We start from the raw sequence: 144,179 nt of genomic DNA, 5'->3' as shown, positions 1-144,179 counted from the left end.
AATGTTGCCGAGGGATCCCTTTTCTTAACTTCATTCAAGTTTATCTTCTCTAAATGGTTGCTTTTTAGCTCTAGTTCCAGCTATCTTTTTTTTTTACATTTTCACTTCCTTTTTAAAAATGTCATTTTTTTAAAAAAAAAAAGGGGGGGGGCTTTTAAAAATTTGAAAATACCTTGTTTTCCCGAAAATAAGACCTCCCCGGACAATAAGCCCGAGAAAATATGCCCTCCCCAAAAAATAAGCTCTCCCCGAAAATATTGCAACATAGCAGCAGCCATGAGGTTATCATGCTTGTCGTCTCCTGCACCTCAAAAATAATAAGACTTCCCCAAAAATAAGGCCAAGTGCTTATTTTGGTGGTCAAAAGAAAACCGAGACCCTGTCTTATTTTTGGGGAAACATGGTAGTTTTCTATCTATCATCTATCTATCTATCTATCTATCTATCTATCTATCTATCTATCTATCTATCTATCTATCTATCTATCTATCTATCTATCTATGTATCTATCTATGTATCTATCTATCTATCTATCTATTTCTTTATCTCTCTATCCTCTCTATCTCTCTATCGTCTATATCTCTATCACTCTATCTATCATCTATCTATTTATCTATCTGTATCCATCATCTATCGATCTCTTTATCTCTCTATCTATCATCTCAATCTATCTATCTAACATCTATCAATCTCTTTCTTCCAACCTCTCTCTCTCTCTCTCTCTCTCTCTCTCTCTCTCTCTCTCTCTCTCTCTCTCTCTCTCTCTCTCTCTCTCTCTCTCTCCTGCTCAATTCCAATATACCATATGAAGAACATTAGTAGGTTTGTCATTTTCTAAAGGGTCAACCAATTAGCATTCTGCACAGCTGAACCTTGAACAAGGCACAAAAGGCATTGGGAATCTTGTTTTAAGGATGGGTGCAGTATGAATCTAGCTTCTGGTGAGAACATTACACAATGCAATTGCATGGAAAGCGCCATTGGAAATTACATCTGTCTCTACGTATGTCCGAGCTATCTGGATAGTCTTAAATACATGGAACGATTCTTGATTTTTGCCCATCTGTCTAGAATGCCTCTCTTGCCCTTTCCACATGGTTTCAAAAAAAAAAAAAAACCTGGTAGCATGAAGTGATGTAAAAAGAAAATAAGCTGCACATGTCCATCCAAATAAAAGCAAAATCTATTTCAGAAATGGCATTGCATATGTTTCCTTCTGGAGTTGGTCTCAGCTTTAGGGAGCATGATTGTTTCAGTTTCAATAAACTAGAGTCACTGAAAATCAAGTAAGGCTTACTGTAAATAACTCAAATTGAAAATTAATTAAAATAAAGGATGCTTTTCTATTATCAGATACCCCTGCAGTACAAATTGTTTTCATCTTGCTTCTCTCCTTTCAAGCTTCCATCAGATACCTTCAAGTATGCTACCTGGCATGAATTAGAAGAACATGATGTTCAAGGGAGTCAAATCTGCTGCCCCCGAGTAAGAAAAGGTAGACCTATAACTGTTTGTAACCTCCATGACAATAGAGGAATGGAATGGCCAAATTCTGGATTCTAGATTGATGTCCTCCTTCACAGACATTCAAGAAAAGAGGGGATATTTCTTCCAAGAAGCTGTCCTAACAAAGTGGGGTCCTCCCAGAGTGCTTAGGCCTCTGCTCAAGCACACAGTGACTTCAGAATTCAGAATCATATGTATGCAGAGCCAAAGAGGACATCTTCCATAGAAATACATGACAGTTATATAATATTCCAGGAAAGTGTCTTAGGTCACCTGGAAGCTAAATATGGCATTACTACTGCTCTATCATTTACAGGGATAATTTTTACTTCTCACAATAGTGTTGGTCGAAGGCACCACAATGGGACATAAGTGTTTTCGAAAGAGGCAGTTTTTTCCCATGAAAATGTTTTGCTTCTTATCCAAGAAGCTTCTTCAGTTTTGTTTTCAAGACGCAACTGGACTTTCTTAGTTTTTTTCCTTGAAAACATTTCACTTCTCATCCCAGAAGTTTCTTAAGTTCATTTCAGAACTGAAGAAGCTTCTTGGATGAGAAGTGAAATGTTTTCAAGGAAAAAAACTAAGATGGTCCAGTTGTCTCTGAAGAGAACCTTTGGGACCACTTGGGATGACTTGGATGATTGAGAATCTCTCTAGACACCACTGAGGGAAAAGGATGTGAGGTAATGGTATTGCTACTACTGTCTGTTTAACTAATGCTCTGATATTCCCTTACCCAAGGGTTTCTCAACCTTGGCAATTTCAAGTCATGTGGACCTCAACTCCCAGAATTCCTAAACCAAGTCTTAAAGTTGCCACATTTGGGAAATCCTGTGGTAACCCAATTGCTATTTCCTTCTTTTTCTAAACTATTTTCCTCTCTCTCTTTCTGCAATTCCCAGACTGGGAATTGTTCTTCTATCAGGAACATTCTCAATTGTACATGCTCCATTCAACAACACACTGAGATTTCCATGTACAGTGAAAGGACTGTTAACCAATCAATCTTTTGAGGCTACTAAAGTTACAGGAAGAATGTTTTGCAAGCTTCCAAAAAGCTATATGGAGCATTTGGTTAGTTTTAGTATCCATAAACAAAAGGAAAAGTGCTTTTTCTTGGAGCAGTGAGTAGCAGGTTATGGTTTATAAACGTCAAATATGTGACTCTCCAACTATTGCTGAATTATAATTTCATATTTTTTTGCTATTGCCTACATTTGTTGGGAAAATAGGAGCTGTATTTCAGAAGTGCAATTATATTTGGGTGCCAAAAACTGAACGATCAGCAGATAATACCAAAGTAATACAAAAAGTCTCAACTTTGCTGCCATCTATCGGTTGTGCCAATATTTGGAAGCCAAAATATGGTAACCTTAATTTGGTCAACAATTGAAGGACAACAAATTCACCATTCCTGGTTTAGTAGAATGTCTGCCTTTATGATACAATAAATATGTGTGGGAAAATATCTATAATGACAAAGACAGTAGTTAATGGGTAGTTAATCAGCCAGTATCATTGTCAGTCTCCTTATTGTTAGCAAATAAAACTCTTTACTCTTTCTTAATTCACCACCCTTCAAAGCAGATGGATATTTTGGGCCATCACATCATAATACTGGTCCACTGTGCCATTCAAAAGAGAATTTGACAAATTCACAAATCTATCAGTGATTGCTAGTTATGACGTTTACATCAGAAAAATATTCAATATTTGTCCCTCACCCACAAAAAAAACAAAAAACACCTAGATCCTATACTTTTCCCATCTTGGTGTCCTCCAAAATTCCAAGCCTATATACTGATGAAATAAAACATTTGATTAATCAGCTAAAATGATTTCATCACTAGGCAGCTCTGATTATGCTGTACAACGTAAGTTAAAACAATCATCTACAGAACTGCAGTATATCAGTTCTATATATACTGACGAGGAAGAAGCAATCACAAGACATATGGAACAAGACAAAATTTGGCACCAGAGATAGGAAGGAATAGATACCATTCGGCTTCCTGGCAACTTCATTATTTTCTCCCCAAAAGTAATCTTGAAAGCAGTCCAATATGGCAAAAATATTACTATAAGAACAGACATCCATAATCCTCCAAATTTCCTATTTAATGTTTGTTTCAAGCACCCAGATTGGTATCAGATAGATATCAGACTCAGCTGTTTTGAGGTTTTAATACTAAATGTTTTATTTATATTACTTTATTAACTGTGCTAAATAAGCAAATAATTGAAGAAGCATTATGTTTAAAAAATCCATAAAAATCCAAGGAATAGAAATACACATTATTCTGTCTGTGTGTGTGTGTGTGTGTGTGTGTCTGTGTGTCTGTGTGTATCTGTGTCTGTGTAATACATACTTATCAAGTTAATGTACATTTCAAAAATATTTGGAAGAAACACTTTGGACCTTGAATAGCACAAATATTATACCTCTATGCTATTCTGTAAAGTTGTCCAGGTTTTTTTTTCCAGTTGCAATAATTTTTCTTATGACATTTTATGAATGTAAAAAATAGGACCTTGAAGAGGTAGGACAGAAAATGTACTAATATTGTACTTTCAAACTTTGGTGCTAGAGAAGACACTTGAGGGTACTATGGATAGCTTATACCAGAGTTCCTCAACCTTTCTGGCTTTGCGAATAACCCACCACTTCTGTGACCTGGTTCCAAAGGACTTAAGGTTTCAAGTAACACCCCTAATGCAAGAAGACTCCAAGGCTAGAAGTTCCTCAAAATTCCATTTTATTAGAGATGTCATATTGGCACATCTGAAAGCTTCCAGGTTTTTCCCATCCAAAAGAAAGCCCAAGTCCCTTCCCCTGCACCCACATGTCTATCACATGGTCCAATCAATGCACTGTCCCAACTGGAGGTGTCTTCCAGTCACGCCACTCCAAGTGCAGGCCAAATGTCCTTGGCTCTCAGAGAAAGGAATGTTATTATGAGTAGGTATCCCCACAACTCCATGCAGTTTCCCCAGTTTCCCCCAGCACTAAGTGTGGCAATCCTGAAGATCCAAAGTAAAGATTGCCTCCAGGGGTGACAGCCTGATAATGGGCTGCAGGTTGGAGACACCTGACTTAAAAAAATGAATGGAGCCATCATTTTCATTCAAAACATAAATGACAGACTCAAACTATCAGCAAACTATCATCATTTTCACACATTATACGAATACCAATCTCCTTTGATAAGTCAGTAATGTGGGAAGGTGTTGAAGGAAAGAAGAGAAACCCACAAAGGTGGATGGACTCAATGATGGCAGTGAATGGACAACTGAATGAACAGATGCTGAAGGTAGATCATCCAACAAAGACTCTATCTATGTGCTTACTAGAAGTCAACACCAACTTAATAGCAATAAAGAATCTCCTAACTGCAACAACTACTTTAAAGCCATCACAGCTTTTTTACTGAAGGTTTCAACAGAAGCCAGAAATAATTTGGACTGCTTTAACAAATAATTGAGGAATAGTATTCTTGCATTTGCATGACACTTGAATCACTTCTCTGGGGTCATTTTTTAACCAAACACAGCCCTAATACTTATGTAATGCACTAAGAAAGTTTTACAACTAGGATATCCAGAGAGGGGGAAAACACCACAATCTTAACTGGAAGACACGTTTACTAGTCCCAGCTACAACATCACAACATGTATAAGCATGTTTCCAGGTTTTCTGAATTCTTCATTGATAGGTAAGGTCGCAAAAACTTTAATAGGAAAGAAATAAGCAAATGTAAAAAAAATATAACAGATGTTTAATTATTCGATGCACAGGACAGTTCTAAAATGGATGGAGATTATGGATTGAATGCATAGTAAGCATGGAACGTACCTAAAGGCCAACTACTAGGAAAGGTATTTCCAATGTTGGGGTCAAACTTATGACTTAATATTCTATAATGGACTATACACAGATATTATACAAACACAATTTGTGATGTATAGATTCAAACTATGCTATTCAGAAAATTTGCATATTTTTCCACACTGACAATTTATTGCCTCATTTAGCTATCATTGTAGTGATAAGATGCTAATGAAGGCCGTGTTGCCAATGTGTTATTTGAGTGACACTGTTGGCAGCGGAGTAATGCCCTTATTTAATTACAGTATGAACATGAAAAAAAAAAACTATATGCGTTGTGGGAAATAAGCACTTGCATTTCCCCCCATTCTTAAAGCATTTCTGTTTCCTCTGTACATCATCTTTAATCTAATTTTGTCCTTTGAAATCTTCAAATTTGAGTAGTAATGTAATACCAGAATGGATAAATATCTAAATACATTTAGGACCTTCTGAAGAAGAATGTTTTTTTAGAGGAGAAGAATATGGTCGTTGTGCAAGAAAAAAAATGACAGAAAAAGAGAGATGGGAGCAGTGGTTACAAGAAGACTGGGAAAATTGTGTGGTAAGTGCTAAGATTATGACTGTATGAATCTCGTTGCTTTAATATGTCTATATTCCCAATGACTCTGGGAATACAGATAAAAACATTAGAAGCAAGGGGAAAAAATACAATGTCAGAAAAAATAAAGAGTGAAAATGCCAAGAAAAACCAATGAATAAGTAATGGACAGAAACAAACACATTCCATTCTGAATCCCCTGAGCTTGTTATTAGCTCTAAAATAGGAGCCTGTTATCAAGACATTGTGAAATTGAGAGGCATTCATTGCCATGGTGCTTAGATCATAGAAATCTAATTTAGACTTCACATTGCTTTAAAACAGGTACAGATTTTTAGACTTCATTTTCTTTTTGAGTTAAGTTCCTTGTAAACAGATAAAAGATAGCTAGCATGCTGTTCAATATTTTTATCAGACACTGAGAAATAAAGAGATCCAGAGTTGTGCCTGTCAAATCTGTGTTCCAAATTGTTAAAGGAATTTAGACAGAAAAAAACTTTTGCAATCAAATGATCTTGTCTGTAATTGCTTCAATAATTTCTTCTAGGAACAGCCAATAATATAAAATAATAGCAATACACCACATTAAAATAGATCGTATCTGTTGGGGTTGGAACCAAGACTAAAATCAGTTTTCAACACAGTATCCGTACTATATTAGTTCTGTAAAGAAATGACAGCTTGATTTCTCACCATTTTGCAGAAATAGTGTACATCTGCTGAAAATTTATTTTGCACTTTTCAAAACCATTTTCATTCAGTTAGAAAAATATTGTTTGCTTTCAGAAGAGAAGGTGATTTGGTTAAACTCTCATGACTTACTTACCAAATAAATAAGAGCTGTGGTGGTTCAATAGTTAAAATGCAGTATTGCAAGCTAATTCTGCTGCCAGTAGTTCGATTCTCACCGGCTCAAGTTTGACTCAGTCCTCCATCCTTCTGAGGTTGGTAAAAATGAGGAGCCAGATTACTGAGGGAAGAGACAATATGCTGACTCTGTAAATCACTTAGAGAGGGCTGTAAAACACTGTGAAGCAGTATATAAGTCTAAGTGCTATTGCTACCAAATAACTCAGATGTATATAATTATCCCCATCATTCATTGTGCAGTCCTCCCTCCAGTGTGCATTGGATGCTTTCTTCACTACCACCCACACTGCCCCCCACCAAAACTCTTCTTTATTAAATTGCATAAAAAAATAAACAATGAACCTGGTTCAGTCTGAATCTAGGTCGTGCTGTGTGTCAGCCACTATCTCACATGCTTGCTATCAGCTGCCATAGTAATGGGGAGGGTGGCGGCTCATGGTATTTGGGAGGGAAAACGCACTGGTGGAGATATCTCAAAGAAGGGAGTTTTCACCATCTTCTGGACATGCTGATGGCTTGTGTTTGGCTTTGGTCAAGGCCAACTGTCTTTGCATACCAACTGAATGAAGCCACCTGAAGATGTGCCCCACATGACATCTTTGGGAGTTGGAGATTGGACATTGGGTCGGGGTAACTGGGGGGAGGGATTTGGGTAAACGTTTGATATGTACGCTTTTTTGCTTCAGATCTTTTTTATTTCATGTCCAGTAAAAGTACCTTTTCTCTAATTAAATAGAGTTGGGGGTTTTCTTTCTTGGATACTGAATGAGACAGGCCTGGCACTGTGAAAGACACATTTAATCTTTGTTAGATCTTTGTTAGATATATAAATGAATTAATTCATATATTTTCCTTTCTATCAGAATTTAAATCTTTCATATCAAGATCTGGGTGATCCTTATCAGATAGACAACTGTAAAAGAATTCTCCGCCGATTAATTCGAGTGGAGAGGCTTTGGCTGGTGGACAACTCACTGACAGATCTAAGTGCCATATGTTTGCCAAGGTAATTCCCCCCCCCCCCCCATTTTCCACTTTTCATTGAAAGCAATAGCAATGCGCATACAATCACTGCTACAATTTTAATCAGGGCAATAATCCAAGATACCAGTAAAAAGAAATATATGCCTCTCTTAAGAGATTTTAAAGCATTGCTATAGTCTAAAATTTTATTTTCTCTTTTTGTAATAGTTGCTAGCACATTCCTTTATACTTTTTTTACAGGTGCAAAGAACTCAAACTCAGCAAAAATCATTTTACATCCTTCAGACAGTTGCCAAAAATGCCTGAAATTCAACACTTGTTCTTAGATGAGAACAATATCACGGTCTTAAATGAATTATCAGCCTTGAGATATGCTCCATTAGAATCTCTTATTCTCAAGAGGAACCCCTGTGAGTTTCAAGAAAACTACAGGCAGCTGTAAGTCCCTGGAAACCACTAAAGTGTGATTTGAGACATTATTATTCCTAGAGAGCATAATTGTAAAACAGCAGTGGTAGCAATATATAGCCCAGGTTCAATATGGTAGCCCAGGTTCAAATCCCAGTAAGGGTATGGCTAGCTGATGAGAGCTAAATAGCTTGAAATAGATCTATACTAGTCTCCCTTTATTTATTTATCAGCACAAATACAACACAAACATAGCAAAGGCAACATTCAAAATAAAAATATGGTTTTCTGCCTGGATGGTCTTTGGTAGTGAGCCGAAGGACAGAAAGGGGGAGTAGTGAGCTCCTTCCCATATTTGGACATACCAGGGGTTGGAACACACATACATTCATTCATTCATTCATACATACATACATACATACATACATACATACATACATACATACATACCACAAATACATACCTATTTTCCTGGCTCAGCTGATAAGGAGGAGAGCCTGTGGCTTAGTGGCTAACACACACACACACACACACACACACACACTTACTAGAATAAATGACATTAAAACAGTGTCCATAGTCTCAGTAAAACTGGACTAAACCATGCTGTGATTCACCATCAAACTGCATATATTCTCCCTTACCCACAAACTGATTTGCCTAAGAAGTCCCTAGTTCATCATTATTTGTTCAATTCCAAACTAAGACTCATATGATTATCATGATTATCACCTTTGGAACAAACCAGAACTTTTAATTATTATTTAACAACTTATCTTGATAATCAGTTTCTTGGGTTGAATGAGTCAGGAACATCTAGTTTCTCAGAGGATTTCTGGCTTAACTGTAAAGGGCAAGAGATGTTCCATTCACGAATTCAAAATGCTCATTAATAAGATAAACTGACTGCCAGTGAAGGCAAATGAACATATCTGAATATCATATGTGAACAATTTCCCAGAAAGCATCATGTTAGCCATCTTTCTTGCCTCAGCAAGAAAGGAGAATGAACAAACAAGGGTCTGTTTGTTTGTTTGTTTGTCTTTCACACTTCATAGCTCCCTCAGAGAGAAGCAGAGAGGGCAGTGTACAATTTAATCAATAAAATTAAGCATTAAAAACAGAATAATGTTGACTTAAATATAGCTCCATTACAAATAACTTGTTTATTCATTGATCTCAATGCCAACCAAGATGAAGTTCAAGAAAAAAGAGGAAATGCTCAGAATTTTATTGATGCAATTTCCCAAATATGAAAATAGTAAGATGTGTTACCTAAGCCCAGATACTATACTTTGGAAGCATTGCAAAAAAAAAAAAAAACCACCAACCCTATAATGCTAACATCCTGTGCCTCTACACCAGATGTATTAAGCAGGTTCTGACCAATTCTAAAGAACCGCTAGTGGAAATTTTGAGTAGTTCGGAGAACCGGTAAATACCACCTCTGACTGGCCCCGCCCCCATCTATTCTCTGCCTCCTGAGTCCCAGATGATCAGGAGGAAATGTGGATTTTACAGTATCCTTCCCCTGAAGTGAGGTGGGAATGGAGATTTTACAGTATCGTTCCCCTGCCATGCCCACCAAGCCACGCCCACCAAGCCACACCACGCCCACAGAACCAGTAGTAAAAAATGTTGAATCCCACCACTGGCCTACACAGAGTGAGGTAGTTATTTCAAATAACAGACGAATAATAGTGGTTACAGCTACGCCCAAATCCTGCTGGGCACCTTCTGGCATTATGGTATGAGGTATAAGGCTCTCAGCTGCAATGTGAAATATTTTTTCTGTTGCCAGTGTAAGAAAGGGTTAGGGTTGCCAGTGTAATAAACTTTTCTACTAGATGAGAGGATAATACTATGTTTTTGCCTGGAGCAAGAAAATCTCTTCAGTTGGCCTTGTGGTGCTCACTTTTAATTTATTCTCCTGGCAACGCTACTTTTTGTTTTGGCTTTTCAGATTGTTATATCTTTCTCTCAGACACATATGCATACATTTCAGAGGTGATGAAACAAACTGGGGGTATGTGTCAGTCAAGGGAGTGCCTCCCTTAGTAGAACAAAAAGGCTCTGTTTTCAGAATGTCCATAAAGGATTGTGCATAGTGCAGAAGAAATAAAATAACATATATCAATTGGTAGTCCACAGAATTTATAATCTGCCCTTAAATTCTCTTTGCATCTGAAAAAAAAATGGACCAAGGATACATCTCCTACCGTTCAGAATGTGATATAAAATTTGGTGAAATGAAGGAAAGAGTTTCAACTGCATATTACATGTTTTACCCCCAATTCTCCTGCTTGTGGGAACAATAGCAGTAGCAGCATTAAGTTAAATGAGTTGAGATAATGAAGGGGGAAAAAATAACAATTTCTTTCTCGATTTTATTACCCTACAGTGTGTTCTCCATTTTGCCAAATCTGAAGATGCTGGATGGTATTCTAAAATTGCCAGAAGACTGTCTTCCACTAGGAAGGAACTTTTTGTCTAAAATATGCACCATATTGTAGCATTATATTTTCCAACAGTATTGAAGGATTTGCCATGGTAAAGGAATAAATCTTAGGGACACACCACTGCTTTTTTTGGCTTAACACTCTATCATTTTGGGACTACTTTATCAAAAATATCCAAACTTAACGTTACAGAATACAAAAACATGCTCTCTGAAGAAAGAATATTTTTTTCCTAATCCTTGTGCTTTTTAAGTTACTTTTATTACATTTATTTCCAATCTCCTCACCGAGGACTTCTCAAGGATTTCATTTTCTTCATACCACTCTATATAGGAGATTAACCCCTACAATATTAGAACAAACCCTTCTGCCTATTTGAAAATGGAATTTTATGAGATGCCTTTTAAAAAGCAAAATAGGAAAAAAAAAACTTGCTGAATTTTAAAGTAGAATGCCGCATGATAGTGCCTTTATTGTTTATTGTTTTAAGGCATTGAAAAATGTATTTCATGAAGAGCCATCCCACACTCTGAAAATGCATATATAGGTTTAAAGAGGCCATTTCCTCTGGAACACTTCTCTTGGATCAGGGTTTGAATGCAAACATTCTAATCTTCTTTCAATTTGTACAAGCTTAAGCTTTAGAAAGCTAGGAAAAGTGTATTTATTGTTCATGCCTTAAATTAGGAATGACCAGCTTGCTAACAACCAGTGCTATCCAGGGATGGGCTTAAAAAATTGCAACAATGGGTTTGCTGCCCCGTTGCTGGGTGGGCGTGGTCATGGTGGGCATGGCCTCGTTGGCCTCATGCACCACAGGGGTGTGTGTGTGCATTTTTCGCCCTCCTCAGGCTCCGGAGGCTTTCCTCAAGCTTCTGGGAGGGCAAAAACTGCTTCCCCTGGGCTCCGGAGGCTCTTTTCTGGACTTTTGGAACCTATTGTAGGCCTGTTTTTCACCCTCCACAGACTCCGGAGGCTTTCCTTGAGCCTCTGGGAGGGTGAAAACTGCTTCCCCTGGGCTCCGGCGGCCCTCTGAAGGCCGGAAACAGGCCCATTTCCAGACATCTGAAACCTCCGGTAGACACATTTCCCCCCTTCCCTGAGCCTCCACACGGGCCCTGCACTTACCTGGCATGATGAATGGGCTGTGTGGAGACTCCGGGAGGAGAGGGGCAGGAAGGAAGGGGCATGGCGGGTATGGTCAGCCAGGGGTGGCATTTGGGGTTCACCGAACTGGGCAGAATCCTAGCTAGAGGATTGGCTGAACCCGTGTGAAGCCCCAGCAGCCCACCCCTGGACTGCTCTCCCATGCAGGTAAAGAAAGATAATGGAATCATACTCCAGTACAGATAGTCCTTGACTTATAATTACAATTGATCCCAAAATATATGTTGTTCGGTGAAACAGTTGTTAAGTGAATTGTCCATTTACAATCTCTCTTTGCCATAGTTGCTAAGTGAATCACTGCAGTCATTCAATTAGTAACATGCTCGTTAAGTAAATTTGGTTCCCCTCTTGACTTGTCTTGTAAGAAGGATGAAAAAGGGGGTCATATGACCCCCAGGACACTGCAAATATCATAAATATGAGTCAGTTGCCAAACATATGAATTTTGACCATGGGGATGCTTCAATGGTTGTAAGTGTGAAAAACTGTTATAAGTGACTTTTTCCAATACTGTTGTAACTTTGAACAGTTATTAAAATGAACTGTTGTAAGTCTAAGGAATCTGGAGACAAACAGCATCCACATCTATTTAACCTCTGGCAAATGGACTCTTGGAAGCTGTTTGTGAAGAAAGAAATCTCTGAAGCAACCATTTTATGACGGCCAGTAATGTGTTTTCAAGATTTCAAATACACCTACCAGCTCAAGAAGTTGGGGATGGTGAGAAACAAAATTAAAAAAATAAAATAAAAGAAGAAAAGAACATATTTAAATATGCATGGAAAATAGTTCCATTTTTCAGTCTTGACCACATGGAACAATATTGATCTGTCTTTCCATTATATTTAGAAAGACACAGTTTATAGGCAGATAGCAAATATCTATCATCAGTCCAAGTTTGTATCTCTGAGGTAGCGCTGCCTTTATATTATATACCTTTCAGACTAAGTCCAAAGACCATGCAGTGAAATCTAATCAAGTCCAATCGTTTAGTTGCTTAGAGCTAATAGACAGAATCTTTCCAGACTAAAGTTATAACTTCCAACCTAAAAGCTAAACCTTGAGGGATTGCAGGGTGTGGCTAACCTGAACCTTCTCCGTCCTCCTCATACATCTCAGGACTGCACAGGGAAACCACAATGCTCATGCTCCCCACACATACACACATACATAAACATAGCTTCTCCAGGTGCACATTCCATGACACAATAAATCCAAATTACTTTGGATTTTTATAAATTCCAAATTTGAGTATAGAATTCAACAGTACATGACAACTTTAAGTGCCATTCCTTTTAGTAATCAACAACAATAAACCAGAATTGAACTTAGTGGAACAAACCAGTACTGTATCATATACATAGGTATAGCATCTGCTTCATTATTTTTCACCTCCAGCCCTTTTTAAAGAGTATAAGAATGGTCCAATTAGCAGTGCCCTGGGGGAACCTATGATGCCAAAATGGCACATGGGTATAGATATCATTTTGAAAATACCATCATTATGTGCTACCATCCCATCACATTGGCATTGTAATGTCATTATGCACATTTATCATTGCTCCTAGGAGATGCCTTATGAATTCTATAAACATGAGAAGCAATATATTGCTTTTTAAATGCTCTTATATTAAGAAAATAAGAAACATACTTAATTTTCTTAAAAGCACTATAAACATTTATTTATCGATATGGCATAGTCCAACTGTTTCCCAAAAATCATGCAAATAATCAATATACATCTTACTAGTATTTTCTCATTATCCAATAAAAATAATGGAGATTTGGCATAATCCAAAAGATACTTCAGGGCTAAGAGTAGTTCAGGACATTTAAATGCCACCAATGCATATGGGCCAAATTCTGAATTCAAAAGATAACTTAAGCAAATACATCATTTCAGTTTTACATATGCCAATGTCTACTTGTGATGTCTTGAATGATTTAACAGAATAACAGAATTGGAATGGACCTTGGAGTTCTTCTAGGCCAGTGGTCGGCAAGCCGCAGCTCGCGAGCCACATGCGGCTCTTTACACACTTTAATATGGCTCTTCTGTGTGCCGGGCGCCCGCTCCCCTCCCTCCTCTCGGGCACTTCAAAACAAGCGCCCCTTTCCCTTTTTTCTTTTCGACCCACAATGATTAGGGAGGATCCTGAAGTCAGGCGGGGACGAGAAGCGAGGAGGCAGAAAAAGAAACGGAGGCTAAGGAGCTTCCTCCCCCGCCTCCTCCCAGCAAAAATCTAACCGGGGAGCCAGGCGGGCAGTAGCAAATTAGCCGATCACGCCGCATGATCAGCTAATTTGCTACTGCCCACCGGCTCCCTGATAAGATTTTTGCGGGGGGGGGAAGAAGCTCCTTGGCCTCCGTCTCTTTTTCTCCCTCCTCGCTTCCTGGGGCTCCACCAATGGGGGAGCAAGGCCCGCCCAGCGCCAGGCTTTGGGCTAACACAGAGGTCTGCAAACTTGGCTGTTTTAAGACTGGTGGACTTCAATTCTCAGAATTCTGGGAGTTGAAGTCCACCAGTCTTAAGAGCCAATTTTGCAGATCCCTGCCTGGGCTAATATGATTGATGCCCTTGGTGGACTTCAACTCTCAGAATTCTGGGAGTTGAAGTCCACCAGTCTTAAGAGCCAATTTTGCAGATCCCTGGGCTAATATGATTGATGCCCTTGGTGGACTTCAATTCTCAGAATTCTGGGAGTTGAAGTCCACAAGTCTTCAAGCTGTCAGGTTTGAAGACCCTGGGGTTTTTTTTCTAAAGGGTTAGGGGTGCAAGGGTCTTGCAACTTGATAGCTTTAAGACTTGCATGCTTCAATGCCAGAGTTCCTGAGCCAACATGACTGGAGGAGGAATTCTGGGAGTTGAAGTCCACAAGTCTTAAAGCTGTCAGGTTTGAAGACCCCTTGGGGGTTTTTTCCTAAAGGGTTAGGGATGCAAAGATCTTGTAACTTGACAGCTTTAAGACTTGCGTGCTTCAAATGCCAGAGTTTATTGAAACTAAAAACAGTGTACCATCCTATGTATTTTCGGTTTTAAAAATGTGGCTCTCAAAATAAATTTCAATCGTGGTTTTGGCGAGATTTGGCTCAGTTGAAAAAAAAGGTTGCCCACCACTGTTCTAGGCCAACCTCCTGCTCAGACAGGAAACTCTATACATTTCAGACAAATGGTTGTCCAATTTCTTCTTAAAAACCTCCAGGGTTGGAGGACCCACAATTTCTGAAGGTAAGTTTTTCCGTTGATTAATTGTTCTAACTGACAGGAAATTTCTCCTCAGTTCTAGGTTTCTTCTTTCCTTGATTAATTTCCATCCACTGCTTCTTGTCCTGCTTCAGGTGCTTTGGAAATTGGGTTGACCCCTTTTTCTTTGTAGCAAAACTTGATTTTCCTAACTTTTCACAACTTGGCACATCCTAAGGCTTCATGGTCTATAATTGTTGGCCAACATAATTCTCATCACCACCAGTCAGCATGGTAGGGAATATCTGAAGTAGAAGTCTGACACATCTAGAAAACCAAAGCGAATTACATTAACCTCTGTGCGATTAAGCTGATTGGCAGCCATTTCAGAATAGGTACAGTTCCTTTGCTGCTAACTATGTAGTAAAAATACGACCCTGAGTTTCATGCAGGATTAGACAGTAACTGGAGAGAAGGAGGGGGTGAGTCACAAGACAAAGACACTGAGGTGGGGGCCCGCGCGCCTAACGGTGCGCGAATCATATATCTATAAACCAAAATAGCAATACATTCTGGATTAGTGTGTTTGAGATTGTGATTTTATTTATTTCAAAATGACTGGCTTAGTTCAATGTAATAGCTGTTTTGCACCTGTCTTTCGCAGTACTCTTTTCAAATTTGGATACTGTCCCCTTTGTAAACAAATTACGAGTCTACATAGGCAGATTACCTATCTAGAATCTGTAATCTGTGCTCTCCAAGCAGAAACTAGGTGTCTACGTCAGCCATTCCACTCTATGGTGAAGCCACACTATCAGCCCCCTCTGCCACAAAGATCTTGCAGGAGAAGAGCTGTCTGGACAACTGTGGGATCTGGCAGGTTGAGAGCTGTGAACCATAAACCCAAAGCTTTTGCTGTGACCCAGCAAAACAGATATAGTGCCCTTGCTGACCTTAATGGGGACACTAAAGAGATAGGTCAAGGCAGTTGTGATAATGATGACTCAAATAAGCAGGGGATCGTGGTCCAAAATGAAGAACTTTCTTCGGAAAGGCGAAAAGGGGAACCAGGTATCACACATCAGTCGCAGAAGAAGATCAAGGTATGTAAAAAGAGAAGTCACCTTCTGGTTGGTGATTCAATCGTAAGAGATGTTAATTTAGGAGAGGATAAGGAGGTTTTAAAAGAGGTCAGGTGTCTGCCAGGTGCTACTGCCAGCAGAGACAAGAGGCGTATTCTTAAGATAGTCAAGAATGCAAGTAAGGACTGTGACGTTGATGCTATTATACATCTTGGCACTAATGATCTATCCCAGAAAGATGTACTTTCTGTGCAGAATGATTTCCAGAACTTGGGGTATGAACTTAATAGTATAGGTTGTAGGCTTATCTTTTCAGAGGTTTTACCTGTATATAAGGAACAAAAAGGGAAGGGCCAGCGTGTAGCAGAGTTTAATGTTTGGCTAAAGGAGTGGTGTAAAAGGGAAGGCTTTGGTTTTATTAGTCATGAAGCCTGTAGCTGGTCCAATGAAAAACTGTACAAAAGAGATGGGTTGCACCCATCCAAGAAAGGAACTGAGTTACTTGGCATTAAATTCACAGATTTTCTTGATAAACATTTAAACTGAAGAGCGGGGACAGAGAATTAATAGATACAGAACATCTCTGTCCCCAGCAAACTAAAATTCATAGGGTTATAAATGCATGTAACATAGATGTGTGTGTGGGTAAGATTATCACTCCTGCTGTCAAGCAAAACCAAGCATGTAATAGTGATTGTCATACCATGTGCATGAATCACACAAGTGGCAAGAAAATAGGGGCAGTCAGGCATAATACAGGTTATGTAGACAGTAAACACAAGGTCAATCAAAATGGACTCAAATGTCTATATACCAATGCACAGAGTATGAGGAATAAACAGGGAGAATTAGAAATTCAAGTAAAAGAGGGCAGATATGATATTATTGCCATTACAGAAACTTGGTGGGATGAAACTGACAAATGGAACATACAGCTAGAAGGATTTAAATTATTTAAAAGAAATAGACCAAATAAAAGAGGAGGTGGAGTTGCACTATATATAAGAAATAACTATGTCTCTACAGAAATAGAGCACAACAATAATGAGAACTATCTTGAATGCATTTGGGTCAATATTAAAGGTTGTGGGGGAAATGACATTGCCATAGGTCTATACTACAGGCCACCCAACCAAGCAGAGGAAGAAGATGAACTTTTTGCTAGTCAGCTAACTAAGGTATGTAGGAAGCACACCACAATAGTAATGGGAGATTTTAACTACCCTGACATCAACTGGGAAACAAACTCTGCACCAAGTGGAAGATCCAACAGGTTCCTAACAAACCTAGCAGACAACTTTGTTTTCCAAAAAGTAGAGAAGGAAACAAGGGGATCAGCCATACTGGACTTAATTCTCACTAACAGAGAGGAAATGATAGAAGGTGTTGAAGCCATAGGAACCCTGGGGGCAAGTGACCATGCAATATTGGAATTCAACATTATCCAAACACAAGTAGTAGAACAAAGTCAAACTAGAGTCTTGGACTTTAAGAAAGCTAATTTCAATAAACTTAGAGAGAGCTTGGGAAAAATTCCATGGATGAGAATCCTCGAGGGGAAAACAACTCAAGAAGCTTGGGAAATTTTGAAAAATGAGATTAGAAAAGCCCAGTCTAACACAATACCAATGAAGAAGAAAAACAACAGCTCCCAAAAGAAACCAGCATGGCTGCATAAACAACTATCTGACAAACTGAAAGACAAAAAAAGTAAGTATAAAAAGTGGAAGGAGGGGGACATAACTAAGGCAGAATATCAGCAAATAGCCCGAGCCTGTAAAGATGAAGTGAGGAAAGCTAAGGCTCACAATGAAGAAAGGCTTGCCACAAAAGTAAAAATTAACAAAAAAAGCTTCTTCCAACATGTTAAAAACAAGAAAAAAGTTAAGGAAACAATTGGTCCATTGCTAGGAGAAAGTGGCAAGAAGGTGACAAGCAACAGGGAGAAAGCAGAACTATTTAACTCATGTTTTGCATCTGTCTTTACACAAAGGGATAAAACAGTCCAACCTATCAAAAGCAGCACCACAAAATTAGGAACACAAATTGAAATAGGGAAGAAAATGGTAAGTGAGCACCTGTCTACCCTAGATGAGTTCAAATCACCAGGACCGGATGGATTACACCCCAGAGTTCTGAAGGAACTAGCAGACGAGATCTCAGAACCACTGAATTATATCTTTCAGAGATCCTGGAACACCGGGGAACTACCAGAGGACTGGAAAAGAGCTGATGTGGTTCCCATCTTCAAAAAAGGGAAAAAATTAGATCCAGGAAACTACAGACCTATCAGCCTAACCTCAATACCAGGAAAGATTCTGGAAAAAATAATCAAGCAACGAATTTGCGAACACCTAGAAGCAAACAAAGTAATAGCCAAAAGCCAACATGGATTTGTCAAAAACAGATCATGCCAGACTAATCTTATTGCATTCTTTGATAATGTGACAAAATTAGTGGACCAGAGGAATGCCGTTGATATAGTTTACTTGGACTTCAGTAAGGCTTTTGATAAGGTAGACCATAACCTACTACTAGATAAAGTAGAAGAATGTGGGTTAGACAGCATCACCACCAGATGGATTCGTAACTGGCTGACCAACCGCACTCAACGTGTAGTTCTCAATGGAACTGCATCTACATGGAGGGAAGTATGCAGTGGAGTACCCCAAGGCTCTGTTTTAGGCCCAGTACTCTTCAACATCTTCATCAATGATTTGGATGAGGGAATAAATGGGGAACTCATCAAATTTGCAGATGATACCAAGCTGGCAGGAATAGCCAACACTCCAGAAGATAGGCTTAAGATACAGAAGGATCTTGACAAACTTGAACATTGGGCACTATCTAATAAAATGAAATTCAATGGTGAAAAGAGTAAGGTTCTACATTTAGGCAACAAAAACGGAATGCACAGGTACAGTATAGGTGATACCATACTCAGTAGTAGTAACTGTGAAAGGGATCTTGGAGTCCTAGTGGACAACCATTTAAATAAGAGCCAGCAGTGTGCAGCAGCTGCCAAAAAAGCCAACACAGTTCTAGGCTGCATCAACAGAGGGATAGAATCAAGATCACGTGAAGTGTTAATACCACTTTATAATGCCTTGGTAAGGCCACACTTGGAATACTGCATTCAGTTCTGGTCGCCACGATGTAAAAAAGATGTGGAGACTCTAGAAAGAGTGCAGAGAAGAGCAACAAAGATGATTAGGGGACTGGAGACTAAAACATATGAAGAACGGTTGCAGGAACTGGGTATGTTTAGCTTAAGAGAAAGAAGGACTAGGGGAGACATGATAGCATTATTCCAATATCTCAGAGGTTGCCACAAAGAAGAGGGAGTCAAACTATTCTCCAAAGCACCTGAGGGTAGAACAAGAAGCAATGGGTGGAAACTAATCAAGGAGAGAAGCAATTTAGAACTGAGGAGGAATTTCCTGACAGTGAGAACAATTAATCAGTGGAACAGCTTGCCTCCAGAAGTTGTGAATGCCCCAACACTGGAAGTCTTTAAGAAGATGTTGGATAGCTATTTGTCTGAAACGGTATAGGGTTTCCTGCCTAGGCAGGGGGTTGGACTAGAAGACCTCCAAGGTCCCTTCCAACTCTACTATTGTATTATTGTATTATTGTAAGCCCTGACAACTAAATCATTGTAGATGTATTACAATTTGGTTTTGAGAAGCTGGGTGATCTGTTAATGTGAATGCATCCCAGTTTCCTGTTTCTTCCAACCTTCACAATATATCTGTGCTGTACCAATGAATTCTATTGAGTTTCAATATTGCAGTGACAGGAATCTAACTTTACCAAAGAGAAGCATAAAGCTGAGGTCGGGGATGGGGGACTAGGGTGGTTTTTCTTTTTCTTTTTGCAAAGATATATGATGTCCTGCCATGGGATGTATTGCAACAGGAGCTAATGGAACAATTTGTCTTCTGCTGCATCCTCTTCTGATTAAAATCAAATCCATTTCATTCATTATTCAGCATCTCTCACATGGGCTGTAGACTGGACCTAACCACCTACAAAATTCATGACCGTACTCCATCAGCAGTCAACCACTATTTCTAAAACAGAAAAATGAATTTAACATATCCACTGGCAGATGCTTCGATCAATTTCATTACACATTAAAAACACACAGGGGCAGGATTACAGAACTGCAGTCCAATGCACACTATTAAGTTATTTCAGAGCTCTCGTTTTTCATTCGAGATCTCTGCCCAGTGTGATGTGTGTGTGTCTGTGTGTATTCAGTTAACATGCTGTCTTTCATACTAATAATTGAAAATGCTGACAATAAGAAATGAGATTCTCACGTAGCATTTGCCCAGGCTCAAAGGAATGATGTAAATAAATATAACCAAGGAAGGCGAGAGGCTAGGACAGTGATGGATTAGCAACTATCATTGAACTCATGAATAATCGAAGGACAAAGAAGTAACATCCCTAAAATCAAAGGAAAAGAATGATTCTGTGGTGGGTGTGAGGCAGAACGACAACTGACCGAATACTATACTTCTACCTCTATGAAAGTGTCCCTTATTTTATGAGCTGGATTCCCATTCAACCACACAGAACTGTGGAGAAATTCAATCCTATGGCAGATGTTTAATTTATTTATTAAATGAATGTATGCAGCCAGCCAAATCACACCCTGGTGGCTCCAGGTGGCTTATAACATTAAAAAACCCACAATATAAAAAAAAATCATAAAACCCATTGCACCCCATAGCAACACACTCAAACCACACACTCAAACCTCTTGATTGGCTCCTTCTCCTTTTGAAGTTCCCCTGCATGCTGACAAAACCCACAACTTAAAAAAAAACTATTGGGGGCCAATCATATCTCAAGGAGAATAATGTTCCAGGCCCCATGAGAAGGACCTTTTCTGTGGTACTGCCAGATATGCTTCCCTAATTGAATTTGAATTTGAATTTATTAGCGCTTATAGACTGCCCCCTCTCCCGAAAGGGACTCGGGGCTGTGTACAGTCCATGTCAAAGAACAAAATTAAAACAATTAAAATTACTAAATGGACAATATATATATACAAATATAAAATAGATGGATGGATAAGAGGAGGATAAAAAGTGTGCAGGACTGTATTGCTAATAAATAATTAAAATAAACAGCCATTAAAATCCCAATACCCAATAAAATTAAGTCTACAGAATAATCCCCTTAAAAACCAGTAAAAATGTACATGCCAGGAGATAGGCGTTGAAATTATGCCAGGCCAGCCAGTCGAAACAGGTGAGTCTTTAGTTTCTGCCGGAAGGAGCGGAAGTCGGTGGTGGTTCTAATGTCGGGGGGGAGGTCATTCCAGAGGGTTGGGCCCATCACAGAGAAGGCCCTACTCCTTGGCGTCGCCCGCTGGCATTGCGGGCGACACCAATAAATAAATTGGACCCACAACATATCTTCTTGTTCTGGTAGACCAATGTTGGCCTACATAATGGTAAAAGCCTGGCCTCAAGCCATACGGAGCTTTAAAGGTGATAGCCAACACCTTGATTCATACCTGGAAGAAGATTGGGAGTCATATGAACCACGCAACTGTGAGCTTGTAAACAGCTGTGCTACAAAAGTGTTGTTCTCTGAGGTCATCATATTGGTCACACACACACCCTTTATGAGCAAATAAGTCCCATGGTGAGCCCCATGGCATACTCATTTTATTTGACCTCTTTTAACATTTCTTAGAGATGGAGCACAAAATGTCATGGATTGCAGCATTTTCCAATCCCCCCCCTCCCCACAACCTACTATCTTCAAAGATGACTGTGTTGACGGGGGGTGGGGGGTTTGCAGTTGCAACCCACAAGTTGAGGTAACCTGCATTAAATTATTTCTTTTCCAAGTGCTGGAGTCTATCTCCTGTTTTGCAGCCAACACGTACCATCTATCACTACCGTCACTTTATTCAAAATTAGCAGGTCAGCTACAATGTGCAGTGTAAAATCACAAATCACTGAAGGAGCAGGTGTGTTTATGCAATTGTTAAATCAATCAAGGTGGTCATGAATTCCAGCTGTATAAATTTGGGTGGCCTTTAAAATGCAACACTTCCTCAACACCGGAGTCTGAAGTGGAACATAAAAATGATGGGAAATTTTATACATATACATATACGTACGTGTATATGTATACGTATATGTATGTGTGTACACACACACACACACACACATATATATCAGTTGAGCCAGGGAAATAGGTATGTATTTATGTTACAATCCCTGGTATGACTAAATATGGGAGGAAGGTCATTATCACAAAGACCATGCAGGCAGAAAACCATATCAACTGATAAGGAAGAGAACCTGTGGCTTAGTGGTTAAGACTCGTGCCTAAGATATATACAGCCAGGGTTCTAATCCCACTAAGGGTATGGCTAGCTGATGAGAGCTAATTAGCTCGAAATAGATCTATCCTAGTCTCCCTTTATTTATTTATCAGTACAATTACAACACAAATATAAAAAGGCAACAGTAAAAAAAAAATGGTTTTCTGCCTGCATGGTCTTTGTGATAAGCCGAAGGACAGAAAGAGGGAGTAGTGACCTTCCTCCCATATTTAGTCATACCAGGGGTTGTAACATAAATACATACATACATACATACATACATACATACATACATACATACATACATACATACATACATACATATATATATATATATATATATATATATATATATATATATATATATATATAATGTTTTCGTAGATTTATATTCATAGATTTATATATATATATAACAAATACATTAGGTTTGCAACACTTATAAATTTGGCATGAAATACCCCCCAGATGAGGATGTGTAGGATGCAAGCTACCCCCAAACTATATTTTTTGTTGTTTTATCTTATACTAAATTCCATTTTTATTGTTTGATCTTATTTCTATTCTTCTCTGAAATCCACCTAAAATAGTGATTTTTTAAAAAAAACAAGGTGCAGTTTTTTTCCCTATTATTGTTGTTGTTGCTAGTTGTGAAGTTGTGTCCGTCCTATCATGAGCCCATGGGCAACATTCCTCCAGCCTTCCTGTCCTCTACCATCCCCTGGAGTCCATTTAAACTCACTGCTACTGCTTCGGTGACTACATGCAGCCACCTCATTCTGTCATCCCCTTCTTCTTTTGCCCTCAATTTTTCCCAGCATTAGGATCGTCTCCAGTGAGTCCTTCCTTTTCATTAGGTGGTCAAAATATTTGTGTTTCATCTTCAGGATCATCTGGCCTTCTAAAGAGCAGTCAAAGCAGTTGATCTCCTCTAGGACTGACCAGTTTGATCCCCTTGCAGTCCAAGGGACTCACAGCACCATAGTTCAAAGGCCTCATTTCTTTGGCACTCAGCCTTTCTTATCCTCAGCCTATCCTTTTTTTCCTATAGAACAACTGAAAAGAAAGTGGTTTCTAGTGCGTAATGCAAATAAAAAGTTTAGAACAAATGAAAGAATTTGACTATCCTCAAATGTATGCGTAGCATTGCTGGAGGCTGAAAACTTTATCTTTGTGCAGACTGGATTTTTTCCCCAGACTTGCAGAGTTGAAATAAATTCACCCATTCTGGTGGGTTTTGAGTAATGGGAGGCTCTTAGCAATATGTGCTCCAGAGAAGTTCCATTATAATCTGAAGAGGATATCCTTTCAGCCTCCTCTTTAGAAAAAGGTCCCCGTGGCAAGGATTATTGTTTGTCATTTCTACTTACTCCCTGCTCCAATAGAAACTTGGCAAAGGCTGATGCTGAGAGTTCTGTGGTGAGGAAAATCAAATAAAAGCAGAGAAAGAACTTGAGCAAGTAGCTATTGATAGTCTTCTCACTTATTCTTTCTTTGAAAGAAAGAAGAGCAATGGCACAGGAACCCCATAGATCAGGGGGTGTCCAAACTTGGGAACTTTAAGACTTGTGGACTTCAACTCCCAGAATTCCCCAGCCAGCAGAGCTTCTGGGAGCTTCTGGGAGTTGAAGTCCACAAGTCTTAAAGTTGCCAAGTTTGGACACCCCTGCCATAGATGAATGGGAGAACTTACCCAAGCACTAGAGGCAGACCAGATGCTTAATACGCTTATTGAATTATCTCATTTTCTGGCCTTGCAGAATAAGATGACTCTTAAACTAACCAGATGGACTGCTCCTCAGAATACTAAAAAGCCAGGGGTGTCAAAGTCATGTTGTCGTGGCGTCGTTACATGACGTATCAAGACTTCCCCCCCCTTCACTAGATGGGGTGTGGTGTAACCAGCACATGATGCATCTGGCCCGTGGGCCAAGAGTTTGACACCCCTGCACTAGGCCATTAAAAAAAAAGAGAATTAAAAGATTAAATGAAATCAAATTAAATTAAGAATTAAAATAAACAAGCTGGCCTTTATTAGAACAACCCTATTATGTGAATGCAGCCAATGTCATACCTTGTTAATGATAGACAGAGATACGATTGAAACTCTGAGGATCCATGGCGAGTCAGTAGCTGGGTTTACACAATTGTGCAAACCACAATTTGATTTAACCATGTACTTCACTATTTACGATGGTTGTCTTCATTCAATGCTTTAACCTAAATCCAAACAAATCACTTCTGGGTATAGTGCGTGAACCAGTGGTGGGTTTCAAAAATTTTTAGACCCTCTTCTGTAGGTGTGGCCTGCTTTGTGGGAGTGGCTTGCTGGCCATGTGACTGGGTGGGAGTGGCTTGCCAGCCATGTAACCGGGTGGGAGTGGCTTGCCAGCCATGTGACTGGGTGGGCATGGCCAACTTGTAAAATGTGGTGAAACTCACATAACAACGCTCTTGCTTAGCAACCAAAATGTTGGCTCAGAAACTCTGGCATTTGAAGCATGCTAGTCTTAAAGCTGTCAAATTACAAGACCCATGCACCCCTAAACCTTTAGAAAAAAATACCCAGGGGTATTCAAACTTGACAGTTTTAAGACTTGTGGACTCCAACTCCCAGAATTCCTCCTCTCGCTCTTCATCTTGATTATGTATGGACGGGCAGGGGAAGGGAGCTGGAATCGGTTCTAAATGCCATTGTAGATTTCTGGAACCTCTTCTATAGAAACGGTTAGTGTTAGGGTGAGAATTCCTCTCTGAATTATCGGAGTGTGGACCGTGGATTTTCCTTGTAGCGTACTTTTGAAATAAGCGAAAATAAACCCAAGGCATGATCTAGTAAAAAAAACATTTTAATATAAAAGAAAGTAAAAATACAAACTTGCTAACTAAATTAATCACATCTTGGCAGAACCCTGTGCCTACCTCCCTTGGCAGGTGAACAAAAGATCAGAAGTGAAAGTTAAGAAAGAAAGTGTGACCTGCGCAGTAAATCATTGCAGATAAGAACCAGTTCAGTCTATCATATGTCTTATAGAATGTAAGCACAAGCTGGCAAACCAAATAAAATGCAGTGACAGTTAGAACTGGCAGGAATCCACCCCTGGTGTGAACCCAGTGAATACCAGCAACCCAGGGGACACATGGATTACCATAGCCCTCTAATTCAGTTGTTAGATTCATTCAAGGGGTTAACATTTGTGCTGCTTGGTTTTAGTTTACACTTTAGTGCAAACTCAGTCATTGTAATCCAAAGAGCAGGTTTTGTGTTAATGCTATTTGAGGAGATGCCTCTTGTGGTTTATCTAATAAAGATTATTAAGCAAACTGTGGCCAGCATGAACTGCAAGCTCTATCAGTATAAAACAGCTTTTATAATTGTTTAAAGGACAAGATACATCACAAGGAAGGACTGTGATGTTGATGCTATTATACATCTTGGCACAAATGATCTGTCCCAAAAAGCTGTACTTTCTGTGAAGAATGATTTCCAGAGCTTGGGGTATGAACTTAGTAGTGTAGGTTGTAAGCTTATCTTTTCAGAGGTTTTACCAGTATATAAGAAACAAAAAGGGAAGGGTCAGTGTACAGCAGAGTTTAATGTATGGCTAAAGGAGTGGTGTAAAAGGGAAGGCTTTGGTTTTATTAGTGCAGCTGGTCCAATGAAAAACTGTACAAAAGAGATGGTTTGCACGCAACCAAGAAAGAGACTGAATTACTTGGCATTAAATTCACAGATTTTCTGGATAAACATTTAAACTGAACAGCCGGGACAGAGAATTAATTGATACAGAACATCTTCATGGAGGGAAGTATGCAGTGGAGTACCCCAAGGCTCTGTTTTGGGCCCAGTGCTCTTCAACATCTTCATCAATGATTTGGATGAAGGAATAAATGGGGAACTCATCAAATTTGCAGATGACATCAAGCTGGCAGGAATAGCCAACACTCCAGAAAATAGGCTAAAAATACAGAAGGATCTTGTCAAACTTGAACATTGGGCACTATCTAATAAAATGAAATTCAATGGTGAAAAGAGTAAGGTTCTACACTTAGGCAACAAAAACAAAATGCACAGGTACAGTATAGGTGGTACCTTGCTCAACAGTAGTAACTATGAAAGGGATCTTGGAGTCCTAGTGGACAACCATTTAAATATGAGCCAGCAATGTGCAGCAGCTGCCAAAAAAGCCAACACAGTTCTAGGCTGCATCAACAGAGGGATAGAATCAAGATCACGTGAAGTATTAATACCACTTTATAATGCCTTGGTAAGGCCACACTTGGAATACTGCATTCAGTTTTGGTCACCACGGTGTAGAAAAGATGTGGAGACTCTAGAAAGAGTGCAGAGAAGAGCAACAAAGATGATTAGGGGACTGGAGACTAAAACATATGAAGAATGGTTGTAGGAACTGGATATGTCTAGTTTAAGGAAAAGAAGGATTGGGGGAGACATGATAGCAGTTTTCAATATCTCAGGGATTGCCACAAAGAAGAGGGAATCAAACTATTTTCCAAGGCACCTGAGGGTAGAACAAGAAGCAATGGGTGGAAACTAATCAAGGAGAGAAGCAACTTAGAACTGAGGAGAAATTTGCTGACAGTTAGAACAATTAATCAGTGGAACAGCTTGCCTCCAGAAGTTGTGAATGCTCCAACACTGGAAGTCTTTAAGAAGATGTTGGATAGCCATTTGTCTGAAATGGTATAGGGTTTCCTGCCTAGGCAGAGGGTTGGACTAGAAGACCTCCAAGGTCCTTTCCAACTCTGCTATTGTATTGTATTGTAGATAATGGCCCACTAGATGTTCAGAAGTAACTTATTTTTCAGATCCGGAAATCATGGCAAGCATGCAACAGTGTACAATCAAAGGTGTTTGTTTCTAACCATGATCATGGCAGAATGATGAAATATGTGTTGTGACATCACTATCCAAGCTTCATCTTTTTTTATTTGCACCCTAACACAGGTAGTCCTTGACTTATAACCAGCCACTTCAAAGTTATGATGGACCTACCTTGGGGCCACTAATAACTTAAATTCAAAATTGTAATGGTCATACCCCCTGCAGTCACGTGACACTGGGGAACAGAGCCACATTCATGGCTGTTTGGAGGGTCTTGCAATCACACGATTGCATGTCATGACACTTTTGCCAGTTTTTAATAAAACCATGTGTCAGGTTCCAAGTAATGCATCCATCACAAATGGAGCTCCGAGACATTCGGTGCTGTCAAAGTACAAATTTATTTAGATACACCATATTGGCACTAACTGGTGAAAAGCCAGTATTGAGGTTCCTGGGCTTTTCACTCCAATATAAGTTTCAGATTCTCAAGTTTCCAAAACAAAGTTGATCACATGGTCCAAACAAGATGGGAACTGGTTGCTTAGCGACTTCTCTCCTCCTCCAGTCATCCAACCGTTGGAATGTGCTTGACTCATCAGCTAGCTATGAAGTTATGACTGAAGGCTCTATCCTCCCTCAGTCAGCTCCAACTGTGTCAGACTGAATTCACATTAGAATACCCAAAGATACAAACAATCCCACATCCAAATCAAATTCAGGCTTGACACCAATGGTGGGTTCCTACCGGTTCAGACTGGTTCGGCCTAACCGGTAGTGGTTTGGCGGTCTGGGTCACTGGAACTGGCAGTGACCCAGGCTTGCCACGCCCCCAAACTGGTTCTCCCAGCTTGTTTTTTTGCTTCTGTGGATGTGCAGAGCAATTTTTATTGCACTGTGCATGTGCATGCAGTGCACATCAAAAGTGGACATGCTTGGCGCGGGCATGAGTGAACCGGCAGTAACGACTGCCGGAACCCACCCCTGCTTGACACCATGCCCATAGCAAACCATTGGTTTGCTTAACGGCCTTTTCAGAAAAAGGTTGTATTTATTTATTCAGCACAAGGGAAAAGGTTATAATTTTATGACCTTCACAATTTATGACTGTGCTGGGCAGGTTTTTAAATCTGTAGACATTTTGTCTTCATTTTTCCTCACACCATTCTTGCAGATGCCTACGTGCATAACTTGAGCAACAACTAGCTCTTTCCACCATGCATGGCACAGTGTCTGGCACGGTGCCTTCACAGATATACATACCCTTTTCATGCACAGGGGGAAATGAACTCATAGATCCTGAAGAAATCATGACATATTGTCTCTGTTGCAGTCATCCAAAACACTATTCCAGATGGTCACTTCCCATGTCTGCATTGGGCTTCCTGTAAAATGGATCGCTGGATAAATGCTACTTTTTGTTATAAGATTACTTCTAAATTTATCATACTTGTAGTCCTGTAAGCAACATCACCTATAGGAACAAAATCAAAAATAAAGTTGATCAGATAAGGATTGTGGGATGGACAAAATCCAAAATATTTAATTTTTCCTTCTGTATCGTTCTTGAAAGCTGCCTTGGCATTTCATATTTCGGCACAGAAGAGCTGATTTGCACTATTTCTGTCTTCCCACCCCAAAGCAGTTACAAGGAGAAAGAACAGCTCCCAAATCACAATTGATGGCCCAGAGTATTACTGTCTGGGAAATTAAAGTGAACTAGATTATCCTCAGTGAAATAGATGTGTTATTAAGTAATTCCCTAGAGGCACTTGAAGATGGATAAGCTTTTTGGAGAGGGGAAAAATTAAATTAACAGAATGCCTTCTTACTAAATGCCAACTTAATGTCAAAGTCCAATCTGGAATTTCTTATTTACCATTACAAGTCCCCTATCTCCTAAATTATATACTTACTGGATATTATCCACCTGTCTATTTATTTTAAATGCCAAAAGGCTGATTGTTTGATATATATTTTTTGATGATCACCAAAACTATTAGTAATGATTACAATTATGATTGCTCTGAAATAATCATTAAAAGTGTTTTGATTTGAGTGGGCGGGGCTTGATGTCTCAATGACACAACATGCAATCTTGGGGCTCAAGGATTGCTGTTGATATCTCTGTTCCTGGACGGTCTTTTTGGACCTAAACTGTCCTGAAGGAACAGTGATAGAGAAGAGCATGTCCTGCTGATTTCAGGGGCATTGCAAAGCCCGATTGATCCAGGAGAAAGCTCTTTTTGCCAGCTACAAGAAAAGCAACCAAAATGGCTGCAGAAGGTTGGGACAAGCCTCTGAAACAGAAGTAGTACAGGAGGGTTGTCGAATTGGTGAGAAAAAAATTACTATTAGAGAAGGGAAGACCCAAAATAATTGGAATTTAAAATAAAATTGAAGACAGAAGAAAATAAGCGGCGAATTAACTCTGTTTTAAGACTAGCGTGTTATCTTTTCTACTTTAACTTTGTTTTCTATGGATGGATTCTTTACAAATGCCTCTTACTTTTAAACTGGACTGGTCTCTTTTTTTTCCTTCTTCCTCTATACTTTCTCCATTTTTTATATTTGTGGATTAAAAGCTTCTTCTCTCATAAGGCTTGAACAGAGTGTAATTTTTACTCTTTTTTTCTTCTCTGGGAACTTGGTGTTTACAAAGAGAGACAAAAACAGATGGAAAAGAGGTAACACTGCCATCTAGTGGCTAGAGGCTTGGCAATATCTGATAAAGCTATAAGCTTTGTTTACTGAAAGGCTCAGGGGAAAATGTTTTGTTGATACAGGTGTTCCTTTGAAGGAAAGATTTGAAAAACTCCACTGAATTTGTTTGACCCAAAAAGTCTCGGATGTTTTGGCAGTGTTTATAACCTGGAAAATGGCACAACATGAAGAAGAAAAGGCACTTACTTTGCAAAGAATTTTCTTAGAAATTCAAAAAGTTTTAATAATTACAGAGAGAATTGAAAAGAGACTTGAAATTATAGATAAAAATACGGAAAGTACGGGGACAGTGATGAAGTTTGAGGACAGAGCTGAAAAAATAACAGAGACATATGAAACTGATAAGTCACTTCCGGTTTGCTCGGAGGGTCATTTTAAGCGCTACGAAGGCTTCACGGACCTTCAGAAGGCTTCCTTGAAGCCTGCAGAGCAGTCAAAACAACCCTTCGAGCAAACAGGAAGTCCATTCCCAAACTTCCGGTTTGCCCATAGGGCCGTTTTTTTGCGCTCCAGAGGCTTCAGGGAAGCTCATGAGGGCCTCCGGGAGGGTGGGGAGGCTCTTTTTGCCCTCCCCAGGCTCCTATAAAGCCTCTGGAGCCTTGGGAGGGCGAAAAATGTCTTTAAAAAAGGGTGAACTCAGCTGGCCAGCACACGCACGCCCGCTGGCCAGCTGACCGGGCAGCGCCTCGCGTGCCCTGACAAATGGCTCCGCGTGCCACCTGTGGCACGTGTGCCATAGGTTCGCCATCACTGGACCACACTATCTCTGGAAGTATACAGGATGAGGAAATGAAATGTCACAATAATTTTAGTTAAATGTATTTAAATTTTGAGTGCTATGTACAATGTAATAATAGCTATAGTCAAATAAATGATTAATAATGATAAAGCATTTATATATACTAGATTGATAATATGAAATGTTATACAATACTGTAAGTGAGGATCATGGAGATGATGTTGAAAAGCCTTTTTATAAAAGATAAACAATTTTATATAGAATAGAATATAAAGATGTAATATCATTGGATGATTCCAGGATGCTGTAATAAAATGTCATGGTATAAATTTACTTTAAATTTAATATGCCTTATGTTGAAAGGATGTAATAATAGCTAGGCTTAATGGATGTTTAATAATTATATCAATTTATATACAAGTATATTAGATTGATGATACTAATAATGGGGAAAAACATGGAATTGAATATTATGAGAGAATATTATCAATGCTAAAATAATACAATGATGTCATAATAAATTTAGTTAAATATAGTTAAATTTTGAGTGCCATGTGCAACATAATAATAGCTATAGTCAAATAAATGATTAATAATGGTAACAAAGCATTTCTATATACTAGATTGATAATATGAAATCTTATACAAACTGTAAGTGAGGATCATGGAGATGATGTTGAAAAGCCTTTTTATAAAAGATAAACAATTCTATATAGAATAAAATATAAAGATGGTATATTATTGGATGATTTCAGGATTATGTAATAAAACATCATATAAATTTACTTCAAATTTAATATGCCTTATGTTGAAAGGATGTAATAATAGCTGGGCTTAATGGATGTTTACTAATTATAACAATTTGTATACATGTATACTAGATTGATGATATTAATAATGGGGGGGGGATATGGAATTGGAAATTATTAGAGAATATCAATGCTAAAATGATAGAATGACTTAGAATAGGAGGAAGCATAATAACAATGTATACCAAGATATCTTGATTGTCAATATGTGAATTTTGATAAAATTCAAATGAGGACTACGAAAAGTACACAGAAAGACTTTGTAACCAATCGACACACTATGTGTAGTGGAAGAGGCTTTTATCTTATATGTGTTGAGTGTTTGTGTTTGTCTGAAAATAAAACATTTTGTTTAAAAAAAGTATTTTGATTTGCCTGCATACAGTTTACAGCATTTGGATGTTTCTCATATAAACCTCTTTTGATGCAAAATTTCATATCTAGCTTAGAAGAGCAGTAGGTATAAACCTGCTTCACAATGTACATTAATCTCTCTGTGTGTGTTGTGTTTTGTGTGTGTGTGTGTATGTTTGGTGTGTGGTTCTACTCCTACATTAGACATTAACCTGATTGGGTGAATTTGGGCCAGTCTGTCAAGCCGGCCTCCCACAGCAACCAAGAATGAAACCACTTAACTCCATTTTGCAAAATTAAGAGTACTTTTACTGGTTATGAAAAGATAGCAGCTAAGCAAAGCAAGATCTGAGGCAAAAGCACACAAAATCATACATATCATATGTGCCCAAACCCCCTCCCCCTGGTATCCCTCATCCCAGTGTCCAATCTGAAAATCCCTTAGGTGTCATGTGAGTTCCATCTTCAAGGAGCATCATCAGGTTGGTATGCAGGACAGTTGGCCTTGACCGACACCAAGCACTAATCTCCAGCATGCGCAGTAGACGGTGAGACCAAAACTCCCTTTTCACAATCTCTCCTGTACTTAAATTTCCTCTCCCAAATACCACCATCCCTCCCCGTTTCAATGGCAGCCGAAAGCAAATAGCGAAACAGAGGCTGACAGTCACTCTCTTTCAACTCACATCAGTTTTGGATGACAAGCCATCAATCGATTTCTGAAACAAATGGAGCAACTCTCAGCTGAACTGAAATAAGTATAATGCCTTGGTAAGGCCACACTTGGAATACTGCATTCAGTTTTGGTCACCACGATTTAAAAAAGATGTTGAGACTCTAGAAAGTGCAGAGATTCTAGAAAGTGCAGAGAAGAGCAACAAAGATGATTAGGGGACTGGAGGCTAAAACATATGAAGAACAGTTGCAGGAACTGGGTATGTCTAGTTTAATGAAAAGAAGGACTAGGGGAGACATGATGGCAGTGTTCTGATATCTCAGGGGTTGCCACAAAGAAGAGGGAGTCAAACTATTCTCCAAGGCACCTGAGGGTAGAACAAGAAGCAATGGGTGGAAACTAATCAAGGAGAGAAGCAGCCTAGAAATAAGGAGAAATTTCCTGACAGTTAGAACAATTAATCAGTGGAACAACCTGCCTTCAGAAGTTGTGAATGCTCCAACACTGGAAGTTTTAAAGAAGATGTTGGATGTTTGTCTGAAATGGTATAGGGGTTCCTGCCTAAGCAGGGAGTTGGACTAGAAGACCTCCAAGGTCCCTTCCAACTCCAAGGTCCCTTCCAACTCTGTTATTGGAACTGCCAAATTGCAGGCAGCCAGCAGGCAGCAGAGATAGCTTGCAATACTGCACTCTAACCACTGTACCACCACAGCTCATTAGCTCATTGATAGTAAAGTAGTGCAAAAGTCAACTCAATGAGGAGTCAATAACTGGGCTGAATTCACACATTGTACTAATTCATGTTTTGCTTAATTGTTATTATTAACCATTATTCAATCATTAACCATTATTCAATAATGGTTAACAGTCTACAATGGCTAAGGTCATACATGGGATGCTAAAGCAAATCAAAAGCCACCACATTATGTCTTATAAGATAAAATGGGCTTGTGACACATTTAGGATGCTTACATGTTAAGCTGCCTTTTATCATGCTAGGTACCACCCTATGTTTTTTTTTTTCTTATTGGAAAGACTACTAACAGAAGAGCCTAGGATTGTAAATAAATATAAAGTGTGAAGCCACTCTTCATCAGGGTTGGTGGTTTTGAGAATGGAGAACAATCTTTAGAACCTTTTGATCTGACCTCATAACATTTCGGACTCATGTCTTCCATGCTGGAAATATTATCCTGAAGTATCTGCAGATTATCAGGTTTGAAAAGATTCCTATATATAGAGTAGCTAGTCCTTGACAATGGACCGTGTCACTAAGAATGGATTCAAAGTTCCTACAGCCAAGCCACTCATATTATTGCACAATTGCCTTTTGGGTGCTCAACAGTTGCATGTATTTATGGTGGTTTGAAGTGTCCTGTGGCCATTTACCTGTCAACTTTTTGCTGACTGGTGCTTAGTCCTGGTTTCTGACAAAAACTGCCATTGCGGATAATGGATTCACTCAACTATCATGATGTTTGTTTAATGACTGCAGCATTCACTTTAAGACTACCCCAAAAGGTTTATAAAATTGGGTATGATCACTTCATCTACAGATGAATTATTGAGTCTGTCACCTGCACCTCTATAACTGTCTGGTTTGGTTCTGCAACCCAACAAGATAGACACAGACTTCAGATGATAATCAGAACTGCAGAAAAAACCATTACTACCAACCTGCCTTCCATTGAGAACCTGCACGCTGCACGAGTCAAAAAGAGGGCTATGAAAATATTCACAGACCCCTCGCATCCTGGACATAAATTGTTTCAACTCCTACCCTCAAAACGACACTATAGAGTAATGCACACCAAGACAACTAGACACAAGAAGAGTTTTTTTTTTCCTGAACGCCATCACTCTGCTAAACAAATAATTTCCTCACCACTGTCAAGCGTGCATGTGGGTAACTCCGGGGTTGGAACGGAATGAGGAACCCACCACTGATATGCACCAAAGACAAATCCTTGTGTGTCCAATCACACTTGGCCAATAAAGAATTCTATTCTATTCTATTCTATTCTATTCTATTCTACTTACTGTCATGATTTATGACCATAATTCCAGGCTCAATTATGGTTGTAAGTCAAAATCTCCCTAGGAGCAAATTATTTCTAGTCATCATTTATGGTATTGTGATGTGCATCACTTTATTGCACTCAAATTTCTGCAGGCTCTCTGGAGAGACTTTGAATAAATATATCAATGGAAAGCGCTGAAGGGTTGACTAGATAAATGTTCCAGATATATTCAAACCTTTTTTTAATAAATACAAGCAATACTCCACCTTCACCCTTGATCAAAATATATCCTTATATCTATTGCATAAAGAAGAAAAATGAGAAGAAACAGTGTTCTAGTGGCTTTTCTCAAATGTTCTTCTCTTCATCTTTGGACTCAGTCATCAGCTGTGCTTATAAAAGGCTGGAAAGTTAATCTGCGCTTATGAATACAATAAACTCTAATTTCTTAACGTGAGAAGAATTTAAGTAACTTTGGAGAGAATTCTAATTCAAAGTTGGATTTATTTCTGCACTGTCTCTGACTTTCCTTTCAATCATTAAGATGATCCACAAGTAACTAAAACTAGAAAACCAAAGATCACTAATCCACTTCCTCCTTTGGTAATTAATGACTAGACTAAATTCATTAATCTGTACAAATAATAACAGACAGTGAAAATCCTTTCATAATACAGAGTTTCTCTGGTTCACAGAAGTGGCAACAAAAGCCACCACATAGCAACACATCATAGCAAAAGCATTTAGATTATTATGCCATCCCATGGTGCTCTTACAGCACTCTCTCGGCAGTTATAGAGAGTCAGCATACAGCCAATCTGGGTCCTCATTTTACCAGCCTTGGCAGGATGGAAGCCTAAGTCAACCTTGAGTCCCATCAGAATCAAACTCCAGTCCCTGGGCAGAGTTTGACTGATATATTGCATTCTAATCACGATGCCACCAGTGCTCTTTTTTTTAATCCCACATTTCCCCTTCCCCTTTCTTCCCCTTTCTCACTTCCTTACTATCTATATTTCCATTTGTAATTTGTATTTTGTTAGCCTCAATAAAATTTGTATAGATAGATAGATAAATAGATAGATATAGAGATATTGTATAAAAAGAGTGGAGTAACAATCCTTCTTTATAGAGGGCATGTGACAACCTTGCCAAAACGATGAATATTTGTCTAATGGTTGTATAACGCCCATCATTGATGTTCAGAAAGTGTGTTGCTGGCTGGCATTTCAAAAAACAGTGAACAGGGCTAGGCAAAACTGCAGTTAATTTCATTTATATGTAATTAGAGTTAAATTTGAAAATTCTGGTCACGCATGAGTTTCTCTTTTGTTCACATTGTACATTCGTTGCAATTTTTGGAGGTGTTTGGGGCAACATCCAATATTTTCAGGAGACTCCTAAAGTTTTACATTTAGTTTTATGTCTTAGATGATGTGTGACCCCAGATAATTGTGGATTATTCAGTACATTTGAAGCCATGCCTTTGCCTGAAAGATTCTGGTTAAAAACATCTGTTCCTTCTACAGCTGTTGCATTATGCTGAAAAACCAGAGAATAAATGCCTCAAACATGGAAGCATTGTGCCTAATTACCAAAACCAGAGAATGCTCACTAGCCTTTCCTCTAATTAATGGTAAGGTTTAAACAGAAGTTATTTCTCTTTTCTCTCATTTAGGATCACAGCCTTATCTGGTGATCCGGGACAAGGCACGAAAGTCACACAGCCAGCTGAGAGTTCAAACTCCATTTTAATGCTCCAAATTTCCCCAAACTCTCCCACGTTCTTGGCAAGTCCCAGAGCAAAGCATGGGCAAACACATACAGCAACCTCTGGCTGTGCCCAATCAAGAAAAACAAGGGAACAGGGGAATGAGTCCACAAAAGAAGGGACAAACAATGAATCCATGAAACAAGGAACAAGCAATAAGTCCACAAAGTAGGGAACAGGGTACCGAGTCCACGTAGTCAGAAACAAAGCACCGAGTCTACAAAATCAGGAAGAAGAAAGCAGTTCTGCAAACTCCAACTGTTTGTATTGGCATACCAAACTCGACCAATTCAGAATTTGTTCCCAACAAATGCCCCTCCCCACAGCATCTCCTTAAATCTCAGTCCCAAGTGTGGCCTGTGAAGAGGGGAGGGGCGCTCTCCTCCCAAGTCATCAGGTCAGCTGTGCTGTTCCCGCCTTCTTTCCACTCTCCGTGCTCAGGGATTAGGAGTGGGCAGTCCTTGCTCATTGCCTGAACAATGTTGCTCCTCATGTCCACTGCTTGACCTCTCTCAGGCATCTTGCCCCCGTTCCTCCCTGCTAACAAGTTGTCCCAATCCTGGGGGGCCTGGGCTGCCTTGTTCTGCTCCTCCCCACATTCCTCTGAAGCCAACGAAGCCATCCTCCAATGAAGGCAGCTCCAGCTTGTCGTCCTCCACAGATTCAGACCCTGACAGGACACCTTAAATTATATTTAACCAGGTTTTTACATATAACCAAAGTTACATCATCCTTTTGCCCAACCTTCCACAAAATACTTCGAATGTATGGAAACTTTCCACAGAAATATTTACAGCTACACTTTCCATTGATCGTATTCAAAAAGAATTAGGATGGTAAGAGGTGACATCACATTTCCCCCCCTTCTTTTCCTTCCTTTCCCTTTCCCTTATATCCTGTACCATATAAATCCAGAGCTATGCTTGCGACTGCTTCAGAGGAAATCATGGAAGATATTTGGACTTGAATATGTTGCTGTTGGGATCACATCATTTTGGATAGTTTGTCAGTGATGCATATATCAGCTTGGGATTTCTGACACTGGACCACAGATGAAGTAGCCATTGAGTTTGTCAGTTGGGTAGAACAAGTGAGCGATGAAAAAGCCCACTTGACTGGTGTTTATACAAATAGAATTTGTTCCGGGTTGCAACCACAGTCCAAAGGTCCAGGAATAACATTATAATCTAGGAACAGAGGTGGTGGAGCTGCCCTTTGATCTTCTGTATGAGAATTGTATAATTTTGGAATTCCTAGAACCAAGGTAACTAGCTTAGTTACAAGCAATAATGTGTAAGGGGCTGTAGGAATAACCTTGAGGAACTGAAGGAGAAACCACACACAAGACAACACATGAAAGCAATCTGAGTCCAAAGCAGAAATATAATTTGAGAAAACATCTCAGACTTGACTTTCCCTTGTTTATTTAAAAATAAAGGCAGGGAGACACATTCACACTTAGAAGAATGAAGTCAGTCCTTAGGCCACAGTAGGAAACCAAAGTTATGACTCCTAATACTATTTTTATCATAAAGTTACAATAACAGAATCTTGTCAATCTAGCTCAGGGGTGTCAAACTCGCATCGTCATGGCGGTTAACAGAATTAATTTAAAAGAATTTCTGTTGCTAGGCAAACTGGTTAAGTGAGTCATGCCCGATTTTACAACATTTTTAGCCATGGTTATTAAGCAAACATTGCAGTTAAGCAAATCATATGGTTGTTAAGTAAAAGCAGCTCTCCCCATTGACTTTGCTTGTTGGAAGCTAGCTGCAAGGGACGCAAATCGTGATCGCCTAATGTTAGGATTCTGCAACTGTTTGAAATGCATACTGGTTGCCAAGCACCTGAATTTTGATCATGTGGCAATAGGGATGTTACAACAGTCATAAGTGTGAGGACAGGTCATCACTTATTTCAGTGCCATTGTAACTTTGAACGATTGATAAACATGATTGTAATTTGAGGACTACCTGTACATTATATAATACGAGAAAATTTCATATTACCTATCTCTTTATTCACATTGCACCAAATCCTTTGTTTTTCTATTTTTTTTCTATGTGTAACTTGAATTTATATAAATGTGGCTACTTGATGACATTTGGTAAAAGCTAATATTAATAATTTTAAAAATTCTAATATTTCAACTCTGACTCAATCTTTAAATTGAGCTTGTGTTGGCCTAGTAATTAAAATTGCCCGAATAATGTTGCTTCTTTTTTTTCTTCTCCAAATGGACATTTTTGCTTTTGGGGGAATACTTTGGGAACCCCCAAATCTAATTATTTAAAGTAGATTCTGTACTAGGAAAAGAGGTTTCAATGATACCAGCTAGAACTCAGCTATTATTCACTTACATTCTTGCCATTGACTAAATAAGACTATCCAATTTGGCCTTGTGATTTTTTTTTAAATGAGCACACCATTTAATATCCTCTCCTGCTGTCAGTATACATTTTCTAGCTCTGCTTTCCAATTATCAAGATGCCTTCATCCTGCAGCGAAAGAAATATAAATGGGTCAAAATATAAAAAGTAACCCATTTTCATATTTTCAGAAAGGGGGGATTAATATAGTTTTTGTTTCTTTACCTCAGGAATTCTCTGAGAGAAGTCACCTTTGCACCTTGCAAAGCCAAAATGAAGTATTTTACAGAGAACTCCTACAATCCGTTTTAAGAATGTAACTAAAGATGGTTTGAACCTGAGCCACTTCTCTCCCATTTGAGCTATTCTGCTGATGAAGGACTCTGAAGACTTCAGCACATCCCACTTTATTTTGTGATCCTGAGATACACTTTGCTCCACAACAGCATTAATGAAATGACTTGCTAGATTAAAACCACACGGCTCTACATTTAGAGTCACAGAATCTCTTCCTCAGCAGCTGAAAAAAGTGTGGGGAAAGCTACATAATTTACAAGATAAGCCGAAGAACAAATTCCTTGAGAGGAATCTGATGCATAGTACATACTTTTGCAGAAATTGCATGGAAGAATGTCTTTGTTTTACATACATTTATTTATTTTTAACAGATATTACCACATGGGTTTTTGTGATCTATCCTTCAGGAGCAAGGACTGTACGTCCAGGGGTGAAATTCAGCAGGTTCTGACAGGTTCTAGAGAACCGGTAGTGGAAATTTTGAGTAGTTTGGAGAACTGGCAAATACTACCTCTAGCTGGTTCCAGAGTGGGGTAGAAATGGAGATTTTGCAGTATCCTTCCCCTGCCACACCCACAAAGCCATGCCCAAAGAACCAGTAGTAAAAAAAAAAAATAGAATTTCACCACTGTATGTCCCATAGGTTTGCACAGCACACTAAAACCAGTGTGTTTTAACCTCTTTTTTTGTTATAATAATATAATAAGAGTTGGAAGGGACCTTGGAGTTCTTCTAGTCCAACCCCCTGCTTAGGCAGGAAACCCAACACCACTTCAGACAAATGGTTATCCAATATCTTTAAAACTTCCAGTGTTGGAGCATTTACCACTTCTAGAGGCAAGTTGTTCCACTGATTAATTGTTCCGTCAGGAAATTTCTCCCTAGTTCTAAGTTGCTTCTCTCCTTTATTAGTTTTCACCCATTGTTTCTTGTCCTGCCCGCAGGTGCTTTAGAGAATAGCTTTGCTCCCTCTTCTTTGTGGCAACCCCTGAGATACTGGAGCACTGCCATGGTGTCTCCCCTAGTACTTCTTTTCATTAAACTAGACATACCCAGTTCCTGCAACCATTCTTCATATGTTTTAGCCTCCACTCCTTTAATCATCTTTGTTGCTCTTCTCTGCACGGTTTCTAATGTCTCCACATCCTTTTTACATTGTTGTTAATTGATAACACTGAATTGTTAGTTAGCACTTCATGGTAAGATGCTGGGAAGCTGTATGCTTTGAAGATTAGCTGATGTTTTGGTAGAAATGTTTGGTGAATTTTCAGTAATCATATTGTATCTCTTGTAATTTCCTTGATTTTCATCTCTCTCTGAAAGAAAAGTAATATGGCTTCCCATCTTCTTAGCATGAACTGCATAATTCTGTTCTCCCAGTTGATTATCTTCTTTTGCAAGATATATACAAAAACTATATAATGTTTTCTAGAGACAGAAGATTTGAGGAAATATTCTAAATACTTTGTTCTATTAATTTCTTAAGGATTAAGGGAAACTACAGATGCCATTGGTTCTTCACAAAACAAAGAAAACCACTGAAGTATGTTTGCTTTGTTTATACCCCTATCAAAGAAGAATATTTGCATGATGTGAGTGAAAGAGAAAAATAAATAGGCATAGTAGTGGCAATAAAAGTATCATCCTGAGATAATGTGCAGCATGCAACATTTTTCAGAACAGGACAAAAATAGCATTTAAGGTAATGGCAAATGTAATTAATGTATTTGAATTGTCAGCAAGTAGCTAATATCTACAGGAAGCACAAAAGGATTTGAACTGCACAAGGAAAGTTAAAAGCAATACAAGCATTTTTTATTTACATCAGAAGTTGAAAGAAGAAAAAGGAAGGGATGATGGGATTGATGCCTGGAGAGGATAATTATACTTGATGAGGAGAAAGAAGATCACCTCAACTGTTTTGCTTCAGTCTTCTTTCTTGAATGCTGTACAATTGGACCTATAGAAAATAATTGACACAACGAACAATTGGAAACTGACGTGCATTGTTATTTCAATGAACCCTGGATTGTTAAGGGTCCTGTTACCTGCACTGGCAAGTGGTTCAACCTTATGTTTTCCATCTAATTCCTTCTAGTCATTACATTGCAAGATTCTATCATTCCAACATTATTAATACATAGTATTCTTCTTCCTCTTCTTTCACATGTACAAATTACAATTCGATAGCAAGCTTTGGAGGATTCTGGAGTAAATATACAAAAACTGGAGGGGCAGATATGGCCCTGGAGCCCAAGTTACAGTTTATGCCTTACCACCATCATAATGGTTTAAATGCATTTTCTGTTTCTCGGTAAATTGAATGAAACCTATTAAAGCTGGGATTTAAAACAGATCAATGTACTTCCTACAGCTAGATTCTCTTAAAAGCAATAAAATGCATACAAGCTTAGCTCTCTCTTCCCCATAGAAATCATGTGTAGCATACGAGTTACCTCTTTTATATTCCAGGATTTGAGTGGACTATAGTGGTATTTGAATTCAAATAACAAACAGTAGGTGCATTTTGCTTCACCGTGATAAATGCTTTTTTAAATTAGGGTTATTGATTCCAGTGTCTCATGAAAACAGCTATGTCTACTAATTGAGTATCAATCACATAGGTGATAGTTTGTATCAACATATACATTTCCATGGCTAAATTGGAATATAAAGGTAGATAACAGCATATCTCATTAGACGTTGTGATTTGCATTGAGTAGCTTGTATCAGTATGGTAAGCTCCCTAGATTGGAATACAGAGGCACAATAGATCATCGCCAAAGGTTAAGCTCAAATCTATTAACAAGATGGAACTGGATAAGAAACAATCCAAGTGATGAGCCTTAGAAATGTATTTTTCCCAACTCCATGAAGTAACTTACTTTTACTTTTAGTTAGTGTTATATTCCGCTTGAAGAGACAAGCGTAATTAAAAGCTGTGTGGTTTGTGTGGTATTGGCTGAGTAGTCAGCTAGATTAAAATCTAATTTGGTTATTTATTAACCAAATTAATCAATAGCAACCAATAATGGAGAATGATTTATTCCAGGCTGGAGAAACAATAGTTGAAATGGGGGATAGATATAGAAGAAAAACAATGACAAAGGGAGAATATAAGTAGTACAAAATCAAACACAAAGCAAAGACTTTCTATGAACATTCTACAGGTAGTATCTATGATCTGGAGTCCCAGTGTGGAGATTGCAGCTGACTGCTAATTTATAAAAAAGAACATTTTTTTTGCATCAATAATTATTGTTTCTGAGATATCTATGTGTGTTATAAAGTATAATGATAATCAAATCTAAACTTATGTTTATGTACTTATGATAAGCATTATATTTTAACAGGGTCATTGCTAGATCTTGATTCAATACATTCTTTTCTTGATCACCTACTTGTATTTGTTTGCAATGATCAGGAAACTGATTTATGAATCAAAACCCAGATTATTTGAACTTGATTATGAAAAGCAATGTTATTCATCTACTTGGATGATGCACATTGCTTGAATTTATAGCCAGCACAATAGTAGAAATAAATAAAAAAGCACGCACCTTAAAATCAGCATTATTTCAAAGTCTACCATTTATTGATGGTCTTCAGTTAAAGCCTCAGAAAAATTAAATACTGCCCCAAGGCATGAAAAATACACAAAATTTTATCAAAATATTTGTATTCCAAAGGGTATGTACATATCATACACTTTACATAACTGTAAACAGGGAAGTTCTTTCACCACCTGTAAGATAATTTTGTTTAATTAGTAAACTCAGATTTGTATTGTTATACATATACAACTGGATGCCATGTTTAACCCAAAATCGTTTTTTAAAAAATGTATAAAGATATGGTTCAAAACATTTACAAAAGTAAATAACCGTCAGGTTAGTACAAAATGAATTATATTACATTCATATAAAAAGATTAAATGGAATTTTCCATTATGGTGGTTGTGGTGTATCTTAAGAGAAAAAAAGGGAAAAGATTCTCAAGCGCTGAATTATCATTTTTTTCCTGTGATGCAAATAAAATGGAATTTCACCCATGATCTGAAGAAGGTTTTGTGCTTCTGAAAAACACTCTAGAACAGTGTTTCTCAATCTTGGCAACTTGAAGATGTCTGGACTTCAACTCCCAGAATTCCCCAGCCAGCGAATGCTGGCTGGGGAATTCTGGGAGTTGAAGTCCAGACATCTTCAAGTTGCCAAGATTGAGAAACACTGCTCTAGAATATTGTGTCCTAACCTTGGCAACTTGAAGAAGCGTGGAGTGCAATTCTTCAACTGCCTGGGGAATTCTGGGAGTTGAAGTGCACACATTTTCAAGCTGCCACGTTTGAAAAACACTGTCCCAGAAGATGCACAATTAGCCTGTGCACGAAGGAATCTTCCCAACCTTCAAACTCTTCTCAGCAACAACCATGTTAAGATGAGGAATTCTGGGAAGTGAAGTCCAACATCTGCATGCTCGAGTTGGGGACGACCGCCATAAATAATTGAAATGTGCAAGGATATTGGCATATGTGTATATGAGCATATACTGCAAGTTACAAACATTTGACAAACTTCACAAATATCCCCTATTCCCAGTGCACTGTAATAAGGGGGGGCGGGGAGTAGCACCAGAGACCAATACAGGCTGAAGGCCAGTATAAACATAATGAAATCAACATATACGGTTCACATACCTGACAATATTGGATGTGAGCAGAACCATTGAATAAACCTTGAACTTGGGATTTCCCCCCAATGTGTGTGTATGTGAAAGAAATTCCCTCTCTTGTGCAAAAGATAAGGTGGAGAATTATAGTGAGGAAAATGACTTTTGGGGTGGGATCTTCATCAGGGTTCTGTGGCACAGGAGGTGAGAGGCTTCTTTCCAGGATCTGCATAGAATATGTGTTGGAGGTCATAGTCTATTGTGTTTGGGAACAATATTTTACTTCCCAGGGGGTTGTACAGCATTTGTGACCCTTATAGCATCAGGTGGTGCAGGCACTATTACCTTCTGTGCATGCACACATTAATGTATATTGATTAGTCCATCAGCAAGTGCATGAGGCAAGCACTATTGGTTAATCAAAACAACTCTAATATTTGAAGAAGACAGGAATGGCTACGAGTATTTGAAAACAATCACTTATCGATTTTGACACAGATTGGTCAGTTGACATACAGTTCTCATACTTTACTTCCAAAGATGAGCAGATTCAAAAGAAATTGCCTCTGTTTCCTAGCACTAAGGAACAACAAAGATGCTCCAAGATCATTTTGGAAGTTATTAAGAACTTGACGTCAGAAATACAAGCATGAATAAAGCAAGAGAGTTGGCCAAAGGCTCCCTCTAGCTATCCATATCTTCCTTTTTTTTAATGTTTCAGTTGGCCCAAAACAAGTATACAAGTATATGGAAAAAGTCCATTTAAGACCAGAATACCTGGGAAAACAATATCTAATTCTCTTCTGAGTATGATTACTAGAAACATCCCTTAAAATTTAAACAAAACAAGAAAGACTGCCTTAAAAATAGGGGGCATGGATAATGGAAAGAGTGTGCAAGGGGAGCTTTGTAGAGTAGAATAGAGAACATATGGTATATTAGACACCAGGGTAAAAGTTTTCCACGATTAAACTAAGTGATTAACTTGTGTCTATGCTGTACTGTTTCAGATGCTAGATGGGTGACAGAGCTAACAAACCTGGGCAAAAATCCAGTGCAATAAAGAACAGCCATCTGGACTTTTGGACCAAGATACTCAAGAAGAAAAAATATAAATATAGTTCCAATCCTGTACTATTTGATTAATCCCAACACACTAGCTTTTTGTATGTATAAAATACTTCCTGTACTCTGAATTGATATTACCAAGATGAAGGTTTTCAGATCATTGTGATAAAAAAAAAGCCTTGAGAGAAAGCTATTTTTTAAAAACCTTAAAAAGTTAGTTCAGTGTGACTTTTTATAAATTAGGCAATGATGAAAACAAAGTATGATTGACTGCAAATAAACCAGAGGAAGAAGAGAAGCACATATACATATCACCTTTTAAACTAGACAAAATGGGAGTTTCTAACAGCAAAAATGTACACAGGTCCACTCAGAAGCAATTTCCATAATTTTCAAATGTGTGCTTTCATAGAAAAACAAGTCAAAAGACTAAGGACATTCTATCTTCATCAATGGATGACAACCAATCTTGGGTTAAGGCGGATTTTTCAGCTTCACACCATCTAGTTGAGTTATGGCTGTAAGTCCCAAAATTCCTACCCAGTTACAATCCTAACCACCCCTGAAGAAAGAACTAGGGCATGTAAGGCAGAACCAAACATAAAAGCTACCCTGCTGATCAGAACAAACAACCATCTAGACTAGCATTCTGTGTCATATGATGGGCAACCAATGGGGGGTTCATAAGGATGGACAGAAGGATAACAGTCGGCCTACAAACATAGAAGTGAAATGAACACTCTGATCTGACACAAGCTCAGGCATTCATTCACCTGTCGCTGTGCCTTTTGGAACATGCCAACATAAGCTGTTATAATTCTGTGCTAACAACATCTGCATCTATGACACCTGGGCAAACTGATTCTAACCAAAATGATCACAGAGCAAGTCAGCAACTGGCAAGCTCACAGAAGTGAATGAATTGAGATATGTGGGAGCAGTCAGCCCTTCCTCAAGCTTCAAACTCAGGCACTAGTTTTATCGTTGGCTTAAAGAATACCTTGGCTTCTCACTATTTGGGCAATGCCAAACAAAAACACATGCACCATAAAAGCATCATAAAAAATTAAGAAAAAATAATACTTTTACTATTCTATTTTTGTTCCATAAAACTTATATTAAGAATGCAACCTAAAATACTGTATTCATATAAATGCACAAAAACCTCCAATAAAAATATATATATAATATATTCATTTTTGTTAAAAGGCTCATTTTTTCTCTCTCTCTCTCTCTCTAGAATCTACACAATTTTGCTCTTGCCCTTGTTCCTTTTTCTTCCACGTAATGTCAGGAAACAATCCCAGAATCACATTTCCCCTCGGCGGCGGCTTTTATCTGCAACAGGAGCACCATCTTCCTCTTCTTCCTCTTCCTCTTCCTCATAGTTTTCATCGTGTCCTTCTTTCTGTTGCTTCCCTTCCTGAATGTCTTCCTCTTGATCAACTCCTTCGCTCACCTTTTCTTCAGCCTGGATATCCAAAATTGGTAAAAGAGAGAGATGATTTCAGAACACAAATTGGAAAAAAAAAAACCAAGCAAAATAGGGAAAAGGATACATTTTTGGGAAGCAGAACTAATACATTTTATAACTGGAAATATAAAGGATGGAAACTAATCAAGGAGAGAAGCAACCTGGAATTAAGGAGAAACTTCCTAACAGTAAGGACAATTAACCAGTGCAAGCGCTTGCTTTAGAGGTTGTGGGTGATTTATTACTAGAGGTTTTTAAGAAGAGACTAGATAGCCACTTCTCTGAAATGATACGGGGCTTCCTTCTTGAGCAGATTGGACTAGAGTATGGGTGTCAAACTTGACTGTGTCACATGACATCTCGTGACTTTTTTAACTTTGCGGAGCTGGGCTGGGCGTGGCATGTATGTGATGCATCTTGCCTGCGGGCAGCCAGTTTGATAGGCCTGGACTAGAAGACTTCCAAGGTCCCTTCCAGCTCTATTCTGATTTAAATTTAGATTAAATTCTATAACATTCTAATTGTTACACCAAAATAGATGGAATTGCTTCTTTCCCTCCCCTCCAGATAATTTTCTGGAAATGGCAGAAAATCCAAAGGAATATGCCTAATGATATTAGCATCCTATGTCTTTCACTCTTTAAAGATGAAACAGTCATAAACGAAGTGTGCAGCTTCTAAACAACACAATCTTACCCGATTGAATTGTCTCAGCCACTAATTTCACAGCGTTAACTTAACGTTCATGGACCTCACCCCATATTTAAGAGGTTCCCCAAGGGAAGTATGTAAGTGCACTAATGTTTCCTATTGCCCTTGTCACATTTTTTTTTAATTTTGCTCATTTGGATTTGTATTTTTCATCTGACAAACAAACAAATAAATAAATACAAAATAAAATAAAATAAGCATTTGGAGTCACCCAACCCATCCAGCAGCAAAATGATTAAATGCAGTCCTGTTATCTATCTTTTTAATGAATATTATTGTCCATTTTATTTAAAAATAAAAGTAATGTTCTATTGGTCTCTCCTGAGTTGCCTATTTGGAAAGGTTGGTGATAAAAAGCCAAGTGCAATCCTGGCTGGAAAAAGCTTCCATCCCTTCACCCAAATGGACCTTTCATTAGCATTTTATTAATGCTGCGCAGATTTGTGATAGTGCTTTACAGGTAAATCCACACATCCCTGGTATTCGTTCTGGTTTCACTACAATCTAATTAGCAATCACTTTCCCCCCCCCCACAAGGGCTATATCATTGATTCTGTTGAATTTGACATCTGTTATGTTTGTAAAAATTCTGAAAAGCTGGTATGAGGATCCAAACTGTTTGCCAGTCCAAACACTGATTAAGACTTATTTGCTTTAATAAGGAATGCATTTGCTTTTATCAAAGCAGAAAGAGTAATAGTTAAGAGATTTGATGGATAAAGTAACAACATTTTAGATCCGAGTCCATTTCCCACTGTAGCATCTTCTTTGCTTCATTATTTAATTGTGCAGTACTTACATTTTCATCATTTTCACCATATGGATCTTCACCATTGTGTTCCAGCTCCCTTTTCTTCTCTTCGGGTAGATCTCCTTGGGCCTATTAAAAACATACATATCTAAGAACAAAGTGATATTCTATATATATATAAAAATGGCTGTGTGCGTGTATGTTCCAGCATAACTCTGGAATGCCTCGAGCAATTTCAACCAAACCTGGTACACAGATGACTTACTCTCTGCAAAAAAATACTGTGAGGGTAAGACACCCCTAACACCCCTTGGGGTGTGTGTTCTGTTAAGCTACAGCCTGCTGTGCCTTAAAATGGCTTCTACTGTACTGCCAAAAAATGGCTTCTAATGTATAGCGCAGTGGAGTCGCCATGGTAATGGCTTCACAGTACTCCACAAGAGCGCTCCATCTGGTAAGGGGGAAAATCCAACATTAGAAATTACGTATCTGGGAGTTCTACAATGAAATCCATTGCAATCTCCTTGTCAGGGGAAGATTTCACCCTGAACTAATGAGGTCTGGAATCGACGGCTTTTCCAAACAGCATATCCTCAAGAAACGAAAAATAAAATAAAACCCGAGAACATGTTCTGATTAAAAACAAGCTTTAATACAAAAATAACAAAATAGAAATAAAACAAATCTATCTAATTGTTACATTTTGGCAAGAACAAATGTTGTCCGCCTTCTTGAAGACGAACAAAGATCAAAAGGAAAAAAGTCTCTGGAATGTGTGATGTATTATAAATGTGTTAAGCATGCGCAGTAAATCATTGTCAGATAAGAAAAACTTCTCTGCAGTATAACTTATAATAGAGGCTCAAGTAGACAAACAAAATAACGTAGTGACACTCCTCCCATGGTCCGGACATTTTTCCCCCTATAAATAAATACCCAGGCAATGCCGCATTATCAGCTAGTAGAAGATAAAGTATACATTTGGGCTACACTGTACCTATCGGGTATGAAACATTTATCTTGGCTACTGTGTGTATTTATTTTGTGGATGTATTTACTGCTTTATTGCTTTTAACTGTTTTGTAGTTTTAGAATTGTAAGTCACTCGGTTGAGTTGGGAAGCTATAGAGAATGAATGAATGAATGAATGAATGAATGAATGAATGAATGAATCAAAGAAAGAAAGAAAGAAAGAAAGAAAGAAAGAAAGAAAGAAAGAAAGAAAGAAAGAAAGAAAGAAAGAAAGAAAGAAAAAACCAATTTTCTTTTTAATGTCTTGGAATAAAGTTCTAAGAATTCCCCATCATAAAATTTCTAGCAGTTATAATCCTGTTCCTCCTCTGACTAACCAATAGGATTATGAAGTACACGTCGTCCTTGACTTACAACAGCTCATTTAGTGACCGTTCAAAGTTACACCACCACTGAAAAAAGTGACTTATGACCATTTTTCACACTTATGACCATTGCAGCATCCCCATGGTCATGTGATTTACATCTGGATGCTTGACAACTGACTCACATTTATGACGGTTTCAGTGTCCCAGGAGTCATGTGATCCCCTTTTGTGACCTCCTGACAAGCAAAGTCCATGGGGAAACCAGATTCACTTAACAACCGTGTTACTAATTTAACAACTGCAGTCATTCACTTAACAAACGTGGCAAGAAAAGTCGTAAAACGGGGCAAAACTCACTTAACAAATTTCTCACTTAGCAACATAAATTTGGGGCTCAATTATGGTCGTTAAGTTGAGGACAACCTGTACATGAAGTACTTCTTTGGGCTGTGTACTGTTTTAGCTTGTCCTTGCTTGCAGAGACTACCTGTGGACTATACATTACATTGTTGGACTTGAAAAATATGGGCTTAGGGTTCCACCCAGATATATTATCGCAGCTTTTTTTCCTGTAATGTTTTTCATCATTCAGCCTGCCCTTCCTCCAAGAAGAACAGGACACATAAATTCAACCCACCGCCATATATTATCCTCACCATAAACCTGCGAAGTAGAGGTTCATTAATTTCACCTTACTTACCTCTTCTTCTCCCTCTTCCTGGTACTGCTCATCCACATTGTCTTCTTTCTGATCCGGATTGCCCACCACCTGCAGATAAATCAACCAGATTCTGCTGCTCTTATTCCCGTGGGCTCCAGAACTCAGAAAATAAGTATTAACTTTAAAAATAAAATAAAATAAAGGACAGGGAAAAAAAACTATAGACAGGCTGGGCTATTGCAAGGGTTTAAATCTGAAAGCTCACATATCACTGAGATCTGTACGGGCATAAGTTTGGTCAGTCTATTAACTGTGGTTGAAAGATCTGGAATAGTTTGATACACAGGGCCATAAAATGAAACTGATACATGGTCTAATGTAGGGGTGCTGGAAATATCTATCATGGATATCTTTTCAAGCGCAGAGTCTTTGTCTGCCGAAACGGAGTCTGTTGCGCTACAAATGAGCACATAATTCACTGAGTTCTTTCGCCTACCCTTTGGAATATTTCTCAGCTAAAAATACACGGGGCTAAGTGCTTATCATGTTGCATTAAAATGCGCACTAAATTTTAATTTTAGATTCACATTAAGATCGTATGTTTGGCAAAGATGTATGCAAAAATAAATGCAGGTTTTTGTGTCATTCCTTCAGAATAAGACCCTGTTTTTTAAAAAAATGCAGAACCACCCAAAATTTTGATGGAATGAATCACTCAAGATATATGATACATCAATTGGATTATCCACTAATTGCTTCCATATATTCTGAGAGTGAGATGAAAGCAAATACATTATTAATCAACACTAAACAAACTGGATATTCTCTTCCCATCATTTTAAACAAATAATTTACATTGATAAGGTTGATAATGCTTCTCCAATCAACAACAGAGTGATTGTGTAGTCCACTCAGTAATAAAAAATTTAAAAAATAGGACAACCCTAATAATATTCATGAAACAACATTAGCTACTGATCAAACTAATAAACAAAGAAAAAGAAACCTGAGAACTGGGAATATCAATAGCCAACTAACATTCACTTAAAGAAAGAATTCATTTCATCCGTCAGAATCAAAATGCATTGGAGTGTATGCAGTGTATGCAGTGGAGTACCCCAAGGCTCTGTTTTAGGCCCAGTACTCTTCAACATCTTCATCAATGATTTGGATGAGGGAATAAATGGGGAACTCATCAAATTTGCAGATGACACCAAGCTGGAAGGAATAGCCAACACTCCAGAAGACAGGCTTAAAATACAGAAGGATCTTGACAAACTTGAACATTGGGCACTATATAATAAAATGAAATTCAATGGTGAAAAGAGTACGGTTCTACATTTAGGCAACAAAAAGGAAATGCACAGGTACAGTATAGGTGGTACCTTGCTCAATAGTAGTAACTGTGAAAGGGATCTTGGAGTCCTAGTGGACAACCATTTAAATATGAGCCAGCAGTGTGCAGCAGCTGCCAAAAAAGCCAACACAGTTCTAGGCTGCATCAACAGAGGGATAGAATCAAGATCACGTGAAGTGTTAATACCACTTTATAATGCCTTGGTAAGGCCACACTTGGAATACTGCATTCAGTTTTGGTCACCACGGTGTAGAAAAGATGTGGAGACTCTAGAAAGAGTGCAGAGAAGAGCAACAAAGATGATTAGGGGACTGGAAACTAAAACATATGAAGAACGGTTGCAGGAACTGGGTATGTCTAGTTTAATGAAAAGAAGGGCTAGGGGAGACATGATAGCAGTGTTCCAATATCTCAGGGGTTGCCACAAAGAAGAGGGAGTCAAACTATTCTCCAAGGCACCTGAGGGTAGAACAAGAAGCAATGGGTGGAAACTAATCAAGGAGAGAAGCAACTTACAACTGAGGAGAAATTTCCTGACAGTTGGAACAATTAATCAGTGGAACAGCTTGCCTCCAGAAGTTGTGAATGTTCCAACACTGGAAGTTTTTAAGAAGAAGTTGGATAACCATTTGTCTGAAATGGTATAGGGTTTCCTGCCTAAGCAGGGGGTTGGACTAGAAACCTCCAAGGTCCCTTCCAACTCTGCTATTGTATTGTATTGTATTGTATTGTATTGTATTGTATGTATGAAAAAGGCTTAAACAGCCAGATCTCAATGGTTTTATAGAAACCCAAGAATGGGGAGAATATTAGGTTCTCCGCAGAGATGTTATTGCAGAAAAGTGGGGTCACAAAGGCAGGGCAGGTCTCCAGGATCCCTGCATATGTAGGGACCCAAAGGAAGGACCCAGAGGGAATCCTTCCTCTTAGATCTCTTCAGGTGACAAAGGCCACTGGGAGAAGACATTCCAGAAGATGTCCAAGGCCAAAGCTATGAAGATATTTACATGAACTATGAACACATTTAGTCATACCTGGAAACCCAAAAGGTAACCTGAGCAGGTCTCACAGAAAAGGTATTTATTATTGAATAAATAAATTGCCCTTAACAATCTGAGTTCTATGTTCTGGACTAGCTTGTGGACTCAGGTAAAGGTAAATGTTCCCCTCGCACATATGTGATAGTTGTTCCCGACTTTAGGGAGCGATGGTCATCTCTGTTTCAAAGCCGAAGAGCCATCGCCGTCCGAAGATGTCTCCGTGGTCATGTGGCGTGCATGACTAAATGCCAAAGGTGCACAGAATGCTGTTACCTGCCCACCAAGGTGGTCCCTATTTTTCGACTTGCATTTTTACATGCTTTCAAACTGCTAGGTTGGCGGAAGCTGGGACAGGTAATGGGAGCTCACTCTGTTACCCGGCACTAGGGATTCAAACTGCTGAACTGACAACCTTTCTGATCGCCAAGTTCAGTGTCTTAGCTACTGAGCCACCATGTCCCATTTTAGCGTCTTAACCACTGAGCCACCGTGTCCCATTTTACATGGGGCTGTCTTTGAGCATCACTGATGTTCAAAGACAGCCCCATGTAAAATGAGTCCACATGAGGGATCACTGGTGCTCTCTGAGCTTGGATGTTTTCTTGCAGATGTTTCATTAGCTAAATTAGATAACACCATCAGTGTTAACAAAACCCCTCATTTCAATCCTGAGCTACAAGTATTCTCCTTTATTAATAGTCCAAATGAAAGTTGTCCAAGGCATGAGTGACTATGAGCAAGAACCCCTCCGCCCCGCCCTGAAGGAAAGCTTGTAACTTGAGCAACAAATGAAACTGTGGAGAAGCCTTCCAAATCACAACTGTGACCAAAATGGGTTGAAACTTTTGTATTTATTTTTTTAAAAAATAATAATTTGGAGGCCCAGAGTCACTGGGTGTCAGGTAATATATGCATTTAATCAATTATTATTTGGAAATGTACTGCAAGTCACCATTGAATATGGATAGTATAAAACACATTCTTCTGGCCAATGCTTAAGAATATGGAACACAGCAATTAAAATTATATTAATATTATATTCATGCTTGAGCAAATGATATGGATTTTTTTTTGTAAACAATACATTCTAATATAATTTCCACTTCAAAACTCTTTTCAGTGATGTGAAAGGTGGACACAGTGTTTAGAAACAAGATTACTTAATTCAATATTTGTTCTCAAAAGCTTCTCTCTTTCTCTTGATCTCTATCTTTATAATGAATTTATCCAGAGGACAAGAATAAATTAATGTTTATTGTCTAGACCTTGTTATGCTAGTTTGTACGCATTAGGAGAATCAATGTAGAGCAGAAGAAAGAGGATCAATGCTCTTCTTAATATATATTTTTTTAAACATCAGAAACCTAGACACTGGATTAAGCACTTCTTCTTTCGAAAGCTCATTGTAACAAGTACATTTTAAGCTATCATCAATATCTGCTAATGCCTCTACAGAAGTTTGTACTGTGTTTCAACAACAACAAATATTCAAAAAGTACCATGTTTTTTGGACTATAAGACGCACCGGGGTATAAGACCCATCAAGATTTTGAAGACGTAAATAAGAAAAAAAAGTTTTTGTCCTCCCCGGCCCCCAGGAGCACTCTGCAGGCTTCAGCTGGGCTGGGAGAAGGCAAAAATGCCCCCTTTGTTATTTGGTCGCAAAAACAGGGGCATTTTCCCCTTTCCCCAGCCCTGCAAAAGCCTACAGAGTGCTTCTGGCGGCTGGAGGAAGGGAAAAACACCTCCATTTTTGCAAAAAAACAGCCTGTTTTTCGCAAAAATGGCATGTGGGACCTGGCCTTTGGGAGGCCAAAAATGGCTGTATTCGGTGTATAAGACGCACCAACATTTCCACGCTCTTTTGGGGGGGGGGGGAAGGTGCGTCTTATACTCCCAAAATACGGTAGTTTTGAGTATCTAGACTAGGAATAAGCCAGTCCTGTTAGTTCAAGGGCCACAAAACGGCATAAAGAGGGCCACTCTGCAAAAGTGGGTACAGGGCAGCTCTCCCCTCAAGTGTTTAAGGGGAGAAAATAACACTTTAAAACTTTAATCCATGAAGGATTTAAACCCCCCCACCCCCCAATTTTCCTAATAAAATCTCCAACCGTCCAAAGACAGAAAAGGACTGATTTACCAGAGGGCTCTAGCAATAGCAATAGCACTTAGACTTATATACCTCTTCACAGTGGTTTTACAGCCCTCTCTAAGCAGTTTACAGAGTCAAAATATTGCTCCCAACAATCTGGGTCCTCATTTTACCCACCTTGGAAGGATGGAAGGCTGAGTCAACCTTGAGCCTGGTGAGATTTGAACTGCCAAATTGCAGGCAGCCGGCAGTCAGCAGAAGTAGCCTGCAGTACTGCACTCTAACCACTGTGCCAGTGGTCTAGGACTGCAGACCCCTGCAGAGGGGTAGCACATTATATAAATGCTTCAAACAAAGCTTAGAAATGCTTACAATACCTTTCTGCTTCTTCGTAGGATGTAAAATAAAGGTCATGACTGAGAGAGGGACATTTTTGAGCCTCCTCTCCTAAAAAACAAGATTTAGTGACTTTAATAGCAGAGACTTATGAATAGCAGAGTTTGAATGGGCAGACCTTGGAGTTCTAGTGCAATCCCCTGCTCAGGCAGGAAACCCTAGGGTCGGGCCTGCAGCGGTCTTTTTTTTTTTTTGATCTTTGGCCTGCTATACTTTCTATTATTCTACTATGCATTTTCTATTGTGGGAAAATGGGAGGGGGCATTGTACGGAGTTAGATACTATGTAGCCATAACAAAATTCTTTGTAGAAAGCCAAGGTCATCCTTTGTCCTTGCATCTCTGCACCTAACCGGAACTGGATGGGTGGAACTGTCAGCATGACAGTGGAAGATTGGACTTGTGGACGTGGAGTCAAGATCTTCAACTTTCAGCTGAGTGGGGAAAACCAGGAAGCTTTCTGATTTGCGCTTTCCCAGATGTGCCAACATGGCTCTCTTAATAAATTGGAACTTTCAGCAATACTTTGCCTTCGACTCTGATTTACTTTTGGATGCTATTTGGAACTCTGACACCTACACCATTTCAGACAAATTTTGTCCAATATCTTCTTTAAAACCTCCAGCCTTGGAGAACGCACAACCTCTGGAGGCAAGTCGTTCCACTGATTAATTGTTCTGTCAGAAAATTTCTCCTTAGTTCTACATTGGTTTTCTTCTTGATTCGTTTCCATCCATTTTGGGCTCTTTTTGCGGACGCCACTAAGAGAAGGGATGCGGTGGCTAGGGTTTGCGGTAACAGCCTCCACATGGATAGCAGATGCATGTGGGGTGTGTGGAGCATCTTCTCCCCACTCCCCAGGAAATGGCAGGGACCGCTGCACATGCGTTTAAATATTTTAGGGGACGGCTTATTTTCGGGGGAGGGCTTATTTTAGCGCATAGGCTCCAAAGCCCTATTGGGCTTATTATTCGGGGAAGGCTTATTTTGGGGAAAACAGTGTAGATACAGTGTAGATTAATTAAGAAAGAATGGGATCAAAGGTTGTTTTATTTCAATGATGGCTTGGTTAATATATTTTGGTTTTCACTGAAAAGAAAAATGTCAGAAGCCTGACATGAAGAATATATTTTCTGATGTTCAAAGCTCTGTTATGAAACCTCTTTCTCCAAGGTATTCTGCTAAAACATTAAAACTATTCATTTAGTTGATGTGGAGTCCTTAGTGTTTTAAAAACTTGGCTGTTTACTTGTAGACATTTCCTAGGTAACATCATCAGTCGATCAAATGCTCAGAGAGCACCAAAGGACTTCACAGTTCAACCCCGAGCTACATATATTCTTTTGTATTGGAATTTAATTGATGTGTTCACTTTATATTATTCAAGCAGGTTTCTGGTGATTTATTAAATTGAGCTCTATTATATGTTGCTGCTTTTCTAAAAATAAAAACATAATTTTATGATGTCTTGGGGCTGTTTTGATTTCTGTTTGCTTTTACGTGGCTTTTGAGTTTGCCAAGGAAGGTGAGATAAAATATTCTAAAGAAGTATAACGAATTTCATCACACCAAAAGTAGCACATGCAAATATTAATAATATGGATATAGTGGTTTCAGAACAGGAGTTCACAAGGATTTTAGCTATTTGGTAACCCGGAAATGCTTGTGAACTCCCTTTTAGTGCACTGGTTAAACCGTTAAAAATCATTATGTCATGTAGATAACTACTACAGGAACAAGGCTGGGGTTCATGCTTTCCCCCTTGGGTTGTCTGGTAAAGGTAAAAGTTCCCCTTACATCTATGTGCTAGTCGTTCCTGACTCTAGGGGGCGGTGCTCATCTCCATTTCAAAGCCGAAGAGCCAGCACTGTCCAAAGACATCTCTGTGGTCATGTGGCCAGCATGACTAAATGTCAAAGCCTCACTGAACACTGTTACCTTTGCACCAAAGGTGGTTCCTATTTTTCTACTTGCATTTTTACATGCTTTCAAACTGCTAGGTTGGCAGAAGCTGGGACAAGTAATGGGAGCTCACTCCGTTACGTGGTGCTAGGGATTCAAACTGCTGAACACAGACCTTTCTGATTGACAAGCTCAGCATCTTAGCTACTGAGCCACCGCTTCCCTGGGGTGTCTGGAGGTTATAGTAAATAAACATACTCTACATGAGGCTACCCTTGGAACAGTATGCAGAAATTTTAACTGGCACAGAATGCGGATGCACGGATAATATTAGGAGTCCAAGAATGGTGCATGTTAACACCTTTGCTGCACAAGTTGCATTGGGTGTAGTTTGTTCTAGGGTCCACTTCAACATGTTGGTTATGATCATGCCCTACATGGTATGGGGCCAGGTTACCTTTGGTACTGTCTTCATCTCATCACATCGGTCTGTCCTACCCAGTCAGACTGGGAAGGTAATTTGTGGAGTCCATCAGCCAAACAATTCTGACTGGTGGGGTCCAAGAACTGAGCTTTTTCTGCCATTGCCTCTGCCCTGTGGAACATACCCCCCCCCCCTCAAGAGGTGAGATGGGCCCCACTCTCCTGCCTTTTTGGAAAGGCATGAACATGGCTCTGCAACCTTCCTTAGGGCTCATAGTGATGGACACAGCCATGGGATTGGTTAGCATCCAGAAATCCCTTTGAATTGACTTTTAACATTGTTCTGTGCCTCTTTTTAAATGTTGTATATTGTTTTCATGTTTTAATACTTTATTTGTACATCACCCGAAGCTTCTGTTTGAAAATTTGATAGATTTGATAAATAAAAATAAGCAACAACAAAATCCATCAATACATCTGCCTCAACAGTGTAACTGAAGCTCCCCCTTTTATGCAAGTCGCACATAAAAATGGATATACCTACCGATATTTATCTTTAGCTGTAGCTTTCATTGCATCATCAAAGCACCATTTTTTATTAAAATACTTTGTTATTTGGTCAGAAATGGGCCATAGGAACATGCTTTACACATTGTGCTAAGCCATGTTTTTTAGAATATACCACAATTTGACTAGAATCAGACAAATCAAAACTTACAAACCAGAAGAGTTTAGACAAACTGTTAATTTTCATTTTAAGTACAGAAAATATATCCTATTGTACTACATAAAACCAGAAGCAGAAGCTTGCTTAGGAAAAGAAATAAGTTTTATATAGATAAAACTAAACTAAGTTTCGCGCACACCAAACTTCCCCATATATTTTTGATCATGCCAGCTGAGAATTCTGAAAACTATCATTCAATATATCTTGACAATGCTACATTAGGCAAGACCCTCTAACATGTTTTTTGTGTACTTGTTGGTTGGCAGTTTGATGCATGAACAGAATCACCCGAGAACATTGCTTTCATTCATGCAGTTCACTGCTGGGTACTGTATTGATATTCATGTCTAACGCAAGGAAACAGATTTCCCCATTTTCCCCTTTGTTTTGTGATTCTAATATCTGGCAGAGTTTGGCCACAGAGTGCTGATGCTTTGCAATTCTTCCCTTTTGGATTTCTGAAGTTCTCATAAATCATTTGTAGGTACAGCTTCCTTCCAATTTCTATTCTCCTTTATTGATTCCCCCCGTCCCCTACCTCCTTTCCCCTTCTCTCCGTTCAAGCTACAGATGCTCACCCATGCTCATGTGCACGAAGCATAACTCATCAAGTAGATCTAATGCAATGATGCATACCATTGCATCTGGATTCCTTCGGTGTCCTGCACTTCATCAAAGATGCACAAGGGTAACATTGAGTGGAGCAGAAGAGGGAGAGATGTCAAGGAACGGAAGATGGAAGACTCCCGAGATTGATTTTACAAATTTTCCATATTCATCCGAAAGAAATATGAGTGGTAGACGGGGTAAAAGAAACCCATAAAATGCTATCGCAATAGGAAACCTAAATTTCTCCAGTATCCATCCAGAATGACCAGCAGACAAGCCTTAAGATGTTATAATGCACGTACTGCACCTTATGTTTGCAAGGGTTCTTTCACCCGTGCATGGAAAACACTTGAAGTTACAATTGTTTCATGAAGAGAGCTATTGGGTTTCACTGACTCACCACCAAATGGTCTTCCATTTCAGAATTTGCTTGTTTCTGGTTATTTGGTTTTAGCTCCTTATTCTCTTCAGGGAGATTCTCTTCCCTCTCTTGCTCTGCTTCTTCAAATTCATCTTCTCCCTGGTTGTTGGGATCATCAGCTGGGTTGATATCATCCATGACTGTCTTCTGCATTTTACAAGACGAAGTGAAAAAAAGAATACTCAACAGCAATATATATTTCACTACAGTACCAACACCGTCACTTAGATTTAACGTATTACGAACTAACTAGTAACTTCTGGGTATACCCTAGCAATACAGAAAAACACTCTATAATTATATCCTTTCAGCATATGTTTAAGGTAGAAATTTCTATTCTGCCTTTTCTTCCATTAGAAGAAAAATACAACATGTCAGCAGCAGAAAGGCGCAGATGAAAGCAGTATGAAATATGTTGATAAATTCTTTTTTTTTAAAAAAAACAAGTAAAGCAAGCAGAACAGAAAGTAAATTCAGGTGCAAATTCCTTTTTAGAAATAAAGTATGTTATCCATCTTATTCTTTGGATAATAAGAGTGCTGTAAACATTTTTTTTTAAAAAAAATGGTGCCCTACAAATATTTTGGATAAAATTGCTGTTTAGAGATAGTGAGTAATATAGTCCACATTCTACTCAGGAATCCTGTGCATGACCACAAGCAACATTTAGAATGATGGATGGACTCTATAGTACGGCAGCCACAAACCTCTCACCCAGTTGGTATGTTGTGGTATGCCATATACAGTAGCTAACTTGTTTTTAAAAAAAAAAAACAGGGGTGAAATTCAGCAGGTTCTGACAAGTTCTGGAGAACCGGTAGTGGAAATTTTGGTAGTCCAAAGAACTGGCAAATACCACCTCTGGCTGACCCAGAGTGGGGTAGGAATGGAGATTTTGCAATATCCTTCCCCCAGGAGTGGGGAGGGAATGGGGATTTTGCAGTAATTTTGCCCCGGAGGGGGGAGAGAATGGGGATTTTGCAGTAATTTTGCCCCGGAGGGGGGAGAGAATGGGGATTTTGCAGTATCCTTCCCCTGCCATGCCTACCAAGCCACCCCACAGAACCGGTAGTACAAAAATTTGAATTTCACCACTGTAAAAACCCCACAACATCCTATGAAAACAGGTAATACTAAAATAATGATGGGGCTTACACATTGGATTAAACCATGTGTTTAATGTTTGATTTTGCAGAATGTAGGAACCTGACCATTATGATTCTAAACTATGGTTTCTAGTTTATAGGCATGGTGTTTGAAAGACTGTCCCAAAAACATTCAATGGGCTTTATGACCAAACATAGGTTGATTCAATCATCATGGAAAACCAGAAAATGGTCTGTTTGATACAGGCTTAGTTTGCTGTTTAAACTCAGTAATTATGTCATGTGAATAAAATTGTGGCTTTGTTTGCTGTGTGAATCTCATCTATAGACTTGAAGGTCAAGTTCACTCGATGCGTATTTTATTTTGTCATTAGAGCAACTCATTCTGCCAGTTTGATTCTGTCTTGTCATCTTGCAAATTGGTCTTCATGAGCACTATCACTATAACAACGGAAGATGGGTAAGTCCATAATGCATTAGAGTCATCTGGATTCATCTCAATATAGAATTTCATCCTGTAAGTTAATATAGTGTAAGCTTGAGCTCAGAAGTTATTATAGCTACTGAACTATAAAGACGCAAGCCCGTATGAAATCTTGTGCTTAACGCAATAACAGAATTAGAAGAGACCTTGGAGGTCTTCTAGTCCAACCCACTGCTCAAGCAGGAAACCCGATATACCATTTCAGACAAACTGTCCAATTTCTTCTTATCAAGGATATGATTGGGTTCCTAAGGAGAGTAACCATCTCTTGCCCTCAATGCCTCTGCTACTGGTTTTATACCCAAGAGCCAAGGTGGCACAGTGGTTAGAGTGCAGTACTTGCAGGCTACTTCAGTTGACAGCTAGCTGCAGTTTGGCAGTTCAAATCTCACCAGGCTCAAGGTTGACTCAGCCTTCCATCCTTCCGAGGTGGGTAAAATGAGGACCCAGATTGTTGGGGGCCAATAGGCTGACTCTGTAAACCACTTAGAGAGGGCTGTAAAAGCACTGTGAAGCAGTTTATAAGTCTAAGTGCTGTTGCTATATGTTCCTGGATGGCATTCTGAAGACTCTATTAAACTCCTTTTATATTCTTTTCCCTGGAATTGGCATTTATTTAGAAAAATGTGATATACATCTTTGCTGAAATTGAAAGGCACTCTGATGGTTCTCGCTTGGTATCATTTAAACACTAAGCACTATTATTCTACTCTCATACACAGCTCTTCTTTACTTTCTCCCCAAAACAGTCTCTGGAGAAAAGAGTGTAAAGATACTGTTTTCTTTTCATAATCCATCTAAAGATTCTTCACCTCTAGACACACCATTCTCCCCCCCACCCCCCAAAAAATAACAAGACCGTCAAGCTCAGTAGTGGACTATTGTATGGGTAACTGGCAATCATTGCTCTAATTTTTGTTTCCCCCAAAGTGCTTAAAATTATTACTTCTTTATGTTTACTTCTTTCTGGAAAAAAATTCACATCTGTCTACCAATAAAGGAGAATATTTGTAGCTCAGGGTTGAAATTTACTTTACTTTACTTTACTTTATTTTAGAATTTTATACCGCCCCCTCTTCCAAAAGGGACTCGGGGAAATAAGGGGTCCTTGGTGCTCTCGGAGCTTGGTTGTTTTCTTTTTCCATAACATATTTCTCTTATACAAACCACGACAGAGCTATTGTGTGTGCAAACATACAAACACAAATACATATTCTCTGTTGGGATAAATAGCATTATGTAAAGCACAGGAGGGCAAAGAAGTACAGGTTGATTTTGATTAGTGACTGTTTGAAGCTATAGAGGATCCCCCAATAGTTACTTAAGACCCAATTTTGGGTGCTTGGCAATCAGCTCATCTTTATGATTATTGCAGCATCTCAGTTAAAGGCTAATGTTCCCCTTGCACATATGTGCTAGTCGTTCCCGAATCTAAGCGGTGGTGCTCATCTCTGTTTCAAAGCCGAAGAGCCAGCGCTGTCCGAAGATATCTCTGTGGTCATGTGGCCAGCATGACTAAACACCAAAGGCGCATGGAATGCTGTTACCTTCCCACCAAAGGTGGTCCCTATTTTTCTACTTGCATTTTTACATGCTTTCAAATTGCTAGGTTGGTAGAAGCGGGGACAATTAATGAGAGCTCACTCTGTTATGCGGCGCTAGGAATTCGAACCACCAAACTGCTGACCTCTGATTGACAACCTTTGCATCTTAGCCACTGAGCCACCACATCCCTTGAATCTCATAGTTATGTGACAGTGATTTTCAATGGGTGTTTTTTTTTTTTGCCAGTTTGCAGCATTTTCTCCCAGTTTATAGTAAAAATCCAAATTGGATAAACCTGATTCACTTATCAACCATAGTGTTTGCTTAATGACTGCTGCAAAAATGACATAAAATTGTGTTGAATCACATGGTGATATGCTTAACAATTGCAACGGTTTGAATTATGGACATAAGTCAAGGACTATCAGAAGTAAAAAAAAAGAATACATTTGTTTTGCAATTGATCCTCATACATCTTCTTTCTATGATCAAGGCAGCTCCACATTTTTGTACTGGTCATTCATTTTTGTACTCAGTTCATGCTCATTCATCACCCATTCATTATTGACTTATTCCTTGTTGCTTTAGCACACACACACACACAAACGACTTAAATACTCTATTCCAACTACATTCAGGCGCAGTGGTCAGAATGCAGAACTGCAAGCAAACTCTGACCACAGCCTGGAGTTCAATCCTGACATGGCTCAAAGTTGACTCAGACTTCCATCCTTCTGAGGTCAGTAAAATGAGGACACTGGTTTGTTGGGGGCGATATGCTGACACTGTATACCTCCCAGAGAGTGCTATAAAGCACTGTAAAGCGGTATATAAGTCGAAGTGCTATTGCTATTCAACTTACTGTACTTTTCACTCCATAAGGCGCACTTCCCTCCCGCTCCCAAGTCCTTTGAGGTCCTTTGGCGAATATCAGCCGGGCCCTGGTGGCGGGGTCCTTTTACAGTGCTGAATCCCACCTCTTCTGTCTTTGTCATTGCCCACCTCTTCTGTCTCTTTTCCACAGAAGTCAATAAGCAGAGCTGGCACATGAGAGGTCACCTATCTGTGGTCCTCTCAGGCTCTGCCTCCTGCCCTCACTACACTGCTGCTCCACATTTTTTGCTTGTTTTCCTCCTCTAAACCTAGGTGAGTCTTATGGAGCGAAAAATATAATAGCTTTCTTATTTCAGTTTATCAAACTGTTTTTGGGTACAGGATGGGGTTAAACTGGAACTGGGTATGTCTAGTTCAATGAAAAGAAGGACTAGGGGAGACATGATAGCAGTGTTCCAATATCTCAGGGGTTGCCACTAAGAAGAGGGAGTCAAACTATTCTCCAAGGCACCTGAGGGTAGAACAAGAAGCAATGGGTGGAAACTAATCAAGGAGAGAAGCAACTTAGAACGGAGGAGAAACTTCCTGACAGTTAGAACAATTAATCCGTGGAACAGCTTGCCTCCAGAAGTTGTGAATGCCCCAACACTGGAAGTCTTTAAGAAGATGTGCGATAGCCATTTGTCTGAATAGGGTATAGGGCAGGGGTGGGGAACTGTGGCTCTTTTGCGACTTGTGGACTTCAACTCCCAGAATTCCAGAACCAACATAGCTGCCTCAGGAATTCTGGGAGTTGAAGTCCACAAGTCGCAAAAGAGCCACAGTTCCCCACCCCTGGTATAGGGTTTCCTGCCTAAGCAGGGGGTTGGACTAGACGACCTCCAAGGTCCCTTCCAACTCTGCTATTGTATTGTTGTATTAAATATATATTTATTGATGACGATGAGAGAGAGAGGGAGGAAGGGAGGGGGAGGGAGAGAAAATAGATTGAATGAATGAACACATTAGCTAGAAAAGAATCTGTTTCTCTTAAAAAGTTGCTGAGAAGTTGCCGCCACTTACTGGCTCTCCATTTTGCTCATTCTCTGACTGATGCTCCAGCTCTGGGTCTTGTTGATCATTTGCATTATTCTGATCGTCATCTTCGGCTCTTCTTGGATGATGGTTATGTCTCTCATAATCTAATTGGAAAAAAAAAATCCATCTCATTCCTTCTTCCCACAGGCAGGAAGCATCAACACAAGCTTAATTCCACAGTTGGGAAGCACCATAAAAACAGCATCTCAGCTCTAGATTCACTGTGAAAATCACCACAAAATGACGGCATATTCTATTGATGAGCCAATTGTCTTTTGCCTATATTGGATATGATCAACCAAAAAAAAATGGTTGCATTAATGTTTATATTTTAAAATTATATTCCATAATTGCTGTTTGAAAGAGGGTTTTTCCTCCCCCCAAGCCAGGCCTTTTCAAATGGAAGTCAGATTAATGGTGATTTTATCTGTTTAAAATATGGTGGGTTTTTTCCTTTAAATTAACAGTTGAGCTCTATTGTGTACTATCATTACCTGTGTTAAGTGGAATATAATTGTCAAGAAAAAAACATCTGAGAAATAAGAGAAATTGTTGACAGGGAAGAGAATTATTACTTACTTTCATCTTCTTCATGTACTCCTCCTCCTCCTCCTTGGACGATATCCTGATCTACATTGTCATAGTGGGATTGCTGGCTGAAATGATTGGAAGGTCTATTAATTCAGATTCATATGGAAGGAACCCTTACTGATATACAACATGTCAGCTGATTAATGCTATGTTTCTTTTTTGTTCCAGGCTAATTTAACATTACCCAGGAGGTGGACGAATGAATACAAAAAATATAGTCAAATTCTTGGTTTATTTAGGTCAGTATAATTGTCTGTAGTTCTCTAGGGTCTAAGAAAAAAATGTATTCCCAACCCTACTTGGAGAGGTCAGCAATTGAATTTGAGATGTTCCATCTCACCAATTCCTATTCTATTAGGAAAACATGATCTCTCCCTCTCAACTAAAACCCATACTATTGTTCTGACGCAGGCTTCCTTAGAAAGCAAGAAGCAAAGTCTTGGTTCCTGCAAAACCTCTTTTATTTACACAACTGTGAATTCTTTTCATTCACAGTCAGCAAGGCTTTAGCAAGCAATCTTTCAGAGGAATGTTTATCCACATGCACCTTATCTCGTTTAGAGCGCTGCAGATAACTAGTTTCCAAACACAGGGCAAAGCAAAACTTGGCACAGAGTCTCTTATAACTAGAAACAGAACTTTTTGGACCAAATGAGCGAATTGTTTCCTGCAAAAGCCCACTCCCTGTTCGCTCCTCTTCAATTTCCTATGGGAGGGGACAATCACCTCCAAGGTGTGGCTTTACTCCAAAGTCGACTCTGCTTTCTTAGTTGTTCTTGTCTTCTGGCAGCTCTGCGCATGCTCATACTGGGAACAGGCTCCAGCTGTTCCTCTGCCGCGCTGCTGTCTAGCTCCCTCTCTGCCTCTGACGCACAGCCCTCCTCTGAGCTTTCCTCAGCCCTCAGGACTGACCCATGTTCCTCCCCAACCTCCTCACTGTCTGACTCTGCTGCCAGCTCTGCTGGCCGCCGGTGGGCCACAACACCTATTGATAGAGAAACCCAGGAATATGTCTTACTTGAAATTAGAATGCCAGTCCATCCAGCTCACCAATTGCTGGCGTTTCAAAGGATAGTTATGATGATACATTTTCCCACTACTTCCGCTCTTTCTATACAATTGGCCAAGTAATAAATAGTTCCAAACAAATCTAAGACGGATTGGGAAGGAGCCACACTGGACGACAGCAGAAAAACAGTAGAATCTTTCTCACTATCTCTTTATGCATAAGAACATGCATGCGGCCTTGGGGGTTCGTGCCATTTGGCTTTAGGTAAAATAACTTCCCCCGCTTAAAACTTAACCAAATTGAAGAAACAAATGTATGCAAATAGATGGGAAGCTTCAGCCTCTAGGGCTATAATTATGTTCAACACTGTGTAGGCCCAATTGGTCAGTGACTGCAGCCTAGTGCTTTACGTAGAAGCATTTTCTACATTTACCTTAAATAAGAGAAAGGTACGCTGAGACAATTGAAAGTATTGGGGGTAGTGGTGAGCAGAGGCTTGAGGGGAAAACCATGATTTGATGTTGCTTTCTAGTGAACAAATGTTTTCTCATCCCCATCCATTCCGTATCTAGGAAAACCTTCCAAGTGGCAACAGTCTTGTTTGAACGACCTAGGAAATGTTCTCAAAATTCCAAACATGACTATTGTTATCAAAATGGTGCGACCGCTGGTTTAAACAATGCTAATAATAGAGTTGCCTTCCTCGGGGGGGGGGGGGGAATCAGCACAAAAAAGAGACAGTAATATATCTCAGTGTACTGTACATACAAAGATATATGAATTCTGTCCCTTGTCTGCCTGTCCTTATCTGCACACAGTTTACACAAACAATGGTAAAGCTTGACCAGCGGCATATGAATCACTTAAAGCAGGAGTGTCAAACTCAAGACCCACGGGCAGGACGCTGCTCACAGCGCGCTTAAATCTGGCCCTTGGGACCAGCCTGGAAATAGCAAAGGACCGGGCTGTGGTGCCTTTGGCAGCCAAAATGGGACACGGGGGGGGGATGCGCGTCCCCCTGTGTCAGGTTTTCGGCCTGTAACACCCTGCCGGCCACAACGGGGAACGGGGGGAAATAGAAAAGGACCAGCCTGTGGCGCCTCTGACCAGCAGGGTCCCATCTCCTTTCACCCCCCCCTCCTGGCCAGCCCGCAGAGGAGAACTACAATGCTGATCCGTCCCTTGAAAAAATCCAGTTTGACACCCCTGACTTAAAGGATTCCTAAAGGATACACAGTAGAGGTGGGTTGCTACCGGTTTGGCCGAGTAAGTAGTAACTCGGCCGGACATGCACCCGAACCGATTCTATTGGCGCCCGTATCCGAAGCGCGTCCCTGAGCGAAACGGCAGTAAAAGAAACCGGAACCCACCCGATACACAGACATTCTTTTGCTGACCATTAGAGACACACAGCCCTAATACGGAAAACTTTTTGAGGGCAGCCATTACAAATGCCATCTTGTAAATAGTTACCATATTTTTCGGAGTATAAGACGCACCGGAGTATAAGATGCACCAAGGTTTTGAAGAGGCAATTTTTTAAAAAACGTTTTTGCACTCTACAAACCTCCCAAAAACTTTCAAAAAAAAGGGGCATGAATAGCCTTTAGGGGGCTTGCAGAGTGCTCCTGGGGGGTGCCCCCCACAAATGAACAAAAAACAGCCCATATTTCAAAAAAACGGGCCCGATTTTGTCAAAACAAATTGCATGCATAGCCTTTAGGAGGCTTATAGAGTACTCCTGGGGGCCGGGAGGAGAATTGAGCAAAAAATGGCCCGTTTTTCACTCATTTCTGCCCTCCCCAGCCCCCAGGAGCTCTCCGAAAGCCTTCTACAGAATCTGCAGGGCCATTTTGGTGAAGGGGGCGGGGTTTCGGGAGGCAAAAAAGGCTGTATTCAGGATAATAAGACACACCCAGATTTTCAGCCTCTTATTTGAGGGGAAAAGGTGCGTCTTATACTCCAAAAAATACGGTACTTGTCAGATAGGCAATTCATTAGAGAATTGCCTGTTTTCCTCTCAGACTTTGTTTATGTACCTACCCTGAAATAGAAAATATTTATAAAAGGGGGGGGGGCAGCATTATAAGAGTTTTGCAATTCTAGAATTTTCTGAGAAATTTCTTCCTTTCTCAAGTAAGGGAGGGTGGGGAAGAGAGAACTGGCCCTTTGTTGCAAAGACAACCTGAGTTGTTGCTTAAATTGTTCTTCATCCTGTTCGGCCTGTCTCCGCAGCATCCGCTCTCTCTCTTGAAGTTGCTGATGCCGGTGCAACTGCTCCTGAAGCCTCTCATGGTGCAGAGCCTCCTGATGCTCTCTTAGGCGAGTGGCTTCTTCTTCTCTCTGAGCAGCCAGCTTCTGTTGCTCCAACTGCTGCTCATAAGGTGATTTGTGCCTGGTTACAATCTTCGCTGTGGGTGGCTTCTGGCGGAACACACATACAAGATCACTCAAGTAATGTAACATTCCGTTTTGCGTGCAGAAGACCCTCCCCCTCCCAAGTTCTACTTTGGCACCCCAGAAGACATAGAAAAACGTATGCATTGTCAGAACATTCATGAACTGGAATAGGGCAAAGCAACAGGTCAGCTGTTGGGGACTGGCTGGAAGAGGACATGGTAACAAGGTCAGCCAATGTATAGGCATGGTAACTGGGTCAGCCAATGGGAACAATTTGGTGACTGAGAGACATGCCAGACTGCTCGGAGCCTGGGTGTGGCTTACCTATGTAGCTCTGAGTCTGTGCAAGAGAATGAAACTAGTCTGGACTTGTCTGCTGATCTGAACTGAAATGAAACTTCTCTGCTGTTGATATTGTATATATATTCTTATATATAAAGAAATTTCTTATTTAAATGAATCAGTTATCTGTGTGAGTTTTCTGGATGTGATTTTTGCAACAAGCTCTAACATGCATGAGACTTTAAATAAAAGTTGCCAACTCGTAGCCTCATTTCCAAAGTCCTCTTTTCCAGCTTTTGGTAAGAAAAAACGATTACTGCTTCATTCTCAAGAAAAGAGGGGGTGCCTTATTAAATACCAGAAAATCTACATTGTCTAACTCACATTTGGATATGGCTCCACTACTAATTACTTAAACTTCATCCCTTCCTCATTCCCAGGGCCAGGTTTACATTTATCAAGCCCACCCACCACTAATTTTTCCCAAAACAAGGTACTTCATGGTGTATTTTTTTTAAAAAAGCTCCCCTTCTTGAGAGCCAGAAAAGACAATATTAAGCTAAATGAGACAGCAGTTTGAAGTGGGTGTAGGACAGAATTTGAATGGAAAGTTTGACTACATCCTTTGGCAGGAGTAATCAAGGATGACTAGGGAGAAATGACCATTTTAAATGTTTATGAGATAGGTTAAATGTCTAAGTTTCTATAATTTTATACTTCCTTAGCATGAATACAAAGACAACATCTAATGTTGGCATTGGGACAATAGTTTTAGAAGTCTGAAACATCAGGAGGGCTTGGCACACTGTGTAAGCTTCCATTTGAAAATTAGTTGAAACAAACGAAAAAGTATATTTTGGTGCCCGAAGATATGACCTAGAAAATAGAAGCCTTTCTTGACACTTCTATTTATAGTTCTGTACAAAATGTGACCTGCATAAACTGTACCTCTGGGATTCTGCCTGCTGGATGCATATCATATTTAAAGTGAAAGGATTTGCCAAAATATTAAGTTACACCAAGGTGGAGGAAAGAGCATTCTGGATTCATAAAGAGAAATCTGCAAGTAGAAAAATCTGCCTTTCGGACCAACAAGATTCTGTTAATGTAGCCTTACAATAAAGGATAATTAATTGAACAGGGCATGCTTTTTTTCTAGATTAGGGCAAGCATTAATCTTGCCAGTCTGAAAATGCATTTCTTCCACACCGCCTTTTCAACCCAAGAAACATGGAAAAGTCCTTTCTGAGATATTTGCCACACTCACATTCCTGCTGTGGGCTAAGCTGCCTCTTATCTGAATGTTCCCTGGCTGCAGATCTTCTCCTGCCTCCCAAGGTCATTCCCTCATACAATTACATCTGCCTTTTTGTTAGGAACGCAATGAAGCCCAAGTTAGTCTATAATCCAACAGCCTTTTCTTTCCCATTAATTACAAATGAATTCAATGGCAGGAGGCACCCAGAAGTTGCTGCCAAGCAATGATAACCTAAAATTCTCAACAAGTATGTCTTAATATATCAAAGGTAGGCGATTGATTCCAATTAAATACAATGGGATGGACTTCCAAATAAACCTGAAAATGGTTCTCAGATTCAGGTTTTCAGATCAGGTTCTCTAACCTGATTCACAGCCTTGGCCAATCTCAAAATTGCTAAGCAGAATCAGACCTGATTAGTACTCAGATGGGAAAGCACAAGAAGTCGTAAGGTCATAATCTAGACTGGAAAGTTTAAAAAAAAGACGGCAAACCATTTTCCATTATTGCCACAGAAACAATAATGAAGGTGTCCATGAACAATACGAAGAGGTCCACCAAGAGTCAAACTTGACTTGAGGAAGACATGCAAATATTCTCGGGGGAAGTGGGGGGAGAAGTGAGCCCACCTGTGAATGGTTGTGTTCTCCAACCATGTTGGTTTCCTCGTCAGTCTGTTCTTTGTCCTTCCATTCATGCTCTTCTGGGACTTGATCGAGATCATCTGTTAAGTGTTCCGGTTGCCCAGCTTGCTCCATTTCTTCTTCTTCTAATTCTTTTTTCTGCTCTTCTTCATCTTGCTCTGCATGTTGTTCCTCGTCTTCTCCTGCTTCTTGCTTTTCCTGAATATTTAATTCCCGTGGCCCGTGACCTTCCATCACTTTTCTGTCAGGGTGAAAAAGTTCTGCTGTCTGTTCTCTTCCTTCCCTAGGGTTTACTTTAATAGCTTCTTCTGCCTCTTGTGACTGCTCACCCTTTTGCATAATCTACAATAATATAAATCATTAAATCTGAGAGGTTAGTTCCAAATAATATGCTTCTGGATTATACACTGAATTTCAAAGGATTTACTTCCTGTCAAGCTTTCAATAGTCTGATGTGGCAGATAAAATATATAAAATTGGGCTAGTATTGGGAGACCACTCAACCATGGAAGCTCACTTAGATGACTTCAGGTCAAATATGATTGTTCTGTCCAATCTACTTTGCAGGATTGCCCTTCTTTCTTTACGTGATTTGCTATTATAGGGGAAAAAATGGAGGAAGAAGGTCTCGTATGGTACCAAGATTCCCTGGAGGAAAATTAATCTAATCAGGACATAAATCATGATACATTGGAAAAGTTAGAATGTACATCATAAAATATATATTTTTTTTTCCTACAGTGATGCAGAGAGGGGAAAAATAGAACAGCTTTTGAAAGTAGTTTTGGAAGTTTTGCCTTGCGAAAAATACACAATTCAAAGTGTTACTTTTTTAGTGCTAAAGCGCTAGGATAGCTTAGAATTAGGTCATCTATGAACTGCTTACTTCCCTATGAGACTGCATAGTTCACTGATAACAGGTCCATTCAAGGTGAGAATGGTGAAGGACACAGCTTTTCTGCTGGTTTGTTTTTCAGTTCAAGGACCTGTCTCCCTAAAACAGATGTTCTATTTTTTTTTCTTTACAAAGGCCATGAAAATATTCATCTTTGTTGTGAGCTTTGTTGAACTTAGAAACTCACAGTCTAGGGAACGGGTCCCCAAACTTAGCAACTTTAAGACTTGTGGACTTCAACTCTTAGAATTCTCCAGCCAGTTGGCTGGAGAATTCTGGGAGTTGAAGTCCACAAGTCTTAAAGTTGCCAAGTTTGAAGACCTCTGGGCTAGAGCCTTGAAATGGATCTTTGAAAATGACTCCAGAGATCCTCCAAATAGTTGCTACTGAATGATGTTTAACATGAAAGAAAAGAATAAAAAACACATCAATTGTCATTAATATTATAATAATCATATGGGAATTAATTATGAAGAACTGCATTTGAATTATTTCAATTGTAATTCCACTTTTATGTGTCTTAAGCCTCCTGACATTTCTATTCTATTCTTTTGTGGCTCTTTCTCCTTTTAGGGAAGAGGTACTCACCACAAAATGCTGAGATAATTGCTGTCCTTAAAAAAAACTTATCTTGTTTGGAATAAATCCAGATTGTTGGCTAAACTGATGATGTAGTTTACACTATTTTTACTTTTTTAAAAAAAAATGTAACTAGGGTGAAGGATCATTTTTAAACATTTTACTGCAATTTATGTCCATATAGTCTTGCTGTAAGGATTTAGGCACTTTTAAAGAAAGTATTTGTGTGCCTCGGTACACATTTTACATAATTCAAAAGCTATCCCTCAGTCAACTCACGTTCTCAAGATGAATAGTCTAAGGATCAAGAATGGAAAAAGGAAGGTAAATACAATATACAGGGGACAATCTGTAAGGTCCAGGGAATTATGTTGCCATATTTTATTAATGGAAATAGCTTTATGCCGAGACAAAGTGAGCACTGAAATAATTATTGGACCTATTATACACAAATTAAGTGGAATCTTTACAGAACCCAATTTTAGCTTTCAGATTTCACTTGTATTACTCTCTAAAACTATTTGGCTAGAAATTGCTGTATCATAAAGCTAGACTTTAATTTTAATCCATCACAACGTGAATATATATTTAAGGATAAATTCACATGTATATGTTTCATCAGAGATAGAAACCTATGTTTCTGATCACTTACTATGACTTGAGAATTAAGGCCATATTAAGCATAATCTGGTGGCAATTTCAACACTGAATTCCTTTCCATAGTTGGGTATCAGACTACTAAGACATTAAGGCTTGGGACATCAACAGGTAGACATTCGTGTGTGAAATTAGCCCTAAAAAAATCAATTTGCCTATGTAAATCTGTATTTTTGCTTCACAGCTAATGTCTCACATCAGCAATATTCTTGGGACCTATTTTTCTCAATCCCACAATCCACAATTACTTCCAAGAGCTATATTTTCCTGATCTGAAACACCCATTCCTGCTGCTTATTCTTTCTTGGTTTCATTTTTTTTTTCATCCCACTCTTAAAGGCAGACTTAACAGATTTTCATTAAGAAATAAAACTGAAGCTTTTTGTATCCAAACAAGACGATATCTGGAATTTAGACTACTTTTACCTTGCTTAAATTATAATAATGTGACATTTGGAAAGAGCAAAGATCTCTATCAATGTTTTATTAAACACAAACATTCACAGAGGGGCCATATCTGATTATGCATAGTTGTCCATATGCTGTGGGAGTAAAAAGGACACAAAGGTCTCTTTTCGGATTACTTCCAGCCTGCGCAGCCTAAGCTAAATCAATGCTATGATTCATACTTTTATATTACAGGCCACTAGCTTGCTTGTTCTTGTGCCAAGGGCTGCATTTTCTTGATGCAAGCAACCAGTCCCCCAATTAAAACATCTCCCCCAGAACGGATACAAATGGAACAAGCTTGGGGGGGGGGGAGGAAAACCATGGGTATGAAAGCAAATGCTAGGTAACAACCTGTTCCCTCGTTATCGTTAAATAGGATAAAAGGTTGATAGTTGCTGAAAATCAATGGCACTTAAAAAAAAAATCCTTTTATTGTAGAAAACACTGAAAACCTGTCTTAACCCAGCAACAAAGGCCTGAAACAGCCCAACTAGAAAATCCCAGCCTCGTCCACGTGCAAGGTGCTTTGTATCATGACATACGGTGACCTTGAAGGTGGGAGAGAAAGAGAAAGGAAAAATAAGCAAGGGTGGACTGCCTCTTTTGGCCCCTCTAGCTATTTGTGTGTCATCTGGAAGGAGCGTCATTCTCCTTTTCAGGTGCAAAAGAAAATTGAAAAGGAAAAGCTGGGGAGGGGGGGAGGAAATCTCCCTTCCCTTGCCAAAAAAAAAAAAGGTTGAGGAAAAATTCTCTGTATCTGAAGAAAATCATATCTCAAGAGCAGAAGAAAGCACAGGGTGGCTGATACAACTTCCACCATTGCTGGTGCTGAAAGACAAATTACTTAGGAAGTCAAGATTAGTAATTCTTTGAAACAGATAACAAATATGTTTACACTCTAGTGCAGGGGTGTCAAACCTGCGGCCTGCGCGTCTGATGCATCACATGCTGGCCACACCCACGCCCAGTTTAGCAAAGGGGGGAAAAGTCGCGATACATCACGTGATGCCGCCGTGACGCCACGAGTTTGACACCCCTGCTCTAGTGGGTAGGTAGGCAGTAATGTGCCTACCACTGCTAAGGTATTCCTGGACACATTCTTTCCTAGTTGCCTTTTGGATGGATGGATGGATGGATGGATGGATAGATGGAAAGCAGGCAGGCAAAGTAAAGCACCAGCCATTTACTTATGCATACGTTGATTAAATGTGCAGATTAAATCCCAACAACTCTGCGAGGTTCACGAAGTAAAATACAGAAAAATAACAATAAAACAATATAAAAGTAAAAACAAAGGAACAAAATATGATATTGTATTTATTTATAGAATGGCTTTGAGCTCCACAAAGGTCCCAAAAGGATACCAGAGTAAAAGGTAAGCCAACCAGCTTCACTTTTCTCATTAACCCATTTTACATGGCAGAAATGATGCAATTTTCCCTCTCAGGACAAAGAAGCCATGTGGGTCTCCTCAAAATGGTGCTCTGTATCACTCTGAAGCCTCAAATGGCTTCAGGCCAATATCCAGAAGTGACTTGTTCAGCTGCAACTTGTACAAAAGTCACTGACTAGAAGAGCATCCTGCCCAAGGCTTAGAAAGCATAGAAACTGATTCTAGATATTGTATCTGCAAGCCCAAGCAAAACATCTTCAAGGGATAATTTGGAAGCATTGCTGACATGAAGAACCCTGTGATAAATTGGTATATTACACCAGTCTAGTGGAAAGCTTTCTGATAAATTGGTATATTGAGACTCACCATATCCAATACAGTAGCCAATTGTGAGCGTACTGGCCAATTACTTTAAAGATGTCAAATGGGACTCCATGCACATATTTACGCTTACTGTGTAAGGTAGGACACTCCTGTTTTCCATCATCCATCCAATTTTCTGCCTACCTTCTGCCTTGTATTAATATTTCTGCCTAGTATCAATTAATAATACTAATATTTAATAATGTTAAGTATTCTGCTGCAGTGCTGTGTAAAGTTCCCTTTCCTGGCCAGCCTTGAAAAAGATTGCTTTTCTAGCCTTGATGAAAACTGTATTTGTTAGCTTTCTAACTGAGCTTTGCATTGGCTGGGTGCACCTGCCAGCAGCAGCAGGGAAAGGTAAGTGGACTTGGGTGTGGTGGGACAGAGAGAAGGCCAGAGGGGAGGGAGAAGGCCAGGCTTTTCAGGAGTGGTGGTGGGGAGGCCAGCATACTACTGGCAGATTTCCATATCCTGTGGCTATCAAGACTACCAAGGTCTCCCCCACCCCTTGAGGCATGGGGAGTGCTAGGATTGTGGTCATTGAGTGAGACAGCCATGTGGGTGTCTTGCTTAATGGTCATGACAATGGACAATCAAAATTCCAGGCTCAATTGTGGTCATAAGTCAAGGAGTACTTGTATTTCAGCCAAGCTTCACTAACTTCACTTCAGGGAGAAGTCCAGCCATTGTTTATTTAACATCACATCTCCCTATATCAGAAATTCTTTTACACCGTCTCATGGTAATACCGTCTCACTTTTTTTCCTTTGGGAGGGCACCGCCACATCTGCTTATGTGGTGAGAAGAAAATCCAAACTGTGAGCCATGTATCGCCCTGTTGTGTCTTTTATACATACATGATTTGGGCTTTCTGTACTTCCCCATCTATAACATATCTAGGCAGGCTGGAGGATAACTATCTTGTAGCTGATCTGGGAAATAGACATCTCAGATAACATATCCAGATTCTGTCACTTGGCTATGATGGAAGGCAAACGACTGCTTCAAGTAAGATGAACTATGAAATGGCAAGCACATGTGATGTCGCACTTAATGAACTGAGGTAATTCACTGCATCCAAAACTGATGTTACAAGTCAGTACCATTGTGTGATGCTTCATTTAATGACTGTGCCGCTTAGCAGTAGAGTTGCTAGTTCCAACCGTGGTTGCTAAGTGTGGACTACTTCTATGTGTATTGGTACCCCATGCTGCTTTGTTCTTGAAATATCTATTACCTTGTAAGTTATTCTGGACTATGACTTAACACAGCCCATGCTGACTTACCACTCTGACATGAAACACGTACTGTAGAAGATCCCCTGATTTGTCTAACCAAGGTACAAAGTGATTATGTGTATCTTAGGGTTAAAATGTTGGAATCTTGATATTCACAGAGCTAGTGCTTTTTTTCTTGCAAACATTTCATTAATTGTGACATTTGCAAAAAGAAAATCAAGCTCAGTAAACATGAAAATCCCCAAAGAAAGCTTTTTTTTAATGAATATTTATGTTTTATTTCATTTTAAATGAAGACTGGCCATTTCTGACAGCTTTCTGCTGGATTCTTTTATACTTTGGACACACATCACAAAATGTGTCCTACATCGTAGTGCTGGAAAAGCAAGCAGCACTCCCCAAATCACACTGACGTTTTTCCATAACTGAAAATCGGAACATCTAGAAATCATATTTCACCACTGTCCTTTCACCCTATGTCAATCTAACAATTCCACTGTACAGTGATACCTCGGTACTCATTGTTAATTGGTTCCAGGAGGCACAATGATTACCACAAACAATGAGTACAAAGCAATTTTTTCCCATAAGGAATAATATGGTGAGTCACAAGGAAGCCCTGACAAATTCTAGCTTGTCAGATGAGTACCGGGACAAAATTTTCACATAAAAATGCATTGAGTATCAAATTCGATGAGTTTCAAGGCAGTTGAGTACCAAGGTGCAACCAAAGTACCACTGTAGTTAAATTCTTCAATTCTTATTGCTATACTTATAAAGTTGAATTTGTCCTGCTTAACCTGGTTAGAGTAAAAATGGATGTCGTCTACATGTTCTCTACTACAACTGCCCTATCACTTTGTCTGGAACTGGTATCCTAAATGGACTTTTTTGCCGATCCAAGGCCTGAAAAGATTGTGCTTTATGGATTTGTCTATAAGAGATGGGATATGGGATAAAGAGAACTTTGGTTGTAAAATAAGAGGGGGTACAGAGTTACAAAATTGGCTTAAACGGTACTTGTGATGAAGATTGGAAGTCACCTTACATATTTCTTTTTCTCTCTCTCTCTCTTCCGATTATATTTCTACTTTTCTTTCTCTCAAAGATGCTTGTTCAAGAGGCAACTAGACTTTCTGGTTGTTCTTTGAAGACATTTCACTTCTCATCCAAGAAGCTACTTCAACTCTGGAACGTCTTCAAAAAAAACTCCACAAAGTCCAGTTGCCTCTTAAAAAAGCACCTCTGGGACAACCCTCACCTGGATGACTGAGAATCTCCATAGGTCTTTAATTGTCTTTCCATTTTTTTCTTCTCCCTTGCACTTTTCATTATTTCTTTCTAGTCTTCTTTCTTTTGTATTAGATTTTACTATTGTAATCAAAACCCTAAATAAAAATTATTCGCAAGTATAAAAAAGGAATACTACTACATTTGGGGTGCATTGAGTCTGACTAACCCTACTCAGGCTGATTAGCATACATGCCAATAGACATACTGGTGTGAAATGCACTATGATGTGAAAAATGTTTAATTCAAGTCGTTTGTATAAAAATGGAGTCAGGTCAAGTTACTTAAAAATGACCAATGTAAAACTGGCAAATAGGTCTTGCAACACACTTCAGGATAGACGATGTCAAAATTCTAGTCAGACAGACAACCTTTACTTAAGATAGTCCCAATTGTCATTTTCTGTTGTCAAAGATTGTACTGCCAATTGACAGTTTCTGGCATCCTTCGTCCTACTGTCCATTTTCAATATTTCTCTACCCCCCCCCAAAAAAAAAATATTTTTCTCCTGTAATCACAGGCTTCCGCCAAACCATCTCAGGCTGTCCTTGTTATACATGTGTTCCGCAATTTGGAAATCTGGTTCACTTCTAATTCATATGCCTGGAACAGAGGAATAGGGATCGGGGACATGGATGAAGCTGGAATCTGGTTCAAGAATTTGCCAGAAGCTTCTATTCTTCTCCAACATTTCCTCTAATCCACAAGCGGCTTGTGGCCTGCCTACATCCAAAGATGGAGGACAGAGCAGCAGAAAATGAAGAAATACTTCAGATCCTGCAACTGAAAGGACTTTTCTTAATTTGTATTATTCCTCTCCCCTCCTCAGATGTGGGGGAGTTTCATTTTTAGGCAATTCTTCAACTATCTCAACAGGGAAGCAAGAACAGATTCCAATATTAGCCTTGGCTGTAAATCAGATCCTTATTACGGCCAATGTTCTGATGTTTATTAAATAAGTGCTAGAATAAAGTAAGTGTCCTTTATCATAGTTGGAGGGTGCCACTGCCATAATGATCGCAATTCCTTGTCAGAAGGAATTCCAATTTTCATATCCTGGCTGAGGATATCTTAGGAAACTACTTAGGAAATCACTATCCAAGGCTTTTTTTTAAAGCTGTGTTTTAATGTGATATCTAGATTAAATCATTTGTCCTGCTCAGCTTCTCTTCTCCTGCCCTTTGAAATGATAACAGCGACCTTTTTAATAGGATTGTTACATGGGCTACTGCTGCAGTAATGTTCAGAGCACTGTATCAATGCTAATAAACCATGATGATGATTAAATACGATTGCGTTGCCTTAACACAGTCATTTCATATTACCTCTTTTTGCTCTTTAGCGGCATCTGTGCCCTGTGTTTTGGAATCACTCAGAGGAGAAGGCACAGGTGTCGCAGGCAAACCATGTGGCGACTCAAATTTTTCAGGTTTCTGGAAACTGGGCATCTTTTTTAAGGTGTCCTTCAACTGCCTGTATTCTTCCACCTGAGACTAGAAATCAAATGTAACCATTAGATTTCACTGACAGAGAAGCTGGTCTCAGTAATAAACGCAGGGAAGCAAGAGGCTCCGAGCCGATGCAGGCATTTTAACTAAACATGCACATTTGATCAAAAATGTCCATGTGATACATCTTTCTATGCGGCAGAGTGCATCAGTTTAACACATTGCAGCAGACATGCAAAGTCTAGCAGAAAATCCCCATAGCTCAGAAAGGGGATTAGTTTTTCATGCCACGCAGAAGAAGAAACTGTCAGTAGTGAATTATTACACCTTCCTTCAATCTTTGGGAAGGGAAAAAAGCCCACCCACAAATAGAAAGCATCATGGAATAAAATAGAAAGGAGGGAGAGAGGGAAGGAGGGAGGGAGGGAGGGAAGGAAGGAAGGAAGGAAGGAGGAAGAGAAGGAAAGAAGGGAGGGAGGAGGGAGGGAAGGGAGAGAGGGAGGGAGGGAGGGAGGGAGGGAGGGAGGGAGGAAGGAAGGAAGGAAGGAAGGAAGGAAGGAAGGAAGGAAGGAAGGAAGGAAGGAAGGAAGGATTGTCTTGTTCAGTTTCCCATAAGGATAGGCTTCCCTTTTTTAAAACAAAAGTGTTTGTTTAAGAATGGATCAACCCCAGGATGTCTTGGGAACTCTTGGAAAGAATCTGCAGAATAAGAGATTGGGAAATATTACTCTGCTAAATTCAGCTTGCTGCAGTCTATAGTGTTTAAAAAGAGTGACTCTTGATAAAATATGTAGAGAGAGAAAGAGAGAGGTGACCGAATAGCTCCCTGAAACAAACTAATGATCATTCTCCAGCACAATTACTAGGTCACAAGAGCAAGGCCTGGTGATGGAGCCACATCAATAGACACCATCTAGTTCAAAACTCCCTGTAAATCCATGTGACGAAGGCTGCATGTGGAGTTGATTTTAATAGCCTCACAGAAAGGAAGACATGACTGAGTGAATGGAATAGAGTGATTATTGGCTTTCTGCAATATGTCTGTGCTATACCCGTGGCTAAGAGACGTGATGGCGCAGTGTTTAGAATGTAATATTGCTGGCTAACTTTGCTCACTGCCAAGAGTTCAATTCTCACTGGCTCCACCTTTCACTGTAAAACATCCAGTGAAATTATCACTGTAAGAGAGCATGGGAAGGAATTATAAAACTACATCGACAAAAATAAAACAATTTTCGCTAACTTAATTGCCAAGTAGATAGAGACTAAGTTTAAAGACTTTTTAAAAACAAAACAACAACAACTGCATCTGATAGAAAGAAAACCCTACACCATTTTAGACAAATGGTTGTCCAATTTGTTCTTAAAAATGTCCAGTGTTAGAACAACCACAGCTTCTGGAGGCAACGTGTTCCATTGATGAATTGTTCTGTCATGAAATTTCTTCTTAGTTCTTTCTAGGTTAGTTCTCTCCTTGATTAATCCACTGCTTCTTGTCCAGCCTTCGGGTACTTTTGAAAATAAGTTAACCCCGTCTTCTTTGTGGTACCCCTCAAATACTGGAACACTGCAAGTGCCCCTAGTTCTTATTTTCATTAAACTAGATCTACACAATTCCTGCAGCTGTTCTTCCTAGGTTTTAGCCTCCAGTCCCCTAATCATCTTTGTTGCTCTTCTCTGCACTCTTTCTAGAGTCTCAGCTTCCTTTTATATCATGGCGACCAAAACTAGATGTTGAGGAAGCAACTGCAATAGAGTTCCTAAACCAGAGAGCCATGATGCTTCTCCATATACTCCACCACACCAGCATGTTTCCCTCTCCTCCTCCTCCTCCTGATATGAAAAGCACTCATCTCCAGTCAGCAGCCGATAGGAAATTAAACCTTAAGGGCTTTTGAAAGGGTTCTGCTGATGTCAGTGATGACAGTTTTTAGCTTAATGCCAAATAGAAGACATTTAATCCAAACGCAGGAAAAGTACCAGGACCAGCCTTTGCTGATAAAAGCAGAGGCAATGGAATTGGCATCAACTGGGAAGCCAAGGAGATATGCTGTGTTCAAGGGACACTTCTGAGCCCTGAGACTTGTTTCAGAGTAAAAAGATACGCAGACCTGCCGTGTCTGTTCTCCCTCCAGGGAGGAAAAAAAGATGTTATACCTAAGAGATAATATGGACAAAGCAAAGCAAAACAGATAAGGATTTTCTTTCCTGTGGCTTTCTGTTTATATTTTTTCCCCTTTTTTGAAATTCAAATCATATAGACACACGAAACAAACTACAATCCGTTTATCAACATAGCTTTCACTATGGTTACAATGGGTTGAGGAAGATACAATGGGAGATGGGAGGCCACAAGAACAGGCGAGGACATTGTTTGGCTCCCCAGCCTGATCCAAGGACTTATTAAAGCTCCCTTGGCTTTAGTTTTTGCTCATATTTAATAATTTGGGGCAGTAGATTAGGTATGCTGCTCCTTTTATTTTTACTTCCCTTCAACAACATTTATTTATTTGTTAAGCCTATTGTAAAAGCCCATCTTGCCTCAAGGTAACAGCATAGTTACTCTTAGATGAGAAATATTCATTATATTCAGGTGTAAATTACCTAGCTACACCTCTGGCAGAAATGAGACAGAATCTAACTCTCAGAGGAGATTGAATAGAGAATGACCTTGAAGGACAGAGGAAGAATCACTACCCAAGCACCAGTTGGATACAGGGAGGGCTGAATCTATTCCAAGAAACTAATATCAGGAAACATCCAGGGGTGGGCTTTAAAAATTTCAGCAAGGGGTTCCCTGCTCGGTTACTAGGTGGGCGTGGCCATGTTGGGTGTGGCCTACTCGGCCTCCTGCACCACGGTGACAGGGGACATTTTCACCCTCCTCAGGCTCCAGAGGCTTTCCTTGAGCCTCTGGGAGGACAAAAACTACCTCGTCCTGGGCTCCAGAGGCCCTGTGGATTCCGGAAATGAGTCCGTTTCTGGCCTTCCAGAACTTCTGGGAGGTCCGTTTCCCCCCCCCCCCATGAGCCTCTGTGCAAGCCCTGCATTTACCTCGCATCCAAAACAGGCCGTGTGGAGACTCCTGGGAGGGGAGGGGCCAACCAGGGTTGGGATTCGGAGGTTCTTCAAACCGGCCATAACATTAGCTATCGGTTCTCCCAAACCTGGGCGAACCCATAGCAGCCCCCCCCCCCCCCGTGGGAACATCTCAACACCACCCCCACCCCCACGGATTCACATGAAAAATAAAATGAGACGGTTGGGAGAATGTATTCAGTCTTACAAAAATGATTTCTAAAGTCTCTATAGCAGGGGTATCCAAACTTGGGAACTTTAAGACTTGTGGACTTCAACTCCCAGAATTCCCCAGCCAGCCATGCTGGCTGGGGAATTCTGGGAGTTGAAGTCCACAAGTCTTAAAGTTCCCAAGTTTGGACACCCGTGCTCTATAGTCTCAAGATCATACAGCTGTAGTGATTCACTTAACAACTATGGCAAGAAAGGTTGTAAAATGGGGCAAAAGTCACTTAACAACTGCCTCACTTAGCAACAGAAATGGTGGACTCAATTGTGGCCGCAGGTCGAAGACTACCTGAATATTACTAGAGCTGTAATAATAATTTTAAAAAATAGTTACTGATTTCTTAGCTCCGCAATTCTGGCATAGCGGGAAATCCTTCTAGGCATGCAGATCTTGTTCCAGAGGGCAGCTGGTTATTAATGAGAGAACCCAGGTTTGCATGCATAAAAGTTACGGACAGCAGGAAAAAAAGAAGCAAGAAATATTAGAAGATTTAAGGGGGGGGAAGCAAAAAGAAAACCACCACTGCTAACGCAATGCCGATCTGGTGGCTGACCTGCGCAGCTTTTAGTGCGCTCTTGTGTTCTTCCAGTGTCATTACAAGCTGGTTGTGTTGGGAGATTAAATTCTTATGCTGAAACTACACAAAAGAAAATGCCACATTAAATGCGAACCCAAGTGTTTCTTCAAAGCTTAAAAGATATTTCTTATGGAGGCTGTCAAGCATTGACTTCCCACTTGCTTTTTAACCTTGCTTTTATTAAAAATACAGCAAAGCCTCGGTTTAACAGGTAAATTAAAAGGAGTGGCTCTTTCTTGCTTCTCACTATTAAATCAAAAGAGTATGTTATCTCCAGCACCATTGTTATGCGTGACATAGATTATGCCATTTATGACAAATGATGTAATTATACACAGAGTTTTCATTCATGCCATTTAAGTTCATTAATATGGGGTTACACTGTACAGAATATGCATTTTATCAAACTTTAATAAATGAGGGGTGGATTTATGCAGTCACAACTAGAAAACATAGATTGAAAACAGACATAAACCATGAATGACAAACTTAATGTACAAGTTTGCTGCTTGAATATAGTCAAGTGTGGGCGATTTAATACACCATCATTTAAAAAAATGACTTAGCAAGAAAAAATGCTAAAATATGATTTTTCTGTTTTTAATTAGCCTTATACATCAGAACCCAAATAGCCTCTAAAGTTAAATAGATTATCTTTCCCAATTAAAATGAATCCCACAGAGGAAAGCTTAGTTTTATACTGTCCACACACATACACACATATTCTATTCTATTCTATTCTATTCTATTCTATTCTATTCTATTCTATTCTATTCATTTTTCTATTATATCCTGTCCTATCCAACATACCAGCTAGTTTGTTCTCAGAACGAATGGTTTTGTGCATGAATTTCTACAGAAAATTATTATTCCTCATTTACCATCAATAAAAATTATTTCCTCATACATTTCAGGATAAAAATGGACAAAATGAACAAATAAGGAAGTTTCTTTCCACCATCTAATGCATTGGGCATTTCTATGAACTTCATCTGCTAAAAAAACCTATTAGGTGTAATTATTGTATTGATTTCAATACACCACAACATTTATATGTTTTATTTATCCATTCATTTATAAATTGAACACATACAAATGTTCTCTGCCTTTTTACTCTAGCCTTAAACTGATCCTGCAGCTCATAATTCTTAGAGAATTACAAGCTAAGATAATTAATCTGTGAACTATCTATAATCTATTTGGCAACAAGAATGGCTTATGGAAGATTGCAGACTTGGAATGTTAATGGAGTAAATGGGAAGAGGGTGAATGAGTAACTGAAAGGAATAAATGAAAGAAAGAAAAATAGGTATGTTGTATGCCTGAGAATCTAAGCGGATTGTAAGAGATATGAATGAAGGTAGTTTGATCTTGCGCAATGCTGTTGATGAATACATGCATGAGCATGAAGGTGTGAGTTCAATTAGGAATAAAAGAATTAAACTGAATGCCAAAAACTACGAACTAGTATTACGCGGACTGTTTTAAGGGTACATGAAAATAGAAATTTATTGGCAAGTGCTGCATGTTACGCTCCAGTGAACTGTGATAATGAAAAAATGAGGAATGAATTCAGAGAAAAACTGTGCAACATTCTGAGTGAATGCTGGGGAGAAGCGGGATGTGTGTGAATTATACAGGTGGTGTGAATGCAAGGATGGGAATGAGCCAAGCAAGTAGAGAAAAACTTTCAGATTCCAACCTTCAGAGACTCAAGACTGAGCAAGTATCGTGAATGTTTAGCACGATCAGCTTAGGAGAAGATTCTCATACTCCCTGACTGGTGTCTCCCCACACCTCCTCACATGCTCCCTGACCTGTGTGGTACCTTTAGCACCCTCCCCAACACATGCAGGGCCTCTTCTGTGCCCCCTGACATCTTTGTGCACCCACTCCAACCCTACCGTCCCCAACCTATGCAGTGCCTCTGTGAATCCCTTAAAACCCCAGGCAGCCTTCCAACCCGCACTTCCCTTTGCATCTTTGTGCATCCTACCTGACCTCCACTGAGTCTCTCTCACCCCTTCCTGCCCTTGTGCAGCCTCCCAGACCTTCCCTCACACCCTCATGTATCTTCCCCATGCCAAACCTCATGTGCATCTTCACTCCGCCTTCCACATTGCAGCAGCCACTTTACCTGCCTGAAGATTTGGGACTTGCAACTTCACCTCAGCTTCCCCACTCTTCTGACCCAGCTCCCCAAACACGACCAATCCTCTGAAGTTAACTCAAAAGATTTCTTTATTAGGAGCGCCAGCAGCCCCTGGCAAAAAGTCTCTCTCTCACAGCAGGCTAACAAGTCCATCCATCCAGAAGATAAATAGTTGTCTGCCACATCTATTCACCTCTGCCCCCTGCCTTTTATCCCCAGAGCTAGGGTGGGGCTTTGCTAGCAGCGATGGCTCTTCCTTTCCCAAGATCGGCCCATAGATTTCCACTGCTCTCCTCTCCTCTGCCTTCTGCACATCCGCATGTCAGGCACGGGACCTAGATGTCCCTCCTTTTCCTCATCAGCCACCTCCAGACCTGGGGACTGTTGGCTCTCCATCTGGGGGCTAATGGACCACCCAGGCTCCATCTCTGTCTCTATCTCTAACAGTTCCCTTTTCTCCCAGGAGCTCTCAGGTTGCCTTGATGCTGACCCTGACTCCCACGCCACCTCGAGGGGCCGGTGGCCAACAGGTCACAACACCCACTGACTTTGCTTGTGGGAAGCCAGGCTGGAAGTTGCCTGGCCTAATAACCATGGCATTCCGTTACCAACGGCAATCAGGACTGCAGGGATTGCTGCTGCTAAGTGATGTAGCCATGCTTTAGTACTGCAATCCCTAGCAAAGGAAATTCTCCTCCCAATTGCTGTCATAAGTTGAGGACTACTTGTGTGAAAAATCTTGAGGTTGCTCAGTCATAAGAGAAAAAAATATATGAATGTGGCTGGAGCAGAAAACATACAGGAAGGAAGAATGAATGGGTTGAGAAGAAACCCAAGAAATTGGAGCTGAAGAAATGGATGATAAACACAGTATGAAATACCATACAGATATAGTAGAAGCAAAGAGGATTTGAAAGGATAGAAGTATCTGTAATGAACAACATTAGTATAAAGTAGAACTAAGTAGATCTCCCCTTATTTTATTATCTCATCTCTTTAATGTCTTCAGCTTATTATTTTCTTACTGCAGTGCTGCACGCTGCTTTACCCTGCCAACTTCAAAAAGGGAAAAGTGTGATGGGTATGTGTGTAGCAAACCCTATGGAAGTCAGAATTTAATTCACATTTCTACTATCCGTATATGGAAGACAAAAATGTGACTTAAAGGATACTGTGATTTCTTAACATGTAAAAACCAGGGCTTATATTGGTTTATTTAATAATTTACTGATTTTTTTTTAAAAAAATCAAAAATGCAACGGTTTATATGCAAGAAGCATGTTTACTTCTCCTTTTAATCATTAAGAGAGCAGGAAGTAGAGTGATGATATGTTAAATTGTGCATGGGTGATCTGTGTGAACAATTCCAAAATGCTACAATGTGTACTTAAAAAAATATCTACCATATTCCCTTGTCACAAAGATGAAACATTTTTTCCATTGTGTTACATTGCAACATTTGTATTCCTCTTTGCAAAGAAAGAGGTATTTCTCTCTTTCTCACCCACTCATGTCTTTTTAGGAGATAAAGATCTTACCTTCACATCTTGCAGCTGAGTATGTATATCCTGGTGGGATCTCCTCAATTGTCTGTTTTCTTCTTGCAGATTGTACATGGATTCTGTTTAAAATTCAGTGTAAAGAAGTGTTCAAACAGACATATCTTCGTAGGAGGAATTCTAATTGATTTATGTTTTCAAATATTAACTAAATGCTAATCTGAATAGACCTGTCTTGCCCAAATATATGCCTCCCACTGCTGTATCAAACTACAAAAACCCATAATTCATTTCTAAAGGTAAAGGTTCCCCTCGCACACAGGTGCTAGTCGTTCCCGACTCTAGGGGGAGATGCTGATGTCCGTTTCAAAGCCGAAGAGCCAGCACTGTCTAAAGACGTCTCCGTAGTCATGTGGCTGGCATGACTAAACGCCAAAGGCGCATGGAACGCTGTTACCTTCCCACCAAAGGTGGTTTCTATTTTTCTACTTTCATTTTTACATGCTTTCGAACTGCTAGGTTGGCAGAAGCTGGGACAAGTAACGGGAGCTCACTCTATTACGTGGCACTAGGGATTCGAACCGCCGAACTGCCAACCTTCTGATCGAGAAGCTCAGCGTCTTAGCCACTGAGCCACTGTGTCCCCTATTCATCCCTACCAACTTCATTCATTCATTCATTCATTCCTACCAACTAGCAAATGAGAGCTGGCTCTACAGGATGGCCTATGTTCCCCAATTGCAAAATTACTTAAACAGCATCCCTCTATACCTTTTAACTTGGACATTGCCTGCTCCTTTTCTTGCTGTAACTGCACATATTTCTGCTTGTGGTCATCAACTGCTCGGTTGAAATCATCTCCCTGTCGCTTGTGCTCGTCTTCCAGGTCTGAGTGCTGCTTCTTTAGTTCTTCATGCTGGCTCTGCATAGCACAAAACCAAAACAAGAAAAGAGCACAAGGATTTCTTGATCTATGCAGCTGCCCAATTTTGTTTTTGATTTTTCAATGCCGCATCACTCCAATGATCATTGCAGGGGTGTGTCTGTGTGTGTGTCTGTGTGTTTGTGTCTCTTTGTGTGTGTGTGTGTGTGTGTGTGTGTGTGTGTGTAGTGTTGATGGAGATGCTCCCAGTATACCATTTCTGGCCTACGTCTTTATTTTGATTTTTCTTTTTCTGTTCAATCACGTCCGATTCTCAGAGAATATCTGCAGAAGTCTCTGCAGGGTTTTTTGGGGTGGTTTTTTTTTTTCCAGAAATGATTTGCTATTGCTTCTTTTCCTAGGGCTGAGAGAAAGCGACTGGCCCAAGGTCATGCAGTTGGTCTTGTGCCTCAGGTGGAACTAGAATTCATGGTCTCTCCAACTGTAACCTGATGCCTTCATAGCACAAAACTAGCTGTCCTTATTTTGATACTTTCTGACATTTTTTTTAGAATATAACCTCCTCCCACTGAAAGGATAAGAAAAAAAATAGTTTGGGGGGGGGGAGTTTCAACCGATTTTAAGGCATGGTTTAGTCCTACCCTGTTACACATGCTCTTCCCTCAATCCTTTCTTTTTCCTGCAATGTATATATCAGCAACAATAAAATGTCCTAAAAGTAGGACAAGAAGAAAAGGGAAAATGGAACCCTTTCAGATTAAGATTAAATGACAGTTTAACAGTTGGAAGGGACCTTGTAGATCATCTAGTCCAACCCCCTGCCCAAGCAGGAGACCCTACATCTGCCTCTATCTAGGATCAAACTCACAACCTCCTGATTGTAAGGCGAGAGCTCCACCTCTTTCAGCAAATCACTCAGAATATCTCTGAGCCTTAAAATCCGTTCTTGAAATCAGAAGGTCCCTTGGGTTCAAGCTCAAACCATAAACCTTTACACCCAATTGCTTTCTGTACTCACACATCAATCATATGAAATGTTTGTGGGGGTTTCATATGTGAAGAATATATTTAATTTTCTTCGAAGTACAAAGAAATCTGAGGTGATGATTGGATGGAAAACATTTTGTGCCATCAGGAAGCCTGCCTTCTCATAAAATCTAGAAGCATTGCATTGAAGTCGAAAAATAATTTTTTTTAACTGGGGGATTTTGACAAATGCTTAAAAAGACTAGAAGCCTAATTTCATCATCACGCACCCATCATCTCTTATTTAAAGACTGGATAAAAACAGAGGTGGGCTTATTTTATGTAGCTGAATAAGGGAATAGACCAGCGATGGCGAACCTTTTTTGGCTCACGTGCCATAAGTGGGGGGTGCGCAGGGGGTCGTGTGCGGGTATGCCGCACCCATAATGCAATGCGTGCCCCCCCAGTACACATGCGCACACTACAGGCGCGACCCCCCCCATTTTTTGCATGCTTTTTTCGCCGTCCCCCAGGCTCCAGAAGCTTTATAGGAGCCTGGGGAGGGCAAAAACAGCCTCCCCTGCTCCCCCGGAAGCCCTCCGGAGGCGTCAGGGACCTTCTGACAGGGCAGCGCCTCGCGTGCCCTGACAAATGGCTCCGCATGCCACCTGTGGCACACGTGCCATAGGTTCGCCATCACTGGAATAGATGGTAGTTCCATGGTGGAATGATATTCTGAGAGATTTCAAGTTTTTCAGATCTTCTGCAGTTTTCAAGTTAAATCTAACATTTAATGGCATGGATATTCTAATATTAAGCAGACAAAGATTCTCCAAATGTAGCATGGGCACCCTTGTTGAACCCATAGGGTAGCCACATGGTTCAGGAAAAGTTTTCAGGGTCAGCAGAAATGCCCACATTGATTGTAAAACACCTTTGCCAAATTTACCAAGGCTGTTTTTACAGCTTCTACATAAAATTTCCTTTTGTTTGCCAAGAAACTAACTGCATGTGAAGGATGGTGGCTGTAAAGGCTATAAATTGCCTACCGTTGGGAAAACAATGACGACGCAAGTACCTACCTTCAGCATTTGATGTTGTACGTTCAGTGCACTATATCTGCTATTGGAATCTTGCTGCAAAACAAATAAACAAACAAACAAGAAGAAACACGTAGTTAGATAAGACCTCAACTGCTTTTGGCATAGCAATAGCCCTTCTCTGAATGCTAAGGGAATTGCAAACTTGTTTTTGAATTTTCCCAAGAAAATTCAAGAGGTGCACAGGGAACAAATTTTAAGATGCATACTTTCTTGTCTCAGTGCTGTGTTGAAATGTTGAATTCAATTGCTAGAGGTCTCCAACTTGGGAAGGTTCAGGGATGTAGAAATCCAGCATTTCAGGACAACACTGAAACAAATCTGGATTGCAGACTGACTGAAGATGCTGGTGCTGAAATCCAATAATTAAAAAAAAAAAAAACACCACACCAGCGAAGGCTTATTATAAAGCTTGCCCATATGCTTGCCTGCCATATTTCTCTGTTCCCTCATATGAAAGCCATGAATTATCCAGGGATCCTACTCACAACTGATTAACATGCTTCAGGGTAACAAGAATATGGGTCATATTGGTGGAATGGCACAAGTACAAAAAACAAACAAACCCAAATCCTGCTTAGAATTGTTACAAAAGGACAAGCAATTTCCTTGCATTTGCTACTGTTGGCATCTCTTTGAGAACTGTATCGACATAATTAGTATCAATTCTATTCCAAAGTATCCCCAACATGGAATTTATTTATTTATTTGTCCATTACCAGATCATTTTCTTGGGAAATCATTAGCATCTCAGATCTCATGGCATACAATTAAAAACTTCCCCATCGCAGGATTTATGCTTATTTTGAAAATTATTTTAGCAATAGCACTTAGATTATTATATTGCCCCTAGTGTTTTACAGCACCTCTGAGAGACTAACAGCATCAGCATATTGCCCTCAACAATCTGGGTCCTCATTTTACTGACCTTGGCAGGATGGAAGACTGAGTTAACCTTAAGCTGGTAAGAGTCAAACTGCAGGCAGTGGACAGAGTTAGCCTGCAATTCTGCATTCTAGCCACTGTGCCACCAGGGCTCCTAAATTTTCCATTTTAATAACATTTTTTTTTCTATTTCGATACTTTTGGTATCACCTTGAACGACATTGTTCCTCCAGTTCAAGCATTCTTAGTGAGGCATCAATGTCTCAGAGGAAACTTCATTTGTCATCTGCCAAGCTCCACACCCCGCCTTCTACATTTTTTAAAAGGTAAAGCTGTCATGCTGTACAAAATCAAAATACAAGCTTCCAGCATAATCCTTATTGCTAAAAATATATTCGGGCTCCCAATGGGTCCTACATGCTTTTTCAGAAAATAAAAATGTTGGTCAGCAGCTATTTTGCAAAACCACCAGAAACATTTTCAGAATTCCAAATTACAGTCGATTTGGTGACCCACTCTAGATCATTTATGATATCTAAAAGCATCAATCCCAGTACTACAGCCCTGGAGAACACCATGGCTTAAAATTCTTCCTTTTCAGGAAGTGACGATATATTTCAAGTTATTCAGAATTCAGACAATTAGATCTTATTCATTATACTTGGAATTTTCAAAGGGTAGAGGCTTTGATAAAATCCTTACGTGAAGAAAAACTTATCAATTACTTCTGCTGACTTACCCTTCCTTTATTTAATGTTTCTTGTGCTTCTAATTTATAAACAAGATAATCTAAAATACAAAAATAAAAAGGGGAGAAATGAATGATCTTCAGGAACATATACATAAATAAAACCCCAGAACCACCGCTATTCTCTCTGGAGGCAACTCCAGCCCAAACTTCCTTCCACTGGCAAGATTTCACACAGTAATTCAGCCTTACACAATTTCTCTGCATTCAATTACCATATACCCTTTAGCAGTACCTGAGAACTGATAAATATGGAAACTGGCTCTGCCTGTGGCTCAGTGTCCCCCACCCCCCAAATTATGGCACTTGGCGCCAGTTAAAATCAATAGCACTTCAGTCATGATTAAAATAGATAAGAACTAGGTTTAAATGCAACTCATGCAAATTCATGAGATTTGAAGTGAGTGCATCAGATATCCAGGTACAGAGAGTGTTGTGTTGTAAATGCAGCACTGTAGTTCATTCACACAAATATGTATCTAGTTATCCTTGTGTGCAAAGAAACTAGTTTTCAGTCTATGAAAATTCTCAGTCATCCAGGTCATGGTTGTCCCAAAGGTGCTTTTTTCAGGAGGCAACTGGACTTTCTGGCTTTTCATCCAAGAAACTTCTTCAGCTCTTTTCAGTTTAGCTTTACTGAGAGATAAAATTCCTTGGTTTCAAGGAAAAGGAAAAAGACACAAATGACTAACTCATCCCTATGCCAGGCCTATAGTTCAGTCTGCACCTGACTTTTCAATATGTATCCAGTCTTCAGACATTAGAATGTTCAATGTTAATTGGATTACTACCATGCCTATTGTCATTTTTGGCAGAATAGAATGACCAGAAATTCAGCCAGACTGAGTGGTTGGCTCGAACCTGCTGAATGAAATACGTCTCTGTTGGCAGAGAAATTGTTGCAGAGTTTTATCCACTAGATGGTGGTAAGACACCATAAAACAATCAGCTCTTATCTGCATAGCTGTGGAAATCTCACTTAACCACCAACAACAACAGCATTCAAAAGCCTGTCATTTTTTGAAAAAACACAATTTCAATCCACACCACCCTAAATTGCCTATCTGAATTCTTACACTACAAAACATCATTGCTCAGCTGATAAAATCTTTTAAAATTTATCTGAAATGTTTTACCTTCTTTTGCTTTCTTATGTTCAAGCCTTTCTTTTTGTAAAGATTTTTCTAGTCTTGATCGATGTTCATACACCACTGAAAAAGAGAGAAAAATTGCAGGGAAATTAAGTAGCTGTTCAACTAAAAAAAGAAATATATATTTTAGGGATGGTAAGAATGAAGATTCCCAGCAAGTAGCAAGCACTTGACCAACGTTCTCAAGGATCAGAAGGTAATTCAGATACCCCAACCACCCTACACCCCCCTGTGGTTGTTGACAATTGAGCTTGACTCAAAGGCATTTTTACCTTTAAGAGCAATGAATATAAACTGTCAAGAGAAAAATACTTCAAATGTTTTGAAAATGGGTGTGTGAGAGAACATGGAGTTATCAATAAAAATGCATGCACCAAGCAAAATATTCTACACATTCAAGTTGATACTTGAACAGACGAGGGTGGATTGTACCCACTAAGTTAAATTGCTTCAGCTTGACATTCAAATTTACAGATAGTGAATATATAATGAAATTCTCCAGCATTTGTACCAATGCTGCACCAATTGTATTTGCTTGTTTGGTGTATGGAGAACACTTCAAATGTGAAATGAAACACACTCTCCAAGCAACTGAGTTGGACTTCAATCATTTCAAATTCCAATGTTTTCAGATCCCTGTTCCTCGGGTATATATGTGTGTGCACACATGCACATACAGAAGAAATCTCTCACCATACTGGAAAAGAACAAAGATTATCCTTCGTATCCAAGAGTCTATTGTGGCCGGCCAGTGGCCAGTGGAGTTGGCAGCAGATTCAGACAGTGAGGAGGTTGGGGAGGAACCTGGGCCAGTCCTGGAGTCTGGGGAAGGCTCTGATGAGGGCTCTGTGTCGGAGGCAGAGATGAGGCCAGGGCCATCTGACTGTTATCAGCTGCCTTTGGAGTCAGACATCAGTGAGGCAGACGAACAGCTGGAGCCTGTTCCCAGTATGTTGCCAAAGGAAGGGAACAGCTAAGGAACAAGGGACGACTTGGGAGTAAGGCCACAGGTGGATGGTGAATGGCTACTCCCATAGGGAATAAAAGAGGAACGAAAGGGGAGGAGTGTTTGCAGGAGACAATTAGTTCATTCCTGCATTCTTGCCAAGTATTGTGGAGTCTGAAAGATATTGGCCTGGCCACTCTCCAAGCCTGATAAAGGTCGGTAATCGGGAACTATCTTGAAAGACTGTGGGAGAAGAAAGACTTTGCTGGAGAGGAATTCACTCTATATTAAATAAAAGGAGTTTAGCGGGACGAGGACTTGGCTTCGTGCTGCTGGGGGTCAGAACAGTGTTTGAGCTCACAGCCTTGGTTCAAAAGCTCTTTTCAGAAAAGTTTGACAAGTACCAAAGGGGTGAGGGTGGGGAGCTAGGAAAGCTGGGAGTGTGTGCGAAGCAATAACCTTTGTTTTACCCATTTCTCAGATCTCTCAACTTCCAGATTTCCCTGTAAAGAACATAATGAAAAAAGGCACTTACAGTTAGGTTTAGAATTGCTAAGTGCATCTTGAAACCCTGGCTAAGCTTCGAACTCAGAACATTTTGCATACTTCTTAGTTTTGCATTAAACCTACTAGATATATTTTTGAGTGCAGGTTATGGTATTGTGGGCATAATGTATCCAATATTTGTAACAGTACCTTCATCACTATTGGCAGAGATATTGCACCATGTATGTAATGTCATAATATATGAACACACCTGGAGTACTGCATCCAGTTTTGATCACCACACTATAAAAAAGATGTCGAGATTCTAGAAAAAGTGCAGAGAAGAGCAACCGAGATGATTAGGGACTGGAGACTAAAACATATGAAGAACAGTTGCAGGAACTGGGCATGGCTAGTCTAGTGAACAGAAGAATCAGGGGAGACATGATAGCAGTGCTCCAATATTTGAGGGGCTGCCAAAGAGAGGAGGGGGTCAAGCTATTTTCCAAAGCACCTAAAGGCCAGACAAGGAATGATGGATGGATGGAAACTGACGAAGGAAAGATTCAACCTAGAAATAAGGAGGAACTTTCTGACAGTGAGAACAATCATCCAATGGAACAGAAGTTGCCTTTGGAAGTTGTGGGAGCTTCATCACCTGAGACTTTCAAGAAGAGATTGGACTGCCATTTGTCAGAAATGGCGTAGGTTCTCCTGCTTGAGGGGGAGGTGGACTAGATGACGTATAAGGTCCCTTCCAACTCTATTAATTTGTTATATGTTAAAAAGGGGTATGTCTCAGTTATGCAATGCTATTCCTCCTGGGATGGGAGTACCACAGTGATTGACAAATCCCTTCAAAATGTATTGCATGTTATTTAATTTCAGGTTAGTATGATATATGGACCCTATAGATCCATATATCATACTAAAAAAACCTATAGGTCCATATATATGTTATAAATCATGGTTCATGGCCCATTGTTATCTGGAAATCACGTCACAATAGATGGTTCTATAAACTATAAAACAAACCAACTCAGCACAATGTGTGAACCTATCCAAAACAGGATCATAGCTTTACATTCAGGACTATTGATAGGTCTGGCTGCCAATTCATTTCCAAAGACTTTATACAGGCCTTTGACGTCCCAAATGGCTGGATATTTGGATGAATGCATCACCCTATTGTTCTCCCACTGTAAATGAAGTCAAGTGGATGTTTTGCAAGGGAGAAGGTTTCAGATGTAGGAAGCTAGACAGGGAAGTCTATCTGGCACCCCCACCCACCCACCCAACAATGATTTCTCACAAGCATTTTTGAACCTAGCTTTTGAGTTCTTGGGTTCCTGTGATTGTATATGGTTCATGAGCGTTGAACACTGAGCCCAGTTCAAGAATCCTAGACCGGGAAAAGGAGATTTTGAATTTGAAACATCCTGTTTGAGAGCAGAACTTTTGCTTCGGTTCTGAAATGAGCTGTCCTTGAGACTTTTGAAATTTGAAGTATAAATTTCTGGAGTTCAGAACAATCTCCAAATGCTTGAAATGGTCCGTTTTGCATTTGAAACACCATCCTGCATCAGTCCAGCGGTTTAGAGCTTAAAAGAAGATGTACTGCGCTCAAAACAGAGAGTTGGAAATTTGAAAATGTCTTAATTTGAAACATTCTCTAGATTCCTACAGAAAACAGAGCGGTCTCTAGACTATCCACTTAAGATGCAGACTTATCAATGGTTTCTGCTGTGTTGCTTTGTTCTCTTGCAAACTATCCATTGTAGATTACTGTGCTTCATTCAAATTTTCCATATGCCTCCAACAAAATTGTGTAAGTGCAGATGAACTGGAGAAACAGGATATCACTACTAGTTTTATGAAAACTACTAATTTCCCTTGCAGAGATCTAAATCTGTAAATCATTCTTACTAAAGAGATAAAGGCTGAAAGGAATGGAGTGTGTCCTGCTTCTACAACTCTATTTCTTTATGTAAATTAACATAATCCTGTACCACTTCAGAATCAGAACAATTCACTCAGTTCAGAGTTCTGAACTTCCAGCTAAAGACTCCTCAATGCAACATGGAAGTTTTCAACTATACAATGAAAATATCGTATTGATAAAAATATCAGTAGCATACAGCTAGATATGTAATTCAAAAGGACCAATGTTATCAGAACATCATGGGGTACTCATACAGGGACTCTGAATGAACAAATAATATCAAAGCTTGATGTATTTTCTCATTTATGTTAGTTATATACTTTTTGCTACTGGGATATGCCAAATAATTATCTAGTTCAATTCAATTCAATTAAAAGTATGATTAGGGTCAGGGTCTTTAGTAGTTCATTAAATGATCAGAGCTGATTTGGGCTATCCCCATCCTACATAAATCTCAAGACATTGACTTATCACAGTGAAGTTCTGACCATGCATATTTTTAAAGTCACACCATATTCTGCTCAAACAAAATATTTGAAAGCCTCTACAAGCAAGTCATGGATGGCTATCAGTCCAAAAATCATACAGAGCCATTTCTAGAACTCTGAGCATTCAACAATCCAATTAAAGAACAATGGAGATGATCTGGAACAACAGTCAATCCTCCTAGGAGTTACTGTCTTGACAAAATCATTCCAAAAGCACAGCATAAACCCACACGGGAATTCACAAAGAACGTCTAGGATCTGCAGGGCTCTCTTATCTTGGCTGAATATTTACAACTCCATCATCAAAATAGCACTAAGTAATGACTCATAAAGAGTAAGAAGGTAGAAGCCACAGTTCACTTAGAAGAACGCTGTTGTTCATCTTAACTTTTTTTAAAGGCTACTGGATTATCTTCCATACTTCTAAAGGAATATTCTATATACAGATGAGCCCAAAGTTTAAAAAAAATGGACTCCATTGATGTAATATATATTAGAACCCAAGCATTAAATTGCACAATACGAACTTTATAATAAACTGTCAGTCGTGGGGATGGTCATGTCATGGTTTAGGGATGCCATGCTTTTTTGGAACTGAAAAAACTTATTATTTTTTAAATATAATTTTTATAAAAACTTTCAAATAGGAAGATATAAACTAACAGAACTGAATATAAAGTAGGGAGAAAGAAAGAAATCAAAGTAAAAGCAAAAGTGAAAGGTAATAAAAAAAAAGTTGAAAAAAAATAGATACAAAAAAGATATAATGAAGTGGCTTCCAATATACTTCATAGCAGTTATAAGTACAAATATATATTTAACTTCTCTTTCCAAAATGCCATCCTATTACTCTTCTTCCTGTAATATACCTTATCGAATCACCAAAACCATGAATCATAAATTGATTTTTTTTCATTTTTACACAAATAGCTTTTAAGAGGTTACTACTCATCAATAAATGTAGATAGAACCTTTTCTACAATCAATGTATTTATTGATTTCAGCAAAAACTGTTGACTTTACCAAAATCATTCTATAATTCTTATTATAGAAGCAAGCATAAACTTTGCTTTGTATTAAAGAATTTCACAGAAGAATATTAGGTTTTCTACCTATCAGCTGAAGTGCAAATGGGTAATATATCCCAAATGTTCAAGCAAATCTAAACAGAGTAAATTAAAAGTAAATTAAATGTTTTAGAATAATCAATTCCAAATCCAGACCTAAATGCCCTTGAAATGTTGAACAGGATCTGAAATGAATAGTTCATTTTAGAAAATCTTAAAAATGTTACTGGTTTGAAGCTATTTGCCACTGAAAAGGGAGACAAAATTTCTACATAGTGTTCTGAAATAACTGTCAGTTACAGGAAATCTTCAGTCAAAGTTATTGCAGCCGAGTATGGTGCAACTATAATTCCTTATGCTTTCAAACCGGCACATTATATGTTGGACAAAGGTTTGTTTCAACTTTGGTGTCATTTGTTCACTTAGATTCGATTTATAGATGAACTAACATGAAGCGCTAATAACATTTGGTGAAAAATTCAGAAGGGGGCAAAAAATAATAATAATAATTCACAAATCTTAAAATCCCCTTCTGTTGATTTCATGTTTATATTCCACGCAACTTTGTAGGAGCAGAAAGTTGTACTTCACCAAGGAAGATACTGGTATGCAGATTCTACCTTAGAGTTTATGAAATACTACAAAATCTGCTTCTTGGAATGTTTCTGAAGTTTGACATATATTGTACTTTATTATTATATTTTTGATTTTCATTTTAATGGAGATTTCAATAGACAAGTTTTACTGGCATATGAAAAGCTTCTTTTCTTCTTTCTTTCTGGAAGATTCATCTATCGAAAGTCCCTTCTAATTTTCTCTCCCACCTAACAAACTACTGATTTATTCAAAAAGGATATTTATTCTGAGTACAGCACAAAATACAACATTGCTGCATTAACCTATTTGCATATACAGCTCATTAGATCACTGCAGACTTAAAAGAGTGCTGTAGATTGAACCTAAGAATTATCACATCTTTTAAAGGTTTTTTTTTAGGATAAGTCCTGAAATGCTTATGAATTTTGCTTGAGAATAAACACTTCTAAAATCAGTATTAGGTAGATGTATCTACCCTGTATATGCTCCAAGCCCCACACAAAAACAGAAACAAACAGGCCATCTATAAAAGCAGGATCTCTTGTTTCCCCAAAATTTTCCACTTGGCAAAAGGATCTCCTGAAAACCAAGAGCTTATTCATCTCTTTCACATTCTCCTTTCTCCCTGCCACAAGGCATGGCCAAGTTGTTCAGCCGAAGGGAGCTTGCACGTTGCAGATTTCTGTAATTACATTGCCATCTGAAAGTCAGATATCAAACTTCACGGAATAGATAAGATTTAATTTACTATTTCATATAAACTTCATGAAATGGCATTTCTTCAAAATGATGAGAGTTTTAGAAGAAAATAAATAAAAAATAAGGAAAATGCAAGGCAGCTGGGTCTATTGCAGTGTTGCCGAACCTTTCTCCCTGCCACAAGGCATGGCCAAGTTGTTCAGCCGAAGGGAGCTTGCACGTTGCAGATTTCTGTAATTACATTGCCATCTGAAAGTCAGATATCAAACTTCACGGAATAGATAAGATTTAATTTACTATTTCATATAAACTTCATGAAATGGCATTTCTTCAAAATGATGAGAGTTTTAGAAGAAAATAAATAAAAAATAAGGAAAATGCAAGGCAGCTGGGTCTATTGCAGTGTTGCCGAACCTTTTCGGCACCAAATGCCAAAGCAGAAGTGTGCAGGCATGCCGGAAACTGGAAGAGCAGCTGCCCTGTGTGCACGCACATGTTGGGAAGATGGACTTCCAGTTTCCGGCACATGCATACATACCAGCCAGCTGGTCTTTGCATGTGCATGCCCGCCAGAAACCAGAAGACCAGGTGGCCGGTGCGCATGCCCGTCCAGAAACTGGAAGATCAGCTTCCCAGTGTGTGCATGTGCACCGCCAGCTCTTCCGGTTCCCAGCGCTCCCGCATGCGTGAAGACTAGCTGGCCAGTGTGTCGGAACCTGGAAGAGCAATGGGCATTGGCTCACGTGCCGGGAGAGATGGCTCTGCGTGTCATGGGTTTGTCCTCGCGGGTCTATTGGCTAGGAAGTCCTAATTGAGATCCTATGGGGCAACAAATAAGAGTGTTGTCTTTAAAAGGAGGCAATATGCTGTTTAGTGAAGCACATGTCTTAGAGACAGAAAATCTCAGACTAAGTCCCCAACATCTCCAGATAGGGATCGAAAACTCTTTTCTGAAAGCAGACCTAATACTGAACCAATTATCTGCCTCATAAGAGCAGTCCTGCTAGAGTAGAATTAGAGCAACGACCATCTTAACGCAGCATGTTTTTTTCTTTCTGGCATTCCTTGAAAGTGAGACATGGAGATATATCTCCTTTTCATCATTGCTCCCCACAACTGGAATTTTGAGTCATATAGTTTAGAGGTACATAAACTTTTAAGACTAAAGTCTGTCCTCCATGAAATTAGCTAATCTCTCTTTAAAACAACCCTACTTACTGACCATCAGCATGTCTTGTGATAATGAAATTCACAGATTAATAATTCAGTGTCTGAAGTATGGGTGGTGTGTGTATGTGTGCATGTGTGTAAAAACTCCTACCCTGTTTGTCACCTTTCCAAGGAAAACAAGCTGGCAAACATTGAACATAAATATGATCTAATAAGATTTATCATTACCTACTGACCCTGAAGTGAACAGGTTGAAAACAGTCTCGCAAACGCTGGACACAAATATGATGTAATAAGATTTATCACTATTAAATAACCCTGAAGTGAACAGGTTTTAATTTAGCTCTGATTAAGCCCTCATCCACTGCTTTCTAAAAAATGGAGTCCAAGTAGGTTTTGTTGACTTATTCCAAGGTACAAGGTTTCTAGGAGTTTGTAGCATTTAAAGAGTATCTTTAGACCTATAAAGTAGGATTGATTAGCTGACTGTACCTTAGCAAGTATATTTTAGGAGTATGTCCAGATCTACCATGTTTCCCTGAAAATAAGACAAGACAATAAATTCTTGGCCTTTTTTTCGGAGAGGTCTTATTATTTTTGAGTTGCAGGAGGCAGTGAGCGTGGTCACCTCATGGCTGCTGCTGTGTTGCAATATTCTCAGGGAGGCCTTATTTTCGGGGGAGGGCTTATTTTAGCGCATGCGCTCAAAAGCCTGATTCGGCTTATTATCCGGGGAGGTCTTATTTTCAGGAAAATGGTATATATTGTAGGTTGACAGTCAGTTCTGAAATACATCTTTTTTGGTGAAGCACAAAACTATTTTTTAATGTTTTATTTATTTATCACCGTGACTCTGGACAGCGCACAACAATAGTTTAAAAATATAAGAACAGTGAATACAAATATATATAAAAACCCTGGTAATAAATATATATTATATTATATACGTTGCATTTGTGCTGATAAATAAATAAAGGGAGACAAGTATAGATCTATTTCAAGCTATTTAGCTTGAAATAGATCTATACTAGTCTCCCTTTATTTATTTATCAGCACAAATGCAACACAAATGTAACAAAGGCAACATAAAAAATATGGTTTTCTGCCTGGATGGTCTCCTGGAGTGAGCCGAAAGACAGAAAAGGGAAGCAGTGTGTTCTCTCCCATATTTGGGCATACCAGGGGTTGTAACACAAATACATATATTATATACATATATCACTGTATTTTGTTTGTGTGTGTGTGTGTGTGTGTGTGTGTGTGTGTGTGTGTATGTATGTATGTATGTATGTATGTATGTATGTATGTATGTATTTGTGTTACAACCCCTGGTATGCCCAAGTTCGAATCCCAGTAAGGGTATGGCTAGCTGATGAGAGCTAAATAGCTTGAAATAGATCTATACTAGTCTCCCTTTATTTATTTATCAGCACAAATACAACACATACATACACATACATACACACAAACAAAATACAATGAAAATGGAGGAAGAATAAGAAATGCCCTCCTTAACAGTGTCTCCAATTCCTTGGCCTGGTCACCTAGCCTGGTCTTGAGGATCTTACCAAATGTCAAAAGGGATGAGGCCAATCTAATTTCAGGGGGAAGGATGTTCCATAAAGTAGATATCACCGCAGACATCTCCTGACACTCACCAAATTGCTGGTCAATGACAACTGTAGCAAGATCTCTGCAAGAACTGATGGGCCAGACTAATAGAAGCACCAAAATGTTGATAAGCTACTTTCTCGTATGATTTAATAATGAGTCAACCTCTGCTGCTGCTATTGTTTCTTGCCTCAGGCCTTCTTTGCAAAAGTTTGGTGACAAAGACAAAACCTCAAGAAAGATGTGGTTCCTGCTATCTGAAAACGGTTACAACCACTTCCTTAATGCAGGTTTTATTGCAAGATAAAAGGGGAGGCAAAAACAAAAAACAAAAGCACCCAAACCCAGCCCTTAAGACCACGACTGCTTAGACCTATGAATTTGTTCCCTTAGTGATGAAAGTTAATGACATTCAGGAGAAACATTGGTTCCCATCTGTTCCTGTTTTGGAACAGATAAAAGCAAAGAAAATCAAGCAGCTTGATTGGCAGACCTAATACTTCTCCATCACAAAATCTATCTATCATCCATCTATCTACCTATCTATCTATCTATCTATCTATCTATCTATCTATCTATCGATCTATCTATCACCTATCCACCTATCTATCTACCTAACTACCTATCCCTCTTTCTATTTACCTCTGTCTCTCTCCCTCTCTTTTCCTATCTCTCTGTCATCTACGATTCAAATCTTCATATGAAGTGTTTTTGCAAAATTAATCACAATACAAAAGGCATGTTAAAACATCCATTTTTCAATTTAACTTAAAATGTTTAAAATTATAAAGAGCTGAAAAGCACACATTTACTTGGTCTTCTAAGGCCCTGAATGCAAGTTTAAAATGACAAATTCTAGCCCTGGAGTGCGGTACTTTTCCCATTACTGGGTAGATTGGTGGAGAATTGTTCAAAAGTCTTCTCAAATGGCAAAAAGTTTTTTGTCCCACACAACTGAAAGTTTATATGAAATTATTTTAGTGTTTTTTAACGGAAATGGGAAGATACGACTTGTTTGCTATTTTTCTATTTGCCATTACCCCAAAGCATTTCCCAAAGAACAAGAATTGCTCACCACTACTTCCCCACATTTAACCGAAGCATGGAAATTTAGTGTGGCTATATGTTTCTGAAGAGATAGATAGGGCATTCATATTTCATACCGTGGCTACTTTTTCATTAAATCAAACATAAGAATACCACAATTCTTCTAGAAGAATTTTAGCAAAGTTTTTTTTTTTCTGTAAAACAAATGTCAAAAAGAGATTCTCTTTAATTAAGAAAACTCATAGACTTTTTTTTTAAAGGAGAGTTTTTCTGTACAGCACTATTAAAATAGAATCCTACTGAAGGCTTAAATGTCAATTCTGACTGCCTAAGTTCATTAAATTCTGGCTTTTAAAAATAAGCAGTACAGTAAGCTCAAGACATTACCACGTATTTATTACCACTTTGCTCTGATCTTCTGTGAAGAAAAGAATAAAGCAAAAACGCCAAAGATAGCTATAACTTCCCAGTTCATTTCAATGGAGATGTGTGGGATTAGACTATGAAAAAACTATCAGTATAAGCCTCATCTTAAAAACTATTGCTCAAATTTCATCTTCTCTTGGGCGAACATTCTATGCAATTGTGTTCATTTTAGTTACCTGCACATCAGGAGATTTCAAGAAATTATCTTTTCTAGGATTTCCCCACATATTGATGTCAAGCTGATTCGTCTGTAGTTCCTGGTTTCCTTTTTTTTCAGATTTTTGGAAAATTGGAACCCCAACAACTCTTTTCCAGTCCTCTGGTACTTCCAGGATCTTTTGTAAGGATCACTAACAGAGGTTAGGGCTACAAGAATCAACTCTTCAGTTCGTGTCTGTAAGAAGTTAGCACCCACCCCTCTCTTAGAAAAATGAAATATTTTAGGAAAGTTTAAAAGGTCAGAATATTTCCCCTAAAAGGGAGGCAGAAACTCAGCCCGCCTCCCTTTTGTCAATGAACCATTAAGGCCTGAGCTACATAGCAAAGATCTGCCTCCTTCAGGCAGAGCCATAGGAGGAATTGCCCAAAGCCCCTTCATTACATCATCACCCAGCAAGGCTCAACCAAGCCTGGAGCACAAACATAACCTACAAAGTTACCCCTGCATGGCCCCATGGGAGTCTGGCAATCAATCAGAATACAAGCTCAAATTCAAAAGCCCAGAGAGAGCATAAAACCTAGGCACTCTCAGCATCTCTTCCCTTTTTGCCCAGGACCTCAAGCCATGTGGTCCTGTCCACCATTAAAACCATCTTTCCAAACAGCCACCATGTTTCCAGTGTCTTTCTCCCCACTTGCAACTGAACCCAGATGGACATTTCTTCCAACATGTCATTGTAACTTGAGGTTTTACTCTTAGTCGCATTCCTTTTAGCAGTCATCCGGAAATAGGAAAATCCTATTTATAGCAGCTGTTTCATGTCAACTTCCAAGATCAGGGTTACTAAACATGAGCTGCAAATATCCAGGCAACTGTGGATTCAGATTTCTCTGAAATCTTGTGCTGCCCCTTCATAGTTGGGTAGATTGTTGCATCCCAAATCTGGTAGCAATACCCATTACAGGATCATTCCCAGGCCTTAAAAGATGGCTTGTTTGCTGCCATCTTTCTACATCTGCACAAAATACAGATGCATCCAAAAGTATTGGTATCCCTCCACTTCTTCTCTATTTTCCCAATTTTCTGTGAAATCATTTGAAACCGATTCAAGCGTATAGCATCTGCCTTTCTTGATTCCATAGTCCATAGAGCAGACACATTGCTTTTGATGTCTGACTTCACATATTCTTGTAAACAATAAAGCAAATGAAAATGTCATTCCTGCGCTATAAGAACACATCGGGGAGTCATCTCAACAATTTGCTCTGTTGGAATTGAATGTTTTGCAATTAGTCATGCTTGTGGTGGCAGTTAGTGCTTATTACACAGTCAATAAATAACTACTTGTCTCTTCGGTAGGGTTTGTGTCTTCTGTGAGTGATAACTTTCCACTGATTGTAGAATCAGAAAAAAAAAAGATTGCCTTAGTCCAATACAGAGTTGGGTTCCTACCGGTTCAGACCGGTTCGGACGAGTAGGTAGTAACTCGTCCTGCCACGCCCCACGGGGGCGCCATCTTGATTTTTGGTTCCGCACATGTGAAGAAAAATCTTCATTGCAAAAATGAATTTTTTTTTCCATTTTCTAACGTCGTGCACATGTTCAGACCTTTTTAGGTGCAAATGTGCATGAGCGAAGTGAGTACACGCACACAAAACGTTTTGCCCGCCAAACCAGCAGTGATGCCGGCAGCAACCTACCCTTGGTCCAATACTCTGTAAAGTGCTGAAAAACCATTTCAACCATCCATGAAAGATGGTTGTCCAGCATCTTCTTAAACATTTCCAGAGCACACCTTCCATAAGTAGACTGTTCCACTGTTCTACATTTCTGGCTGCCAAGAGCTTTCTCATTATATGAGAGAAAGACTGGGTATGTTTAGCTTAAGAGAAAGAAGGACTAGGGGAGACATGATAGCAGTGTTCCAATATCTCAGGGGTTGCCACAAAGAAGAGGGAGCCAAACTATTCTCCAAGGCACCTTACGGTAGAACAAGAAGCAGGGTGGAAACTAATCAAGGAGAGAAGCAACTTAGAACTGAGGAGAAATTTCCTGACAGTTAGAACAATGAATCAGTGGAACAGCTTGCCTCCAGAAGTTGGAAATGCCCCAACACTAGAAGTCTTTAAGAAGATGTTAGATTTATTATTATTTCTTTGGATTTCTAAACCGCCCCCTCTCCCAAAAAGGGACTCAAATGGTATAAGGTTTCCTGCCTAGGCAGGGTGTTGGACTAGAAGACCTCCAAGGTCCCTTCCAACTCTGCTATTGTATTGTATTATACATTTAAGTTACCAGGTATCAGTTGATCTTATGCCTGTTATTTCTATCCCTAATTCCAAAATATGTTCTTTTCTGCAGGGTATCTTGTTTCCAAAGGCAAGAAACAGTGGGAGTTGGACTTTCCACATCAACTGCCCAACCTTGTCTGCATTGTCCATCTCTTCGGGTCAGGCCTTGTCAGCAATTTCATTCCATCCTGCTCAGATAGAATCATAGAGATGATTATACAGCCAGACTGGATTAACGTTAATATATGTTTTAGCTCTTCTTAACTCAACTAGTACTTGCTTAATCAAAAACATAAGATGTAAATTGAATAAAATAAACAAGTTACTCCTGTTAAGTTACTATTGTTAAGTACACATAGCTTTTAAAAATTTATTTATGATGCTAAACTATTTTCTGGATGTACTGTTGGCACTGTACATTTCAAACTTTAAGTCAGCCTTCCACGACCTGACATGTATTTACAATGTTTGCAGCGTCCTGGGGTGATTTGATCACCGTTGGTAACCTTCCCAGGTGACTTCTGAAAAGCGAAATCAGTAGGGGAAACTGGAAATGATTCACTAAACAACTTTCATGCCTAGCAATGGAAAATCTGTGTCCAGCCTTCCACGATCAAGTGTACTGCAAATATACTATTTATGCATTAGTTGCACAAATACATTAGACTAAAGAATTTGTCTAATACAATGCAAAAGATTATTTTACTGTTGGAGACTTTCAGGTGCAACAAACAGAAATTGAAAAACATTAAGGAACATGAGCCATAGTGGCTCAGTGGTTAGAATGCAGTACTGCAGGCCACTTCTGCTGACTGCCGGCTGCCTGCCATTTGGCAGTTTGAATCTCACCAGGCTCAAAGTTGATTCATCCTTCCGTCCTTCCAAGGTGGGTAAAATGAGGACCCAGATTTTGGGGGGCAATATGCTGACTGTGTAAACTGCTTAGAGGGGACTGTTAAAGCACTGTGAAACAGTATATAAGTCTAAGTACTAAGTCTAAGTGCTATCAAAGTATAATTTTAGGATACTGATTCACAAAACAAAAACTTTATTTATAAATGTTTCTGTTTTCAGAGATTGAGACTTAAACACAACCTCCAACTTTCCTTCAGACTTGTTTTTAGGTAGACGTTAACTCCAGTCTAATGCTAGCTGCATGATTTTATTAGAAACATGGTGTGGTAATTGTCTAGACCTTATATGCTATCATATTTATTTTCGGTAGTCTGGGCAGGCTTTTTTTTAAAATTCTTCCTCAAGACCAAGGACTTAAATAGGAGTGTTTCCTATTTAAAGCTGTGTAGCGTGCTGAGCTAACATTCCAGTGCTCCAAAATTACATCAGTATCCATTTCACAAAAGAACAAGTGGTAAAGCCAGACTGGGAAAAAAAACATAGGTAACTATTTATAGAGGGGCCTTTTTTAATCACAATCTTGCATGGAATTATATATGCTTAACAACTGTTATCTTAATTCCACTGAAGTCTGCAAAAATATGGCATGACATCATACCTTTTCAGTTCTTCTCTAATAATGTACTCACGTCTTAGTAAAGCATAAACAAGAAGAAATACTATTTACCCTTCTGCAGGCAAGACATGCTCTATACTTAGACAAAATATATACATTTTGGGGAGGTGAGAATGCCATTAAAAACAATCCCGAGTCAAGCTCTTATGAATAGCTATACATACTTTAGAAACTGTGGAATGGAAGATGTCTATGTATACAAAACATATTGGCCAGTGATTATGGAAATAACAAATATGTCTCCTGTCTCTACTTCCAGAGGCATGTTAATAAATAAATAATATATATATATATATATATATATATATATATATATTTAAGCCCGCTTTACGCCCAAATCCCAGCCTGAAGATGGCGAGTGAGACCTCGCCGAAACGTTGCCAAGACAAACTCAATCTTACATGGGAAAAGACCTGAATACAACAAGACCAGCATATACATACATACATACATACATACATACATACATACATACATACCCATATTTCCCCACAGTCATGTGATTAAAATTTGGGGTGCTGGGCACCTGGCATGTATTTACAATGTTTGCAGTGTCCTGGGGTGATTTGATCACCGTTGGTAACCTTCCCAGGTGACTTCTGAAAAGCGAAGTCAGTAGGGGAAACTGGAAATGATTCACTAAACAACTTTCTTGCCTAGCAGTGGAAAGTCTGTGTCCAATTGTGTCTGTAAGTTGAAAACTAGCTGTATTGTGAACTGAATGGTGTGGTCATTTTAACAAGCCAGGGTCAAAACCATTCATGATTTAGCACTATGAATGAGCTAAGCCCCAGAAATGTTAACTAGGAAGCAGCTGTACAAATACACAACAGCCAACCATTAACAATCATCCCTGACACGTCTAAAAATAAACCTACATGTTGGTACACACATAACCGGTTATTATTTTAGTTTGATGCCAAACTGAAAAAAAAAGAACCTAATTCATTGTAACCCAAGTTTTCTCAATGGTAGATAGCATTCCTCCCCTACTGAGCTTTCCACGGACATAGCAGAATATACCCTTGGTTTTTGTGCTGTCATCCAGAACAGATGTTTGTGCTTAAAACATTCCTGCTGCCTTCTCTCCCTGCTCCACAATCCTCATTATCCTCAAATTATTAATGTGAACAAGAGAGACAAAGAGCAATAACCAACACAGAAAATTGCAAGAGGACCATACAATACTCATTATTCATCACCTGGTGGCTGCAACATTCTTTGATAATTTGCAAATGAAAGACATTTGTATGACTTTTTGGTCAACAGAAAGTCAAAGACAGAATTCCTGAATTGGAGTACAAGTCATTGGATCATCTCATGTGGTGTGTGTTGGTGGGTGAATCAATGGATGAACCCATTCCAGAGGGTATGTTGGTCTTCTGGGAGGGAAATAGGATTAGAATTAGTACAGTACAGGAGGCGGAAGCCTTCATCAAAAAGCATCTTTCTCTCCTAGAGGACGAAGGTGGTGGAAAAGACAGCAAGGTGCAAGATAAGAGAGGGGGGGGCTGAGGCTCCCTCTGGGGACAGGGAGGAAGGAGCAATATCGAAAAGGCTCAGGTCACAAAAATAAAAGTATTTGAAATAATAGTAATTGGTGATATTCTAGAAAGTGACAAAGGAAAATGAATGAACACATGGTTGACAATATAGAATAAGACTTCGTTTGATGCTTATCTTTTATATTTTGTTTTTAAGATTGTAAAAATTGTGAGTGTTGGATGGGTTTCTATCACTAGTGTGGGAGCTGCCAAAAAATTTTGCATATCCCCTTACCTTTCCCCATAAATGTATAAAAAACCAATAAAATTTTTTTGGGGAAAAAACAATTCGCCCATTCCAAAGAAGAAATGTAACAAAAAATATAAATGTGTATGTCTTTTCACTACCATAAACGCATTGAAACATAGTTGGAAAAGGGACCATCCCCCACCTCCCTTCCCAGAATTTTAGCCTCGCATTTGTCCAAACAGAAGATTCAACAGAGCTTGGATGAGACTTTACCTAATGTATTAAGATTAAGTATTAACAGATTATCTCATGAATGCCCATTCAAATAAACTGCTCTGTGATCTGATCTTTTTCTCTCTTGACCGACCACTATGGTACAATGGCCCTGTGCGCTTATTTTGCTATGAAAATACCACTGTTGGCTCCAAAAATAGCAACTTGCCAAAGTTTCCTGTAACTAAAAAAAAAAAAACGGAGAAAGGACTGGTAGTTTTCCAGACTGCCAAGAACAAATTGGTAGAAGCAAGCTGACTCGTTGAATTTTAACCTTGTATGGGGACAGGACGTTCGTACTCAGCAACTGCTCTCCAAATACGTTCAACAAACATGCCAAGCTGCCAGAGTGGTCCATCTGCCACATTATCGGTTTCTAGCCAAAATATCTGTTTTATCACTTGGGGCACAGTAGTTGGCTTGCACAGGTCTGTCCGTTTTCAATAATACCAGCATGTTTCAACCTGGGGTGTTGAATAGGGTATATTCTATTCTAGAATACAGTACACACCTAGAGTAATTATTTTTAATAATATCTTGCACACATTATTAGACATATGCTTGAACAAAGAACAACAGCTCAAAGAATGGCCGTGTATCTTCTACACTCCCAGATACAATTTCAGCATCTTTTCTAATGGCCCCATCAGAGCCTGGTTCAGAGGAGGAGTTGGCAATGGGGCCATCCAACAGGCATGGTACGTCTCCCTTGGCATGTTTCGAGGCGCCAGTAGCTGAGGGCAATGCTGTCCCAGGCCACTCAGGCTTTGTGGGGAGGTGGTTGACCTGAGGAAGAGTTGTCTGCCTGCACAGACACAGGGGAGGATCGCCTGATGACAGGAAGGGCTAATAGAAAACAGATCTCCTCTGATGAGGAACAGCTGCCTCATCCACTCCATCCAAGGGTACAGAGAGCGGAGTGTAGGCAAGCTCAGAAAATGGCTGCAAGTCTACTTGCCCATTCTTTTGTTTTAAGCAAGAGCTTGTCTAAGAAAGCCAAAATGTTCTAACATGATTATCTCATGGAATTCTAGTAATTTTAAAATTATGTTTATTTAATTCTAAGGTCTTGCAGATGTGACATAGGAATGTTGCCCGTGTCCTAGGCCAATCTACACACTCAGGTTGTCAGAACTAAGACAGAAAACATCATTCTTATCAAGCATGTATGTCTATGGATGGTTACATTAAAAAATTGAAAACTCATGGATTAACTTTGTAACTGGATTGCAACAGAACCTGATGCAATAATTGTCAGATCTACTAGTACCGTAACTAAATTAATTGAGATTCTGTATGCGATGTTTTTGGAAAAACAGCTCTATGCCATATATATATAAAGGCTGAAAATTACTATAGTTACTAGTATGGCTCTAATAATTAATGATTTAACAATATTAATTACTGTATGTTATGACCTCCAAAAATGCATTTCCAATATTCATCTCCAGCACAATTGATTTTCACAAGATGCGATATCAATGTTTATATCCTTTATGTCAATACTAAATGGAAATTCCAATATCCCAATTCCAAAATTCCAATGTAATTATGCTTTTAGATTCCACTTCTCAACATTGCTTTATGGAACATTAATTTTCACAAACGCATTAGAGATTAACAATCTTTCATTATAGCATCATGTCATTAGTCAGCAAGCAAAATTGATCACTAGAACCATATTTTTCCCTGCAGATTGACTTGGCTTAAATACTTCAGGAAATCTGGATGAAATCTTATTTCAATATGCCTCCTTTTAAATGGCCAAATATCTGATGATTCACAATTATCAAATATGTATTTATTTCATTCATTTGAACTCATGATCTCATAAATTCTAAACTAATGATGCAATGATGTATTATACATCTTAAAATATATGCATGTTTATTCAGATATCTGATTCAGTTTAACAAGCCTTATTTTCAGGCAGCTATGTATAACGGATCTGATTCTGCAAATATTTGAAGCAACCCCCAATAACCCTTGCTTTTAAACACGCGAGCCAGGATAGAGGGAAATTGGAGACTGACAAAATCTGAAGAGGAATATGTTACTAATCTCTAGTGTAAAATATTATACAAATGTCAGTAACTTACAACTTGATCTCTCAGTTGGTCTACTGCAATAGATTCTACTTGGGCCTACCTTTGGAGATTACCTGGAAGCTGCAGCTGGTACAAAATGTGAGAGATTATTGCTAGACTAATCCTTGTGAGGGTAAAATAACACTTATATTGAAGTTGCTTCATTAGTTGCTTGTACATTTTCAGGACCAAATCAATGGTTCACTATTTTTAAAGTCTTTTGTAGTGCAGCACTGGGAACTATCAGGTATACTCTTGTTAAGATTGCTGGTCTATAGAAGTCCTATAGGGAGTCTCTTCTCCTCATGAGCTGCATAGAGTGTAGACAATATGACATGTTTTTTCCATTGTAGCCCCCCCAAAGTATGTGTCACCTCCCCCAAGTCGACTGTCCAAAACAATTTAATCAATTTATTTCAATGAGCCCTAGTTGATTAAAAACATTTCCTTATGTTTTTGATTGGAGTATTATTGTTAAGGTTTTATTTTTTAATTCCTTTTCACTATGGTACGCTACCCAGAATTTCTTGCAGTTGGGGCATGTTACAAGTACTATCAAGAAATAGAGCTGTAAATTTGAATTACAGGCCACCTATGTAATTCTGAAGTTGGCCAGCCTCCAAACTAAATAGATGATAGATGATAGATAGATATATAGATCTTAAGATTGTCTATAAAGCCATTCAGCAGCTAGTTGCTAAACTCCCATATCTAATGCCTATCCAGGACCATCATAACAATAAACCAAAGGAGAAAGGGATGGTTATTACCCCCCCCATCTCTGAAGTTATTTAAAAACACCTACTTTTGGCACATCTGGTTTCAGAGAAACAAGATTCTTTCGTTTGAAACAATCCAATTATTATCAAAATGCTACTTCTCTTCAATATTTGGAAGGCATCCTCTAGGGCACTTACACAGACTGGATTCAGAAAACATGATAAACCCAGGTATGGTTTTAATTGCACTTATTGAATGAATTTGCCAACCTAGCAGTTTACAAGCACTCAAATGCGAGTAGATTATTTAAATAGATACCACTTCAGTGGGAAGGTAACAGCGCTCCGTGATGTCATGCTGACCACATGACCACGGAAATGTGTTCGGATAGCACTGGCTAAATGGCCTTGAAATGAGTAGAGCCCCCTATAGTCAGCAATGACTAGCGGAGTGAAATCCACACGCTCTATTTTACCTTTTTATTGAATGAATTACAATTGAGTAGATTTCTACCCCATATCAAATCACAATTCATTATTCAGAAACCACATTAGTAAGGATCAAATAAATTTAAAAATAAAATAAAATTTAACAGAATGGATGACGTGAGAAACAAACTGATCTGTTTCCCACATTATTTGACTGTTGATTTTGGCCAAATAAAATTTGATATATTCAATTTCTGCTGAGGATCCTCTTATACATTTTTTCTGCAAATTTTAGCTTCTACATTTTGTTTACGGCAGGCTACTTCCAAGATCACTAACTTTTGTGTTCCTGAGAAATCTGTATTATCCAGAAAGTACAGGGAGAGCAGAAGGGGGGAGGGGAGAGAGAGAGGGAGGGAGGGAGGGAGGGAGGGAGGGAGAGAGAGAGAGAGAGAGGGAGGGAGAGAGAGAGAGAATATAGGTAGTCTTCGACTTAAAACAGTTCATGTTCAAAGTTACAATAGCTGTGAAAAAAGTGACTTATGACCATTTTTCACACTTACGACTGTTGCAGCATCCCTATGGTCAAATCATCAAAATTCAGATGCTTGGCAACTGGTTCATATTTAAGATGGCTGCTGTGTCCTGGGGTCATGTGATCAGCTTTTGGGACCTTCCAACAAGAAAAGTCAATGGGGAATCCAGATTCACTTAGCAACCATGTTAGTAACTTAACAAATGCAATGATTCACTCAACAACTGTGGCAATAAAAGTCATAAAATGGGGCCAACTCACTTTACACATTTTTCACTTAGCAACATAAATGTTGGGCTCAGTTGTGGCCATAACTCGAGGACTACCTGAACACTGGTAATGGTATCTACTTGGATAATGAAACACTTGCAAGCAAGCAACCAAGCTTAGAGAGCACCAAAGACTGCAATATATAGATGTATATTTCATAAGAAGAGAATATTCAGCAATTGTCCTCTGTCAATTAGGCATTTTGGCACCATCTAATTCTAACAATTCTTCAGCAGATGGCAGCACCTAGTCTGCCTTGGCTGATCAGAAAATATGCTTTTTTAACACTGCTTGGTGCTACCAGGCACTTGAATAGGAGATAGCTTAGCAATTTTTTGAGATAGCTTAGCAATTTTTTGAGCTGTTGGCTAGACTAAAAAGTAAAAATAAGAAAGCAGTTGCAAATTATTCCTATTATGTGTCCAGAATACTGCATGAATACAGTCTCAAGAAGTCAAACTCAACTTGAAAGCCTCTTATACCTATTAAAGAAACTACGTTAGCTAATTAGAGCTAAACAATAGCAATTCTTACACAATACAGAGATAATTTAAGGACTTGTCTATTGTAAGATATGACAGATCTCAAGATCATTCTAAAAGAGAATCTAGATTTCTAGATGTTACTGATTCCATTGTCATTTTCAAGTGGAACTAAGAACAAGGTGAACACTTCAAAAGATTGACCTGACTTCTGAATTATGTCTATCAAAGGCTATGAGATACAGTTTGCTACATGGAATTTCACTACGCCCTCAACTCTACTAATGTAAAAGAGCAACAAATTAGAACTTGACAGAAAAGAACTAACTTGTATACCAACAGGCTTTGTGCACACCAACAAAGAGTTGCTTGTTCACAGGGTTTTTTTGTTTGTTTGTTAATTTCAACACTGGCGTCAGCAACCTCACAAGAATAACCCACCTGCCGGGACCCCAAAAACTCAAAGGATTAAGTTCTCATAGCACACTAAGTCATTTGGCTTTGGATAAAACCAATTGAGGCATGTCAGCAAACTATGGCGAAGCCTCTGCATGGTGCAATGGGGAGCACACGGCCCAAGTCAACCAGGTGGGAAGCAGGTGGAGCTTCTGAAGGAGCTCTCCAAGGTAGGAGCAAACTTTACCTTGCAACTGTGCGGAGAGGGACTCTTGATGCTGCTGGTACTTGAGGGCCACAGCTTCCGCCTTCCTCAGCTGGTTCTGCAACTCGTAGTAGAGCATCGCCCCGTAGATGAAGCCAAACACCACGGTGAGAAGCAAGAGAGACTGCAGGATCCGCTTCTGTTTTCGGGAACACATCCCGTTTCCCATAGTCCCTACCTTGGAGATGGGGACCCAAGTCGATGTCCACCTAGGACTTCAGCAGCATCAGGACACAACATAAACCAGGGAAATAACCTCAGGGACGAGTTGGTTGTGACACGGCTTCTGCCATAGGCCCTGGTGCAAACTTTGACCAGCTTATTACAACCCCTGCCAGGAATTCAAGGTCATAGCAAGCCAGCTTTGCAAAGAGGGCTGCGGGTTCCCCAGGAGATCAGGCGAAGGGAGGGCCAGGGTCAACCGGGCATCCGAAAGGGAGACGTCCCCAGCAGGGCTCGGACTGGAGATGCAAGGTTCAGAAGAAACGGGACGTCTCCAGGCAGGCTCGTCCTTGCTTCATCAATTCCCCTGCCGAGTTTCAAGGTGAACCATCAGACAGCGTTGCTGCTGGGGACGGTTCCCCACTTCGGGACTGGAGAGGCTCTTCTGCCCAGAGCCCTTTGGCAGGGATGGGTGGAAGGCGAGAGAGTCTTCGAATAGCGCCTTTCCCCCCGTTAAAGTTACTTTTCTCTATGCGCGTTGGTGCCAAACTACCCCAAGGGTAGCTTTTCTTCGCCGGTTTTCCGCCTTCGCTTTCTATTTTTTTTGGGACACCATTCAAACCCCGTACTTACGTGTCACCTCCGCTGCCGGGCTGCCTCCTTTTTTTTTTCTCCTCCCTTCTAGCGGGATCCCTGAAGGAAGTCCCGCTCCGGCCGCCGCCTCATTGGGCGCAGCCTCTGGATACTCCCCTCCTCTCGGAGAAGGCAACGCGCGCGCGCATTGGGCGTTCGGCGCGTCTGTCTCGACTCGCGGAGAGTCCAACCCCCCTCCTCCTCTCCCTCCCACCCGGCTTTGGGGAGAGGAGGGAAGGAAGAGAGATGGGGAAGTGTGTGGGGGGGGGGCTGCTTGGTGGGGAGAGCGGTGCCGTCGCGCGCCAGGAGGATAACGTATGCGGGGCGGGGCGAGGGCGCGCGATCTGGATCGGCGGTTGGTGGGTCTCTTCTCTGGTTTGAAGCAAAAGAACGAGAGCGTCTGCCGGTTGGGGGGGGGGGCGGCGGTGTACTTTTGTACGGGTATTGCGAACTACGGGGGACCGCCGATATTATGGCAGCCAAGTGTGGGCTCTTTCTTTTTGCAATCTCTGGGTTGCCGACTTGGGAGGACAGGTGGACTCGCCCCAATTCTTTGCAACCCAAATGTGTGCTTTCCAGCATTTATAGATGACGTTCTCCCAATAGTCTTGGACTCTTTTTTTTTACATACCATGGATTTAAAATATTATTTAGGCACCTTGGGATTGAACCGGCAGGCGTACATAAGCGCCTGGGTTAAAAGGGAGGGTTTGCTGTTATATATTAATGGATAAAAGCAAAAAGTTGAGGTTGGAGTGCGTTTGTCTTGTGCTCAGAACAGTTGGAAGTCAATGCCCCCTTTTCTTTCTTTTTCTCTTCCCCCTTTTATTCCACAGCCTCTTTCTCCCCCACTCCCTTCCCTTCCCTTAATTTTCTCCCCCACTCCCTTTCCTTCCCTTAATTTTAATTCTTTGTATTTTATATATTTTTTTAAAAAAAACCTTAATAAAAAAGGGAGGTTTTGCTGCACCGTCACAATGCGTTACTCCGTAATTGTAAATCAATTACGGAGTAATGCATTGTGACCGCATGGGGGTAAATTCAACATCTTTTTACACTACGTGATGGGACAGATCATGGAAAGTCAGAAGTATCTTAACACTGAACTGTAAGTTTTGCTATTAAGAATGCCTGATAATAAACATGATCTGAAAGAGATTCCTAAGCGTGGAGTTAACTGCATGCCCGGAGCAAGCCTAAAACGCTTGAGGCAGAACAGTGACTGTGCAGCAAAGCCTCGTTTTAGTAGTGGGCTGCTACTACTACTTAAGAGTGGAATAAGAGATGAGTTAAAAATATAAGTGGCTGATTGAGCAAAGATAGCCTTTGAACCGGAATAGTTTTCCGAAGCTTGGCTTTGCTGCACGGTTGGTGTAACTGCCATAAAAGCCATGGGTTTAAGAATGTGTATATTTTTAGTGTAGTAAAAATTTAACTTTCTGCCCTGAGAAGTTTTGTATGACAGTTGTCCTCCTCAGTTAATGCCTTATAAGGTAATAAATCTATTTATCTTCAAAGCATCCATCTAAAAAAGATAAGTAAATCACATTTGCCCCAAAGATGCTTTTTCAAGAGACAACTGGACTTTCTGGTTTTTTGTTGAAGATATTTTGCTTCTCATCCAAGAAGCTTCTGCAGCTCTGACTGAATAGTGGAGAATTGAAGAATTTATACCAATGGTGAAGTTTTTTTACTATCGGTTGGTTCTGTGGGCATCATTTGGTGGGCGTGGCAAGGGAAGGATACTGCAAAATCTCTGGGGCCAGACAGGGTGGTATTTGCTGGTTCTCTGAACTACTCAAAATTTCCGCTACCTGTTCTCCAGAATTTGTGAGAACCTGCTGAAATTCATCCCTGTTGTATACTTCTTGCAGACAGATGGTCATTTGCATTCTTTTAGCAGGTCACTAAGGTCACCTGGAGGTTTAGCTGTGTCCTCGGGATCACCTGAGTGTTGTGGATGTGGAGCCTTCTTGGAACTGTTGAAAGGATATGTTGTAGATTGGAGATAGATGATATCATATCCCTCCCCTCTGTTGAGAGAGGACTGTTCAACTTTGCCCTCTTTGACCCTTCTTTTAAATTAGCAGTCATCTCCAAAGAAAAAACAGAAAGTCCAGTTGCCTCTTGAAAAAGTACCTTTGGGACAACCATAACCTGGATGACTGAGATCTCCACAGACATGGTTGAATAGTATTGGGATTAAAAAAAGCATCTGAACATCCAGAGCTATAAGAAAATTGAAAAAAAACCACTAAAAAATGACCGTGGCATTGTATATTGCTATGAAACGTGAAATTTGATTCAAGGGAGTCTTTATCTCTAGGTTAATTTGCTTTGAAGATGGGATATAAATTATGGTGAGCATAGTTTACTTATTTACTCAATTTCTATGCAGTCAATGACTCCACTTTCCTTTTGCAAATTTGCAATGACAATATCCTTTCTTTGAGAGGACCACTAACTTGCTTTGGTCAATATTCATACTTAAAATAAAACAATTGCTGATTGGTTGGTCTTTTAATTCTTCTGCAGATTTATTTAACTGGCTAAATAGTCCCAATCTCTTTATGGAAAGTTTTCTTAGCACTTGGTTTCCTTTTTGTTGGTTTCTTTTTTGTTGAAGAACTTTCCAACTACCTGTAATGTGTGTCCATCCTTTACTGGCCATGCCATATGTTCTGAGCAGGAATCCAGAAGAACTCCTAGATTGTGTACTGGATCTGTTTCCCGCTGTGCAATCCTTTTCAAAAATAAATAATAATAAACCAGATAGAGGAGGCTCCAAATCCCAAATACACTCAATCTTGCCAATGTTTAGCTGAAGCTATTCTCCAGGTACTGAGGAAAGACATCAATAGCATATCATCCACAATCTGTACTTGGTGAAGTCACAGTTCAACAATTTTCCAATCCCCACAATGGAAGAATGGCTGCAAAAAGTTGATGGAGTTAGCAGAGTGGCTAAATTGACCGCTTTGATAAAAGAAAGATAAGTACTTTTGTTTCTACTTGGAAACCACTTCTGGACTTCCTGCTTAAGGTGGAAAAAAATGAAACCGATTTTGGGTTTTACCAATTAAATAGATGTGTTGATATAGAAATGGCTGGTTTATACTACTATGTAAAATTAAAAGTTGAGGTTGGGTGTTATTGTCATTCCGCAGCACCAAAGGGTGTCGGAAGTCAGTGCCTTTTCTTTCTTTTTCCCTTCTTTTCTGCAATCTTTCATTTTCCTCTATTTTGCCCACTATTTGTTTTCATGTTTTTTGTATTTTATAAACATTTTTTTTTAAAGTAACGTACAGCAACCCATAACCTTTAATGGCTTTTCATTTCTGTCTGTGCGATAGGACAAACCTAAAACGCACTGCTGAACCTGAGTAAAATATTTGCAGAAGGCGCTCCTGCTGAGTGGTGTTGCAGTACATTTCAAAGTTCAGGCGCTCTTAACTACAACTTCTCCCAACTCTGCTCCCCAGTAAAGTCTACAACGTTAATCACTAAGTCTTGATCCATTCTCTGCTCCATCTATCAAAACCTGCTGTGGGCTGTGAAATGTCAGTCTCATTAAGATTAAACTCTTAATAATGAACAGTCAATGACACAGACTTGCTTCAAATATATTCTAATCTACTGTAACCGTGGCACACCAACCATAATGATACAACTATAATAGCATAATCAACCCTCTCCCACTCCACGTACCTTGCTCCCTTTTGCCCCATCTTTAATTGTCATTTCTGTTTTTATTGTTATTAGAAATATCTACTTTTCATGGTTTTATTGCTTTTAATGTTGTAAGCCTCCCAGAGGTGTGGTGAAATGGGCGACAAATAAAACTCAATAACGGCTATGTTTGCACATATGGGTAGTCCTCGACTTACAGCAGTTCCTTTAGTGACCTTTCAAAGTTACAACAATATTGAAAATAATGATTTACGAGCATTTTTCACACTTAGGGCCATTGCAGCCTCCCGATGGTCGGGTGATCAAAATTCAGATTCTTGGCAACGAACACATGATGGTTGCAGTATTCAGGAGTCATTTTGTGACCTGACAAAGTCAACGGAGAACCCAGATTCACTTAACAACCATGTTACTAATTTAACAATGCCAATTATTGGCTTAATAATTGTGGAAAGAAAAGTGGTAAAATGGGACATTCACTTAATACATTTCTCACTTAACATAAATTTTGGGCTGAATTGTGATCGTAAATTGAGGACCACCTGTACTAAACTATAATCTCTTACGACTTGTTTGAGTCTAAAATATTGCATGCACATAACTGAACACACATCAGCATAACATACCAATTCATTCTAAGAGGACAGTTTGCAACATACATTTTTCAAGTACATTGTAATCCACAAATTTTATGTTACAATAAACACGTTTTAAAGATTTCGCAAAAGTCCTTGTTTTCTGTATGCCGAAGTTGTGTGGATGTACAGTATATTAAAAGTAACAAATGTAGTGTCAGCTGTCCCAACTTGGCCAGTTAGAAGAGAAAGACTTTCAAGCCCATGATTAGCCAAAAGTAATTTTGTTTTACCTTCTGTTTTCATGTTTTTTGTTCATATCTTTATCTTCTTTTTATTGAAGCCATCTAATATCCCAAACTATTTTAGTTTTCCAGTTGCTTCAATCCCCTTTAAAGGATAAAGATTCAGTTTGATCTAGTGATGTAAAGCACCATATGACATAGCAAGACAGTTCTAATGCTGCTTTAGCCATGTAGGCCAGCTTGGGCCAGTCACTCTTTCTCAGGCCAACTTACCTCACAGGTTTGGGAGATTGGAGGGGAGCAGTGTATTGCATGGGTATCAAACACGCAGCATCACGTTGCCATCATATCATGTATTGCAATGTTTTTTCCCTTTGCAAAGCTGGGGTAGGTATGGCCTGCTTGAGACACATCTGGCCAATGTGCTGCCGGTTTGACAAGGAAAGGAAAGGATCCATCTCGTTCAGGCATCTACAATACAATAGCAGAGTTGGAAGGGACCTTGGAGGTTCTCTAGTCCAACCCGCTTCCTATGCAGGAAACCCAATACCGTTTCAGAGAAATGGCTATCCAATATCTTCTTAAAGACTTCCATTGTTGGGGCATTCACAACTTCTGGAGGCAAGCTGTTCCACTGATTAATTGTTCTAACTGTCAGGAAGTTTCTCCTTAGTTCTAAGTTGCTTCTCTCCTTGATTAGTTTCCACCCATTGCTTCTTGTTCTACCCTCAGGTGCCTTGGAAAATAGTTTGACTCCCTCTTCTTTGTGGCAACCCCTGAGATATTGGAACACTGCTATCATGTCTCCCCTAGTCCTTCTTTCTATTAAACTAGACATACCCAGTTCCTGCAACCGTTCTTTCCTGGTTAATCTTATAGCTTCATAGAATATAGAATAATAGGGTTTGAAGGGACCCTGGAGATCTTCCAATCCAACCTCTGCTCAAGCACGAGATCCTACACCATTCCAAACCAATGGCTGTCCAGTCTCTTCTTGAAAACCTCCAGTGACCCACAATATCTGGAGGTAAGCCTTTCCATTCATTAATGGAATACAAATGCAATGTAGAACAGGTCAACACCCTCCAGAAATTTTATTGTTATAGCTCTGTTTATAATCTGTTTCTGTTCCTTTGTAATTCTTGTTAATTTCTTTAGATATTAACATATTTTTTCCAGAGAAATGTTATTTTGTTTAGACAAATTGGAATAATATTGATAAAATGCTTTGTGTAACCATTCTATCTCTAATTCAGTATCTTTCTCATAATTTCAATGTCATTTTATTTTTCTTTACGTAATTTATATGCCAGGTACTTCCTTGGTTTGTTTGAAAATTCTCTTTTTTTGCTTTATACAATTATTTCCATTTCTCTTTCTGTTAACATAGATAACCATCATTGTAAAAGCTTAATTTTTGAGAAATACTTATCTTCTCTGGAAATTTCTTTAATTCTTCTCAATTTCTCTTTGTGTCATTGTTTTTTAAAAAAGCAATTTATTTTGACAATTCTTCACTATTCCCTCTTTAGAAATAATCTCCATCTGAAAGAACTAAATTTTCTTTTACAAACCAAATTCACAGGGTTATTGTCTGAAAAAGTCTTTGGAAGTATCTCTAAGAATCTTAGTAGCCAAATTGTTTAAAATCTAAATTATATCTATTCTTGAAAAGGGTCCTATGTCCTTCAGAAAAGTAGGTGTACTCTCTTGAATTGTCCTTTTTCTGTTTCCATATTTCATATTTCAAGCAGCTGTTAACAAAAAAAGCCCTTAACACGCCCATCAGTCAATTATTATATATTTTTTCTTTTTAGTTGGACATTTATGTACAAAACGAACCTTCCATTTGCATGGTATTTCGTAGGCTCCTTGGTTTTCTAGCTGGATTTTGTCTTTGGGGTTTCTTAAGATGTTGGCTATTTTTTGGTCAGTGTTGAAGGCTGTCTTGATATCGTGAGCTTCGATGTCATATCCCTCTTCACCCAAGTGCCTATAAAAGAAGCCTTGACAGCTATCCAGAACAAACACAACCCCCCTAAACACATCCTGGACCTGACCAACCACTGCCTAACCAACACATACTTCGTCCATAATGGACAAAGATGCAAACAGATAGAAGGAGCACCCATGGGATCACCCCTCTCACCCATCATCGCAAACTTATACATGAAACATTTTGAAACTAACGCCTTAGATAAATCTGAACACAAACCCAAACTCCGGTTAGATATGTTGTTGACACTTTCGTGATTTGGCCACAGGGGAAAGAAAAACTGGACAACTTCCTCACACATCTCAACAGCCTACAACCCAAAATACAATTCTCTATGGAAATAGAAAAAACAACCAACTTCCCTATCTGGATGTCCTAATCTCCAAATACCCAATGGCTCCCTAGGACACAACATCTACCGGGGAAAAAACCACACCAACCGCTACTTAAACGCACAGATCAACTCTGTAGCCAAGACCCTCATCTCCAGAACCAAACGCCTAGCCGACAAAGACCACCTGAAAACTGAATTACACACTCTCACTAACGTATTAATCTCCAACGGATTCCAAAGAAAAACAATTACTAACCTAATCCAAAGGCAGACTCTCCCCAAAAACCAAGACACAGAACAGGTCAACGGCATTGCCCTCCTCCCTTACATCAAAGGCACCACAGATAAAATCAGCAAAATTCTCCACAAACACAATATCAAGACAGCCTTCAACACTGACCAAAAAATAGCCAACATCTTAAGAAACCCCAAAGACAAAATCCAGCTAGAAAACCAAGGAGTCCACGAAATACCATGCAAAATCTGCCTTGCAACATACATAGGACAAACGAACAGGAGAATAAATGCACGCATCAAAGAACGCAGTAAGAAAAAAAGAAAAAACTTCCTCCCTTTTCCAGCACCTTAAAGCTAATTAATTTTGAAGGTTAATCTCCAAAACTGAACACTTCAACAAAAGAATAATTATGGAAGCTATCGAAATAGAGAAACATCTTGTAATAACAGTTGCTAAATAATGCCTCAAGGTTTAAAAATGTACCCCTAAATATCATTTATTTAAAGACTTAGAACAAGAGAGGCCTGTTGAATTCTTGGATATGTTTCAGTTGTAAATATGCTAGAAGAAATATTCTCTAGAAACATGCTAGAGCAGGAGGAGAAGGGCTCCTTTTATGAATGGCAAATTGAAATATCCCCTCTTACACATTTGGCTTGAACTATTCACCTTTTGAGAAGTCGCTGGATTTTAAGAAATGATTTACAGCTATGTCAAAATCCGTACCCACGTGGCTTGTCTTCAGAGCTACAGTGGATCCGCAGGCTGTTGTGAGCAAACAAAGCTACGCAAACATCTCTACAGTTTCAGTTTTATTTGCAGCACCTGAATTTTGGTGTTCTATTTTCAGAGTTGAAATATCTATCCGTGCAAATGTCTACATGCCTCCAGAATTTTGAAAAAGGATAGGCTTGCTTTTTTGAAATGCAAGATTAAATTAGGATATAAGTCTTACACGGAGATGATTAATGGTAGCCAGAGTCAGAAAACGTGCAATGTTGAGAGCAGAATTTTAATGTTCTTGGCTCCTTTTGCTAAAATGGGAGCAGCAGGGTGGAGCTAGTTAGACATAATGGAACCTAAATCAATGGCTTAGGAATTAAATAACTATTCAGGGCAAACAATGCATCTATTTTTTTTTAACACTCAGTACTGTGATGAAACAAAATGAAAAACCTGAGATTTCTCTGAAGTGGGGAATATTCATTTTGGGGGAGTAGGCTTAGAAAAGTGAAGAAGTCTGTAAGTTCGCTTCCTTGCTTGATTGCAAAGAAGAAATTCACAAATAACCATGATGGTGAAAAAATTGTTACACGCATTTGATAATCTAATGGCATAAGTTAGCCTCCCAGAGTTGCCTTATAGGGGGAGATGGCCGGCATATAAATTTAATAAATAAATAATTTTAAAAAATACATTTTTGCATCTTAAAACCACCTGTAAGTTTACAAGTTAATAAAGTTTACATGACATGACCAGAGTGGGATTCACTTTTCTTCCCTACCAGTTCACAAACATGAACGCACATGCTTCATCTGCGCATCTACACCACCTTCTGCCCATGCACAGTGCTCGTGCATTATGGGGGGCGGAGCCTCCTGCAGCTGCCACTACCCATTCACCCGAACCGGAGAGAATCGGCTGAATACCATCTCTGGACATGTCACACATTTTGTCACTCCCTTCCCTACCTCAGTATCTATGCTTCAGTGCAGTTTTCTTAGCAGTGTTAAACTGCGAGGTTTTGCTGTTCTAGCTCAAAATAAATGGAAATCCTGTCATGAATTAATTAACTAACCAAACTCACAGCCTCCAGCAAGGGAGCAGACATTTGACACCAGGGACTGAACACTTGGGCCCGGAATGTGGCATCGGTTTCAAGCACTGGCTCTTCATTCCCCAAGAACAGCCTATCACCAGATTTCCAATATAGGAAGTCCTCGACTTACGACCATTCGTTTAGTGACTGTTCAAAGTTACAACAGCACTGAAAAAGTGGATGACTTCCCTCCACCGTCAGTCTTCATTCCCATATTCCACCAACACCAACACCCCTTTTCCGTATCTGAGCACCATTTAACCAGTCAAATATTCAACAATCAACCATACATCCCACCCCAACTGTCGGCTGGTAATCACCTCACCACATACACTACAGGTAATCCTTGACTTACAACTTGACTTTGAAAAAAGTGACTTATGATCATTTTTTCACATTTACAACCTTTGTATGAAGAACTGTTGCATAAGAGGAACGGTTGCAGGAACTGGGTATGTCTTGTCTAATGAAAAGAAGGACTAGGGGAGACATGATAGCAGTCTTCCAATATCTCAGGGGTTGCAACAAAGAAGAGGGAGTCAAACTATTCTCCAAGGCACCTGAGGGTAGAACAAGAAGCAATGGGTGGAAACTAATCAAGGAGAGAAGCAACTTAGAACTGAGGAGAAATTTCATGACAGCTAGAACAATTAATTAGTGGAACAGCTTGCCCCCAGAAGTTGTGAATGCCCCAACACTGGAAGTCTTTAAGAAGATGTTGGATAGCCATTTGTCTGAAATGGTATAGGGTTTCCTGCCTCCAAGGTGCCTTCCAACTCTGCTATTGTATTGTATTGTATTGTATTGTATTGTATTGTATTGTATTGTATTGTAGCCTCCCCATGATCATGTGATCAAAATTTAGATGCTTGGCAGCAGTGGCGTAGCGTGGATTGTCAGCACCCGGGGCAAGGCAAGTAATTTGCGCCCCCTAACCCGAGGGCGGCCCGACTGCAGCTGCCCCTGGGTCGGCATCAGTCAAGTGAGGCTCTCCATGCTGGCCTCCTGCCTTCCTCCCGAGGAGGAGCTCGAAGGGCAGCGGGAAAAGGCTTGACTGAAGGGAAGCAGGTGCCGCGGGGGTGGGAGGCGCACCGGGGGCTTCAGGAAGGCGCCGGCTCCCCGGGGCACTCCAGGCGGAGCGGGAGGACGCGGTGGCGTTGCAGCGGCGGGCAGACGGAGCACAGCGCCGCTCTTCTTCGGCTCCCGCGAGGGGGGCGCGGCGGGTCTTGGCGACTCCGCTAGGAGGTAGGCGGTGCGCAGGAAGGGCCTGGGCGGGCCGGGGCCGGGGACCTTAGTTCGCGGGCCGAGCCGGGCGCGGAAAGAGGCGGCCACAGTCCGGCAAAGGGCGGCGCGGGGCGAGTCAGGGCACCCCCCCGATGTTGCGCCCGGTGCGGCCGGCCCCCCCTGCACCCCCCACGCTACGCCACTGCTTGGCAGCTAGGTCATACTTAGAACCATTGCTTAGAACCAATGCCCAAGGTCAGGTGGTCCTCTTTTGCAACTTTCTGACAAAATCAGTGGGGAAGCCAGATTCACTTAAGAACTGTGGCAAGAAAGGTCGTAGAGTGGGGCAAAACTCGCTTAACAAATGTCTCATTTGGCAACCGAGGTTTTGGGCTCAATTTTGGTAAGTTGAGAACTGCTTGCATTTCTACCTACTGCACCCATTGGGAACAGAAGGCGCCTTGCTCCAGAAAATCACCCAACCTGTTGTAATTGCATTTCCCATCCCCATCAAGACATCCAACACTCCTTTCTCTATTACCCAATCCAGGCAGCTGCAAAAAATTAAGACCTACAGTATGTATATACCAGAAGTGGGTTGCTAATTCTTTTACTACTGGTTCAGGTGTGCTCCCATGATCGCTCCCGTGTGTGCACAACACTTCTGCGCATGCCGCTACTACCGGTTCGGCCAATCCAGTTCGAACCAGCAGCAACCACCTCTGCTATATACTTAATCTCTCCTCATAAACAAAGGGCAGATCCAAATTCCTGACAGCTCTGGGAGCATCAGTCCGTCAGATGATCCCAGAAGGAAACTTAAAAGCCCCCTAATAGAAATATTCCAAAATAGACTAGAATCATAGAAGGGATTTTGGAGGTCCAACCGCAAGTAGAGAGGGAGGGGGACTTTAACTGGACATGGAAAACTGATGCCCAGCAGCCACAGGTATTGAGGGAAGCATTGAGGGAGGTTTAGTTCTCATTCTAACATGGAGATCATAAAATGCAGAGAAATGGTGATGGGTTGTAGCACAATTAATGATACACATGCCAAAGAGTCGCTTCGGGTAGTGAGATGGATGGCATATACATTTAATAAATAAATAAAAATACATGTGAGTCTGTAGCCAGAGATGTAAGGCAGGGGAAACTCGGTGTGTTCAAAACTGCCTGTGCTGATATATTTTATACCAGTTGAAGTCTCTGAGTGTTTTTCAAGCACAATCTCACATAAAGCATATTGTACTCATCCTGTCAGGAAGTAACTAAAGCCTGAGTAAGCATGAGCATCATTCACATAAATGACATGACTCACAAGACATCCAAAAGATGGCCCTTTTCACCATTCTTATATTGGATAAGTGTTTGCATTCTTCACATATACATGGCATAAGTTTTCCATTTGTTTAGGTACCTTAATGGGAGTGGGGAGAGGCTATAAAACTATAAAACACCATTCCTCAAATAGATGTCTTCTCAAAAAAAGGGATAGATTGGCCAATTTGTGGTTACTGTCTTATCCACATCCAGTCAGTACTACTTTAAAAATCATTTTAATTTGATAATTTAGGCAATAGTGTTAAGTAAGTCATAGCTATGTTATGAAATAAATGTTGTGCAGTTTCCTTTCTTTCTCGTTCTCTTTCTCCACACACTTAACAAAGAATTTTGATACCTGCATGTAAATATGTACACAAATGGTTATTAAATCATTCTTTACCACCTGGGATTTCCAGGACAAGCCAATGTGGACTGTAATTGTAATGTCCATCTTCCCTAGCTAATTATTTATTTTTATTTCTTTATATTCTGCCTTTATTATTTTTATAAATAATTCAAGATGGCGAACATACCCAACACATCTTCATCCTGCTATTTTACCCACGACAGCAGCCCAATTAGATGAGTTGGGCTGAGGGAGAGGGACTGGCCCAAACTCACCCACGCTGGCTTTCGTGCCTAACGTGGAACTTGAACTCAAAGTCTCCGGCTTTCTAGCCTAGTGCCTTAACCACTAAACCTCATTGGCTTGTCCTGGAAATCCCAGGTGATAAAGAATGGTTTAATAACCATTTGTGTACATATTTACATGCAGGTATCAAAATTCTTTGTTAAGTGTGTGGAGAAAGAGAGAATGAGACAGATAGAAAACTGCACATTTATTTCATAACATAGCTATGACTTACTTAACACTGTTGCCTAAATTACCCAATTAAAATGATTTTTAAAGTAGCACTGACTGGATGTGGATAAGACAGTAACCACAAATTGGCCAATCTATCCCTTTTTCAACTTCTTTCCTCCATCCTTACTAGGACTTTTCAGATATTATAAGTGTGGTTTAATAATTAGCACAATGATCACAAGAGTAGTTCAGCCAGTACCCTGGGCTATAATCCACCAGATTCAATGGTCTTGAATCCAATAGCTCTCTTATCTCTACACCTTTTTGCTGTTTCTGAAAGAAGTGTATGCCCAGAACTTCGACATAGGACATTCTTACTTAGGACTTAAATAGGTTATTGTGTAACTCCAACTTATGCACACCAGATGGCAGCAGCTGATTTTGAAAGAAAAATGTATACTCTAGGGAAAGACTTATGTACAAATAAATTGCTATAACTAGTTATAAAACCATAACAGTTATAGCCATATTATGAATTCATTCTAATGATTAGTACTGTCTAAAATAATGGAACACTATTAATTTGAGTCTAAGGTTCTTTTTATAGTGTACAAAGCATTATAGTTAAAAAAAAAACCACCAAACCCCTAGATAAATAATTCTTTTAGTAGCTTGCTATTGATTTTGTCTTTTAAGTTGTCAATGTTGTTGCTTAAAGAAGAAAGATACAGGAGAGAGAAATGCATCTGTAAAATACACAGATCTAAAAAACCTCCACAGAGAGAACAAATGGTTGCAAATGAACTTTGGATGCAATCTCCTCAAACTGGTTCAGTGTCATTTGGTTTCATAATTCTTTATGGAATTCCCATAGACCTTTCAAAGCTTTCAATGCAAACACGAATCAAGACTTTTTTTTGACCATTTTTGAGCTGACCAGAGGTAATACATAGAGCCGTGATGGCGGAGCCATATTTGGTGGCACGCCAGCCATCAGCTCCAGGGAGCGAATGTGCGCTGGCCAGCTGATTTGTCACCCTTCCGGAGGGCCAGGGGAAATCATTTTCACCCTCCCAGGCTTCAGGAAACCTTCAGAGGCTGGGCAGGGTGAAAAACAGCCCCAACGGGTCAACTGAAAGTTTGGAAACAATCCATTTCTGGCTTCCAGAGGGCTTCTGGGGGGCCAAGGGATGCCGTTTTCGCCCTCCCCAGGCTTCAGGAAAGCCTCCGGAGCTTGGGGGGGTATTATGTGTGCACGTGTGAGGGAGTCGCACACGCATGTGCAGCTGGGCGTGGCAAGGTGAGTGGGCACGCGTGTGCATGCAATAGCGCATGTGTGTGCAATTTTGGCACTCCGTAAGAAAAAGTTTCACCATCACTGACATAGAGAATATTTCAATGCTTCTGGTTTCTTAAAGCAGATTTCCCCAACATTTTTGGCTTTGCAGACTGACGGGGCACGGGGGGGGGGGGGACAGAGGGGATCATCCTGCACACGCAGCAAGCAAGTGTGAATGCAAGCAACTCCATTTATGTGAGCTGCGGACATACGCACTGGCCCCTCACACAGATGGAGCTTGTGCACGTGTGGTTGCTTCCTGCTCACACAAGTGGGGATGCATGCATGTGCAGTTGCCCACCATTTCCATGGCCCAGTTCCGAAAGGATCAAGACCCGATAATGGGCCACAGCCCAGGGGGACCTCTGTTTTAAAGTATGGATAAAAAAGAACTCAAGTCTCTGAGACAACTTCTAGCAATACCACGGGCACCTCTATCTAATTTTCAGTGCAATGATATATAAGTGATAGGTCATGGTCTACTTAGCAGAGTTCATCTATTATTCTAATCCGTTCATCATAGCAATAGCACTATATACCATTTCATGGTGCTTTTACAGCCCTCTCTAAGCAGTTTCCAGAGACAGCCTATTGCCCCCAACAATCTGGGTCCTCATTTTACCCACCTCGGAAGGATGGAAGGCTGAGTCAACTTTGAGCCTGGTGAGATTCAAACTGCCAAATTGCAGGGAGCCGGCAGTCAGCTGAAGTAGCCTGCAGTACTGTACTCCAACCACTGCACCACCTGGGCTCTTATGTCAAGTTCAAATTATTTACAAAGCACAATGTCGGAGTTCACACATTGTATTGAGTTAGAGTACAATATGCCACACTATACCTTCTGAGAACCCAGCTAATGACTGAATTTGTACTTAACCTGCCCATCCCTTCAACAAAGCTCTCCAAAACTTCTTGATGAAAAGTGATGTGACAGCACTGCTTTGTATCATATTTAAATCTTTTCCAACAGTTGAATCGGTAAAGGCAATAGCTTCTGGTTTATGGAACAGAGGGATAAGACTTCCCTGTAATGATATACAATATGATAAATAATGTTGGTTTCATGGTATGAAATATCTTGTCAAGAAAGATTGCAGTCACTTTGCACATCCCAATACTTATTTCATTTTTTTAATAGGCTGCCTTAGATTACAAAAAAATCCAAATCCATTTTATACAGTATATCTGATTTCAGTCTACGGGTGGATTGCTCATTGTATTCTGATATGTTTGTTTCTGCAATACAGATTCTTGAGAAATGAAATGGAATCCTTTTATCGCCATGAATAGTCAACAATATTGTCTTTGATGTATGGGACTCTGCATTTCTAAATTAAATATTAATAAAGTTATGGCTATCCTGAAGATTCAGTTTTGAATTTATTAAAATGTCAACAGATTAGGATCAGCAAGAAAATCTCAAGCAATCTAGTTGGTAAATTCTCACCTGCCTAGTCCTTCAATCTCATTATAAATTTGGATGGATAGATGGATGGATGGATGGATGGATGGATGGATGGATGGATAGATAGATGATAGATGATAGATAGATAGATAGATAGATAGATAGATAGATGATAGATGATAGATAATAACAAAAACTAGCAATGTAACAATTGTGTATGTAAGACAAACATACTCCAAGTTTGCTTAAATTTTAAATAATGGATGTCTTGAAGTAAGGCAGGGTTAGGAACAAACAAAATATAAATCCAAATGTCTTAACCTGAATATATGAGAAAAAGTGAGATGATGGTATTTAGACTGAAACATTATATATTTCTGTAGGAGATGACCAGGTTGAACCCAAGGGAGGGATCAAACACTTCATCAGTCATGAGTCCCTGCATATCCACAAGAGATCTAAGTCCTTGAATTCCTTTCTTAACTCCTGCTAATTTCCTTTGACCTTTTGTATTTCAGATTCTTATAGAGAGCTTAAGCTTGCAATAAATCTTTATGCCCATTTAAACTGCTTGAATCTCCTGATTTCCCTAGCGCTTGACAATTTCTTTGCTCACAAGTCTTGATCCTAGTTTCTCATTAATTGCCAGATTTTACTATATGCCTCCTCTAAATATTTCCCATGTAAATGTTGGGGACTTGAGAGCATCTTGAAGTTGTATCATTGAGGTTGTATGCATATGTTATGCTAAAACCAGGTTTTTATAAACAACATTTGTTGAACAAACCTTATTGTCCTTATTCATGCATAAAACAAACTACGTTGTAACTTACTATATTAACTCATGAATTTTGTGTAAAGTTACACATATTGCTAAGCCATAATTTAATAAACCATGCCTTACTGATAAACTATAATTGGCAAGTTAGATGATATATGAAACCAAAACCAAATTTATTCATATTATGGTTTAATGCAATTTCAAACACTGCCTTTGTATCCAGAATGAAAGGAAGAAACTGATACTATATTTTTGTTCTTGTTTACTTGCACGAGTGGATTTTTTGCCTTCTGCTTAGATGTTCTTCTCAGGTGCTTAACAAGATCAGGCAGAGTTCAAGCAGCTTGCCTAACATTGAAAGGAGAAAGGAAAATAACAAGTTATTATGAGACCTAGAAACCAGAATAAAAGAAAACTCTTTTACTTCTTTCAACCAGATAAAGGGATTGAAGGGTGTGTTAAAATAATTTATACAAGTGAAGTCCACAAGCAACTGAGGGTACTGAGTTAGAGAACAGGCCTGAGTTAGTAAAGAGGCTTGAAAAAGTCAATTTCAAGAACAAAAAAAAGTTAATTTCGCCTCAGAGATGGTGAAAACAGCCTTGATTTGAGATCAACAGTTTTGAAGGCGGAAGAGGGCTCTACGCCTCAACGGCAGATAAAGCCTTCTTCTAGGAGAAGGGAAACACTGATTACAAACCTCCACTGCCTTGTAGCTATATCCATACTGGAAAAGACTTCAGGAGTTAACCTCAAGACAAAATCCAGAGCCGGAGTCCCGGAAGCAGTTTGTGTCTGTGTACAACCACGTTCTGGTAACTCCTGCGACGCAGCTGGAACCAATCGTATCGGCTCTGCCATTCCATTGGACTATTTTGGTGATATGGAGAGGGGGGATTTGCTGCTTGGGTAACAGTCTACCCTCCATATTAATCTACCCAGGCCTCTTGCTGGAGAGGACACTTCAGCTTTGACCTCTTTCCAGAGCATGATACCATAGTCCTTTGAGACTGAAGGATGCCAATGATGATTAGAGATAATAGACTAGGCAGCTTAATAAGAGACTGGAACCAATTGGGATACATTATGCGTTAAATGCAATAACAGAAGGCTAAGAGAGGGTTTTGAAGACTAGCGTAATATTTGGGCTAACCGTTGACTGTTGCTTTTCTCTTTTTTTTTCTCTTTCACTTTTTATATACACAGTATTAGATTTTGGGTCATTTTGATTATTAAATAAATTGAATATTCCGTCTGAAATATTTGACTAGACAACATATTTTTCTTGTTAAATAAGGATGAGAAAGTTGATTACTACTTGCAGATCCTTTATATAAGGGGAGGAGAATTTATCAGCTTTATTTATTTATTTATTTTCAGCATCCAGCCAGGGTGGATTTTTTTTTAATGTTTAATGTTGGGAGTTTGGGTCATTTTTTTTACACCATTTTGTTGTTGTTACTGTTGTATGCTTTTTTCGGGGGGGGGGGGTGTTGTATTTTATCTCCATTGATAAAACATAATAAATATATGTTCAAAAAAGAACAAAATAAGTTTTACAAAATCTTTTGTTTTGGATTATTGGAAGAAATGTCCATCTGGGTTCAGTTCCAGGTGGGGAGAAAACATGGAGAGGCTGCTTTCCAAGAGCATGTTTCTCCTTTTCTTATTCAGGGAGGTATAATATTCTGCCTTTTTAATATTTTCTAGAATATTTCATTTTTCTAGCAGAGGGGTGGGTGCTAACTTTCTACAGCAGTGATGGCGAACCTATGGCATGCGTGCCACAGGTGGCAGGCAGAGCCATTTGTCAGGGCACGCAAGGCGCTGCCCTGTCAGCTGGCCAGCGCGCATGCGCGTGCTGGCCAGCTGAGTTCACCATTTTTAAAAGCCATTTTTCGACCTCCCCAGGCTCCAGAGGCTTTATAGGAGTCTGGGAAGGGAGAAAAGAGCCTCCCCCCCCCCCGGAGGCCCTCCGGAGGCTTCAGGGATAATCCGGAGGCTTCCCTGAAGCCTTCTGAATGCTTAAAACGACCCTCCGAGCAAACCGGAAATGACTTCTGGTTTGTTCAGAAGGTTGTTTAAAGTGCTCCGAAGGCTTCAGGGAAGCCTCCGGATGGCCCCTGAAGCCTTTGGAGCGCTCAAAACGACCCTCCGAGCAAACCGGAAGTGACTTCCGGTTTGCACGGAGGGTCGTTTTAAGCATTCCGAAGGCTTCAGGGAAGCCTCCGGATGATCCCTGAAGCCTCCGGAGGGCCTCCGGGGGGGGGGAGGCTCTTTTCGCCCTCCCCAGGCTCCTATAAAGCCTCTGGAGCCTGGGAGGGCGAAAAAAGCATGTAAAAATGGGGAGTTTGCGCCTTTTGTGCGCGCATGCGCACTGGGGGGTCGCACATTGCATTATGGGTGCGGCACGCACACACACGACCCCCCTGCACTCCTCCCACTTGTGGCACACGAGCCAAAAAAGGTTCGCCATCGCTGTTCTACAGGATGGAGAACAGAAACTCCCTCATGTCAGACCTGGAAGCCATCTTTTCTTTTTTGGATTTCAGGCCTGCCACACTTTCTACTGTGGGAAAATGGGAGGAGGGATTATACAGAATTGAGTGATGTGTAGCCATAATAACATTCTTGCTCAAAAAGTCAAGGTCACCTTTGTCCCTGTACCTGAACTGATGTGGATGGGCGAAATCTGTCTTCGTGGCAATGAAGGATTGGACCATGTGATAGACTTGTGGGTGTTGGAGCAGGGTCTTGAACTTTCAACTGGGTGGAAAAACCTGGAAGCTTTCAGATTTGGGTTTTCCCTGATGTGCCAACATGACATCTCTAACAAAGTGGAACTTTGTGGAAACACTAGCCTTGGAGTTTTCTTTCGGTGGGGGTGTTTCTTGGAACCCTGACACCTCACCGGTTTCAACATAGATTGGCTGGTTTCAAGAGATTCTCTTTCAGGAACTCAGATTCATGTAAGGCATTCTGCACTAGTACAAGGATTAATCCAGGCTGCTCAGAAGCAATCAGTCCAAGTGTTTTCAAGATTACTGCTACTTGATCTTATTTATCTGTCTTACTTAACAGCCTTGCAGTTACATTTCTGCACTATGTGCAGAAAGCAAAGACAAGGGCTTTCAAGTGTAGCCCAAATAGTGTGCACTACAGTAATCCAGCCTGTAAACAATTGACTCATCTGATAAGAAGTCCCCCAAAATGTCAGGATGAATTATACTAGTGCTTTGTCATCTTCATTCATTCTAGTTTGCTGTGAGTATCTGTCCAAATAACTAGCTTGGGTCTAAAATCATTTACTTCTTGGGACTTGAAGTACTGATTCTACCTATGTGCAGTATTTTCTTTTCACCAAGACAGACCACAATGGGTGGGTACAAGTGGTGAGTTCCTATTGGTTTGGACCGGTTCGGCTGACCCAGTAGTGGTTTGGCAGCCTGGGTCGCTGGAACTAGCAGTGACCTAGGCCTGCCACACCCCTGAACCAGTTCTCTAGGCAGCACCTATGGTGGCGCCATCTTATTTTTCGCTTCTGCGTATGTACAGAACAATTTTTATTGCACTGCGCATGCACAGCGCACCCACGAACAAACCACCAGTAGTGCCTGCCAGAACCCACCCCTGTTGGGTACAAATTAAAGGTTTGTCCAGTGCCATTCGAGCTATGAATTGACCATCCCAGAGCTCAATGCCTTGCTTAAAATGTTATTTTTGATGATCATTTAAAAATGTTATGGAAAACTTTTCAAATCATTGTTCAACATCGTTGGTTTATATAATAACCTATTGTTTTCTTTGATCTTTTGTCTTGCTTTAATACATTGCTTTGCATTGCATTGTTTAATACAGGTAATCTTCAACTTACAACCAAATTGAGCCCAAAATGTATGTTTCTAATAGAGAGATTTGTTAAGTGAGTTTTGCTCCTTTTTACGACTTTTCTTGCCACATTTGTTAAGCAAATCACTGCAGTTCTTAAGTTAGTAACATGGTTGTTAAGTGACTCTGGCTTGACTTTGTTTGTCAGAAGGCCATTAAATGTGATCACATGAGCCCAGGACACCGCAACCGTCATAAATGTGAATCAGTTGTCAATATGAATCACGTGACCATGGGGATGCTACGACAGTTGTAAGTGTGAAAAATGATCACTTTTTTCAATGCCTTCAGTGTAACTATGAATGCTTATTAAGTGAACTGTTGTAAGTGGAGGATTACCTGAACTGTTTTATTTTAGCTCTGATTAACGTCTTAAGCATTTTTTTAATAATTCCTTACTGTTGGACCATCATCACAATATCTTTCAATTTACCAATGCTGTCTAATAACTACAGCACGAGGAATATTTAAATATGCAAATACAACACTTTTATTTATTATCTTCATGTTTCAGATGCAAGCACTAAAGTAGAAAAGGTGAGTCTCTGAAAATTGCCTGGAACATAATGACTGAGACAATATCTAAATAGGGATTTTTTTGTTTTCAACCAGAGGTTAGCCTTTTGACCCAGAGAAGCATTGAACTTTTCTGGTAGTATATAGATTAGCTTTACCTTCTCAACCGAGCAAAAACAAAAGTCAAGTGTTGATGCACAGGTGACTCTATCCTTAGGTTATCTTAAGGAAAGAAAACCGAAGTGAAAAACAATGAGGTAACATGGTCTGGAACTCTAGCCTGTTCAGAGAGATAACCTAATTGTAAGCACAAAGATTATCTATTTTACTATGTCATCTCAGCAAAGTTTCACTTCACACTGACAAGGGCAGAGAGCAGATCCAAGGAAGTAATTCAGGATTAAAATCTCCAAATGAGAGACTGTTTTTATAGTTGATCTTGACAACATTTTTTCCCTTAGAATAATAGAGTTTGAAGGGTCCTTGAAGGTCTTCTAGTCAAACCCTCTGCTTAGGCAAGAAACCCTACACCACTTCAGACAAATGGTTATCCAACATCATCTTAAAAACTTCCAGTGTTGGAGCATTCACAACATCTGGAGGCAAGTTGTTCCACTAATTAATTGTTCTAACTGTCAGGAAATTTCCCCTCGGTTCTAAGTTGCTTCTCTCCTTGATTAGTTTCCACCCATTGCTTCTTGTCAGGTGCTTTAGAAAATAATTTGACTCCCTCTTCTTTGTGGCAGCCCCTGAGATATTGGAAGACTGCTATCATGTCTCCCCTAGTCCTTCTTTTCATTAAACTTTTCATTAGACATACCCAGTTCCTGCAACTGTTCTTCATATGTTTTAGCCTCAAGTCCCCTAATCATCTATGTTGCTCTTCTCTGCACTCTTTTTAGAGTCTCCACATCTTTTCTACATCATGGTAACCAAAACTGGATGCAGTATTCCAAGTGTGGCCTTACCAAGGCATTATAAAGTGGTATTAACACTTCTCAGTTGCTCCTAGAAAGCTGACCAATGTGTGCTATGTTCAAGCATCATATTAAGCCATCGTGTGGATTCTCTGCTTAATTGGCTTAATGGAATTTGAGAATGTACCAGTAGCTGTTTTGTGATTGGTGGCTGAATGTTATATGTTGATTAAGCTCTTGCAACTTATTCAACGAACTGTGGTTAGAACAAAGAGCGATATGTCTCAAATGTTCAAGAACTGCATACATACAGAACTGCACAGCAAGATAAGCCTATGCTCACTTCATCTACAGACCTGTCCTATTGAACATATTGGCTGTATATGTGCAGAACATTAGGCACAGCTAAGATAAATTGGCACTGGATAGTTCCATATGGCTTGCCTCAGCCTGTTATAAGAGATTTATTTTATTTTTATTTATTTTCGTTTGTCAAGCATGTAAGAGAAAACAAATATAAGTATGAATATAACATGTAAACATATAAGTATAAGCAGGTATGCGTATATACATTGGAAATACAAATACTTAACTTTAACTTAACTTTATTGGATTTCTAGACCACCCCTCTCTCAAAAGAGACTCGGGGCGGTGTACAGTCATATTAAAATAGTTGAACAGTAAATATACATGTTATAAGTATACAATAAATAAATTAAACATAGGACTGGAGGAGGTAGTAGAAGTTCCCTGTACAATTTAGTTAAGTTAGATTAAAAAATTTTTAAAAATTTAAAAAAGTTAAAAACATTAACCTTAAAAGCTATCCCAAATAAAATATCCGCCAGGAGGTAAGAGTAGAACTATAAGTGGGCCAGGCCGGCTAGTCGGAACAGGTGAGTCTTAAGTTTTTGTCGGAAGGAGCGGAAGTCGGTAGTAGTTCTAATATCGGGGGGGAGGTCATTCCAGAGGGTTGGGCCCATCACAGAGAAGGCTCTACTCCTAGGCGCCGCCCGTTGGCATTGCTTGGTGGACGGCACCCGGAGGAGTCCCTCCCTGTGTGAGCGAATTGGTCGCAGGGATGTATGTGGTAGAATGCGATCCCGCAGGTAACTAGGCCCTGTGCCATGGAGCGCTTTGAAGATGGTGATCAACACCTTGAAACGCACCCGAAAAACCACAGGTAGCCAGTGCAGCTCACGCAGGAAAGGTGTTATGTGGGAGTACCTAGTACTCCCCATGATGGCCCGCGCGGCCGCATTCTGAACTAGCTGTAGTCTTCAGGTACATCTCAAGGGGAGCCCCAATAAATACAAATACAAATAAATGGGAACAGTGGGACAGGGGTGGTAGGCATGCTGGTGCGCTTATGCACATCCCCTTACAGACCTCTTAGGAATGAGGTGAGGTCCATGGTAGACAGTTTGTTAAAGTTTTGGGGGTTTAGGGAAGAAACCATGCATTCCAGGCATTGGCCACTCTGTTGCTGAAGTCACATTTTCTGCAGTCGAGTTTGGAGCGGTTTACTTTGCGTTTATATCTATTGTTTACCCATGTATTATTGTGGTTGAAGCTGAAGTAGTCATTGACAGGTAGGACATTGTAGCAGACAATTTTGTGTACGAAGCTTAAGTCAGACGGCAGGCGGTGTAGCTTTAGGTTGTCCAGGTTCAAAATTTCAAGCCTAGTGGCATAAGGGATTCTACTGTGAGCAGAGGAGAAGAGTACTCTTCTCGTGAAATACCTCTGAAGTCGCTCGATTGTACTCATGTTCATTATATAGTGAGGATTCCAGGCAGATGAGCTGTATTCGAGAATTGGTGTGCCGTGGTTTGCAGTGCAATGTTACTGGAGAAGAAGCTTTGCAAAATTAGGTTAACAACTCTCAATGCCTTTCTGGCAATGCTGTTACAGTGAGCTGTTAACCTGGCTTTAGAATTTACTACATTGTGTATACCTCATTCTTGGGTTTGTACTTTCCTCACTGGCGTAGGGATCTGCAGTGGGGCAGGGAGGCGAAAGGGGGAGGCACACCGTAAAGCTTGCCTTGTGGTATGGCCACAACAGCTCTGCCCCTTGTGTACTTGTGAGTAACAGAAAAGGTTTAGAGTTTTTGTCATGATGTTACAGCGCTTCATCATTTCTGATTCTGTATGGGTTAGGAATGGGCGCCTCTGAACACCGAGCACTTTTCTTTCTCTTTTTAATTTTGAAGCAATGTGTATGTGTGCATCCAGAGCAAAGCTTAAATGTTTGTGAGTTTTAGCAACTTATCTTCTCCTGAGGGCTCCCAGGGAAGAAAAGAAAATGGAAAGATAGGTTAGGAATTTTGCCAATGTTATCCTTTAAAGATGTGTGCAGCTCTGAATTTTGGAACCCTCTGCCATAACCGGACTTATCTTTGAGCGTATACATAGCCTTGAACCATTAATCTCATTTGCACATTAATGTGACTTGCATAACTACAGGGATGCATATTGCCTTAAAAAGCAGCAGTGTTTCTAACCTGTAGCATTACCATTTTTGCTGTTGTGGGGCACTGTAACCTGCTAGATCTTCTAAGCCTCTTGATAAATAAATATGACATAGCTATCATTTCTTGCCCCAACAATTTGCTGGTGTTAGGATGCATGATCGCCAAACCTGTCCAATTTCCAGTTACTTCTTTTACATTTTCCAGCAATGACTGACGATGAAAATATCTGCCCCTGTTTGAGACCATTGAATTAAGGCCGGTTTATCTATCTATCTTTCTCCTGCTCTTTGGAGCAGTGGTGGGTTCTGGATCCCGGTGCAAACCCCGTGCATGCGTCCTTACCTCCTGTGATGCCTCCACGATGCTTCAGCTGCTCAGCGGAGCATCGCACAGGCTCCATACGCTGCTTGCGCAGATGGCCGTTTCCTTCAAATACAGGTAAGGAATGAGGGTGGGCGGGTGAGCCTTCCTGAGCACCATACCAGAACAGTACCCGGTGCTCCCGGCAGGCACCGGTATGCCCATTCTGGGGCGTACCACCTGCAGCCCACCACTGCTTTGGAGATTAAGGTGCCCCGACTCTGCTTTATGTTACACATGACATATCCTATGTGAGAAGAAGCCCTCTCATTGTCTATAAAACTGTTTACAAAACTGCAAAACAATATGCTTTTCTCCTCTATGTGCGATAGTACTTGCTAGTATTTTTCCCGTTTTCTGGCATGAGCATATGTGCCAGCCAGCTGATTGGTGTGTGTGTGTGTATGCACGGCAGTAACCGGAAGACTTGCTGGAAGTTCATTTTCTGGCACGCGCATGCCCCCCTGGGCAGCTCCTCTTCCTGATCATCGCGGCCCAGACGAGCCCAAGCGCAAAATGCTCCCTTTTCGGAACTCGGTGCCATCACTGGCATAGGACCTAGTTATACCCAAAATACCGTTTTCTCTCATTGTTTCTGCCAGCCCGGGTAGAGGAGTACTTTCCAGGTCTTGTGTATTAAATGCTGTCATTTTAAAAGACCTAAGGAGTGTCTTCTATGTCACAACCCCCACCTTCTAGAACAAATACACATGGTGTCCTCTTCCCTGGGATTCCCCAAAACCATAAAACCTGGCTTTGTTCTCAGTTCTGGAATTAACATGGTTGTTTTTTTGGGGTGATTATGCTTTGTTTTAATGGTTGTTTTTATTCTGGGCTGTTTTCCTTTCGTTTTTAATTGTTTTAGTCTAATATTTTATAAACTGCTGGGTAGGCATCTGTATTAAATTTCAGGAATTAGTAATATTTATTAATAGTCAATAATAAACATTTGAATCAGGAATTATGATGTGCATCTAGTTACTTATCTGGATTGATTAGGAGAGCTGCATTCTGAAAAAGGGTAATTCTTGCAATTTTTTATTAAATATGCTGCACAAGGACATTCCAAGAAAGAAACATAATTTTAGTGATGTTGTCAGTCTATATGGACAAATCCTAGAAAAAACATTGCAATTTTGAGTATATTTTCAGTTCGGTCTAGAGGTTAAGGCACCTGGCTAGAAACTGGGAGACCATGAGTTCAAGTCCCATCTCAACCATGCTAGATGTTTAACAACCGCCTTAAAACTACTGTGTGAATACAGTCTTTATATCCTGAAATTGTACTGGACAGGTCTGATTCTATTTTCATTTTCATTGTTCTTACTTTTTTTAATGTCTGCTCTCCAGAGTGCCATGGAGTTCTAAATTTAATAAACAAATAAAAGTATGAAAGATTTGAGGCAAGAGTGGTTTGAACACATTCCTACTTCCCTGAAACAAATCCCCTAAGATGTGGCCAACATTTGTCTGTTTCACTCCCTATTATATATTGCTTCGGTTTTTATCACAAGGTGATTCCAGCATCGCTGAGTAGGGCAAGAACAGGAGAAACAGAAATAAAGCAGCAGAATCTTCCCCTGAAATCTGAAAGCAGTCATTTCTGGCATAGCAATGTTCAACCAGTTTGTTCTTTTAAAAATATGGAGCTTTAAAATGTTTTGGACTTCTAACTAGAAGTCATAACTATCATAACTAAATAATATGGTCCTTTCCTATCAGCCTAGTATTAAGTTCTGAGAAAAATCTATTACCATGAATGGTTCTTGTTGCTTTAAAAAGATGATTTATTTAGCTACAACTAGCTACTGTTGTACTAAGAATCAATTTCTTCATTAATAGTGCAACTTACTTCCATGTCAGAGACATGACATCTGACGTGTGAATGTAGCATAAAATGGTACATGTAGCATAAAAAGGTCAGGTAGTCCTCACCTTATTACCACAATTGAGCCCACAATTTCTGTTGCTAAGTGAAACATTTGTTAAGTGAGTTTTGCCCCATTTTACGACCTTTCTTGCCACAGCCGTTAAGTGAATCACTGCATTGTTGAATTAGTATTAGGGTTAAGTGAATCTGGTTTGCCTTTGACCTTGCTTGTCAGAAAGTTGCAAAAAGTGATCTGGGGCATGGCAACCATCATGAATATGAGTTAGTTGCTAAGCATCTGAATTTTGATCACACGACCATGGGGAGGCTGCAACTGTTGTTAAGTGTGAAAAATAGTCACACTGAAAAATGGTAAGGTTAAAAGCACCTAGGAAAATTATGTTATGAATGTTCTTTCAATATCCTTTGGAAAGTAACTATGTGACTCATTCTTTACCAATAGCTGGCTGGTAAAAAATAGATGGCCATCATAATGTTTACTGTACATCTTTTTGGTTATTTCAGGTTAGCACAATCTAACCCTACCTGTTTATTCAAAAGTAAATACCAACCAGTAAAATGAAACATTAGGTTAATATAGAATGTGCTTTCACTGATCTACTAGAGGCCATATTCCCAAAAGTCGTGGCCTGGGCTTGCTAAAATTAACTGCCTGGAATCTCATTTACATTTGAATTTACTTGTAATTGCATAAAGTTACTATGGGTATTCTGCAGCAAAGTATCAAGTGATATATTTGTAGCAAAAATGCAGTTGCTATACTGTGATAGGGTTTTAAAGACTGTTTTATTTGATAAGTGGGTTACCCTAAAGTTTTGGTATTTTACCCTATTCCTGTTTCGTTAGCAGTTCTATTGTTATCATCTGTTTTAAATTATTATGGATATAAATAGATGTGATCTTAACCCAGGGACTGCTTTAAATGTATTGTTCTTGCATTAAGAATTCTGAACTATTAGATTGATTTGTAATTGTGTTAGTTTTGTTTTATTCTGAACTAGCTGATAGCCTTCCAATGAAGGAAGCCTACTACAGTAATTTATGTTACTGTCAAACTGCTTCTAATGGTTAAATATCTTTTTTTTTAAAAAAATCATTTGGAATCTTCTTCCTGAAATTTAAATCCAGTCTTCTGTGCTTTGGAATGAGAGACAATAAATTCTGACCTTTAATATAACACCATTTCGGATATTTGAAGAGTATTATAATATTCTACTCCAACATCTCGGTCATTTTTTTCAAGATCCAACTCATTAAATCTTTTTACATAACTTAATATTTAGCCCCTGATCATCTTCAATGAGTCACAAAATAACAGGAGTGTTGGTCCTCTTAGTTGTTTGCTTTAAAAAGGGAACTCAAAACTATTTGAGACCTAATTAGACTAATTGCTATTGATTGGAAGAGATGCAGTGATTGTGCCTACGTGTTCAGTGCAAAATATCTTGTTTTGCAGACATCTGTGATATCACTAGCTAAGATTAAGAAAGACTCAGTCGGAAGTCAGAGTTGAAACCAACACTAACCATATTGGCCTAACTCAGTGCTTTTCAAACTTACATTCAATACTAAAAAAAATGGAAAGACAATTTATAGCAACTAGGGCAACCAACACCACTGAGGGTTCTTTCTTTTTTTTCAAAGTCTGCCAAAGGGCTATCAAGTCCAAGACTATCTTGATATCAGTCACATAACTCAATAACAGAGTTGGAAGGGACCTTGGAGGTCTTCTAGTTGAACCCCTGCTCAGGCAGGAAACCCTATACCATTTCAGACAAATGATTGTCCAATATCTTCTGAAAAACCTCCAGTGTTGGAGTGTTCACAACTTCTGGAGACAAGTTGTTCCACTGATTAATTGTTCTGTCAGGAACTTTCTCCTTAGTTCTAAAGTGCTTCTCTTCTTGATTTGTTTCCATCCATTGCTTCTTTAAGTGCTTTGGACAATATTGTCCCACGTCTTATTTGTTGGCAGCCCCTTAGATATTAGAACACTGCTATCATGTCACCCCCTAGTCATTCAAGTAGACATACTGAATTCCTGCAATGGGTCCTCATATGTTTTAGTCTTCAGTCCCCTAATATCTCAACAATGGATTTAAAAATGTACAGTACTGAGAAACATTTATGCAACTCCCTTCTTGGTCCTTAGAGGTTAAAGGAAGAGTTACTTAGATAGAGGAGAGCCTCTGAGATGCTCTTCCCCATGTTCTGCTGGAAGAACAAAGCCTTGGAAACCTCCGTTGGGTTGAGCTCACCAACTTTTATAAGCTCAAAGGGGCTTTGTTTACTTGGGTATGTAAGTGTTTTGAGGATGCAGCCAACTGTTTCCTACAACAAAGGATGGTTACACGATACTTTCTCAAAACAGAAGGGACTAACAGTCTGTAGAGATTCTCAGGCATCCAGGTCACGGTTGTTCCCAAAGGTGTTTTTTCAGGAGGCAACTGGACTTTCTTGCTTTTTCTTTTCTTTTGAAGAGGTTTCACTTCTCATCCATTCCCCACTATCCTGTTAGAGTTGAAGAAGCTTCTTGGGTGAGAAGCGTCTTCAAAAAAAAAAAGCACACAAAAGAAAAACCCAAGAAACTCCAGTTGCCTCCTTAAAAGGCACCTTTGGAACCGATAACTTTCAACGTCCAACGTTGAGCCAGACGGGCGTCGTCGTAGGACCGGGGCAGCAACTTCTTTTTCCGAGCCCATCGCGGAGTCCGATCAGCCATCCCGTTCTAAGCGGTGGGCGGGCGCTCGAAAATCCCGAAGCTTCTGATTGGTTCTGCGGGAGCTTAAGTGATTTGGAAGGCTCTGGCGGCGGTAAGCGGGAAGGTGGCGCTTGCCGGGAGCCTGTTGCTCCCGTTGAGTCTCCGCCGGGCGGACGAGAGAAAGCGGGCGAAAACTGCCGCGAGCGGTCGCTTTGTCCAGCCTCTGCTCCCTCGGCAGTGCTCGGGGAGCCTTTGCCGTCCAAGCGCTTGGGATGTGCGGCGGTTCTCCGAGGCCAGCCGGCTCCTGCCCGGCTGTCCTCCCGCCACACCTGCCATGGTCGCCTGTCAAGTTTCAGCTCTTCTCTTCCGCGGAGGGTGGCGAGCCTCTACCTTTGGTGGTCCTGGGGCTACCAGGGAATCGGCGCAACTTCGGCGCGACCTGTAAGTAGGTCGGGGATGTGGGGGAGAGAGAGAGAGAGACTGTGGGAACGGAGGTCGGGAAAAAGGGGCGGCCGCTTCCGCGGGGAATCTTTTAAACATTTCAGCTAGTTTGCCTGAAATCCTCTTTGGAAAGCTTGCAAAAATGTGCGTCTTGCCTTCCCGTTTCCATTCCATCCCTGGGTAGCTTCCTCCCCCTCTCCTCCTTCCCTCTCTTTCTCTCCCTCCCTCTCTCTTTCTCTCCCCTTCCTCCCTCTTTTTTTCTCTCCCCCTCCCTCCCTCTCCCCCTCCCTCCCTCTCTTTCTCTCCCCCTCTCTCCCCCTCCCTCTCTCTTTCTCTCCCCTTCCTCCCTCTTTCTCTCCCCCTCCCTCCCTCCCTCTCCCCCTTCCTCCCCCTCCCCCTCCCTCTCTTTCTCTCTCCTGTCCTCCCTTTCTCTTCCTCTCCCCCTCCCTCTCTTTCTCTCCCTCTCTCTCTCCCTCCCTCTCTTTCTCTCCCCTTCCTCCCTCTTTCTTTCTCTCCCCCTCCCTCCCTCTCTCCCCCTCCCTCTCTTTCTCTCCCCCTTCCTCCCTCTCTCTTCCTGTCCCCCACCCTCCCTCTCTTTCTCTCCCTCTCTTTCTCTCCCCCTCTCTCTCCCTCTCCCTCTTTCTATCCCCTCCCTCCCTCTCTCTTTCTCTCCCCCTTCCTCCCTCTCTTTGTCTCCCCTTCCTCCCTCCCTCTCTTTCTCTCCCTCCCTCTCTGTTTCCCTCCCCCTTCCTCCCTCTCTCTCTTTCTCTCCCCCTTCCTCCCTCTCTTTCTCTCCCCCTTCCTCCCTCTCCTTCTCTCCCCCTACCTCCCTCTTTCTCTCCCCCTCCTTCTCTCTCTCTCACTCTCCCCCCTCTCTTCTACCCCTCTGTCTCTTTCTTACACCCCTCTCTTTCTCCCCCTCCCTCCCCCTTCTCTCTGTGTCTGTTGGTGAGAGAGAGAGAGAGAGAGAGAGAGAGAGAGAGAGAGAGAGACAGAGAGAGAGAGAGAGAGACAGAGACAGAGAGAGAGAGAGAAGACCTGGCTCTAACAATTGGCATAGGGTCGAAGAGTCTTAGGTTAGGAAAATGCAAGATTGTTTGGGGTGCTGAGGGTGCTTTTTCTTTTTCTTTTCAACTTTTAATCTTAATCTTTTAAATTCTGTTTTTAACTGTGTTCTTCTTTATGTTTTAAATGTTATTGTATGTTTGTTGTATTGAAAACAAAGTCACTTAGGTGAGATGGGTGGGTTGATGTGATGAATGAATACATCTGGC

At 39.9% G+C, this 144,179-nt stretch overlaps 1 protein-coding gene across 4 annotated transcripts; it reads right to left on the bottom strand.

Annotated features, from left to right (window-relative positions):
- Nucleotides 1–42,622: 42,622 nt before the first annotated feature.
- GOLIM4 (golgi integral membrane protein 4) lies at nucleotides 42,623–114,025 on the bottom strand. Of its 4 annotated transcripts, none has more exons than XM_081954323.1 (17): nucleotides 113,129–114,025; nucleotides 91,481–91,555; nucleotides 90,336–90,385; nucleotides 88,694–88,747; nucleotides 86,534–86,684; nucleotides 85,802–85,884; nucleotides 82,088–82,171; nucleotides 78,105–78,272; nucleotides 69,900–70,256; nucleotides 67,516–67,751; nucleotides 64,310–64,386; nucleotides 63,716–63,834; nucleotides 58,664–58,831; nucleotides 49,758–49,826; nucleotides 47,767–47,847; nucleotides 43,301–46,253; nucleotides 42,623–43,156 (listed from the first exon to the last, which is right to left on the bottom strand). In XM_081954323.1, the coding sequence occupies exons 1-16, from the start codon at nucleotides 113,313–113,315 to the stop codon at nucleotides 46,092–46,094; spliced, it is 2,121 nt and encodes a 706-aa protein (XP_081810449.1). In that variant the 5' UTR covers nucleotides 113,316–114,025; the 3' UTR covers nucleotides 42,623–43,156; nucleotides 43,301–46,091. The 4 variants fall into 4 exon arrangements, with proteins under 4 accessions (XP_081810449.1, XP_081810448.1, XP_081810450.1 ...); XM_081954322.1 differs by having other exon boundaries at nucleotides 67,516–67,754; nucleotides 113,129–114,021; XM_081954324.1 differs by lacking the exon at nucleotides 82,088–82,171 and having other exon boundaries at nucleotides 67,516–67,754; nucleotides 113,129–114,019.
- Nucleotides 114,026–144,179: the final 30,154 nt, after the last annotated feature.

Source organism: Natrix helvetica (genome assembly GCF_964273705.1).
Source record: "Natrix helvetica genome assembly, chromosome: 5".
Lineage (NCBI taxonomy): Eukaryota > Metazoa > Chordata > Lepidosauria > Squamata > Natricidae > Natrix > Natrix helvetica.
This window is presented reverse-complemented; position numbering and strand designations above follow the sequence as displayed.

Coding starts and splice junctions, on each gene's coding strand:
- GOLIM4 (XM_081954322.1), bottom strand. CDS start 113,315: ATGGGAAACGGGATGTGTTCCCGAAAACAGAAGCGGATCCTGCAGTCT. Junction 82,172..85,801: donor CTCAGCTGCAAGATGTGAAG/GTAAGATCTTTA, acceptor TCTTTTGTGTAG/TTTCAGCATAAGAATTTAAT. Junction 70,257..78,104: donor CCGCTAAAGAGCAAAAAGAG/GTAATATGAAAT, acceptor ATATTATTGTAG/ATTATGCAAAAGGGTGAGCA.